The following is a 144,179-nucleotide window of genomic DNA, read 5'->3' as shown; positions in this document are numbered from 1 at the left end:
AAATAGGATAATGATCGCTGTTGTACAGGTCATTTCCGACACTAAAAGTGCAAAATGGCAACAGAGATGGTGAACAGATGGCAAGATCGAGAGCGTGGAATGTCCTTGAAGGCTCATGGAAGTACGTATCTTGCCCATTATTTAGGAGACAAAGGCTATGATCTTCGATCATCTGCTCTATTTGTCTTCCTCGGCAATTTGTATCTTTACTTCCCCAGAGTGGACTATGGCCGTTAAAATCTCCTATTATGATAAAAGGCTCAGGCAGCTGCTCTATTAGATTATTTAAATCTTGCTGATAAATGTGCTCATTTGGAGGCAAATACAAAGAAACAAATGAAACAATAATATCAAAATTTATTTGAGTAGCGACAACTTGGAGGGATGTCGTCAAAGGAAGTACATTTGAGGGATAATCCAGTGAGGAGAGGAGACCTACACCTCCACTGGCACGCTCACCTGCAATGTTATCCTTCCTGACGAAAGAAAACCTCCGAAGTTTTGCATGGTGTTCAGGTTTCAAATTTGTTTCCTGTATTGCTAAGCACACAGGATGATACACATTTATTATAGATTTGATGTCAAGGAAATTTCGGTGGAAACCGCGACAGTTCCATGACATGAGGGTTGCCATTATGAATGGTTTTTGTTTTTTCTGTGCTGTTCTTTTGTTTTTCGTGGAAGTAGATGCCTGGGAACTTCTAGACCCTCTTCTACTTCCATAAAGTCTGAATCCGCAGATTCAGAAATCATCTCATCAAAAGAGCTATTGCTGTGACTTCTATTTTTATTGGATATTTTCTGTGTAGAAGTTTTGGGCTTACTTTGAATAACTGTTTCTTTCTTTTGTACTATATGGGTTGCATTTTCTTTTTGCTTGTTGGATGTAGACGGATGGGTTTTATTTGCTAGGGTCTGTGTGCCTATTGATGTTTGGGTGGCGACTGTACGAGATGATTTTACAGCACTGGCGTATGATGTATTTGGTCGAAGCTGTGAGCTCTGGACTAATCTTCTGGCTTCGGCATATGAGATGTTCCTCGTAAACTTTGCAGTCTGCACTTCTTTTTCCAATTTCCATTTTGGGCAGAGGCGTGAAAATGCTGGGTGCTCACCCTTGCAATTTATACAAAGAGGCGCAGCCGTACAATTTTCAGAATCGTGGCCAATCTGTGAGCATCGGGCGCATGTAAGGCTGCCACGACAAGACGTCTTAGAATGGCCGAAACGCTGGCATTGGAAACATCGCATAGGGTTTGGAATATAAGGTCTTACAGGAATATTTAGATATCCGGCCTTAATATTCTTAGGCAGATCAGGCGTGTTGAAGGTAAGGATCACGTGTTTCGTGTCTATCAACTTACCTTCTTTACGCATCTTGATCCGCCTTACACCGCAGACATTTTGCTCGGAGAGCTCAGAAGCGATCTCTTCTTCAGAAACATACAGAAGGTCGAATTCTGAGATTACACCCCGACAATAGTTGAGTGACTTATGTGGTGTTACAGTCACATTCGCTTGCCCAAGTTTAGTTATCTGAAGTAAAGAAGCAGACTGGGTGGCTGAGGTTGTATCAATAAGCAGGTCTCCGGAGCGGAGACGCTTTATATTTCTCGGCTCACCAATACAGGACTGGATGTATTTGTTTATTACGAAAGGAGACATCTTATGCATTTCGCCAGAAGGACTAGAGATGACTAGGAAACGGGGAATATTGTTATGATTTTTTTCATTTGTATCTGTACGTAATTTTTTTGCAGTAGACTTTTCAGAAGTAGGTTGAGTGAGAGGTTGAGTGAGTGGTTGAGTGAGTGGTTTAGCAGTAGACGTTTCAGAAATAGGTTGAATGACTGGTTTAACAGTAGATGTTTCAGAACTAGGTTGAGTGACTGGTTTAGGAGTAGAAGTTTCAGAACTAGGTTGAGTGACAGGAGTGATTTGAGTGACTTGAGTGACAGGATTGACTTGAGTGACTGGAGTTACCTCGAAATCTTTTATTAAGTAAATATGAGAAGCCATAGTGAAAGAATAAAGATTCGGGTCCGACGGCCCCGCCCACCACGGAGCCCAACAAGGGAACACAGATTCCTGTGTTAGGGCTAGCCGGACCTATACGCAAACTGAAGCCCCACAGTCGGCTTTCCCGAAAGCAGGTACTCCCGAGAGCTTGACCCCAAGCCACTGACACAAGGACTAGTGACCAGCCGATTGACACCCGTGAGGACGACTAAGGTGCCTCCCGTTTAGCTGAAGCAGAGGCCAAAGCAGTGTGTTGGGGACAGTACCTCGCCCCTCAACTACCAGGACCCTCCTTTCCAGCGACACGGGTCTCCACGCACGGCAAACACGTGGGCAGTTTTCTCCCCACTTGAAAACTAGAAACAAGGTCTGTTCCAGCCTCTCGTGACGAGCCCCAAACTCCGTAGAGAGAAACCACAAGGGAGAAGGGAAGGGAAAAAGATCCAGCCAAGAGGAGAGGAGACGGAAAAGAGGATAGATCACTGGGGCTCCAGGATCGTGATACCCGTCTCATCAAGAAGATGATCCCCTGAAGGGCTAGGGTACCTCGGGATTGCCACACCCGTACTCACAGAAGTGAGCCCCCTGAGGGGTATATGTCGTTGAATTTCGAAATGATATTTAAGGGTGATCAAGCCTTAAACTCAAATGATTATGCTCACACAATCAAGAAATCAACAAGACACATAACAATAAATTTTGAACAATTTAACATATGGCATAACTTGTAATAATGTTCTATGATAGTACAAGTAATGAGTGAAAAAAAAAGAATCAAGTGTACTGAAGTGTGGGAGAATCTTTTAGGAGCCAAACGAAGGCAACTGATGTGAATTCTAAATGGCTGAGAAAAAATCCTTGTCAACTCCACAAATAACATAATTTACATCATTTACTTTAGAAGAAAAAGTTTTCGAAAACCTATGCTGGAATGTAACCTTAGATTTCACATACACTATATCATTAACATTGAATGATCTTAATATGGCATTTTTCAAGTATTCAGTTCTATTTGCTAATTCCAACATCTCATAGGCATGCTCATAACTTAGTTTTAGTTGTGTTAAAAGATCACACAATTGATGGATAAGCAATGCATTTTCAAATGGAATACCTTTTTCATGAAGTATAAGCAAAGAGCTCTTGATACAGGTATTAACATGTTCATTATACTCAGGTCTCTGAGGAATACAGTGAGATAATTTAATATCCAAGCATTTGGTAATCAATTCAAACAAAAGTGAAGGGTATTGTGTGCCTAAATCAAGATCATTTCTGGTCTTCCAGGTACATATATTGTAATAAATGTGCTGTAATAGTTTCAGCAGTGAGATATTTAAGTCATAAAACAAGATGTTTAGAAAAATGATCTAGAATAATGAGATCATGTGCACAATTTCGTACAGGACAACCAATATACACGGAAATAAAGTCATTTGGATATTTAGGTATTCTGATAGCTTTAAATAGAGCCTGTTTAGGAGTGAAAGATTTGTATTTGTTACGTAAATGATACGGAACAAAATTGAATTGATTTAGAACAAAATTCTTTGTGTCATACCCTTCCAAAAGAATCTTTCAATAAGATTTCGTACGTTTTCTGAACTCCAAGAAGGGATATATGAGAAATTTCTCATTTTCACAGGATTTCAGTGCTAGTGGGACAATAACTAATTCAGCATTATTTCATTTATTCAAAACAAACATAAGAAGCTTATTGAATCATTTTTGAAGAAATTATGTACTTTTGCTGAATTAAGCAAGGCAGGTTTTTTCAAAATGTTGGTAATTTTTGAAGTACATGGATCAAAAATTTGCTGAGCAAGATTGCTGATTCACCTGGATCTAAAGTGAATTTGTGTTTCAAACAAGCATTGCAATCTAATGATATAGTATAACAATTAGCATTTGCATAACATTAGCCACATTAATTAAAGGTACATAAAAATTATTAAATTCAGCTATTACATCTTTAGTACATATTAACACATCATGTTTGGATAAAAACAAACAAAATAGCAAGACAAATAATATACACTGGCTGAAAAAATTAAAATTGGACCAGTCATGCACCTAATTATTTAGATATGGGAACAAAATACCATTATTAAATCAAAACAATGAGAAAGCAAGAAATATTATTTATAAAATAATATACAATTTATGTCATTGCTTATAAGGTATTACACACACTGACCAATGAATTAGAAATGCAAGATCAATATTTTATTGGATCACAGTTTGCACGCATAACTGCTCTGATTCCTTTGGGCATCAAGTCTACATGCTTCCGGAGCCATTTCCATGCCAGCAGAACATGCCCCATATCATGATACCCCTACCAAACCCTTGTACATGTTAGTAAGGCAAGATGGATTCATGGGCTTCATTCACAAAAAAAATTTGCATACTTCATCCCTAGTACACATTTAAATGAAAACTCAAAGTTTTCTAATTCATTGGTCAGTGTGCATTTATACATTGAGTAAATACACTCTAAAATTGGTAATGAAAAGATATTTCAGTGCATAATATGTGATCTGTTATACAATAATATACATTTAGCATGCATATTTACAGATTTCACGATGTATAGATGCAAACAGTATGGGTAACAGCATGTTTGTTTAAGACCTATATTCACATACTTTAAACACAATTTGTTAAAAAAAAAAAAAAAAATCTGAAACCTTTCAGATTTTACATTATGCCCAAAGAGACTTTTTTAACCTTTTGTGTGTTACCTTTATTTATTAAATAACATGTGCTTTGCACTCAAACCATAAAATTTAATTCAACAGCAATATTGCAAAATAATTTTAAAATGAGCATATCTTTACAATTTCTGATACAGTCTTCCCAAGTGAAGATAAACATTTCTTTTTTACCTGCACAGTTTTGTTATTGCTTGCTTTGAAATCATTGAGTTGGTTAGTCAAAAATTCATTGAAGTGTTACAAAATATTAAATCAATAATAAAATAAATTTTAAATTAAGGCTTCAAGATGCCCATATTTGGTGGAAGATTATGTTATTCAAAATTTGATGGCTGTAGGTACCATCTTTTTATTACAATGCGAGAAACATAAATACATTTATGCAGCTACTTCATTATTTAATTTCTTTAAATATAACACAGGTTGATAATATTTGGTGGCAACAATTTGAAAAGTGAATTGACATTTAAAGTTTTCACCACAAAATGCCAAAATGAAATTAGCCCTTCTGTGTTAACACCCTTTGGGCTTAAAAAAAATAAATAAATTCAATAAATAAAAGACATTAAGTAAGCTTAGAAAGCTTACGCAATTCTTTTGTTTTCCTATTGCGGTCTATATTTCTAACTCTCTTACAAACAAAATGCATTCGTGTTTTTAAAAAAAACCTCAAAATACTATTTGTAAAAGAGTGCAAATGATCGTTACAACCAATTAATTGAATGGGAGGCCCATTTTCAAGTGCAGATGTTATTTTAAAAAGTGTGTCAACATGCACTCGTTCTGATGACAAAACTTTCATAGTGCTTTCTTCTAACTGTGATATTAGACAGAATATAGCATCTGAAGGATAAATTAAATGCCCTTTACTTTTTAAAGCAATTAATTTGTCCTTTTTTTCCAAATTATCCTGTCTATTATATTTTAGAGAATTGACACATTCATTGCACTTTGAAAAACGGCTCACACGTCTTGCTATATATCCTGCAATGTAGGATATTATGAAATCCGATATAGTCTGCAAGCTATATGTATGATCGCTTTCCAAAGCTTCTTCAATAAGTTCTGTTTTCCCCCCATCCAAGATGCTGTCCAACTGATCACTCCAGATCTTCTTCCTTTCAGATGTCATCTCTCTCATCTCCAGTAAGGAAGACAATACTTCAGAAGAAGCACTGCATCCTTTATTTGGCTTGATCAAAGAGTATGTGCTGATCAGTCTGTATACTTGCAAGAAAATTGCAGAATCCGGATGATCATTTGATCCACATGCACTTCTCATCATCCCGAAGAATACCTGAAATATAAAATTATATTATGCAATATCTGGAAAATATAGCATTCAAATGAATGCAAAATTGTAGTAAATTAATTGCAAGTATGATCATTCATAAATTTAGATCAACTTTTATTTAGCATTAATATTAAATGAAAAACATCTGATCTTTCATCAGACTAACAATGTAATATTTGTGGCTACATACAGATAATCACAAATATACTGTAATATTTCGTTACTTAACAAATAACTTTATTTATTATTGAAGTGGCAATGCCATATTTGTATGACGTATCCATTGCTCAGCAACGTAAGAAATTGCTTAAACTTAGAATTCTGAAGTTTTACCAGCTAGTAGATGCTTGAAAAATTTATAACCAAAAGACTGTATTCAAATTAATTATCTCAGTATACTAAAAATAAAATTTACGTTTTACTAAGAAGATTATCTGTTATTTTGTCAATTACTGCAAAATGCATTACAATACATAATATAAAATACACATGGAATTTTTTTTTCAACTATTATAGTTAAATTATAAATCTTACTTCAAGTGAATCTTGATTTAAACGTGATGTCATCAAATACTCAAATCCACATTTAATGCTTAAATATTGAAACAGTTGCAATGTAGACTCCAAAGTGATTTTTAAGCCTATGCATGTGGACTCTGAAAGGAAGTTAGTTTTTCCAAGCATTTCCCATTGTTGAATGTATTCCAGGAAATCCTGAATAATCTATAAAGAAAATAATTCGTTTTGTTAGAATACGTCCTTCAAAAACTTAAAAGGTAACTCAAATCTTTTCTTTGCATTTACCTTATGCTCAGACGAATTAAATCTCAAAGCAGTGGCAGGTATACGTGAATTCATCGCATCAATTAGGCGATTGAATTTCCTAATAAAAGCGATGGATGAATTGCAGTCTTTCAGGTCATTGTGTTGATCCTTGTATATTTCCATACCTGAAGCAACAGATTCACTAAAAAACTGTAAGAAATAATAGTTAGCATTTTATGGAATATTTACTTTTAGAATAAGATGGCATTTATCACTGAGTTTTAAGCATTCATACTCGTATAAAATTTTTAGATTATATGCACTTACTTTTTTAATAACTTGAATTTTCATTTTTAATATTATTCCAACAGACACAACTTATATTTGCTAATATTTATAAGATAATCTATCAATAATTTTACCAAATTTACTTGATTATTATAATAAAAGATTTTTTAATATGACATTACATATCTCAGTATAGAATAACTGTTTGTATGTCATTAACAACTTTCTTTTTGGTATCATCACAGCTTTAAAAATTGTCATTCTGTTTTAGAGCAAATAAATAAAGCTAATTATTTTGCATTATAAGAAAATATCTTTCACCTGAAAAGCCATAGCTACATTCATTTTCTGGAAATTTTTGGGATGAACATGATCTGGAGTGAGACGTGGACAGAGCTTTAAATTATATCCTCTGGGATTATCAAGGGTTATTATGGCTTCCCAGTGCTTTAACTGAATAAGCCCATCTGGTGTCTAAAAAGAAAATTCAAATAATTAAATTCTTAAGTAACAAATATATACTTGAATGATGAAAATATTTTGCTTACAGTTTGCCATCAATAAAGCCAAGCTTTCTTTTTATTTTACTGGTCCCTAAATATTCCTCTAAACTTACCACAATATTCTGTTTCATGCAAATGCAGTTTCTGACATTTTTTATTAAATGTGGGAAATCTGAAAGAAACCACAACCTCCTATCTGGATCGCACATGTGCTCACAGCTAGTATTTTTGTCAGAAATACCAAACTGTTTTCACATGTTACGATTCCATGTTGCTCCATCAGTAGTTATCCCATCAACAAATAATCCAGCCTTTTCTAACAACAAAACTCCTTCTACTATAAGATGATGCAAAACAGAGCCTATAACAGTAATGCATTCATTTTTAAGGAATCTAAATTTATATATGTCTATTTTTTGTTTTTAAAAACTCAGATTTACTGTATCGTTTGCAAATTTTAATATGACATTAAAATATAACCTTTTTACTTTTAGCAAAATACAATTGTTTTGAAAAGTTAATCTTACCTGAAGCAGCCCCCTTTACTCAGAAAACATGCTACTGCTTGCACCCATTTTCCTTTGAATGGCTGGAACATAAAAACTAACACATGGTCTCCTTGCTGCTCCTTTTGATGATCAGGTGTGAAATCCCCTAAATCTGTGAATCCTTGAACACTTAAAATTTGTTCTGTCAAAAACAATAGATGGGGATACCTTCATTTCATCAAGAAGCAGGATTCCTAAAAAGAATATTAGAAAAATATTTTTAAATTAATTTTTCTACTTAGAAATGAAAAAAAAGTGCATTTTTGTTGAAATGCTTCTTTGAAGAGGATGAAATTATCACTGTTTTAGTTGAAATAAGTTCTTTCTCATAATTTTCCTTGTGATCCCCAAACTTCATCATACATTGGTAAAGCAAAAAATACACATTTACACATGCATTTTTTTTTTTTTACTTCCTGGTTATCAGCACACCTAAGGAAGAGTCACAAACTTGTTGCCAGCCTTAAGGAGCCTTAAGAGCATTTGGTATCTTGTTAGGGACTTTAGACTAACATTTATATGGGTGTCTTTACGTCTACTTGTACAATGCATTTTTTTTTTACATTCTTTGTCCTGCATGCTTAACTCCTCAAAAGTAATTACACTAATTGATAGTTGTGTTTGGAGATAATTAATCCCATTCCTTCCAAACAGAACTATCAATGCAACGCCCCCCCCCAAAAAAAAAATAATAATAAAAATAAAAAACTATTTTCAAAAGTGCAAATTAACATGTACTCAGACACATGCCAAATAGACAGTTTTTGGTGACACTGGGGGATTGCCAGATAAAACTTTTCCTTTTTTATGAGTTTTCAGTGAGGGTGCTGATAATGCGAAAGTTTTTTTTTCTTTTCTCTTTTTTAATTGATAAATGTCTTTCTATACAATGTTTAACAAAATCTGAAAATTAAAAAAAAAAAAAAATCCAATAACCACAGAAATTTCAAATATGTGAAAAGAAATAACAGAAAAAAAAAATCCTGTATGGTTAAAAAAAATTACGTCATTCCATGCCGATCAGGGGGACTCATATTGGCAGTTTTGATACGAATTGAATCAAAAACTGCATCCTGGAAGCCATAAACTCCCGTAATTCTTTTGATGTATCTATTCAACGTGTTGATACATGGTAGTGCAAGGATGTTATGTTCTCTCAAGTGTTTATATGCTTTTCTGCTCTTTATTTTTAACAGTAAGCATTCATACACCCATTGAACTGTGTATCTCATTCCCTTTCCACTAACTTTTGCAGCAGCTATGCAGGCTTCTACCGATATTTGCTGTGTTGATGGCAAGCTTGAGAGAATGTCCTTAACAGCATCTTTGTTTGCCTGTGCACATTTTTTCTTAATATTTTCCATTTCCATTTTCACAAGATTAAGCTAAAGAAGAAAAATAAATTACAATCTTAATAATAAAAGTACACAAGAAATAAAAGAATATAATATACATAATTCTAACCTTTCTTACGAGACGAACATTCTTACGAACAATATTTTTATAACATGTTTTCATTATCTTATGTTGCTGGCAACTCCTTTTCCTTAATTCCATTCTTTTTTCTTTAAGCCGCTGACGATCTGCTGCTTTTTTTTCATTAGCTATACAGTTCTGACATGCAGTGGTTTTAGGGCCTCTTTTGAAACCAACAGATCCTGCATATGCAAGGCAGTTTTCTTCTCTGGAAATATAATCATAGTTTAACTCAATATAGTTAATTATGTTCTCAATTAGGATATGCGTTTCTCATTAAGTACTAGAATAATGACCAAAAATAACTAATTTAATGAAAATAAACATTTTAAAAGCAAACCTGTCTATGTTTCTGCAAATAACATAACATTCTACTTCTTCTAAGCAAGCTGCTAAGTCCTCAATAGAAGTAATTCGACTTTTGGAAATTAAAATCTGCCTATCTTTCAAAAATGTCTACATAAAAAATAAATAAATAAATAAACAACTATTTACTACTGGCAGAACTTGTAAGCACTAATGCACTTTTTCACTGCCAAGCTTGCACACGGCAATGTTTTTAGTGGTACTTAGTTAAGTTAGCAGATGAAATATGATATTAAGCATATATTTAACTTGTTACACGTGTCAAATTTAACTTGTTACATGTGATATATAAGTATATTAAGCACATGTAAGTAAAAACTAGCATAAGAAAGTACAATACATGCTACTAGTATTATTATTGAAATATGTTTTTAGAAGAATTCTATTATTACAAAAGAGATAAAAAGAAAGCTTGCTATATATATATACAGTAATTTCATTTCTCTCTTATCAGATTTATATGGTCCTGTAAAGGGCATTTAACCCCACCCCAAAAAATTATGCTGTTAAGGAAATTGACAGATGCATATTACCCTACGAGGAGATAATTTTTAATAGCGATTTAATCAATGGATCTTGACCATTACACTTAACTTCATGTCGAAACAGGTATTCAGTAGGTGATTAGCTAATTCTACTTTTCAAGACCACAATTTTGTACTCATAATATCAAAGGCAGCAGGATTTTATAGACTAAGAGCATCAGTTGCACCTTAACAAAATTTGCGAGATAATTAACAATCTTATGCACATAATACCCATGCCTGCCTATGGATATGCCTGCCATTCGTCAGTCATAATAGTTGCTTCCTCTGCCATGTGCTTCTTAACCAGACACTTGTTGGTTTCTTTCCTAAGGCATGAAACCAATGATAATGAAATATGCCTAATCCATTTCCATTCAGACATAATTTCATGTTATGTCTCTCAGAACATGTTTTTGATTGAAAAATAAGCTTTCTAAGACACTACAGACAAGTATTATCATCTCTGACAATTTCCTTAATTTAAAAAAAAAAAAAAAAAAAAAAAAAAAAAATCCATCTATTCATAGCTTAAAAATTCAGAAGATAACGTAGAAATCTGTAAAAATAACAATAAATAAGTGAAGAATAAATTACACATGAAAAAAAAAGCAATAAATGTGTAGCACAATAGTACCAAGTGCAGTTTGACACGCAATACTGAAATTATAAAAATGTCAAAACAAAACTAACCTTTATAGTCATATCTTTATCAATTATAACCCTTTTTTCACACATGTAATTAGTTGCCCATCGAGCACATACAATAAATTCAACCACAGAATTTACAGTCCACAAACAATGTGGTTTGGAAATCTTCTGCAGACTTTCAGTCAACAGTGGAAATGTAAAATTCTGCTTAGTAGCGGCAACATTATCTGCAACCAATGGAGCATTCTTCTTATTAACAGGCACATTTCTTGCAGGAGGTGCTTTTCTTTTACGTGCTGGTTTGGATAAATATAAAGGCAGATTTGGAAAGATTGAGGGTATTGCTCCTTCTTGGAGTCTAGGGCGGCCCATTTCCAAATTGAATATTGTCCCATCGGACAACTTCGTCTCATAAAATCGTTTTACATCACTTTCTGCAAAATGATGCTCGCACACAACATCCTTCTCTGAAAGTATTCGGCTGGCCCGAGGAATTGCATGTCTCCATTTGTTTAGCAGCACATTGCACATTTCATTATACATTATGCGTTACATTGTACGCATTATACACTATAAGTTACATTATACATTCGCTCATTTCATTGTACATTATACGTTACATTGTACACATTACACATTATAAGTCACATTATACATACATAAGCGTTATTCGTTGTACTTTACAGGGTACACTTCATTAATTATTCCGTTATTCATTGTACTGTACAGGATACTACGTATACATGACATTACTTAAATCATTGCATTATACATTGCACATTTCATTTTACATTATACGTTACATTGTACACATTATACATTATAAGTTACATTATACACATTATACATACATAAGCGTTATTCATTGTACGTTACAGGATACACTTCATTAATTATTCCGTTATTCAGTGTACTTTACAGGATACTACGTATACATGACATTACTTAAATCATTGCATTATATACATTGCACATTTCATTATTCCTTATACGTTACATTGTACACATTATACATTATAAGTTACATTATAAACATTATACATACATAAGCGTTATTAATTGTACTTTACAGGATACACTTCATTAATTATTCCGTTATTCATTGCACTTTACAGGATACTACGTATACATGACATTACTTAAATCATTGCATTATACATTGCACATTTCATTATACATTATACGTTACATTGTATACATTATACGCTTTATACATACATTCATAACGTTGCATTATACATACATAATTACATACTGATAAGGTATAGTGCAAGCAAGGATAGGAAGGTACCCCTCTGAGTGCATGAACTGTTAACGTGATAAAATTTTAATTTGCATGGCAGAGGTCTTGCCCTAAGGCTTCTAGCTTGTCCATTATCTTGCGTAGATTCGTTAGACATGAACGTCGCTTTATTATTAGGCGCTTAAACGGCAATACATTGTCTCTCGGGAATGGAATGTGCCATTCTGCCGTGAGTGGGCATTCTGACAGATAGTGGTCGGGATGACCTAGTTGCCCGCACACGCAGAGATTGGATGCTGAGATGCCCCGTTCAAAGAAGTAGCTCGGGAACGGGCCGTGTCCCGTGATGTATCTTGTTAGAAACGGTGCTGACAGCACCCGTTCCAGTGAGACTTTTGGCAGGAATTCATAGGTTCTTCTGCCCTGGGTGATACCATTCCAATGCTGCTGCCATTGGTTTTCAATTATCTCTTTCATTTGCCTCTTGGCATTGGATTTTGGAAATTTTAGATGCACTTCCTCTGCATCTATCTGCCGCGCAGCCTCTTTGGCGAGCTCGTCTGCCTGTTCGTTTCCAGTGACCCCGGCATGGGCTTTCACCCAGGATATCCTGGTATGAAGATCCTTTGCGTTCTGTACTTTGAGTTGTAATGCCCTAATCGTAGGCGAATGATGGAATGGGCATTTTATTGCTTGAATTGAAGACAGGCTGTCAGAGTAGATCGTATCAATCAATATTCATTGTACTTTACATTATACGCTTTATACATACATTCGTAACGTTGCATTATACATACATAATTACATACTAATAAGGTATAGTGCAAGCAAGGATAGGAAGGTACCCCTCTGAGTGCGTGAACTGTTAACGTGATAAAATTTTAATTTGCATGGCAGAGGTCTTGCCCTAAGGCTTCTAGCTTGTCCATTATCTTGCGTAGATTCGTTAGACATGAACGTCGCTTTATTATTAGGCGCTTAAACGGCAATACATTGTCTCTCGGGAATGGAATGTGCCATTCTGCCGTGAGTGGGCATTCTGACAGATAGTGGTCGGGATGACCTAGTTGCCCGCACACGCAGAGATTGGATGCTGAGATGCCCCGTTCAAAGAAGTAGCTCGGGAACAGGCCGTGTCCCGTGATGTATCTTGTTAGAAACGGTGCTGACAGCACCCGTTCCAGTGAGACTTTTGGCAGGAATTCATAGGTTCTTCTGCCCTGGGTGATACCATTCCAATGCTGCTGCCATTGGTTTTCAATTATCTCTTTCATTTGCCTCTTGGCATTGGATTTTGGAAATTTTAGATGCACTTCCTCTGCATCTATCTGCCGCGCAGCCTCTTTGGCGAGCTCGTCTGCCTGTTCGTTTCCAGTGACCCCGGCATGGGCTTTCACCCAGGATATCCTGGTATGAAGATCCTTTGCGTTCTGTACTTTGAGTTGTAATGCCCTAATCGTAGGCGAATGATGGAATGGGCATTTTATTGCTTGAATTGAAGACAGGCTGTCAGAGTAGATCGTATCAATCAATATTCATTGTACTTTACAGGATACGCTTTATACATACATTCGTAATGTTGCATTATACATACATAATTACATACTGATAAGGTATAGTGCAAGCAAGGATAGGAAGGTACCCCTCTGAGTGCGTGAACTGTTAACGTGATAAAATTTTAATTTGCATGGCAGAGGTCTTGCCCTAAGGCTTCTAGCTTGTCCATTATCTTGCGTAGATTCGTTAGACATGAACGTCGCTTTATCATTAGGCGCTTAAACGGCAATACATTGTCTCTCGGGAATGGAATGTGCCATTCTGCCGTGAGTGGGCATTCTGACAGATAGTGGTCGGGATGACCTAGTTGCCCGCACACGCAGAGATTGGATGCTGAGATGCCCCGTTCAAAGAAGTAGCTCGGGAACGGGCCGTGTCCCGTGATGTATCTTGTTAGAAACGGTGCTGACAGCACCCGTTCCAGTGAGACTTTTGGCAGGAATTCATAGGTTCTTCTGCCCTGGGTGATACCATTCCAATGCTGCTGCCATTGGTTTTCAATTATCTCTTTCATTTGCCTCTTGGCATTGGATTTTGGAAATTTTAGATGCACTTCCTCTGCATCTATCTGCCGCGCAGCCTCTTTGGCGAGCTCGTCTGCCTGTTCGTTTCCAGTGACCCCGGCATGGGCTTTCACCCAGGATATTCTGGTATGAAGATCCTTTGCGTTCTGTACTTTGAGTTGTAATGCCCTAATCGTAGGCGAATGATGGAATGGGCATTTTATTGCTTGAATTGAAGACAGGCTGTCAGAGTAGATCGTACCAATCCGCTCTCCTGATGTAATGAGCCAGTCTACTGCCTTGCTGAGCGCTAGTGCCTCTGCTTGAAATACTGTGTTTCCTGGTTGGAGATGGCATTTCCAGGTTGATATAGGCACGCCGTCTTTGTAGACCACCAATGCGCACCCCACTTCTTCATCTATTTTGGACCCATCCGTGTAGATGAACACGCCCGGGCCTTCTGTCCTTGGTGGAAGTTCTGGTGAGTAAAATATGTGAATCCCTGCACCGTATTTGCTTGGATGGATCAATAGGTGAGACATTCTTTCTTCATGATTGCACGGGAGGAAAGTGCATGGACCCAGAGAAACCTCTTTTCTCAGCTGCCATAATGAGGTTAACGCTGCCTCTTGTTGGGCCCTTAGAGGTAGAGGGAGGATACCCGCAAGTACCGTTGCTGCTGCTGTGGATGTCGTTCTATATGTCCTGGTTATGCCTAGGACAAAGGGTCTTTGAGCGCTATCAAGAAGTCTGGCCTTCCTTGATGTCATGGGAATTGCCCATATAGCTGCCGCATAGACCAGGATCTTCTCTACCACCGTGAGGTAGAGATGCTTAAGAATGTGGGGCCTTAGTCCCCAATATGGGCCTTGCATCCTTTGCAGACTGTTAGCTATTCTTCTTGTTTTTTCTCGCTGCGCATGTAGGTGCGGCTGCCAGGTGTTCTTCTCGTCCAAGATTACTCCAAGCAATTTTAGCTGCTTGACTCTTTTGATTGTCTTACCTGCAAGCTTGATCTGTGGATTACGTGAGATTGTCTGTCTGGGTTTATGGTAGATCAGATAACGGGACTTTGTCTCTGAAATCATTAGCTTCTTCTCTTGACAGAGTCTGGTAAAGGTTGCTATAATTTCGTTGCAGTTTGTTTCTAGGATGTCTCTGCTTCTGCCTCCAACCACGAATGTTGCATCGTCAGCAAAAGCGGTGACTTTCGTGTGTGCTGGCCAGTCATACGACAGAATTGAATTAAACGTCAAGTTCCATAAGTCTGGACCAGCACATGATCCCTGCGGGCAGCCCCTTGTCTGGTCTTTCTCTATAAGACCTTCATTTGTAGCAATTAGGAACTTGCGGTCCATCAGATAGGTCTTAAACGTTTGCAAGACATTGTTTGGGACTTTTGCTGCGTGAAGGGCCTCTATGACTGACGGCCACCACAGGGAATCAAATGCGCTCTTGAGGTCCAGGCTAAGGATTATTGCATGTTGGCCACTTCTATGCAACTGCTGGACTTCTGACTGGAGCTTCTGAATTGCAGTAACAGTTGATCTGTGTTCTCTAAACCCGAACTGGTCGTCTGTAATGATATTATTTTCATTCAGGTGGTACTTTAGTCTCTGGGTGAGAAGTTTCTCGTAGAGCTTCCCAATGACCAGCAGGAGACATATCGGTCTATAAGAAGCGGGGTCATTCAGATCTTTACCCGCTTTTTCAAACAGGACTACTTGTCCGGTTTTGAAAAGTTTCGGAAAGTAGCTTAACCTTAGGAGCATGTTGAAATAATTTACTAAAAAGCTTGGCCTTGCCTTGTGCATGGCCCTGAGGATTGTGTAGTCAATCGAATCAGGGCCTGGTGCTTTTTTGGTCGGGAGACTTTTAATTGTAACATTCACCTCCTTTGCTGTGAACGGGACGTCATCTGGAGAAGCTGATGTGAGACTGTAGGCATGTTGAAAAGGATGGGTAGACGGGTCTTCACTGGGAAATACCGCATCCAGGATTCTTCGTAGGGTAGTCTCTGTGATGCATGCATTTGGTGATGTGCCTGGATAAATGCGATGCTGGGGAGGGCGAAAAACCTTGTCTGCTGCCATCTTGTACAGTGCTCCGTAAATCTCTGTATTGTCAGAGCAAAAGTCCTTCCAGCTCTTTAGCTTCGCTTCTCGAATTGCTCTTTTGTACTGGGCCTGTGCTTTTCTGTAGGCTATACTCAGTTCTTGTCTCTTGTCCTCATCTGTCTCTCTTTTCATAAGTCTTCTGAGCGCTCTGGTTCTGCTTCTTTGAGAGCGTAAATCTTTGGTCCACCAGTTCGCTGTTTTTAGCGTTCTGGTGGTCTTTATGCGCAGTGTCTCATCACACAGAGCCTGAATGCTTTCTATCAGATGTGTTGTCAGAGTATCCGCATCCTCTATAGCAGTACAATCATTGAATCTTGCTTCTACATTTTGTAGTAGCGTTGACAGTCGAGGTTCCAAGGATCTGATCTTATGTTTTGAGGTCTTATATCTCTTGATTAAGTAACTATCGTGAGGATGGTCGAGAGTGAAGGTGACATAATTGTGATCGGAGCACGATGGTGTATCATCCACCTTCCAGTTCTGTATCTTTGTTGCCAGACCTGCCGATGTGAGTGTCAAATCCGGCCAGCCACGCCCTGATGCCGTTTCGAACGTTGGGCCACTTTCCACGATGTTATGCAAGACTAATCCATTGCTTGCAATAAAATCTTTGACTTCTGTACCCCTGGGGTCTGTTGCTGAATAGCCCCAGTCTTCTGCATGAGAGTTGAAGTCCCCGGCTAGGATGTGTTCTGCAGTCCGATGGGTGTCCAGCAGCCTTTGAAGTTGATCCAAAGGTGGAGATACTTCAGCGGTGGGTGGAATATAGACATTGGTGAGAACCAATTTCATGTTTGATTCTTCCACCACTATGGAGATGATATTCGAAGTTGCCTGCAGGATGATAGGTCTCCATTTGCTGTGGCAGCAGACTATCGCTGCTTTAACCGTAGGAGCTTCAGTGTCCTGGAAAATTTGCCAGGTAAGGGGAAATTCTGTCACTTTGCCTTTTCTTAGGATGGGCTCCTGTATGAGTAAAAAGTCTGCATCTCTCTCGATTGCGAATTGAACTAGTTGGGCTGTTGCCGCTCTGGCTCTTTGAAGATTTATCTGTATAATAGTTACACCTGTGAAGGTAGCATGAGTGGAATTCACATGGCGATTCTGAGTCAGCGACAAGGAAACGCTTGTTGACATACTCGAGGGTCTTTGGTGACTCCTTCTTCTTCTGGACTATGTGCTGCTGGAGCCTTAAAACTGATCTCCGTAGTCAGTCCTGGCACGGAGTTTCTTTAATTCTGCTTGGTATGTATGGCAATTGGACGCGTAGGCAGGATGTGCTGTATCTGGCGCATCTTTTCTATTCTGGAACGCGACCATACAGTTGATGCAGGACGGGGAAGTTGCTCTGCAATCCCTGGTCTCATGCGCTTCACTGCAATAAGCGCAGTGTGGCCTGTGCGGGCAGTTCCTTTCCATGTGATCGAAGGCTTGACAGCGGAAACATCGCTTCAAGCCCGTGAATTCCTGGATGTTATGCTGCCTCCACCCTGCTAGGAATGACTTTAGTTTGATGAGGCTACTGAATGCCGAGGGGTTACATTCTAACACCCACTTGGTGGCTCTGTTCTTTCTGTCTTGCCTTTTGAACAACATGCGAAAATCAGTCTCCTGAAGTGTGCAAGACTTGGCTATTATCGCGCTTGCCTCCTGTTCCGTACAACTCGTTGGGAAGTTGTCTATCACACATTTGGGTGTTCGTTTTACTGGGATACGCGTGTGAAACATGTCCTTGATAGGTTGTTGTTGAGTCAGGAGGTAATTGAGCAGCTGTACCTCTTCCTTAGTAGAGCAACGAACCGCTACTCCTCCACTTGCTAATTTGGAAATGCCTCGGAGCTTAAGACCTGAGTCTTCTATGTTCACGCACTTTTCTAACTGTGTTTGAACATCTTCTCTCTTCTGACCTTCCTTTGGCAAAATAAGAAGGGTTGGTCTGTCTTTTTCTTTCTGCATTTTTGGCTTTCTTTGAATCGTTCTAACCACTTGAGCGTACGAAGGTGTCAATGAGCTGAGATGAGGGGGATCTCGCTCTTGGGTGTTGCTCAAAGCACCTCCATACGAGGTCGAGATCTGTCGACCCGTTGGATGAGAGCTACAGCAGGTCTTATGATGAACGTTCGTTGTGCTGTCTGAGCCCTCCATTATGGGGCTAATCTCTGGTAAATGATGTGACTGGCCTGATCGGTGATCGTAAAGTGACAGTTCTATTGAAGTCGCCTGATCTTGTTTTTCACGCTGTGTCAGGATTTTCGCATCCTGTTCGAGTTCGTATAGTTTCGTCAAGAGGGAGTACAGCTCTTCCCTTAAGGCCGTCGGTATCACAAACTTGGAGCTGTATCTCGCATTTGCAATTTCTACGCATCTTGAGTAGATATCGAATGGGGAGGAGAGAGAATCACCATCATTTGGTGAAAGTTCTAGCACTGTAGAGGGTCTGTCAGAATTCTTTCTATAGGTCATTGGTGTGCTCTCCTGGTCTTCAATTAAGACTGGGAAAGGTGGACGTGAACTATCCGACATTTTGAATTATTTACTGCTCTGTACGCACTTAAAATGGAAGACTATTGCAAAAGGAATTCCCTATAGTGGAATGCACAAACAGAGGGGCACTAGTTGGCACTAATGTGATTCATATACTACAGTGTAAACGCACGACATAAAAGAATAATAATAATAGTACATTAAAATACTTAGTTCATTTCAGAAAACATACAATTTGCTATCAGGGCTCTTGGTGGTGATGCTAGACCTCTCTAAGTTCAGATGTGGGTTTCGGGGTGGGGTGAGGGGGGAGGTAAGAATGGGGTGAAGAATAGGTTGTTAGTCGGTTATAACGATTGTTGCGCGCTAGAGAAAGGAGTAGAACCAGAAAAATGGATAGAAAATAACAAAGTGAAGGGGGGATTGAGAGGAAGAGTTGTGTCGGTGGAAGGAAGAGGGGGTTGAGGAGTAAAGAGTGAAGGAAGAACAGTGGGGCTGAGGGCTTTAGTTGCGAAGAAATGTGAGAAATAAAACTGGATTAAAAAAGGGGGGAAAGAAGGGGGGAGTGAGGGGTTAGTGACTGATGTCGTTAGAAAGAGGAGGAAATTCTGGGAAGAAAGAAAGTGATCCGAGGTGTGTAGGTTAATTAGAAGTGGAGAAATCAGAGAAATAAAAAAGTTGTTAAGCGGATTAAAAGGGGGGAAGGAAGGGTCAGTGGGCTTCTTGGTTCGTTAACTATATGTTACATGTCTATCGAAAGGGAATTACGAGTAGAGCGTGAAAAATTTAGTTTGAGGTTTATGAGGTGAAAAGGGAGGGAGGAATTTGAGAAATAAAACGAAATAAAGCTAATTAAAGCTATGGAAGGAGATGGAGGGGCTTGTGACCAGTATGGTAGTGAACCTGAGGGCAGAGACACCCATGCACAAACCCAAAAAGCTGCGCCAAAAGGCAAAGCGAAGAAGGGTGACCAGATCGGAGAGCAGTAGCCGAAGGATTTCGCGTTATGCGGCATGCCAGAGGCTGTACGACCTGGTTCCGGGCAGACTTGCCCACAAACTGCTAGATTGTAGTGACACTGGTTCAGCACCACCAGATCTGACCGTGGCGGAGACTTATTTTAGCGAAGTCTTTGGAACGCCAAACGACGTCTGCGGCGAGTTGCCAAAGACACCCAATCTCCCGGGTACGTGTAAACGACTGTTGGCTCCAATTACCATTCAAGAGGTAGCTGAGGTGATAACCCACAGCAAAGCTAAGTCTGCAGCGGGACCTGATGGCCTTCAGTTTGCCGACCTCAAATACCGAAAGGGAGGGAAGAAGCAAACTGTCGTAAGAGACGTTGCCAAGATTTTCCAGATTTGGTTGAGTTCGAGGAAGGTACCTGCGGAGCAGGCGCTAACTCGGACGATCCTTATCCCGAAAGAAGGCGCAACACCTGTGGACATGGCAAAATGGAGACCGATCTCCATTGGCAACGCACTGATGCGTTTGTTCACGGCCCTTATGACTAAAAGGCTACGGAGCGTAGTCGCCCTATGCGAAAGTCAACGTGGCTTCATGCCCTGCCCCGGCACTCGTGAGAACTTGTTTCTCTTAGAGAGGGTGCTTAGAGAGGGGAATGCAGAAACTCCGCAGACTGCGGTGATACTGCTGGACTTCGCTAAGGAATTCGATACTGTGGGCCACGAACACTTGTTCCGGGCTCTGAAACGGCTTAATGTGTGTGATGGATTCGTGTCAATGATCCAGGATCTTTATGAGAAGTCAGTCACCCAAATCAGCGTGGGAGACAGTCGATCCGGGAACATCCGTTTCAGAAGTGGGGTGAAGCAGGGCGACCCGATGTCCCCTGTACTGTTCAACATAGCAGTCGATCCGTTACTATCCCAACTGCAGGACGGAGGACGAGGTGTGGCACTGCACGGAACAACTGCGCGTCTGGGCTGTTTAGCCTACGCAAATGATTTGATTCTGCTGGCCCAGAGCGTTGAGGATAAAAGCTTGCAGCTACAGATCGTCGACAGATTTTGTCGAGACTTTGGGCTGCTCCTCAACGTTAAGGAGTCCTGCTCTCTGTTCTTGATCCGGCGGAGGGACCACACGGTTCTTGACACCACCACGATCTGGACGGTAAACGGAGATACGATACCAACAGTAACGGCCGAGGAAACGTTCCGCTATCTCGGAATTGACTTCTCGCCTCTTCGGGGTCCTGTCCCACCTTCCACCTTAAGTCTGCTGGAGGGGTGGTTGGAGAATATCGGGAGGGCCGCTCTGAGTGCGGACCAGCAAGTGAGGATGATATCCGCATTTGTGATTCCCAGGTTACTCCACCAGCTCTGTGCGACCCCAATGAATGCGGACACGTTAAAGAAGGCTGACCGAATGATAAGAGGAGCCGTTAAGAGGATATGCAAGTTGCACCCATCGACGACAGATGGTGTGATCTATAGTTCCCGAAGAGACGGACTCGCCGTTCCTCGGTTGCTGAAAGTGGTCGCCGCCGCGAGGATTCGCGGTTTGCTGAGCCTACAGGGATCAACGTACCGATGCATTCCGGAAGCGTTGGCGGACTACCCCGTCTGGGTCAGCGTCACCAGAGAGTGTGAACGCGCCGGCTTTGCCGTGACTCCAGACTCGGTGAATGTCCAACTTCGCGGATGGAGGCAGCAGGAAGTTGAGAGATGGGCGAGGCTGCCTCAACAGGGGAAAGGCGTCCGCCACTTCATTGCTGACCGAAGGGGAAACAGCTGGATTGAGCGACCCGTAGGAATTCGGGTCAACTCCTGGATTACGAGACTCCAGATGAGGACCAACACATATCCTACACGGCAAGTCCTATCACGAGGTCGTAAGGAGGGCGATGTAAGTTGTCGGCTTTGCCGCTTCCCGCATGAGACCCTTCACCACCTTCTTAGTGCGTGTCCTAGACTTAAGAGCGCGCGCATTAGGAGACACAACAGGATCGTGAACTTGCTCCAGAAGAGATGCAGGTTGCTGGGATGGCGGTCCAGAAAGGAGTTCACGTTCACCCTGGAGGACGGCTCACGCCTGAGACCAGATTTAGTAGTATACAACGGCACGAGAGTCGTTGTTGTGGACGTGACCATTGCCTATGAGACCAACGATCCATGCGTGTTTTTGAAGGCGTACGACGGGAAGGTGAGGAAGTACGAGCCTCTCTTCGGAGTAATCCAAGAGGAGGGGCTGGGTACTGAGATCATATTCCACGGACTAGTCATCGGCGCGAGAGGTGCTTGGCCCGCAGGCGTGAACAAACCTGTTATGGCTGATCTGGGGATCAGATCTTGGCACTTCGAAGTAATGTTGGCTAAGCGGGTGCTCCTGATGTCTGCTGACATGCTCCGACTAGTGAACGACGGAGCGGACGGATGGATCGCCACGAGGTAGAGATGCTGATAGATATAGCTGATGATGGTCCCAGATCAAGAGATCCACGGAGCCACTCGGAGAGGACCGGACGGCCTCAAGATTCCGCCTCGGCGGGCCGAGAGTGGTGCTGACGTGGTCGACAGCTCTGATCGTAGATGCAGAATTTCCTGGCTGGACGGTCTCATGTTGCCTAAAGTGACACGTGGTCGCGGAGGGTACTCATCTGACTGGACCGGGGGTTGGAGTTGGAACTGGTCCTTAAGTGGTCTGGTAACTTCTCTACCTGTCTCTGTGCGCTGGGCCCGGGGTTTTTCGTCGGGATATCCCCCCGGGTGTAAGACATATGTCCCAGCGTTTGAGAGATCCGGTAATAGGATCTCAGGGTCCCGACCGGGCAGAACTAAGCTGGTGCTGGTCCACTGGCGACGATGGGACCCCCGCCCCCGCTCCTGCGGTTGTATTAGTACTTAGATGTATTTAAGGACAGATTTCTCCTTGTAGGGGTTATCTACGGGCTCGAATGAGCAACACAACTAGAAGATGACCGTTGGGCGAATGGCTGGCCTGGGACGGTACGACAGGTGCCTTATCTGCCATCTGATGGCCCATTCCGGTGGACGCCTAGCGGACAAGGGACCCTTCACCTGGCGTGAACTCGGGCGTCCAGGATTGCGGTAAGCGTCAGATACACTGTGGGTGATATCTCCTCACGCTACTTGGGTAAGCTATCGCTACTTATTAGTGGTGTGAATGAGGACGGATGACTGCTAGTATGACTACATACCGCAGATGCCTGGGATCAGATACCGCCCTAGTTCTGGTTCTGGGCAACGCCGAAGTGCTTACTGCGTGGAAAGTGTGTGGCTGGTATTTTAAAGACTTTTAAATCTGTGTAAATTGCTTGTGTTGAATTTTGAGTGTGTTCTTTGCATTGGTTATGTTCTCCGCTATCAAGATTTATCAAGTTTCGTCCAAGAAAGTGTATATTTAAGTTTTTATGAGTGTTTTTCGAAATCGACCTTGCTGAAACGCCCACCTGGCATGGTCGGGTAAGTTTATATTCATTTTTCGTTAAGTATTGCGTGTAAATATTATCTGATTGAAGAATTCTGTTCGGTATAATTGTATCTTATTGTAGTATTAAATGCACAATCTTATCTTGCACATTTATTGAGATATTGAACTTTGAAAATCTTGAGTGTACGAGGCCTAACGTGGAGGACATTGTTTATATTGCATGTAGATGTTCGCCAAGTATAGGAAAATCATTTGGTGCACCATTATATGAAGTTTTCATGCCCGGTGGAAGGGAAGTTCAAAGAATTTTTGGTGCGCCGGATTTTCCTGGTCTTCTCGCCCGTTGGTCAATTTGTTTAATTTTGATGCCAGAACTTTAGTTTTTACTTTAAAAATTATTTTGAAGTGTTTTAAGACTATTTTATTCTTCAGAATTAGATTTTTTGAATTTTATTGAGAATTTTAAGAAGATATTGATTGAGTTAAATGCTCTTATATATGTTTTAGTGTTTTTAGTGTCTCCCTTACCGCAGTTATTTAGAATTTTATTATATTACTCTTATTGTCTATTTTATAAACATGGGTGATAGTGAAATGTCGAATATAATTAAAGAATTCTATAGGATTATTGATGAATTAAAAACGAAGCGAGTACCCAAAGATTTAATCTCTGAGTTAAATACTCAGGTTGAGGCAGTCGTGAAATGAGCACATACGTCTACGCTTAGGATTATGGAATTAGATACGCGTAAGAGTAGTGAAGAGACTCTTTTAGAATTCAAAGAGGAGATAAAACAAATGATTGATGAAAGACTGGATAGTGGGAGAGATAGAGAGGTTGATGATCAAAGAAATAATGATAAAAAGAAAAACAGTGAAAAGAGATCTAGGGCTAACGATTTGATTATAAGACCAGTTGATAAAGATGTTGATGTCTATGATGAACTTAATGCTGAACTCCAACCACAGGATATAGGTGTTAAAAGTTTTAATACTTTTAGAAAGAAAAATGGTGATATGATTATCAATTTAAAAGATAGGTCAGATATACTGCTGTTGAAAAAGCTATTACGGAGAATCCGAAATTAAACTCACTTATTAGGACTCGAAGGAATAAGTTTATTAAGCCGAAGGTTATATTGTATAATATTAGTGATTCCGTTGAAGAAGACTTGGTTTTGAAAAGAATTAATGAATTTTGTGTTTGTGATGGGAAATGTTCGAGATCCTTATTTCGTATTAAAACTCAAGAACATGGAGTTTCACATAGGATTTTTGAGATTTCTGCTAGGTGTCAGCAAGATATCCTTGAAGGGAATAGAGTTATGATTGGTTGGAAAGCATACCCTGTAAAATTATTCATTCAACCTAAGCGTTGCATGAAGTGTCTTAGATTTGGGCACACTAAGAAGAATTGTAAGTTTGAAAGGGTTTGCTCTGCATGTAATGGTAGACATGAGAGGAAAAATTGTCATAGTGAAAAGAAAGAATGTATCAACTGTAAAGAAGCTTTAGATAGATATGGTATTAATGTGGAATTTAACCACGATACCTTTTGGAGAGAGTGTCCCTCGATTATAAGAGAGAAAAAATTTATTCGGGAACATTTAGATCTAGAAATTTGAGGTGATTTAGTTTCTGCGGTGGGGAGATTTTGATTTTGATTTTAATTTTAAACTTTTTATTTATTTCTGTGGCTACGAACTAATAATTTACGGCTTTTACACTGTGTGAATTAAAGACTTTTGAACTATTGTGTAATTTATTTCTAAAAGAAGACTTCTAGGAAAGGATATAATTGAAAATCTTGGAAGAAACTATACCCTTGCCTCCCAGGTAAGTTCAGGATAATTATTGCTGATTTTAACTGTATATACTGTTTTTAAACTGTATATATTCGATTTTAAATTATATTTATTATATTGAATGGTTTTATTTTGGATCCTTTTAATTATGCACATTTTAAATTGTAATCTTAATCATTGTAATGCTGCGGCATGCCGGCTCTCTGCAATAGATAATATTTCTGAGGATATTCCCTGATATTGTTACAGTTCAAGAACCTTATTATATTGGAAAGAAAATGGCTTATATTAAAAACAGTTGGAGGACCATCCATGCAGATACAGGAAGAGCCGCTATTGTTGTCGTAAACCCTGGGATTGAATTCATAGTTAAACACGCTTCTGATATTATTGTTGCCATTGAAATACAGAAAGAGGGAAGGAATTATGGTGTGATTTCAGTTTATTTTTCTCCTGTGGAATGTTTGAATACGTCTCTTTTAAAATTAGAAGTTATATCTGTTTTTAAAGACAGTTTTATTATTATTGGAGATTTTAACTCGAAGAATTTTATTTGGGGGGCTAAGAGTCTTGATGAAAGAGGGGTTTTAACTTCAGATTTTATTATTTTAAATGATTTGATATTATTGAACAAAGAAAATTCTAGACCCACCTTCTCTTCTTCATGTGGAGATGGATATACGGATTTGGTGTTGTGTTCTCCAAATTCTCTTATTGAGAACTTTGACATGCAAATATTGGAGGAAAATTCCCTTAGCGATCATAACTATATTTTGATAAGTATAAAGGATGTTAGTATTAAAGATAAGAGGGATATTATTCTGTCAAATAATGTTAAAAGAATTGACAGATGTTGCGTTAAGATGAGAAGGTTTATTTTTGAGATTGAAGATCGTATTGTCAATACGAAGGATGCTGGAGAATTTAATGATTTAATTTTGTATATGGAGAAGCGAATTGAAGAAAGAATGAGAAGAGATTTAAACTGTGAGATACGACAACGTAGTGCTACTGTTTGGTGGAATTATGAGTTGAATACTCTTAGAGGGAGAGTCAGGGCTATCCGCAAGAGTTGCCAGGTGAAAGACTTGGATGATGAAACTAGATTACGAAGAAAAATAGAATATAAAAAATGTTTGGCTTTTTATAAAAAGAAAATTAAAAAGGTGAAGAGTGATTTCAGAAATAGGGCTTTTATTCAAGACAAGGAATATTACGAAGGAATTTTTAAGGTTGCTACGAATAAAATTAAGAAACAGATTATATTACGAGATAGTGATAATAGAGCGGCTACGGATGTAAAGGAAGAATATTTGAAAATTGTTAAAAAGACACTGAATATTGAAACTGATGAAATTGATGATCCTGATAATAATGGTGATAACTTTGGTAATGACGACTTAGATGGTGAATTGGACTTTACCTACGAAGAAATTAGGGAAGTCATTTTAAGTCTTAGAGACAGAGCCGCTCCAGGATTGGATGGAATTCGGGCAGGAGTTGTAAAAAGATTGTTTGTGAACTATGCTTCGTTTTTTATTATTTTGTTTAATAAATGTTTGTCTTTGCATGTTTTTCCTATTGCCTGGAAGATTGGAAGATTAATTTTGTTGCCTAAAAATGAAGATAAATATCGCCTAATTTGTCTATTAAAGGTTTTTGCTAAGGTATTGGATAAGCTAATTGTAAATAGACTTTTATATGTCATAAACGATAAACAACATCTTGCGGAAAATCAATATGGATTTAGGAAAAGAAGATCTGCTAATCTGGCTCTCTTTAGGGTAGTTGATAAAATACGTAGAATAAAAAGTATTGAACATGTCGCGGTTGTTTCTTTTGATGTTAAGGCTGCTTTTGACTTTGTTCGATGGTCCTCCGTATTAAATAAATTATTTGAGCTGAAGATTACAAAAGATCTTTATTTACTTATCAGGGATTATTTTAGTAATAGAAGAATTGTTTTTAAGGGATTTTCAGAAGATTTAGATATAAATTTGGATATGTTTAAAGGCTGTCCGCAGGGATCGTGTAGTGCTCCCCTGTTCTGGGCCCTAATTGTTAATACTCTCCTTGTGGATTTTGATGTTTCTAATGCAGAAATAATTTGTTATGCAGATGATATTCTGCTTATTATTAAGGGCTCCTCTCTGGAAAAAATACAACATACCTTTATAAAAGTTGAAGAGCAGATGTTGAAGTGGAGTAAATCTGAAAATATTTATTTTAATGTGGAAAAGACTTTTGGACTTTTCTTTCCTAGAGGGGGTGCTAGAACTAGAGCACCAAAATTGAAATTTGACGGTAAGAATATCCGTTTTCAGAGAAATATAAAATATTTGGGTGTTATTATAGATGAAAAGCTAAATTTTATTGAACATTTTAAATCTATACATAGAGAAACTGATAGAATTTTACATTTTTATCGTAGTACTTTTAATACAGAAACTTTGCATAAAAAAGCGCCGATACTGAAGAGAATTTTTAACAGTGTTATCTTACCTAAGATTTTCTATGGAATAGGTGCTTGGGGTGCTAGGGCAGGGGAGTTGATCCGCTTGCAAGATAAATTGAATACTTTGCAGAGAAGCTGGATGCTGGCAGTTACGAGAGTCTTCAGGACAGTCTCTACAGAGGTGGTCTGCCTCCTTGCTGGTGTCCCGCCCCTCTCATTCCAGTATAGTTTTTATTATAAAAAATTTTTACTTTCGAATAATTTGGTTGATCATATAGATATAAATGAATGTGTTATTAAAAGTGAAGCGTTTCTAAATTTTGATGATGATTGTATTCATCCTAGTAATAAGATTTTGATTCCTTATGACTGTGCATTTCTCGAATGTCAGGAAATGAATATTTTCACAGATGGTTCAGGACTCGAGGGGGGTATTGGAGGTGCGATCGTGGTATTCTTCTATGGAATTGAAATACAAAAATTGGAAATTTCGTTTAAATTCTATGAATTCTGTCTATCAAGCAGAAATGTATGCTATTTTTGAAGCTCTCAATTGGATTAAAGGCACATTGAAAATTAGATATAATATAAATATTTATTCTGATGCATTGTCGGTGCTACAGACCCTCTCGGGTCCTGAAAGTAAAAACTCTCTTGTATTTGAAATAAAAAAGACATATGCACAATTGAAAGATATACATAATATTAAGCTTCACTGGATAAAAGCACATGCAGGATATGAAGGGAATGAGAGGGCGGACGAATTAGCAAAGTCTGCAGCTGTGGATGAAAATGTGATTATTAAAAATATCCCAGACTCTAGAAGAAGGGCCACCTCTACTCTATATAATTATGTATTGAACGAATGGAAAAATAATTAGGAACAATCTAATAGAAATTGTGGTTTACTGAAAAATATAAATATTGAAAAGAAAATAAAGTTATATAAAGATATAGATGCCAATCAAATGCTTACGGGACATGGACGCTTCCCTGCATACTTGAAACGTTTTGGATTGCAGGACAATGATAAATGTAATATTTATAATGTCACTGGAGACTCTATGCATTTCTTTGAGAACTGTATTATTACTGGGAGTGCAAGGGATAGATATCAAAAATATTATAGAAGTGATTTCAAGAAAAATTATAAGAACTTTGTGGAATATTCTAGACAAATTATGAAGATTGTGAATAAGCTCAAGAGAAGCCATAGGAATCTATGTGTGAATGGTGTTTTTGTATTGTATTTGCTTGGTTATGTGTTGTCTTATTTTTATTTTTTAACAGTTCTTTATTATTTTATTATGTTCTTTTGTGTGAATGTTTAAGGTCCAGTGATGACATGAAATTCACTGGTCGTATTTATGATTTTGTTTAGTTCTCTTTTTTCTAACTTTTTTGTTACTCGGTTCCTGGGGCTTTTGGTTTCCCGCGATTCATAGTTTAATATTTTATTTGTTTGTTTTTATTTGTTTGTTTTTCTTTGTTAGCTTTTTGAGCACGGCCGGGTCTCTGGCCCCTCGTTTGTTGTTAGATGGGCCGGCCCTTGTGATAAGTCATATGACCAAGTGTTCTTGGTTGGGTGGGCTGAGGGCTGCGCCCCCGTTAATTCACCGCAGATGCCTGATATTCTGCGGTCAAGTGCCCACGGGAGGCCTGGTATCCTTGGAAATCCGCTCGGACGCGATGTCGTCGCGTGGCGGCCGTAGCCAAATGCCTCGTCATCTAATTAGTGACGCGCATGAATGGATTAACGAGATTCCTTCTTGTGTAACCTCATTATATGGTACATATGATGGTTTTCTCACATTTTTCTAAGCCAGGAACTATATGACTTTGTATAGACCTAAGAGTCTTTTACAATTCTCAAGACTTTTCTTCACATTCTATTGAACATTGAACTTTTATTGTGAATTAAGGACTTCTATTACACTACTCCTGACTTTAGTGGACTTGTTGAATTTATAGACTATTTTTACAAATTACTGAATATTGAACTCCTATGTTGGTAGTTGTAGTATCTCATTGTATCTTCTTGACTTATCATCTGTATGATTAATTTTCTTTTTCAATAAATGCCGTCTGATCTGTTGGCTCCTCCCTTGGTTGTGGCCAGCGGATAGTAGATTTATTATACTGATGGGATGGCATTTTCCGCCGTATGGTGTTCATATTTTTGAACGCTCGGTCGGAGGGCCATTCTGGCAGTCGAGTTGTCCCTATCTACTAAGTTTTTTATCATGCTTTTTCCCCCACCGGTCAGTCACACATACAATTTCTCAAATTCAAATTCAATCATATTCCAAGCCGATATGATTCTCTGACTGACTTGGTGGGGCTACTGTTTATTATATATTATTACATTTTACTCTTGTACATATGTATATACATTTTAAAGTTTTTATCATGCTTTTTTCCCCACCGGTCAGTCACACATTCTCAAATTCAATCATATTCCAAGCCGATATGATTCTCTGACTGACTTTGGTGGGGCTACTGTTTATTATATATTATTGCATTTTATTTTGTCCCCCACATGTTTTTAGAATCATATATTCTGGGATCAGGCTTTCCCCCCTTTTTTTCTCGACTGCTCCCCTCATATAATTATTTTCCTCCACATATATTTTATGACTGACTTAGGTGAGGCAACTGTATATATTCTTGTATATATGTCTACATAATAAATGTCTTTATCATGTTATTTCCCCCACCGGTCGGTCACACACATAATTATTCAATTCATCATATTCCACGCAGATATGATACTCTGACTGACTTGGTGGGGCTATTGATTATTATTGCTTATAATGTTATACCCGCACTTGTCGAACACACGTACTGTCTCTCGGATTATTTTTCTTTTTCTGTCTGACTTGGCGGGGATTTATTGTTTATATCTTATCTTCCTCATCGGTCAGTCATATGTCATGTGTATTATGTTTTCGGGGGCGGTCCTTTTCTCCCTTTTTTTTCAGCGGGGTGCGTCGCCCTTTCCTGTCAATGTTTTCTTCATTACAGAGTTATTAACTAACAATGCAATGGATTAAATTAACTAACCTTGTCGGCTATGCCTGTGTGCAAAATATAGCCCTTTTTTGTTACACTTCTCAATACTATATTTTTCTCATAACTCTGTAATTCCTCTATATAAATGGTTGTCTTTGTAACTTTATACGCCTGCGTGCGTATAACTCAATACCATATTTCATTGTCATTTGTATGAATACCCTCTTTTTCAATAAATGCTGTCTGAACTGCTGGTCTCTCCTTTGGTTATGGCCAGCAGATAGTAGATTCAATAATCTGGCAGGGTGGCGCTATCTTCTGTATGGTCCCATTATGGCGACTCGGTCGGAGGGCCACTCAGTCAGTCCAGTTGTCCCTATCTACTCCCCCCACGTGAGTCAGGCTCATCGTGCCGGGGGGTGGCAACGCCTCGACTTCGGTTGGGGCGGCTAATGACTAGTCTTGAAAGACAGGTCCGTACGGACTAAACCGCCTCTGTTGCCAGGGCCGGAGGGTCAGGCGATCCTACTCCACCCACTCGCATACATTGTACCGAGGCATGGGAAGGGCTAAACTTAGTACCCCGTGCCGGGAAAGGGGCCCCGCCTTCGGGTGGGGCTGGCCCCATTGTCCTAGGAAATCTAGAGAACGGGCCCTCTGGAGGAACTAGGTGAAGTACAGCGAGGCCTCCGGGTGTCGGTCTACGGATTACCGGTGGTAGAGGATCGGGTCCCCTACAATCGGAAAGCCGGTGTAGGTGTGGATCTCCCCGCATAAGGTGCTAGTGCAGCCCTACCATCTAGCTCGCGTCAATCCCCTTGAGGGTGCGGGGACACCTCGAAGACGTGCAATTATGACGGCGGGGTTCTCCCCTCAGGAATAAAACCTGGTCAAAAATTGTCTTTGCGTGCCTAAGCCGGGGACTTAAAAACTCCTGGGTGTCGTCTGGGCCACATCCGGATAGACCCTTGATTGTCACGGTCTGGAAAGCTTCTTGGTCTTGGGACGGATGATGGATGTGGATGTGCTGTGGATGCAGAGATGTGGGACTCTGCCGCCCACAGAGGCGACCACGGACCTGGGTAATAATCAGATTCCCCTTCCGAAACACGTTCCTGGCAGCGCTCTGCAACTGCACGGGTGCCCCCGGGATCGAAGCGGTAGGATGCGGAGGATTCAGCTCTGCCCAGAACCCAGTACGCAAAGCACCAGGACCTCTGAGTGTCGGTGGAAAGGTCCTGTACCCAACCACTGCCTCGGCCTTGGCTCTTCGGAGCCTTGAGGGGTCACTTGGCGGCATCGAGTTTGCCTACCTCGTCCGCCTAAATATGTTCCATTATGTAATACCGTGACTCTGTCGACGGTGAGAAAACAGCATACCTTTTCGTGCAGGGTGGCATGGATAGAGCCAAGCACTGGAGAAAACCAGAATAAAAAACAATATTTGAAACTTAAAGGAATTGAATAAAGGATTTGAAATAAAAGGAATTGACGGATGCCACAAATTAATGGGAAAATATAGCAGAACTGGCGCTAAATTAAGCAAAGTACAGCATGGCCGTACTAAATAGGGAAAGCATGGCTTAGAAATCGGATGAGGTTGGCATCCGTCTGGGGGTCGCGCATGACCTATTCCAGCCGTGGATCAAACCACAAAAGAGCTGGCTGCGCTACGAAAAACAAAAACTGCTCAAGAAACCCGGTGTTCCCCATTTTCATGAAAATCAAAAGTTGAGTTGTTTGCCTCCTGCTTCTGGGTTTTAGAAAAATTCTGAGATTGTTGGACTTAGAAATAAAAAGGAAAATACCAAAAGGGCAAAAATATTCTAAGTCCAGAAAGGACTTAGAATTTTAAAAAGGTATAGTCCATATTGGACCTGAAGAAATTCTCCTAAGTCCGGGGTCTGAGGACCCTGGAAACAGAGTCCAGAGGGCACTGGACTTCGAAGATAATGTCTTCTAAGTCCGAAAAAGGACTTGGTGCGCTCAAGAGCAGAGCCACCATTCAATACTGAGGACGGCAGTATCGGAAGATCTCGAGCCCAGATCGGGACTCAGGTGGGATCGGCGGGAGCTTCGTGCTCCTGTAGCTCCCGATTTTTATGCGATGGAAAAGTTGAGTTGTTTGGCTCCTGCTTCTGGGACTTAGAAAAATCTCGGAGCTGTTGGACTTAGATTATTATACGTCAGAGAATAAAGAGCAAAAATAATCAAAGTCCAAAAAGGGACTTAGTCAATTCGGACGTAGAAAGTATCGGAGGCATCTGATATTGGAAGAGAAAAAATATTCTAAGTCCCAAAAGGGCTTGGAGAGTTTGAACTTAGAAAATTTTGGGTGCATTCGATGCACAGTTAGGGTACTTATAGCACTGGGTCCAACGGACTTAGACATAAAAAGGACAAAGTCCTTCTTGGAAATGAAGAAATTCGCCTATGTCCGGGGCCTGATGGCCCTGGCAACAGAGTCCAGAGGGCACTGGACTTCAGTAGCTAAACTCTTCTAAGTCCAAAACGGACTCAAAGGACAGGCTTGACACACCTGGTCCAATACAGTCGGCAGCACCAGAGTTTTCGGAGCCCAGGGTAAGGCCCAAATGCGGCGCTTACACTAACATCACCATTCGGCTCCGACATAGGGTATGAGCTCGAAAGCAGACCTATTATAATTCAAAAAGGTCTAGACTGGTGAAAACGACTAAGGCAAGGATCCTCTTGTCCTTCGTCCTCCCCACCGGTCTTTACCGGCAGGATAATAATTCAACCCGTCACGGGTTGACTCTCCGGAACGGTTTGGCAAACCGCTTCTGGACATAGACCCAAATACGACCATACAAACGGTCCGGGTAAAAAGGTTCTACTGGAGACTCGCTTAGGGTACTCCCATAGATATGCATGTTTAATAACCAACCGTCGGACCAAGTGGCGCGCGATAGAGACCACTAACACCGGTGTGTATTGACCTCTGGGCCCTGGGAAAGCCTAAGTCCACACCAAAATCCAAAAAAAGTATTAAAAATACAAAATACAAAAAAAGTTTAAAAATAAAAGAAATATAAAAATAATGACAGAAATAACTAACACGGACCTAGCAAACCCGTGGAGAAAGCGTTGATAGAGGAACGAAAGGGGATACGGACCGCCGGACGTTCAAATAATCTAACTACAGTCTTTTCTATGGCTTTGCCCGGGTTCGCCACTAACCCTAAGGACACAGGCGGTTTGAGTGTCAACACCGTACACTGGAAGTCGTTGAGGCCCGCCTTCAGTGGCAGGGGAGTGGTATCACTCTTGGGAATCGGCATGGTGACATGTCCCCTTGGGATCGGGAAACTGCCTGGCCTCCTCGATGAAAGGTGGAAAGTGGCGCGCTCCAGCTGTAACGGTTTCTTCGCCGTCATCCCATAAAACGGCGCCGGGTGGAGTCGCCTCGGTTAGTGAAGCAGCACTTCCCGAAGGAGCGCTTCGTAGAAATCCCTTGCGTCCCAGGCTAGGGCCCCTTGGGCACGTCCCCGGGACCCTGGCGTCGGCCAGGTCGGTGGGGGTTGAGCTCCCCACGTTGTTGCCCGAGACGGAGTACTGTGGATCACGACTTCGGGCTGTTGCAGGTGGCACGTCAGAAACCTGACGGTTTTGCCGGTGGGACGTGACGAAACCGGCTAGGGGCCCCCTTGGACCCGGGACTGCCCCTGGAAACGTCGTGGGTCGGCTCAAAAATTATATATATATGCTGACAATCGATTATTTTTAGTATAAAGCGTTTATTATTATACATTTACTTTGACTCTTATATATAGCGATAGTATCGAAAATTATTATACATATTATTTATTTACTTACTAGAATCATGACAGAAATAGCTGTTCAGACAATGGCGGTCGAGCAGACTACTAGCACCACAGATCAAAGAGAGGTCTTTGACCTGCTCACGGTCAATGGAGAATTAGAAGATTGTCTCAAGGAGGCAACAAAAATTCAGTCAAGAAAAGTCAGGGAGTTGTTTGGCAAACTCTCCTCTGAACTCATCAGTAAAGATAGAATAATAGCAGGACTCGAATCCAAGGTCGAGATCCTGACAACAACACTAGAAAAAGTCCTGGCCAGTCCAGCCAGGCAAATGGAAGAGAAAAAGAAACAGAAAAAGCCGACGCAGGTAGAGACGCCTAAAGATACCACGTCCTACGCTGCGATGGCAAAGAAAGGCAAAAACAAGGTTCAAAAGGAACCGAAGAAAAAGAAGAAAGCAAAGCAGGCACCAAAGGTGAGCCCAACACCGGTGCCTCGCGAGCCGGCAGTGCTAGTCTATCCTGAGGAGGATGGCCCAAAGACGGCAGAAGAACTCAAGGCGCATTTAAAGCAGAATATAAGGCCCGCTGAACTGCACGTGAAAGTCACGTCAGTCAGGAAACTTAAAAATGAGGGAGTGGCAATCTGTGTCACAAAGAGTGAAGATATGGAAACACTCAAGAAAGCCATAGAGGAAGCTAAAGGCCTCAAAGGCATATGTGGAGTAAAGGAGCCCTCCACACGTAACCCTCACATTCTTATCTTCGACGTTGACAAAGACACAGAAGAAGCTGAAGTGACCAAGGCACTTCGAAAACAATTTGAGCTGCCGAAAGGTTCAGCCAAAGTCAGAAGCCGTCTCTCCACACGGAAAGGCTATGAGCACTGGGTAGTAGAAACTACGCCGGCTCTGTATAAAGAGATTAAAGCGTGTGACAGGCTATCCTTAGGATGGTCTCGTCACCGTTACAAAGAGTACCTGTGTCCCATGAGGTGCTACAGGTGCTATAGATACGGGTATACGCAAAAGAATTGTGTAGAAACAGAGCAACTATGCTCTAATTGCCCAGGAAAGCACTCCCACAAAGAGTGCAAGGAGGAAAAGACTTCCTGCAGAAATTGTACGGAAGTGAATTCAAAGCAGAGACAGAAACTGGACACCGCCCACTCTACAATGTCCAGAAACTGTCCGTGCTGCGTGCGAGAGCTGCAACTGCAGCGTAACCGCACTACCTATGGTTAAGACAACCATAGGAAAGGCGGAGTTAATGCAACTAAACAATACGGACTATGGCTAGTGAATCCATAGAAAGTATGGTTTGGCGAATCTTTCAGGGTAACCTTGGGCGATCCAAGGTAGCTACCCTACACTTAGAGCACCTCATAGGTGAAGCCGAAGTCCCGCCGGATGTACTAATCGTCCAGGAGCCCTATCTAATCGACGGGGCAATAGCGGGAGTCCTCTTAGAGTGGAGGCGGATACACCGTGAAAAGGGGGCAACGGCGATCCTAGTCACCAATCCAAACATGGACGTGGCAATTAAACATCTCAATGCTTATATCGTAGCGGCAGAACTGACCACCCTGAGAGGGCGACTGATAGTGATATTTGTCTACTTCCCCCCATCCATGCCCATCGATCCTTTTCTTTTAGAATTGGACTTAGTACTGTCGTACTTCCCACCAACAGAAGTACTAGTGGCAGGAGACTGGAACGCCAAGCACGAGGCTTGGGGTTCACCTCATACGGATGACCGAGGTACCTCCGTCATGGAGTTCGTATTAAGATCTAACCTCAATGTGCTGAACGATCCGGTCGCCCCGCCTACTTTCAGGACAGTAAACGGGGAAAGTTGGATAGATGTTGCTGTCGGTTCCGACTCACTATGTGATGCGCAAGCTACTTGGCGGGTAATCGAGCATACCCCCAGCGATCACAACTACCTAACTTACGAGATTGGTAGTAAAGAGTTCCGACAGCAAAGTCCAAGGTACAAGTTAAACGAATTCCAAATTCGTAAAGCCATCCGACACTTCAGTAAGCAAGCGGATGAGCTCCTCAGTAAGATCCAAGAGGCAAGTACCAATCAACAACTGGACGAAGCGGTCGACGAATTCATGGGTTCCCTCAAAGCAGTGTGCGACCAACACCTGCTAAGGAAGAACCTAATCAGGGATCGCAAAGTTCCATGGTGGGATATGGAACTAAAGGTTGTGCAGAGCACTAAGAAGGAGGTACACTAAGAGCCTGGTACCTCAAGAAAAGGCATTACTCTTGCTGCGGTATAAGCGTGAGAGAGCGACCTATCGCAAAATGATAAGCCACAAAAAGAAAATGAGTTGGCTCAAGTTCTGCGAAAGAACGGCCAGCATTAACGCATGGCAGCTTCCGTACAAAAGCTGGCCGCGGACAAAGTCTACCGCCCAGCAACACTCGGTAGCATTGGACGTACGCAAACAGGAAATACTCTGGCTTTCCAAGAAATGATAGACAAAATAGTCGAAAGTCTATTTCCAATAGACAATACACAAGACGATACGCCAGAGCACACTGCAATGAGACGGCAGGTGCAAGCATATAATAACTTAAACTTGGACCCCGACTTCACTGACACCGAAGCCCGAGAGGCCATGAAAAACCGGCAAAAGGGAAGGCTCCAGGTCTCGACGGTCTCAACCTTGAAATCCTTATCGAACTCGAGAACATCGTTCCATCAGCCCTGAGGACGATTTTCAACAAGTGCCCAGCCCAGGGCCACTTCCCTACAGCTTGGAAGAGGGCCAAGCTCGTCTTATTCGACAAAAAAGGAAAGTGTCCAGATGATCCCAAAGCGTACCGACCGATCTGCCTGTTGCTATCGGTGAGTAAGGTGCTCGACAAGTTAATCACAAGTCGAGTTTATCACTTAGTGATAAGTAGAGGATTTGCCAGTCAAAACCAACATGGTTTCAAGACTGGCAGATCGTGCGACACAGCGCATTACGCGCTGTACAACACGGTCGTCAGCCACAAGGCGGACAATCTCTACACCTGCATTATCTCGCTCGACGTCGCGGGCGCCTTTGACAGCGTCTGGTGGTCAGCAGTACTTCACTTGCTTACCGAGACCAATTGTCCCGGTAACATCTATAATTTGATCAGGAGTTATTTTAAAGATAGACAACTCGTCTACGAGAGCAACACTTGCTACAAAGTTTACGAGGTGAACAGAGGATGCCCGCAAGGTTCGTGCAGCGGCCCTCTATTCTGGAATCTTATAGCGGATACTTGTCTTAAATTGGAAATGCCAAGAGGCGTTTCCATTCAAGCATATGCAGACGATCTCCTACTGATCGTCTCGGGTCATAGCAGAGCGACCCTTGAAAGCAATGCAAAAGAGGCAATCCAGAGAATAAAGTCATGGAGTGAGCATTACAAACTCACATTTAATCCGGCTAAGATGACCGCCATGACAATTAAAAGGCAAGGCTCATTCAAAGGCAGCAGAACTCCTACGATCAAATGGGACAATGATTAAATACCTAGTGTGGAATCCTTCCGGTACTTAGGTGTAGTGTGGGATTTGAACCTGACCTTCAGCCCACACATGGATAGAGTGAGGAACACCGTTCTGGACATGAGCCAAAAACTCATGCGGACCGCCAGACGCCTCTACTCAAATCATCCGGCCCTGTTGAAAAAGATATATATGGGAGCCATAGAGAGGTACGCCCTTTTTGGTAGCGGTGCGTGGGGCCCGCGCCTCTGTAATAGTAAATTCAGAGAACGTCTCAATTCCATCCAGAGACCGTTCGCACTATTAATCTCAAAAGCGTACAAAAGTGTGCCCACACTTAGTGCGCAAGTACTAGCAGGAGTACTCCCGCTAGACCTAGCGGCGACCAAAGAGTTTGCCAAGTTCCAAATGAGAACAAGGGACACTCTCGTCAGTGTAGCCTTAGCTACCTTCGATCCAAATGACTACGAGGAAAGCTTAGATCTATGGCCAGCCCATCCGGCCACGAGAATATTCATACCGTACAGCCTCAATAAGCCGTGTGGGGACGAAATGGAGATCTACACCGACGGTTCGGGACTTGAAGGACGTGTTGGCGCGGCCTTCGTGGTCCTGTACTACGGTGCGGAGATCCATGAAGATACAGGTTGGGAGACCTTAACAGTCTTCCAAGCAGAGCTCTTTGCTATCAAAAAGGCTCTCGAGTGGTGTGTGCAAAACCGCAAAGGTAAGTACACGTCCATACACACGGACAGTTTGTCATCCCTATACGCAATGACAAACTCCAGTCACCGCCACTTCCTGGTTAACGGCATTAAAGATCTTTATAGGCAGGCTATAACATCTCAAACGGTGGAATTCAAATGGATCAAGGCGCACGTAAGTCACCACGGTAACGAGCTGGCCGACGATCGTGCGAAGCGGGCAGCACTCAAGGAAGAGGTTGACTTTAGTCTTCCGATTTCACTGGCGAGATTTACACGGAGACTTAAAGATCTCTTACTCCGTGAATGGCAGACTCGATGGGAGTCATCCGATAAGGGACGTCAAACGTTCCAATTCATAAGTAAAGTTAGCACAAATGTGCTGTACGGCAACCATTATATCAATCAGGTCCTAACAGGTCATAGTAGATTCCCGCACTACCTTGCGCGAGTCGGACTGGGTTCGTCCGAGGAGTGCGCATGCGGAAGTGGAAACGGTGACGCGCTCCATTACTTGCTGGAGTGTGACCTTACTCAGGCTACTCGAGATAAACTTCGTTTTGATCGAGGAAACCTGGGCTCACTGTTGACGGACTTCAACCTACCTCATCTCGAGCAGCTGGCCCGAGAAGTTGGAGGGTTCGTCGATATAATAATACATGCAGGACAGTAATAGCGCCTACGGCACCTCTCGGTGCACAAGGGCTCGCCCGGAAGTTAAGTCTCACTCCTACAGTGCGTGTTCAGTCCCAACCAAAGGCATTAAGACCCACTATACCAAAAAGTGGTCCACGCAGGTTCTGTTAGTCCGTGACTGAGGTTGTGCTCGTACGGAAGTAGATCTCATTCTGGTCACTACCACTAACCCTAATATACATGTAATAGTGCACAGTGGGGGTAGTGTTCCAGTCCTATGTCCCTATCTACTACTACAACTTCTATCTCGCCATTGCAAGACGCGCTCCGCTGACTGTCCTGTTTTTTGCTTTTTTCTTAAGTAAATCTCCATTAACTCAACTTCAAACTGCATTTTAAGTATTCATAAGTGTTAGCATTTTTCGTTACTTACCAATTTTTCAATCTTCAATGGAGATTTTTTACCTTGTGGCTGTTTGGCAAATTTCACACAATACGTCTATTGGAGTCGGACATTGATGCTGCTACCTCATCTATAAAGCTTTACATCGGAGTTCTCTGCCTCATTTTCAATGACACATGCATTTTTACCCTCCAAATTATCAACCGTCACTCATCAACTTCTCAAGCTCAGCAGCAGATCTTCAAATGTGTCACCTGTATACCCTCATCGCTACCATGGAATTCCCCAGTGCTCAAGGCTTTTCGCTATCAAATGGTATATTTTTCTCCAGCAAATTTCCAGTATTGTTTTCTGCATCAACGTACATCGGCTTTTTGTTCCCATGGATTAATCTGGTGCTGTGTCTTCATCATTTTGCTTCTCAACTAGTGTGCTCTTTCGGTATCAGGGTGTCACGATCCTGGAGCCCCAGTGATCTATCCTCTTTTCCGTCTCCTCTCCTCTTGGCTGAAACTTTTTCCCTTCCCTTCTCCCTGGTGGTTTCTCTCTACGGAGTTTGGGGCTCGTCACGAGAGGCTAGAACACACCTTGTTTCTAGTTTTCGAGTGGCGAGAAAACTGCCCACGTGTTTGCCGTGCGTGGAGACCCGTGTCGCTGGAAAGGAGGGTCCTGGTAGTTGAGGGGCGAGGTACTGTCCCCCAACACACTGCTTTGGCCTCTGCTTCAGCTAAACGGGAGGCACCTTAGTCGTCCTCACGGGTGTCAATCGGCTGGTCACTAGTCCTTGTGTCAGTGGCTTGGGGTCAAGCTCTCGGGAGTACCTGCTTTCGGGAAAGCCGACTGTGAGGCTTCAGTTTGCGTATAGGTCCGGCTAGCCCTAACACAGGAATCTGTGTTCCCTTATTGGGCTCCGTGGTGGGCGGGGCCGTCGGACCCGAATCTTATATTTTTCAATCATGGCTTCCCTTTTTATTTTAAAAAAACCCGAATCAAATGATACCAACAAAGATATAGAAATTGTCGACAAATCTATTAACAAGAAGATCCGTGCTGATGAAAATACCAAAGATATTGAAGTTAGTGACAAATCCATTACAAAGAAGATCCGTACCGATGCAAATGCCAAAGAATCTGCTGATTGTCCGCGCTTTGTTGTTGTTTCCAGTGCCTCTGGAGAATTGCAAAAGATGACTCCTTTCCTGGTCAGCAAATACATTCATTCCTGTGTAGGTAAGCCAAGCATCTCCGTTCTGGAGACTTGCTCATTGATACCCTTTCGGCCACCCAGTCTGCTTCACTTTTACATCTAACCAAACTTGGACAAGTAGCTATAACAGTGTCAGCACACAAAACACTTAATACCTGTAGAGGCGTGATTTCGGAGATCGACCTTCTGTGTGTTTCAGAAGAAGAGTTCGTCTCCGAGTTAGCTGACCAAAATGTCTGTGATGCTAGGCGGATCAAGATCCGAAAGGAAGGTCAGTTGATTGACACGAAACACGTGATCCTGACCTTCAAATCGCCTGATCTGCCGAAGAATATAAAGGCTGGGTATCTTAACTGTCCCGTAAGACCATATATTCCCAACCCAATGCGATGCTTCCAATGCCAGCGGTTTGGTCACTAAAACATCCTGTCGTGGCACCCTTACGTGCGCCAGATGCTCGTTCGTTGGCCACAATAGTGAGAATTGCACCGCTGCGCCATTGTGTGTTAACTGCAAGGGTGATCACCCAGCATTTTCTCGCTCTTGTGCAAAATGGAAATCTGAAAAGGAAGTTCAGACCATAAAAGTTTCTAGGAACATTTCATATGCCGAAGCCAGGAGACAAGTTCAAAGCACGAAGCCTCAATCAAAGAAATCATATGCCAATGCCGTGAAATCAACCCGCACTATAGCCACTCAAACTTCCATAAGCACACAGACTCCACCAAATAAAACCCAACAATCTGCAAACAAGAAAAAGGAAATGCAACACATGTCGTACAAAATAAAGAAATAGTTATTCAAAGCACACCAAAATATATCCCTCCAAAACCAATTAACAAAAATAGAAGTCCCAGCAATAGTTCTGTAAATGAAACGATTTCTGAATCTGCAGATTCAGACAGTATGGAAGTGGAGGATGGATTGGAAATTCCTGAACATCTGCTCCCGCGCAAAACTAAAAAGGAACACAGGAAGAACAAACATCAATCATAATGGCCACCCTCGTCTCATGGAACTGTCGCGGTTTCCACCGAAATTTCCTTGACATCAAAGCTATGATCAATACTTATCATCCTATGTGCTTCGCAATACAAGAGACAAATCTGAAATCAGATCAACATGCAAAACTTCGGAGATTTTCTCTCGTCAGGAAGGATAACCTTGCAGGTGAGCGTGCCAGTGGAGGTGTAGGTCTCCTCACCTCACTGGACTATCCCTCAAGTTCCTTTCCTTTCACGACTTCTCTCCAAGTTGTCGCTGTACAAGTAAACTTTAATATTGTAGTTTCAGTCGTTTCTCTTTATTTGCCTCCTAATGAGCACATTGATCAGCAAGATTTAAATGATCTTTTAGAGCAGCTGCCTGAGCCTTTTATAATAATAGGAGATTTTAACGGCCATAGTCCGCTCTGGGGTAGTAAAGATACAAATTGCCGTGGAAGACAAATTGAGCAGATGATCGAAGATCATAGCCTGTCTCCTGAATAATGGGCAGAATACTTACTTCCACGAGCCTTCAAGGACATTCCACGCTCTCGACCTTCCCATCTGTTCACCATCTCTGCTGCCATTTTGCATTTTTAGTGTGGGAAATGATCTTTACAACAGCGATCACTATCCCATTTTTATATCTCTTGCACGAAGAGGAGAAAACCCCATGTCGAGATCCCCTCGATTCATACTCGATAGGGCAGACTGGGAACTCTTCTCTTCCATTGCAGAGCTCACAGATGAAATGGTAAAAGATGCGCATATCGATGATGCTGTTGAAGCTGTTACAAATACTATTATTGAGGCAGCTATGCTCTCCATTCCTAGAACATCAGGAAAAATACTGAAATATTCGAAACCGTGCTGGAATCGCGATTGTCATGAAGCACTGAAAAAACAGAAAAAAGCATGGGGTATTTTTCGTAGATATCCTACTCCGCGAAACCTCATTGCATTTAAAAGAGCCAAAGCAAACGCACGAAAAGTAAGGAGGCAGAGCCAAAGCAATTCTTGGATTTCCTATGTGTCCTATATTACATCCTCTACGCCTAGTAAGCGGGTTTTAAGTCACTGAAAGCCCTTCTCGCTCTTTACAATATAGTGTGGAAGGAGCATACTTTTCCCAGTGCATGGAGGAGAGCTGTTGTCATTCCTATTGCCAAGCCAGGGAAAGACCCAAGGAATCCCTCCAACTATCGGCCAATTGCTCTTACCAATTGTGTTTGCAAACTGTTTGAAAAGATGGTAAACAGCCGCCTAGTCTACTTCTTGGAAAAGAATAATATTATATCGCCTTATCAAAGCGGTTTTCGAAAGGGGAGAACAACCGTAGATAACATGCTCCTCTTAGAGACATCCATTCGAAAAGCTTTTGTCAGAAGAAATCACCTTGTCTTGTCAGAAGAAATCACCTTGTCAATTTTCTTTGATATAGAGAAAGCTTATGATAAGGCATGGAGATACGGTATACTTCGCGATCTTCACGAGAGTGGCTTGCGCGGCAACCTACCAATTTTCATTCAGAATTTCCTGAACGCTAGAACTTTTCAAGTAAGGATAGGCTCTGTTTTGTCTGATGTTTTTGAACAAGAGGGTGTGCCTCAAGGCTGTGTGCTCAGTGTAACTCTTTTCAGTTTAAAAATAAACTCTGTACTAAAAGAACTTCCTCCCACCATCTTGGGAACATTATATGTAGATGATTTACAGATTAGCTGTCGAGGAGCAGACATGAGATACATAGAGAGGCAATTGCAGATGGCTCTGAATAAGATCCAAGAATGGTCAGACAAACAGGGATTTACTTTTTCGAAACAGAAAACTGTGTGCGTACACTTTTGTAGGAAGCGAGGTCTCCATCCTGAACCTGAGTTATATCTAAATGGTACAATTATTCCAGTTGCGCCCGAAGTAAAATTTTTAGGAGTGACGTTCGACCAGAAATTGACTTTCCTTTCTCATGTGTTACACCTGAGAAAGAAGTGTCTAAAAACACTAAATATTTTAAAAGTGTTGGCGAACACCTCCTGGGGTGCAGAGCGTTGCTCTATGCTTCGCGTTTACAGAGCGCTTATCCGCTCTAGACTGGATTATGGCTCAGTTGTTTATGGATCCGCTCGGTCATCTGTTTTGTTAAAACTGGACCCTGTTCACCATCAAGGTTTGCGGATTTGTTCAGGAGCTTTCAGGACTTCTCCTGTACAGAGCCTATATGTTGACTCTAACGAACCATCACTTTATCTGAGGCGTGAGAAATTGTCCCTTTTGCAATATTTTAATATTCTATCCCAACCTGAACATCCCAATAAGCTGTGCTTACTTGATAATGAGTGTAACATATTATTTGAAACACGTCCATCCTTTGTTCCTACCTTTCTCTTAAGAGTTCGCCCTGCCATTGAGGAACTTTCCGTCTCTGATATGCGCCCTCAAGCAGTACAGAATTTTGAAATCCCACCTTGGGAAAATGTACGGATTCAGCTTCTTAATGTTTTTAAACATCATGCGAAGGCAAGCACTAACGAGATCATTTACAGACAACTGTTCGCTGAGCACAAGCACAAATATAGCAATTATCTTCCAGTCTATACAGATGGTTCAAAGTCAAAAGATCATGTCGGAATGGCATTTGTAATTGAAGATCACATGGAGGGCAGACGCGTGAACCATGCTTTCTCTGTCTTAACATCCGAAGTAACTGCGATATATTATAGTCTTTTGTACATCTCAAGGCTCTGCCACAATAAGTTTATAGTTTATACAGACTCTTGTAGCGCGCTTAAATCATTAGAAGCTTTTTCCCATACTCAAAATCCAGTCATAGTGGATATTCTGAAGTTACATATAAACTTAACGAGTCGTGGATATGATATCCTGTACTGCTGGGTTCCCGGCCATGTGGGAATAAAAGGGAATGAGCTGGCAGATATCACAGTGAAATGTGCTGTTGATCTGTCCAGTCGCCTCATCCCTTTTGGAGACATCTGTTGTGAAGTCAAAGAGAAGATCCGAAAAAAATGGCAGCAACTTTGGGATGTTCAGCTTCAAAACAAGTTAAGACATCTAAAGCCTAGAATTGAGCATTGGGAAATAACTAGAAATCGTAAGGAGGAAGTTCTTTTGACTCGCCTCAGAATTGGTCAAACTAGAGTGACACACAACTACCTTTTAAAAGCTGAGAATGAACCTGTTTGTTTATATTGTAATGTTTGTCTATCTGTTCGTCATATTTTAATTGAGTGTCCCTGTTTTAACAGTCTTCGTCGGAAATATTTTAATAGCTGTGACTTACCTCTCGACCGTTTAATCGGAAGAGAGGTCAATTGTAATTTATTTTATTATTTAAAAGAGACTGGCTTTTATTACCAAATCTAATTTGTTTTGAAGACTGTGTCTTGAATTTTAATGTGTGCTTTTAACTTTTGTTTATATGACTTCATCCTCTGGATTTGGTAAATTTATCTACTTGTTTTTATTTATTCAATTTTAATGTTATCAATTGTAATCATCCCATCTTGTGTTTGGCGCGTTATAATCATCTTTGGTTTTTGCGCCATAATCACTCACTCACTCACTCACTCTTTCGGTATCAGTGTGTGTGCTCAGTGTGCTCCGAATCATACATTTTGTGCTTTTAGTGTACTTAAAATTACTTTTTCGTGGACGTGCTTTACTTTTAATATTGACATTTTTCATTTTCCGTTATATAATCAACAAACTGACTCATTGGTTCAGCAACATTTCTCCTTCAAGTCATCCGGAAAAACATTACAGACATATCGAACGCTTTCACCTTTTCAACGGATTTTACTGATTTAAATATTCATTTTACAGAGTTGTGTCACCTTCGAAATTTGTTCGTACGATATTTCTGCAAATTTTGAGGTAAGCACCGTCTCTCTGTGTCAATTATTTATTAAGTTATAACAATTTTAAGTTCTCGTGATATCTGTTTTCAAGTCTTTTCGTCATGGGGGCTTCTATTTTTAATTTTTAAGCATATAAATCTTTATTTTATCAATTCGCCCCCACTCTAACTTATTTTCAATATAAAATTCTCTATCACATGGTAAAAGAATTTTTCTTCTATCTTAATTCATTTCGCAGATATCACTCATTTATTATCTTAGAGAGGCGATGTTTACATTCTGTTTTCATGCCTTGGCGACTTGTGTGGGTTTTAAAAATTTATTTACATGATTTTAATATTTTTTCCTGCACTAAACTGTTTAACCCGGTAGCACTCGCGCGGGGTGACTGAGTCACCCCAGCCTCATAAAACCTTTCATTCTGGAATTTCTATTTATCCGCTATGAATCAGCCCTTCAGTAGCTAACTTTTAAACGGTTTTCTTTCAATAGCACCTGCCAGCAGCAGGTGTTTTTCTTTTGTTGGGGAGGAGCAATCATTTCTTGGAACGCTACATGCAACTGGGGTAACCTGGGAACCCCCGTGACCAGATTTGTTCTGAAATTTCTCACTTTAGCTTCTTGCTTGCATAGATTGTGCATGTGTGCTATACTGTAGTCGTTCGAAAATGGCTCTCAAACGAAAAATGACAGATTATGAAAAAGAAATGGAACACTTGAGAATGTTATTGGATACTGTGGAAACTTCCGATGAAGAAATGGATACTGCTAGTGAAAATGAAGTAGATCAAGAAATTTATAGCAGTCATGACAGCGACAGTGAGTTTGAAGCTGAAAATAAAACGCTTGAATCTAATGAAAAAAGTGACAGTTATATAGGAAAAAATAAAACAGTTTGGAAGAAAAGTAAACCGAATCAGAAGGTAAGAACCAGTTCCTGTAATATTATAACCCACTTACCAGGTCTGAAATCAGTTGCAATAAGTATTATGGAACCAATTGAAAGTTGGGAACTTTTTATGGATTTCAATATTATAAAAAATATTGTGGACTGCACCAATATTTTTATTGATAAAATATCCGAAAATTTTCAACGGAGTCGAGATGCTAGGCATACAGATGAAGTGGAGATGAGAGCACTGTTTGGTCTTTTATATTTATGCGGATTGCATAAATCTTCTCATGCTAATGCAAAAGACTTGTGGGACGCTGATGGCACCGGAATTGAATTATTCCGAAAGACAATGTCTTACAAACGATTCACTTTTCTTCTAAGGTGCTTGAGATTAGACAATGTAAACGATCGCGAAGCTCGAAGACAGTTGGATAAGCTGGCAGCTGTGAGAGATTTCTTCAGCGATTTCAATAAAAAATGTCAAGAAATATATTCAGTTAGTGAATATGTTACAATAGATGAAAAGTTGGAGAAATTTCGTGGCCGATGTGCTTTTCGCCAGTATATGCCGAAAAAGCCGGCAAAATATGGAATTAAATTATTTGCCGTAGTCGATGCCAGGACATATTATACATATAATATGGAAATTTATGCGGGGAAACAATCGGATGGTCCTTTCAAAGTTGATTATTCGCCATCTGAGATCGTAAAACGACTTTGTGCTCCATTATTTGGATCTGGGAGGAATATAACCATGGATAATTGGTATACAAGTTACCCGCTAGCAAAAGAGCTCCTATCAAAGAAACTCACTGTAGTGGGAACTTTGAAGAAAAATAAAGCTGTAATTCCTGCTGAATTTTTAGAAACAAAGAAAAGAGAAGTATATTCTTCCATGTTTGGATTCCAAAAAGACATGACATTAGTATCATATGTTCCAAAGAAATCGAAATGTGTAGTTCTTCTGTCTACAATGCATCATGATGACACGATAGATGAAAACTCTGAACAAAGTAAGCCAGAAATAATCCATTTCTACAATGGAACGAAAGGAGGAGTAGATACTGTTGATGAAATGTCTACGCTTTATTCAACAGCTAGGAAAACAAACAGGTGGCCTATGGTGATTTTTTACTGTGTTTTGAACGTGGCTGGTATAAACGCGCGAGTGTCACTTATGTCTACTAAAAATCCTCCCTTGCAGTATAAAAGTAGACGAATGTTTTTGAAAACATTGGCATTATCTCTCGTAAACCCACAAATAAAGAGGAGATCAAATATGCAAATGTTACCCAGAGAATTACGAGAGAAAATGAATCAGAATTTCTCAACAGAAAGGAATGCCGTTTCTGAAGAGAACTTGCCAAAGAGAATGAAGCTTGGTAAAGGACGATGTACAATATGTCCTCGAGCTAAGGACAAAAAAACAACAATTTCTTGTATGAAATGCCAAAATTTTACTTGCAAGGATCACTCTAATTATGTTTGTGACAAATGTGTTTAAAATTCAATAAAGGTATGTAACTGATTTTTATTTTGTAATTGAGTAAGTTTTTTCCTATAAACATTAGTAGTAGAAATTAACGTAAATATATTTTCAAATTAATATTCATGCTTTAGAATATACTAAAAAACTGTATTTTATACCTTTTCAATTTATTTGCACTTAAGTTTATATGTGTATATTGAATTAAGCTTAAATTTATCGGTGGGGTTATACAGGTACCCCGCGCGACCAAAATGTGCTCTGTTTAGCGCGCGCCTTCCACCGGGTTAAATTTTATTGTACTGGTCTCGCTGTTTCTAAATTACTTAGTCTTAACCTTTAAATTCCATTTTAAGCATTATTATAACAATTTTAATATTCAACATGTCCGCTGTTTGGCGTTGTTTTGGCGATGATCAATAATCTATTATTTACTTAGTTTTCCTCATTAAATTATTTTCTAACATTTCTTTTTATCAATAATATGATTATATTTGTTATCTGATTCATTTTCATTTAATTTTATTCATTTTTACTTGTATTTCAGTTTAATTCATAATTATTGTCTGCCATTCCGTAATGTTTCTCACCATTGATTCTCGCCAAAATTTTACTATGTCTCGCCTCGGGATTAATATTAGACTAAATATTTCGGAGTGACGCTATCTTGAACCACTTTTCCTCGCACGGCTAAGTCTTGCTATTATCCATTCTCTAAATGTTCGGATGGCGTTATTCCCCTCAATAATATTGTTTTCTCTATTCCAGTGGGCTGTTTGACCCTCTGGTTAATCAATTTTCATATCTTATTTACATATCTTTGTCTTTTTATTGATCCTGGGGCGATTTTTAAAACTTTAATTAATCTTAATAATATAATTTCTCTTACACAATGCTATAGTCTGTGGAGCAATTCATAACGACAGCGATGAGGCTGTGCAACTCCCCACTCACCCCCGCTAACTGTGATTGGACTTGATCCAAAAAACAAGGAGAAACATTCTCTCCTTGTATTATGACTCACTTCTCGCGTTATGCAATGGACAGTAAACAACGCATGTAATCATCTCTAGATATTTTTTTCTTCATATACCTAATAAATATGTTATTTTGTGTTTGCTAATACAATGATCGTGTTCCTTACCTCTGCAGCTTGGATTACACTTTATTAAGGTAAGAACTTTAATTCTGTTTTATTCAAACTCAAACAAAAATGCTCGTCTCGATTTAACGAAGTTCTAACAGTAAACAGAAATGAACCACGAATACCTTCAACAAAAGATTATGAGACTGAAAATATGTTTACTTCAACTAAACGCATAAAATACATCGAGATAAGCCATTAAGAATAAAAAAACAGAAAAGATACTTTACCATAAATCATCGCTGGATAATCCGAAAAAGGAAAAGCCAAGCCTGTCTTCAAAAGCGAAACAAAACTGCATAGTTGCGTACTGCGCACTCGAATTACAGAAGCAGAAATGGCTACTAGCTGCGAAAATAAATATTCGATCATGAAACTAAACAATAACAACTATCAAGTATGGAAATACAAACTTGAAATGATCCTGAAAAAGGAAAATTTATGGGATTTAATAGTACATGATACACCAAAAGAAATAAACGTCGAATGGAGAAAACGAGATGAACAAGCACATGCTACCATTAGTTTACTCGTAGAAGACAACCAAATCATACACATAAGAAATAAAACGACAGCCAAAGAAATATGGAATGAATTAAAGAAAATACATGAAAGAAAGAATCTTTCCAGTAAACTTTACCTTCTGAGAATAGAGTGAGTGAGTGAGTGAGTGATTATGGCGCAAAAACCAGAGATGATTATGACGCGCCAAACAAAAGATGAGATGATTACAATTGATGACATTAAAATTCAATAAATAAAAACAAGTAGATAAATGTACCAAATCCAGAGGATGAAGTCATATAAAAACAAGTTAAAAGCACATATTAACATTCAAGACACAGTCTTCAAAACAAATTACATTTGGTAATAAAAGCCAATCTCTTTTAAATAATAAAATAAATTAGAATTGACCTCTCTTCCGATTAAACGGTCGAGAGGTAAGTCACAGCTATTAAAATATTTCTGGCGAAGACTATTAAAACATTGACACTCAATTAAAATATGACGAACAGATAAACAAACATTACAATTAAAACAAACAGGCTCATTTTCAGCTTTAAGAAGATAGCTATGTGTGACTCTGGTATGACCAATTCTGAGTCGAGTCAAAAGAACGTCCTCTTTACGATTTCCAGCAAAATCCCAATGCTCAATTCTAGGTTTGATGTTTCTCAACTTGTTGTGATGCTGAACATCCCAAATTTGCTGCCATTTTTTTCGTATCTTTCCCTTGATGACACAGCAGATGTCTCTAAAAGGGATAAGGCGACTGGACAGTTCGACAGCAGATTTTGCCGCGATGTCTGCAAGCTCGTTTCCCTTTATTCCCGTATGCCCGGGAACCCAGCAGTACAGGATTTCATATCCTCGTATCATTAAATTTCTATGAATTTTGAGAACATCCACTACCACAGGATTCTGAGCGTTGGGAAAAGCTTCCAAGGATTTAAGAGCACTATACGAGTCTGTGTAAACTATGAACTTTTTGTGGCAGAGCTTTGGGATGTACAAAAGAGCATAATATATTGCAGTTAGTTCAGATGTTAGGACAGAGAAAGCATGGTGCAGGCATCTGCCCTCTATGTAATTTTCAAATACAAAAGCCATCCCCACATGATCATTTGACTTTGATCCATCTGTGTATATCGGATAATAACTGCTATATTTGTGCCTGTGCTCAGCGAAAATTTGTCTGTAAACGATGTCGTTAGTGCTCGCCTTTACGTGATGTTTAAAAACATCAAGAAGCTGGATCCGTGAATTTTCCCAAGGTGGAATTTCAAAATTCTGTACTGCTTGGGGGTGCATATCAGAGAGGGAGAGTTCCTCAATGACAGGGCGAACTCTTAAAGGGAAAGTAGGAACACAGGATGGACGTGTTTCAAATAATGTGTTACACTCATTATCAAGTAAGCACAGCTTATTGGGATGTTCAGGTTGAGATAGAGTATTAAAATATTGCAAAAGGGACAATTGCTCACGCCTCAGATAAAGTGATGGTTCGTTACAGTCAACATATAGGCTCTGCACAGGAGAAGTCCTGAAAGCTCCTGAACAAATCCGCAGACCTTGATGGTGAACAGGATCCAGTTTTAACAAAACAGATGAGCGAGCGGATCCATAAACAACTGAGCCATAGTCCAGTTTAGAGCGGATAAGCGCTCTGTAAATGCGAAGCATGGAGCAACGCTCTGCACCCCAGGAGGTGTTCGCCAACACTTTTAAAATATTTAGTGTTTTTAGACACTTCTTTCTCAGGTTTAAAACATGAGAAAGGAAAGTCAATTTTCGGTCGAACGTCACTCCTAAAAATTTTACTTCAGGCGCAACTGGAATAATTGTACCATTCAAGTATAACTCAGGTTCAGGATGGAGACCTCGCTTCCTACAAAAGTGCACGCAGACAGTTTTCTGTTTCGAAAATGTAAATCCCTCTTTGTCTGACCATTCTTGGATCTTAATCAGAGCCATCTGCAGTTGCCTCTCTACATATCTCATGTCTGCTCCTCGACAGCTAATCTGCAGATCATCAACATATAGAGATCCCAAGATGGTGGGAGGAAGTTCTTTTAGTACAGAATTTATTTTTAAACTAAACAGGGTTACACTGAGCACACAGCCTTGAGGCACACCCTCTTCCTGTTCAAAAACATCCGAAAAAACAGAGCCAATTCTTACTTGAAAAGTTCTAGTGTTCAAGAAATTTTGAATGAAAATTGGTAGGTTGCCGCGCAAGCCACTCTCGTGAAGATCCCGGAGTATACCGTATCTCCATGCCTTATCATAAGCTTTTTCAATGTCGAAGAAGATCGAGACAAGGTGGCTTCTTCTTACAAATGCTTTTCGAATAGATGTCTCTAAGAGGAGCATGTTATCTACAGTTGTTCTTCCCTTTCGAAAACCACTCTGATAAGGCGATATAATATCATTCTTTTCCAAGAAGTAGACTAGGCGGCTGTTTACCATCTTTTCAAACAGTTTGCAGAGGCAACTCGTAAGGGCAATTGGCCGATAGTTGGAGGGAATCCTTGGATCTTTCCCTGGCTTAGGAATAGGAATGACAACAGCTCTCTTCCATGCACTGGGAAATGTACGCTCCTTCCACACTCTATTGTAAAGTGTGAGAAGGGCATTCAGTGACTTACAGGACAGATGCTTTAGCATTTCATAATTCACTCCATCAAGACCCGGAGAAGACCTATGTGTCTGCAATAAAGCACTCCTTAATTCAAGCATAGTAAAGTCTCTATTGTAAGGCTCAGATTTGGAAGAGTTGAATGCGATGGGATTTATTTCAGAGTGCTGCTTCATAGAAAGAAATGCAGGTGTATAGTTTCTGCTGGAAGAAACGGAAGCAAATGTCTCACCAATAGTATTCGCAATTTCTTCTATGGAGCTAATCACTCGGCCATCTTTTTCCAAAAAGGAAAGTGAGTGGTCTTTATATATGCCGCATGCTTTTTGAACTCTTTCCCAAACCCGCTTGCTAGGCGTGGAGGATGTTATTGACGACACATATGAAATCCAGGAATCCCTCTGGCTCTGCCTTCTTACTTTTCGTGCATTTGCTTTGGCTCTTTTAAAGGCTATGAGGTTTCGCAGAGTAGGATATCTACGAAAAATACCCCATGCTTTTTTCTGTTTTTTCAGTGCTTCATGACAGTCGCGATTCCACCATGGTTTTGAATATTTTAGTAGTTTTCCTGATGTTCTAGGAATCGAAAGCATAGCTGCCTGAATAATAGTATTAGTAACAGCTTCAACAGCGTCATCGATATGCGCATCTTCTACCATTTCATCTGTGAGCTCTGCAATGGAAGAGAAGAGTTCCCAGTCTGCCCTGTCCAGTATGAATCGAGGGGATCTCGACATGGGGTTTGCTCCTCTTCGTGCAAGAGACACAAGAATGGGATAATGATCACTGTTGTAAAGATCTTTACCCACATTAAAAGTGCAAAAAGGCAACAGAGATGGTGAACAGATGGCAAGGTCGAGAGCATGGAATGTTTTTGAAGGCTCATGGAAGTAAGTATCTTGCCCATTATTGAGGAGACAAAGGCTATGATCTTCGATCATCTGCTCAATTTGTCTTCCTCGGCAATTAGTATCCTTACTACCCCAGAGCGGACTATGGCCGTTAAAATCTCCTATTATGATGAAAGGCTCAGGCAGCTGCTCTAAAAGACCATTTAAATCTTGCTGATCAATATGCTCATTTGGAGGCAAATACAGAGAAACGACTGTAACAACAAAATCAAAATTTGTTTGAGTAGCGACAACTTGGAGGGATGTCGTCAAAGAAAGCACATTTGAGGGATAATCCAGTGAGGTGAGGAGACCTACACCTCCACTGGCACGCTCACCTGCAAGGTTATCTTTCCTGACGAAGGAAAACCTCCGAAGTTTTGCCTGTTGTTCTGGTTTTAGATTTGTTTCCTGTACTGCGAAGCATACAGGATGATAAGCATTAATTATGGCTTTGATGTCGAGCAAATTTCGGTGGAAACCGCGACAGTTCCATGAGACGAGGGTGGCCATTATGTCTGGTTTTTGTTCTTTCTGTGCTCTTGTTTGGTTTTTCGTGGAAGTAGATGCCTGGGAAATTCTAGACCCTCCTCTACTTCCATAGTGTCTGAATCCGCAGATTCAGAAATCATTTCGTCAAAAGAGCTATTGCTGGGACTTCTATTTTTATTAATTATTTTGTGACTTTCAATTTTAGGTTTACTTTGAATGACTGTTTCTTTTTTTTGTATTAAATGAGTTGCATTTTCCGTTTTCTTGGTGGATGTGGTTGGTTGGGTTTTATTTGGTTTAGTCTGCGTGCCTATTGATGTTTGGGTGGCAATGCTACGTGTTGTTTTAACTGCACTGGCATAAGATTTGTTTGATTGGAGCTGTGTGCTTTGAACTAGTTTTCTGGCTTCAGCATACGAGATGTTCCTGGTAACTTTAAGAGTCTGTACTTCTTTTTCGGATTTCCATTTTGGGCAGAGGCGTGAAAATGCTGGGTGCTGACCCTTGCAATTTATACACGAAGGCGCAGCGGTACAATTTTCCGAATCGTGGTCAATCTGTGAGCATCGGGCGCATGTGAGGCTGCCACGACAAGACGTCTTAGAATGGCCGAAACGCTGGCATTGGAAGCATCGCATGGGGTTGGGAATATAAGGTCTTACAGGACAATTTAAATATCCGGCCTTAATATTCTTAGGCAGATCAGGCGTGTTGAAGGTAAGGATCACGTGTTTCGTATCGATCAACTTACCTTCCTTACGCATCTTGATCCGCCTAGCACCGCAGACATTTTGGTCGGATAGCTCGGAAGCGATCTCTTCTTCAGGAACGTACAGAAGGTCGAATTCCGATATTACGCCACGACAAAAATTCAGTGTCTTATGTGCTGTTACAGTGACATTCGCTTGCCCAAGTTTAGTAATCTGAAGTAAAGAAGCAGACTGGGTGGCTGAGTTTGTATCAATAAGCAAGTCTCCGGAGCGGAGACGCTTTATGTTTCTCGGCTCACCAATACAAGACTGGATGTATTTATTTATTACGAAAGGAGACATCTTATGCATTTCGCCAGAAGGACTAGAGATGACTAGGAAACGGGGACTATTGTGATGATTTTTTTTATTTGCATCTGTCCGTAATTTTTTTGCAGAATTTTCAGAACTAGGTTGAGTGACAGGTTGAGTGACTGGTTTAGTAGTAGACGTTTCAGAGCTAGGTTGAATGATTGGTTTATTAGTAGATGGTTCAGAGCTAGGTTGAGTGACTGGTTTAGCAGTATACGTTTCAGAACTAGGTTGAGTGACTGGTTTAGCTGTAGACGTTTCAGAACTAGTTTGAATGACTGGAGTTACCTCGAAATCTTTAATTAAGTAGATATGAGAAGAAGCCATATTTAAGAAGAAAAGATTCGGGTCCGACGGCCCCGCCCACCACGGAGCCCAACAAGGGAACACAGATTCCTGTGTTAGGGCTAGCCGGACCTATACGCAAACTGAAGCCCCACAGTCGGCTTTTCCGAAAGCAGGTACTCCCGAGAGCTTGACCCCAAGCCACTGACACAAGGACTAGTGACCAGCCGATTGACACCCGTGAGGACGACTAAGGTGCCTCCCGTTTAGCTGAAGCAGAGGCCAAAGTAGTGTGTTGGGGACAGTACCTCGCCCCTCAACTACCAGGACCCTCCTTTCCAGCGACACGGGTCTCCACGCACGGCAAACACGTGGGCAGTTTTCTCGCCACTCGAAGACTAGAGACAAGGGCTGTTCCAGTCTCTCGTGACGAGCCCCAAACTCCGTAGAGAGAAACCACGAGGGAGAAGAGAAGGGAAAAAGTTCCAGCAAAGAGGAGAGGAGACGGAAAAGAGGATAGATCACTGGGGCTCCAGGATCGTGACACCCGTCTCATCAAGAAGATGATCCCCTGAAGGGCTAGGGTACCTCGGGATTGCCACACCCGTACTCACAGAAGTGAGCCCCCTGAGGGGTTACCTTCTGAGAAAGCTGTATACGTTAAAAGCAGAAAACGAATACAAACTCGAAGAACATGTCAACAAAATGCTCGAAATCGTAGACGAACTGCGAGGAATCGGTGGAGACATAAAGGACAGTCACATTGCAGCGCTCTTACTAAGCGGCTTACCAAAAAGCTACGAAAATCTCATTACAGCTTTAGAAGCACGCCCAGAAGAACTAACGCTGGAATACGTAAAAACGAAACTCATCGACGAATGCCTGAGAAGAAAAGAAGTAACGCGAGCAGAAGAAACGACTGCCTTCAAAACGAATTTTAACACAAAATTCAAGCATTTAAATCAACGAAGATGCAATTATTGCAAAATAATAGGACACTTAGAAAAAGAGTGCAGATTCTTAAATAACCACAAAGAGAAAGATAAAAACGAAAGTAACTCATTTTTCAAGAATGAAAACAAATAAAGGAACAAATAAAGGAAATTATTAGGCAAACAAATAAAGGAAATTATGGAAATAAACAGAAAACGAAAGTTGCTGTAAACGAGGATACACATGAAGATGAAAACGAAAATAAGAATCATGAGAAGACTGAGAATTACACGTTCGAAGTCACCAGAGAAAGAAAATCTCACAACTCAAACTGGTCAGTTGACTCAGGTGCTACTTGTCATATGACCGATAACATAAACTTTTTCACCAAATTGGATAGAAGCAAAACTGAGCAGATAACAATTGCTAACGGCACGCAGATGAAGTCCGAAGGTATAGGAGAAGGATACTTATACTGTACAGACGACGAAGATAACGAAATACAAGTGAGACTCATAGATGTTCTGTACGTTCCTGACCTAGAAGGAGGATTGATATCCGTACGAAAAATTACAAAGAAAGGATTTACAGTTGAATTTGAAGAAGATATTTGCAGAATAAAGAAGAAAAATAAAACCATAGGAATTGCTAATGCAGAAGGAAATTTATACACCATAGTTGAATCGCAAAGAAGAAAAGCCAAAATTGCAGCCGCAGAAAGAAGAGAAAATAGTACAGATCTTTGGCATAGAAGGCTAGGACATAGAAATTATGAAGCAATCAAGAGGCTAAAGAATGATGACCTGGCAATCGGAATAAGAACTGACGGAGAAGCCAAAAAGGAAAAAGAATGCGAATGCTGTATCAGAGGAAAAATGACTGAATTGCCGTATCCCAAGCTAAACAACTATAGAGCGAAATCAGTTCTAGACTTGATACACTCAGATATTTGTGGACCAATCGGTACAACATCACTAGGAGGAAAGAAATACTTCATAACATTCATCGACGATCATTCGAGATACACAACGATCTATCTGCTAGCTACAAAAGATGAAGCTATCTCCAAGTTAAAACAATTTATAACCATGACGAAGAACAAATTTGGAAAGAAGCCAAAAGTCAGCCAAAAGAACAGACAATGGAGGAGAATATACAAGCAAAGAGATTGAAGACTATCTAAAGGAAGAGGGAATCGAACATCAACCTCCGTAGCATATTCACCGCAACAGAACGGTAGAGCAGAAAGAAAAAATCGATACTTAATGGAAATGACAAGATGCCTGCTACTCGATTCAGGACTCAAAAGAGAATTTTGGGGTGAAGCCGTAATGACAGCCACCTATCTACAGAACAGGCTACCATCAAGATCAGTTGAAAAAACACCGTATGAACTATGGAATAATAAGAAGCCGAACCTAAGCCATATCAGAGTTTTCGGCAGCACAGCTTATTGTCGAGTTCCAAAGCAGAAAAGAAGCAAACTAGACGAAAGAGCAGAAAAAGGAAATTTTGTTGAATATAGTGACCGTACTAAAGGATGTAGAATTTACATGCCACATGCAAACAACGTCGTGATCAGAAGAAGCGTAATATTCGATGAAAACAAAAAAGAAGAAATGCCTTGTCAATTAAATGATCAGCATGAGGAAACAGAATGGCCTTTTAAAGAAAATAAATTGACAGAACCACGTCCAAATGATATTACAGAGGAAGTGATTGAAACAGAAGAAATTCCCCCATTACCGAGAAGATCCCACAGAACGACTAAAGGAATCCCACCAAACAGATTCTCATACATGGCTAAGAACGAAGAAATCAAAGTTCCTAAAGACTGGGAAGAACTTCAAACTTTTCCTACCAAAGAAAAGGAACTGTGGTTAAAAGCTACGAAAGAAGAAATGGAAGCACTGAAGAGGAACAAAACATGGGAACTAGTCGATCTTCCAAAAGGAAAGAAAGCAATTGGAAACAAATGGACATTTAAAACAAAATCCGACGCTTCAGGAAGCATTATCAGATATAAAGCTCGTTTAGTAGCTAAAGGATATTGCCAAAAATTTGGGCACGACTACGACGAAACATTCGCACCAGTCGTAAAATATACAACAATAAGGACTATTTTGGCAATAGCAGCTCAAAGGAAAATGCACGTAAATCACTTCGATGTAAAAACAGCTTTTCTATATGGAGATCTGAAAGAAGATATATATATGAAGCAACCGGAAGGCTACATATCTGCTTCAGAAGCAAATAAAGTCTGTAAACTGAATAAAAGTATCTACGGACTAAAACAAGCAGCCAGAAACTGGAATCACAAGATAGCTGAAATCCTGCGCAAACAAGGATACATTCAAGGAAAGGCTGATCCATGTTCCTTCACACTAATCGAGACAAACGCAAGAACTTACATAATCGTTTACGTTGATGACATATTAGTCGCGAGCGACAAGTGTGAATCAATTCAAGAAGTTGAACGAATTCTCAAAGAATATTTCGACATTCGAAATCTTGGAGAAGTGTCTACATATCTAGGAATTGAAATCGAAAGAGAAAAAGACGGAAGCTTTAAACTTCATCAAGCTAACAAGATTAATAGTATGATCGAAAAATTCGACGGAGAGTCACCAAAGAAACTAAGTTATACACCCATGACTACGAATTTTACGAAGAACCAAAACAACCAGGATGACATTTTTCCCGATAATCGGAAGTATAGGGAAGCAGTGGGAGCACTTTTATATTTAGCAACAGTATCAAGACCTGACATAGCAAATTCTGTTGGAATACTTAGCAGAAAAGTAGAAAATCCATCAACATCGGACTGGAACGGTATCATAAAAATCATACGATATTTGAGAGCTACAATTAATTACAAATTACATCTAAAATCAGATGGTGCACCAGTCATCAGAGCTTACAGTGACGCTGATTGGGCAGGAGATACCTCTGACAGAAAATCCACATCCGGATATATATTTCAAATAGGAAATAGTACGGTATCATGGGGAAGCAAGAAACAAAATTGTGTCGCCCTATCTTCGACAGAAGCCGAATACATCGCTCTAGCCTTAACACTGCAGGAGCTACAATGGATTAGACAACTGATGGGACATTTAGGTTTCGCTCAACAGGAAGCTAACATCGTATTCGAGGACAATATATCATGCATAAATCTTTCCCGAAAAGAGAAAGGAAGCAGCTACACCAAACACATCGATGTGAAATATCATTACGTATGTGATCTACAAAATCAAGGGATTGTTAAATTAATACACTGCAACAGTAAAATGATGTATGCGGACATGTTCACAAAACCTTTGCCCAGACAACAGCTGGAATTTCTATTGAAAGGAATCGGGCTTACTTTGGACAGAACAGCTCATCGAGTGGGAGATTGTGGAGCAATTCATAACGACAGCGATGAGGCTGTGCAACTCCCCACTCACCCCCGCTAACTGTGATTGGACTTGATCCAAAAAACAAGGAGAAACATTCTCTCCTTGTATTATGACTCACTTCTCGCGTTATGCAATGGACAGTAAACAACGCATGTAATCATCTCTAGATATTTTTTTCTTCATATACCTAATAAATATGTTATTTTGTGTTTGCTAATACAATGATCGTGTTCCTTACCTCTGCAGCTTGGATTACACTTTATTAAGCTAAGAACTTTAATTCTGTTTTATTCATCTGCTCGTCTCGATTTAGCGAAGTTGTAACAGTAAACAGAAATGAACCACGAATACCTTCAACATAGTCAATGGCGACGACTTTGATTTGACACCCCAATACCATCTTATGTTAACTTTCTACTATATTGTCATGTTGTACACTTTGATCAATTGTTCCGACGATACTTTTAATTTTTTCCGTACCTTTAATTTTTCATTATTCACTTTTTAAAATTTTTCTATGAACAATTGTCTATTTTATATAATTTTTTTTCTAGTACCTCAGTCTTCGGAACTTGGTCTTTTGGCCATATTCTTATTACAGCTGATTTTTGACTCCTGTTTCTTTTCTAATCAATGAGTTTGGGGATAATTACCCTTTTTGTCTTATATTCTTTAGTCTGTAGGGGGTCTTTGACCCCTTGGTCAATTTCTCTTTAGTCATGTAATGGATATACTTATGAATATACTATGTTAGATATATTATTTCTTCCTTTTTTGCACTTGGCAATGACTTTGATTTGACACCCCAAGACCGACCCATGTTAATTCTCCTAAATTCTCTTTTGTACTATTGTTTGTACTATTGTTCCCGTGACCTTTTCAATTTATTCCTTTACCATCAAATATCATTTAAGCATTATTATATTTTTCTCGGAACAATAGTCCTTTTATTATAATTTTTTTTCTAATTTCTCTAACTTCGGTACTCGGTCTTCTGGCCATAATCTTGTCCTGCTGTATGGTGGTTCATGTTTTCATTTTAAGTATGATGTTTGGGGTTATTTGCTAAATTGTCTTTCATTATTTAGTCCGTGGGGGGTCCTTGGACCCCCTGGTTGATCTTTCTCTAATTTAATATCTGTTTTACATGCGAATTTTCCTTGTCTCTCCTTGCACTTTTCATCTTATTGCAGTTAGCACTTTCTCTATTTGGTCACCCCCAGACCAACCCATGTTAACTTTCTTCTATTTTTCATTGTACTATTGTTTGTACTATTGTTCCTGTGACATTTTCATTTTTTTCCTTTTCCATCAAATTTCATTTAAGCATTATTATATTTTTTCTCGGAACAATAGTCTTTTTATTATAATTTCTCTAACTTCGGTACTCGGTCTTTTGGACATAATCTTGTCCAGATGCTTAGTGGTCCATGTTCTCCTTTCAAGTCTGATATTTGGGGTTAGTTGCGTAATTGTCTTTTATTATTCAGTCCGTGGGGGGTCCTTCGACCCCCTGGTTGATTTTTCTCTTATCTAATATCTGATTTACACGTGAATTTTCCTTGTCTTTACTTGCACTTTTTATCTTATTGCAGTTCGCCCCTCAGGGGGCTCACTTCTGTGAGTACGGGTGTGGCAATCGCGAGGTACCCTAGCCCTTCAGTGGATCATCTTCTTGATGAGACGGGTGTCACGATCCTGGAGCCCCAGTGATCTATCCTCTTTTCCGTCTCCTCTCCTCTTGGCTGGAACTTTTTCCCTTCCCTTCTCCCTCGTGGTTTCTCTCTACGGAGTTTGGGGCTCGTTACGAGAGGCTGGAACAGACCTTGTTTTTAGTTTTCGAGTGGCGAGAAAACTACCCACGTGTTTGCCGTGCGTGGAGACCCGTGTCGCTGGAAAGGAGGGTCCTGGTAGTTGAGGGGCAAGGTACTGTCCCCAACACACTGCTTTGGCCTCTGCTTCAGCTAAACGGGAGGCACCTTAGTCGTCCTCACGGGTGTCAATCGGCTGGACACTAGTCCTTGTGTCAGTGGCTTGGGGTCAAGCTCTCGGGAGTACCTGCTTTCGGGAAAGCCGACTGTGGGGCTTCAGTTTGCGTATAGGTCCGGCTAGCCCTAACACAGGAATCTGTGTTCCCTTGTTGGGCTCCGTGGTGGGCGGGGCCGTCGGACCCGAATCTTTTCTCTTACAAACATGGCAAATTCACATATTTTTTTATTAAAAGATTTTGAAGTCACTCCAGTCTCTCAACCTAGTTCTGAAACATCTACTACTAAACCAGTCAATCAACCTAGCTCTAAACCATCTCCTACTAAACCAGTCACTCAACCTAGTTCTGAAACATCTACTAATAAACCAATCATTCAACCTAGTTCTGAAACTTCTCCTACTAAACCAGTCACTCAACCTGTCGCTCAATCTAGTTCTGAAAATTCTGCAAAAAAATTACGGACAGATGCAAATAAAAATATGATAACAATAGTCCCCGTTTCCTAGTAATCTCTAGTTCTTCTGGCGAAATGCATAAGATGTCTCCTTTCGTAATAAGCAAATATATCCTATCTTGTATTGGTGAGCCGAGAAATATAAAGTGTCTCCGCTCCGGAGACCTGCTTATTGATACAAACTCAGCCACCCAGTCTGCTTCTTTACTTCAGATAACTAAACTTGGGCAAGCGAATGTCCCTGTAACACCCCATAAGTCACTGAACTATTGTCGTGGTGTAATCTCAGAATTCGACCTTCTGTATGTTTCTGAAGAAGAGATCGCTTCTGAGCTATCCGAACAAAATGTCTCCGGTGTAAGGCGGATCAAGATGCGTAAAGAAGGTAAGTTGATAGACACGAAACACGTGATCCTTACCTTCAACACGCCTGATCTGCCTAAGAATATTAAGGCCGGATATCTAAATATTCCTGTAAGACCTTATATTCCAAACCCTATGCGATGTTTCCAATGCCAGCGTTTCGGCCATTCTAAGACGTCTTGTCGTGGCAGCCTCACATGCGCCCGATGCTCACAGATTGGCCACGATTCTGATAATTGTACCGCTGCGCCTTTGTGTAAAAATTGCAAGGGTGACCACCCAGCATTTTCTCGCTTGTGCCCAAAGTGGAAATCAGAAAAAGAAATCCAGACTACAAAAGTTACAAAGAACATCTCTTACGCCGAAGCCAGAAGACTAGTCCAGAGCACACAGTTTCGACCAAATACATCATACGCCAGTGCTGTTAAATCATCTCGTACAGTTGCCACACAAACTTCAATAGGCACACAGACCCTACTAAATAAAACCCAACCGTCTACATCCAACAAGAAAATAGAAAATGCAACCCATATAGTACAAAAAAAAGAAACAGTTATTCAAAGTAAGCCCAAAATTGCCACACAAAACACATCAAATAAAAATAGAAATCGCAGCAATAGTTCTCTTGATGAGATGATTTCTGAATCTGCGGATTCAGAATTTATGGAAGTGGAAGAGGGTCTGGAAGTTCCCAGGCATCTACTTCCACGAAAAACAAAAGAACAGCACAGGAAAAACAAAAACCATTCATAATGGCCACCCTCGTGTCATGGAACTGTCGCGGTTTCCACCGAAATTTGCTACACATCAAATATATAATTAATGTGTATCATCCTGTATGCTTCGCAATACAGGAAACAAATCTAAAACCAGAACAACAGGCAAAACTTCGGAGGTTTTCTTTCGTCAGGAAGGATAACTTTGCAGGTGAACGCGCCAGTGGAGGTGTAGGTCTCCTCTCCTCACTGGATTATCCCTCAGATGTTCTTTCTTTGACGACATCCCTCCAAGTTGTCGCTACTCAAATAAATTTTGATATTGTTGCTTCATTTGTTTCTTTGTATTTGCCTCCAAATGAGCACATTGATCAGAAAGATTTAAATGATCTTTTAGAGCAGCTGCCTGAGCCTTTTATAATAATAGGAGATTTTAACGGCCATAGTCCGCTCTGGGGTAGTAAAGATACAAATTGCCGTGGAAGACAAATTGAGCAGATGATCGAAGATCATAGCCTTTGTCTCCTGAATAATGGGCAGAATACTTACTTCCATGAGCCTTCAAGGACATTCCACGCTCTCGACCTTGCCATCTGTTCACCATCTCTGTTGCCATTTTGCACTTTTAGTGTCGGAAATGACCTGTACAACAGCGATCATTATCCCATTTTTGTATCTCTTGCACGAAGAGGAGCAAACCCCATGTCGAGATTCCCTCGGTTTATACTGGACAGGGCAGACTAGGAATTCTTCTCTTCCTCCGCAGAGGTCACAGAGGAAATGGTAAAAGATGTGAATATCGATGACGCTGTGGAAGCTGTTACTAATACTATTATTGAGGCAGCTATGCTTTCCATTCCTAGAACATCAGGAAAAATACTGAAATATTCGAAACCATGGTGGAATCGCGATTGTCATGAAGCTCTGAAAAAACAGAAAAAAGCATGGGGTATTTTTCGTAGATATCCTACTCTGCGAAACCTCATTGCATTTAAAAGAGCCAAAGCAAACGCACGAAAAGTAAGGAGGCAGAGCCAAAGGAATTCTTGGATTTCCTATGTGTCATCAATTACATCCTCTACGCCTAGTAAGCGGGTTTGGAAAAGAGTTCGAAAAGCATGCGGAATATAAAGACCACTCAGTTTCCTTTTTGGAAAAAGATGGCCGAGTGATTAGCTCCATAGAAGAAATTGCGAATACTATCGGTGAGACATTTGCTGCCGTTTCTTCGAGCAGAAACTATTCACCTGCATTTCTCTCTATCAAGCAACACTCTGAAATAAATCCCATTGCATTCAACTCGTCCAAATCTGAGCCTTACAATAGAGCATTTACATACTGGAATTAAAGAGAGCTTTATTGCAGACACATAGGTCTTCTCCGGGTCTTGATGGAGTGAATTATGAAATGCTTAAGCAACTGTGCTATAAGTCACTGAATGCCCTTCTCACTTTCTACAATAGGGTGTGGAAGGAGCGTGCCTTTCCCAGTGCATGGAGGAGAGCTGTTGTCATTCCTATTCCTAAGCCAGGGAAAGATCCAAGGAATCCCTCCAACTATCGACCAATTGCCCTTACGAGTTGCCTCTGCAAACTGTTTGAAAAGATGGTAAACAGCCGCCTAGTCTACTTCTTGGAAAAGAATGATATTATATCGCCTTATCAGAGTGGTTTTCGAAAGGGAAGAACAACTGTAGATAACATGCTCCTCTTAGAGACGTCTATTCGAAAAGCATTTGTAAGAAGCCACCTTGTCTCGATATTCTTCGACATTAAAAAAGCTTATGATAAGGCATGGAGATACGGTATACTCCGGGATCTTCACGAGAGTGGCTTGCGCGGCAACCTACCAATTTTCATTCAAAATTTCTTGAACACTAGAACTTTTCAAGTAAGAATTGGCTCTGTTTTTTCGGATGTTTTTGAACAGGAAGAGGGTGTTTCACAAGGCTGTGTGCTCAGTGTAACCCTGTTTAGTTTAAAAATAAACTCTGTACTAAAAGAACTTCCTCCCACCATCTTGGGATCTCTATATGTTGATGATCTGCAGATTAGCTGTCGAGGAGCAGACATGAGATACGTACAGAGGCAATTGCAGATGGCTCTGAATAAGATCCAAGAATGGTCAAACAAACAGGGATTTACTTTTTCCAAACAGAAAACTGTGTGTGTTCACTTTTGTAGGAAGCGAGGTCTCCATCCTGAGCCTGCGTTATATCTGAATGGTACAATTATTCCAGTTACGCCCGAAGTAAAATTTCTAGGAGTGACGTTCGATAGAAAATTGACTTTCCTTTCTCATGTTTTAAACATGAGAAAAAAGTGTCTAAGAACACTAAATATTTTAAAAGTGTTGGCGAACACCTCCTGGGGTGCAGAGCGTTGCTCCATGCTTCGCATTTACAGAGCGCTCGTCCGCTCTAAACTGGACTATGGCTCAGTTGTTTGTGGATCCGCCCGGTCATCAGTATTCTTAAAACTGGATCCTGTTCATCATCAAGCTCTACGGATCTGCTCAGGAGCTTTCAGGACTTCTCCTGTCTAGAGCCTGTATGTTGACTGTAACGAACCATCATTTTATCTGAGGCGTGAGCAATTGTCCCTATTGCAATATTTTAATATTCTATCACAACCTGAACATCCCAATAAACTGTACTTACTTGATGATGTGTGTAACACTTTATTTGAAACACGTCCATCCTGTGTTCCTGCCTTTCCTTTAAGAGTTCGCCCTATCATTGAGGAACTTTCCCTCTCTGATATGCGCCCCCAAGCAGTACAGAATTTTGAATTCCCACCTTGGGAAAATGCACGGATTCAGCTTCTTGATGTTTTCAAGCATCACGTCAAGGCAAGCACTAACGAGATCGTTTATAGACAACTCTTTGCTGAGCACAGGCACAAATATAGCAGTTATTATCCGATATATACAGATGGATCCAAGTCAACAGATCATGTCGGGATGGCATTTGTAATTGAAGACCACATGGAGGGCAGACGCTTGCACCATGCCTCCTCTGTCTTAACATCTTAATTAACTGCAATATATTATTGTCTTTTGTACATGTCTAGGCTCTGCCACAAAAAGTTTATACAGACTCCTATAGTGCACTGAAATCTTTAGAAGCTTTTTCTAACACTCAAAACCCAGTCATAGTGGATGTTCTCAAGATACATATAAACCTAACGAGTCGTGGATATGAAATCCTGTACTGCTGGGTTCCCGGTCATGTGGGAATTAAAGGGAATGAGCTGGCAGATATCACAGCCAAATCTGCTGTTGAACTGTCCAGTCGCCTCATCCCTTTTGGAGACATATGTTGTGTTGTGAAAGAGAAGATACGAAAAAATGGCAGCAATTTTGGGATGTTCAGCGTCAAAACAAGTTAAGACATGTAAAGCCTAGAATTGAGCATTGGGATTTTGCTGGAAATCGTAAAGAAGAAGTTCTTTTGACTCGCCTCAGAATTGGTCACACAAGAGTGACACATGGCTACCTTTTCAAAGCAGAGAATGAGCCTGTTTGTTCAAATTGTAATGTTTGTCTATCTGTCCGTCATATTTTAATTGAGTGTCCATATTTTAATAATCTTCGTCAGAAGTATTTTAATAGCTGTGACTTAACTCTCGACCGTTTAATCGGAAGGGAGGTGAATTGTAATTTATTTTATTATTTAAAAGAGACTGGCTTTTATCACCTAATGTAATTTGTTTTGAAAATTGTGTCTTGAATTTTAAATGTGTGGTTTTAACTTGTTTTTATATGACTTCATCCTCTGGATTTGACACATTTGTCTACTTGTTTTTATTTATTGTATTTTAATTTCATCAATTGTACTCACCCCATCTCGCGTTTGGCGCACTATAATCAACTTTGGTTTTGCGCCATAATCTCTCACTCACTTATTGCAGTTCGCAATTTCTCTATTTGGCCACCCCCAGACCAACCCATGTTAACTTTTATCTATTTTTCTTTGTACTATTGTTTATACTATTGTTCCCGCGACTCATTTGTTTTATTCCCTACATATAAAATTTCTTTTATGCCATTTTAAATTTTGTTTCGGAGCAATAGTTTTTTTTTATAAATTTAATTTTCCATTTCTTCAAACTTCGGCAGTCGGTCTTTTGGCCTTATTCTGTATTCTTTATTATAGTGATTTGAAATCGTGGAGTTTGGGGATTTATGTCTTTTTCGTCTTTTGTTTTCCATTTCAGGGGGGTCTTTGCCCCCCTTTCTCTTTCAATTTTCTTTCTCATTTTTACCATTTCACGTCCTAATTTTGTTTTTGTCTTTCATTAATATTTCTTTGCAGTTTTATATTAGACCTTATGGAGGACGGATGTGACTCTATTTTGACACCCCAAAACCATCCCATGTTATCATTTGTTCTCATCTTAATTTTCTTTTGGGTGGCTGACACAGATTCTTACTGTTTTCTCTTAAATTTCTTAATGAGGCAGATTTTTATTTCGTCTTCTAGATGGTGGGCTTCTTTTTTAACTTTTTTCTCTTGCGGTTTTTCCCTCCTGTTTGCGCTTTTAGTTTATATTCCTTTACAGTATTTCTTTCAGTCCCGTAGTTCTTGTCGGGCAGGGGAAGGCTTCTTTTTATGTTTGCCATTCAGTCATTTTCTTTACCTTTACCTTTCCTTTTTTTTTTTTTTTTTGCCTGATCTCCTCATTTATTGATCTTTATTTTATTGTTTAAATTGAAATTGTGGGGTTTATATTTTACTCTTGTACATATGTATATACATTTTAAAGTTTTTATCATGCTTTTTTCATCACCGGTCAGTCACACATACAATTTCTCAAATTCAAATTCAATCATATTCCAAGCCGATATGATTCTCTGACTGACTTAATGGGGCTACTGTTTATTATATATTATTGCATTTTACTCTTGTACATATGTATATACATTTTAAAGTTTTTATCATGCTTTTTTCCCCACCCGTCAGTCACACATTCTCAAATTCAATCATATTCCAAGCCGATATGATTCTCTGACTGACTTGGCGGGGCTACTGTTTATTATATATTATTGCATTTTATTTTGTCCCCCACGTGTTTTTAGAATCATATATTCTGGGATCAGGCTTTCCCCCTTTTTTTTTCTCGACTGCTCCCCTCATATACTTATTTTCCTCCACATATTTTTTATGACTGACTTAGGTGAGGCAACTGTATATATTCTTGTATATATGTCTACATAATAAATGTCTTTATCATGTTATTTCCCCCACCGGTCGGTCACACACATAATTATTCAATTCATCATATTCCACGCAGATATGATACTCTGACTGACTTGGTGGGGCTATTGATTATTATTGCTTTTAATGTTTTACCCGCACTTGTCGGGTGAGTGAGTGAGTGAGTGAGTGAGTGATTATGGCGCAAAAACCAGAGATGGTTATGACGCGCCAAACACAAGATGGGATGATTACAATTGATGACATTAAAATTCAATCAATAAAAACAAGTAGATAAATGTACCAAATCCAGAGGATGAAGTCATATAAACACAAGTTAAAAAGCACATATTAAAATTCAAGACACAGTCTTCAAAACAAATTACATTTGGTAATAAAAGCCAATCTCTTTTAAATAATAAAATAAATTACAATTCACCTCTCTTCCGATTAAACGGTCGAGAGGTAAGTCACAGCTATTAAAATATTTCTGGCGAAGACTATTAAAACATGGACACTCAATTAAAATATGACGAACAGATAAACAAACATTACAATTAAAACAAACAGGCTCATTTTCAGCTTTGAGAAGATAGTTATGTGTGACTCGAGTGTGACCAATTCTGAGGCGAGTCAAAAGAACGCCCTCCTTACGATTTCCAACAATATCCCAATGCTCAATTCTAGGCTTGACGTTTCTCAACTTGTTGTGATGCTGAACATCCCAAAATTGCTGCCATTTTTTTCGGACCTTTCCCTTGATGACATTGCAGATATCTCTAAAAGGGATAAGGCGACTGGACAGTTCAACAGCAGATTTGGCTGCGATATCTGCAAGCTCATTTCCTTTTATTCCAACATGTCCAGGAACCCAGCAGTACAGGACTTCATAACCTCGAATCGTTAAATTTATATGAATTTTGAGAACATCCACTACCACAGGATTCTGCGTGTTGGGAAAAGCTTCCAAGGATTTAAGAGCACTATACGAGTCTGTGTAAACTATGAACTTTTTGTGGCAGACCTTTGAGATATACAAAAGACCATAATATATAGCAGTCAGTTCAGATGTTAGGACTGAGAAAGCATGGTGCAGGCATCTGCCCTCTGTGTAATTTTCAAATACAAAAGCCATCCCAACATGATCATTTGTCTTTGATCCATCTGTATATATCGGATAATAACTGCTATATTTGTGCCTGTGCTCAGCAAAGAGTTGTCTATAAACGATCTCGTTAGTGCTTGCCTTCACGTGATGTTTGAAAACATCAAGAAGCTGAATCCGTGAATTTTCCCAAGGTGGGATTTCAAAGTTCTGTACTGCTTGGGGGTGCATATCAGAGAGGGAGAGTTCCTCAATGACAGGGCGAACTCTTAAAGGGAAAGTAGGAACACAGGATGGACGTGTTTCAAATAATGTGTTACACTCATTATCAAGTAAGCACAGCTTATTGGGATGTTCAGGTTGTGATAGAGTATTAAAATATTGCAAAAGGGACAATTGCTCACGCCTCAGATAAAGTGATGGCTCGTTACAGTCAACATATAGGCTCTGCACAGGAGAAGTCCTGAAAGCCCCTGAACAAATCCGCAGACCTTGATGGTGAACAGGATCCAGTTTTAACAAAACAGATGACCGAGCGGATCCATAAACAACTGAGCCATAGTCCAGTTTAGAGCGGATAAGCGCTCTGTAAATGCGAAGCATGGAGCAACGCTCTGCACCCCAGGAGGTGTTCGCCAACACTTTTAAAATATTTAGTGTTTTTAGACACTTCTTTCTCAGGTTTAAAACATGAGAAAGGAAAGTCAATTTTCGGTCGAACGTCACTCCTAAAAATTTTACTTCAGGCGCAACTGGAATAATTGTACCATTCAAGTATAACTCAGGTTCAGGATGGAGACCTCGCTTCCTACAAAAGTGCACGCAGACAGTTTTCTGTTTCGAAAATGTAAATCCCTGTTTGTCTGACCATTCTTGGATCTTAATCAGAGCCATCTGCAGTTGCCTCTCTACATATCTCATGTCTGCTCCTCGACAGCTAATCTGCAGATCATCAACATATAGAGATCCCAAGATGGTGGGAGGAAGTTCTTTTAGTACTGAATTTATTTTTAAACTAAACAGGGTTACACTGAGCACACAGCCTTGAGGCACACCCTCTTCCTGTTCAAAAACATCCGAAAAAACAGAGCCAATTCTTACTTGAAAAGTTCTAGTGTTCAAGAAATTTTGAATGAAAATTGGTAGGTTGCCGCGCAAGCCACTCTCGTGAAGATCCCGGAGTATACCGTATCTCCATGCCTTATCATAAGCTTTTTCAATGTCGAAGAATATCGAGACAAGGTGGCTTCTTCTTACAAATGCTTTTCGAATAGATGTCTCTAAGAGGAGCATGTTATCTACAGTTGTTCTTCCCTTTCGAAAACCACTCTGATAAGGCGATATAATATCATTCTTTTCCAAGAAGTAGACTAGGCGGCTGTTTACCATCTTTTCAAACAGTTTGCAGAGGCAACTCGTAAGGGCAATTGGCCGATAGTTGGAGGGATTGCTTGGATCTTTCCCTGGCTTAGGAATAGGAATGACAACAGCTCTCCTCCATGCACTGGGAAAGGCATGCTCCTTCCACACCCTATTGTAAAGAGTGAGAAGGGCATTCAGTGACTTACAGGACAGATGCTTTAGCATTTCATAATTCACTCCATCAAGACCCGGAGAAGACCTATGTGTCTGCAATAAAGCACTCCTTAATTCAAGCATAGTAAAGTCTCTATTGTAAGGCTCAGATTTGGAAGAGTTGAATGCGATGGCATTTATTTCAGAGTGCTGCTTCATAGAAAGAAATGCAGGTGTATAGTTTCTGCTGGAAGAAACGGAAGCAAATGTCTCACCAATAGTATTCGCAATTTCTTCTATGGAGCTAATCACTCGGCCATCTTTTTCCAAAAAGGAAAGTGAGTGGTCTTTATATATGCCGCATGCTTTTTGAACTCTTTCCCAAACCCGCTTGCTAGGCGTGGAGGATGTTATTGACGACACATATGAAATCCAGGAATCCCTCTGGCTCTGCCTTCTTACTTTTCGTGCATTTGCTTTGGCTCTTTTAAAGGCTATCAGGTTTCGCAGAGTAGGATATCTACGAAAAATACCCCATGCTTTTTTCTGTTTTTTCAGTGCTTCATGACAGTCGCGATTCCACCATGGTTTTGAATATTTTAGTAGTTTTCCTGATGTTCTAGGAATCGAAAGCATAGCTGCCTGAATAATAGTATTAGTAACAGCTTCAACAGCGTCATCGATATGCGCATCTTCTACCATTTCATCTGTGAGCTCTGCAATGGAAGAGAAGAGTTCCCAGTCTGCCCTGTCCAGTATGAATCGAGGGGATCTCGACATGGGGTTTGCTCCTCTTCGTGCAAGAGACACAAGAATGGGATAATGATCACTGTTGTAAAGATCTTTACCCACATTAAAAGTGCAAAAAGGCAACAGAGATGGTGAACAGATGGCAAGGTCGACAGCATGGAATGTTTTTGAAGGCTCATGGAAGTAAGTATCTTGCCCATTATTGAGGAGACAAAGGCTATGATCTTCGATCATCTGCTCAATTTGTCTTCCTCGGCAATTAGTATCCTTACTACCCCAGAGCGGACTATGGCCGTTAAAATCTCCTATTATGATGAAAGGCTCAGGCAGCTGCTCTAAAAGACCATTTAAATCTTGCTGATCAATATGCTCATTTGGAGGCAAATACAGAGAAACGACTGTAACAACAAAATCAAAATTTGTTTGAGTAGCGACAACTTGGAGGGATGTCGTCAAAGAAAGCACATTTGAGGGATAATCCAATGAGGTGAGGAGACCTACACCTCCACTGGCACGCTCACCTGCAAGGTTATCTTTCCTGACGAAGGAAAACCTCCGAAGTTTTGCCTGTTGTTCTGGTTTTAGATTTGTTTCCTGTACTGCGAAGCATACAGGATGATAAGCATTAATTATGGCTTTGATGTCGAGCAAATTTCGGTGGAAACCGCGACAGTTCCATGAGACGAGGGTGGCCATTATGTCTGGTTTTTGTTCTTTCTGTGCTCTTGTTTGGTTTTTCGTGGAAGTAGATGCCTGGGAAATTCTAGACCCTCCTCTACTTCCATAGTGTCTGAATCCGCAGATTCAGAAATCATTTCGTCAAAAGAGCTATTGCTGGGACTTTTATTTTTATTAATTATTTTGTGACTTTCGATTTTAGGTTTACTTTGAATGACTGTTTCTTTTTTTTGTATTAAATGAGTTGCATTTTCCGTTTTCTTGGTGGATGTGGTTGGTTGGGTTTTATTTGGTTTAGTCTGCGTGCCTATTGATGTTTGGGTGGCAATGCTACGTGTTGTTTTAACTGCACTGGCATAAGATTTGTTTGATTGGAGCTGTGTGCTTTGAACTAGTTTTCTGGCTTCAGCATACGAGATGTTCCTGGTAACTTTAAGAGTCTGTACTTCTTTTTCGGATTTCCATTTTGGGCAGAGGCGTGAAAATGCTGGGTGCTGACCCTTGCAATTTATACACGAAGGCGCAGCGGTACAATTTTCCGAATCGTGGCCAATCTGTGAGCATCGGGCGCATGTGAGGCTGCCACGACAAGACGTCTTAGAATGGCCGAAACGCTGGCATTGGAAGCATCGCATAGGGTTGGGAATATAAGGTCTTACAGGACAATTTAAATATCCGGCCTTAATATTCCTAGGCAGATCAGGCGTGTTGAAGGTAAGGATCACGTGTTTCGTATCGATCAACTTACCTTCCTTACGCATCTTGATCCGCCTAGCACCGCAGACATTTTGGTCGGATAGCTCGGAAGCGATCTCTTCTTCAGGAACGTACAGAAGGTCGAATTCCGATATTACGCCACGACAATAATTCAGTGTCTTATGTGCTGTTACAGTGACATTCGCTTGCCCAAGTTTAGTAATCTGAAGTAAAGAAGCAGACTGGGTGGCTGAGTTTGTATCAATAAGCAAGTCTCCGGAGCGGAGACGCTTTATGTTTCTCGGCTCACCAATACAAGACTGGATGTATTTATTTATTACGAAAGGAGACATCTTATGCATTTCGCCAGAAGGACTAGAGATGACTAGGAAACGGGGACTATTGTGATGATTTTTTTTATTTGCATCTGTCCGTAATTTTTTTGCAGAATTTTCAGAACTAGGTTGAGTGACTGGTTTAGTAGTAGACGTTTCAGAGCTAGGTTGAATGATTGGTTTATTAGTAGATGGTTCAGAGCTAGGTTGAGTGACTGGTTTAGCAGTATACGTTTCAGAACTAGGTTGAGTGACTGGTTTAGCTGTAGACGTTTCAGAACTAGTTTGAATGACTGGAGTTACCTCGAAATCTTTAATTAAGTAGATATGAGAAGAAGCCATAGTGAAAGAATAAAGATTCGGGTCCGACGGCCCCGCCCACCACGGAGCCCAACAAGGGAACACAGATTCCTGTGTTAGGGCTAGCCGGACCTATACGCAAACTGAAGCCCCACAGTCGGCTTTCCCGAAAGCAGGTACTCCCGACAGCTTGACCCCAAGCCACTGACACAAGGACTAGTGACCAGCCGATTGACACCCGTGAGGACGACTAAGGTGCCTCCCGTTTAGCTGAAGCAGAGGCCAAAGTAGTGTGTTGGGGACAGTACCTCGCCCCTCAACTACCAGGACCCTCCTTTCCAGCGACACGGGTCTCCACGCACGGCAAACACGTGGGCAGTTTTCTCGCCACTCGAAGACTAGAGACAAGGGCTGTTCCAGTCTCTCGTGACGAGCCCCAAACTCCGTAGAGAGAAACCACGAGGGAGAAGAGAAGGGAAAAAGTTCCAGCAAAGAGGAGAGGAGACGGAAAAGAGGATAGATCACTGGGGCTCCATGATCGTGACACCCGTCTCATCAAGAAGATGATCCCCTGAAGGGCTAGGGTACCTCGGGATTGCCACACCCGTACTCACAGAAGTGAGCCCCCTGAGGGGCGCACTTGTCGGACACACGTACTGTCTCTCGGATTATTTTTCTTTTTCTGTCTGACTTGGCGGGGATTTATTGTTTATATCATATCTTCCTCATCGGTCAGTCATATGTCATGTGTATTATGTTTTCGGGGGCGGTCCTTTTTTTTTTAGCGGGGTGCGTCGCCCTTTCCTGTCAATGTTTTCTTCATTACAGAGTTATTAACTAACAATGCAATGGATTAAATTAACTAACCGTGTCGGCTATGCCTGTGTGCAAAATATAGCCCTTTTTTGTTACACTTCTTAATACTATATTTTTCTCATAACTGTAATTCCTCTATATAAATGGTTGTCTTTGTAACTTTATACGCCTGCGTGCGTATAACTCAATACCATATTTCATTGTCATTTGTATGAATACCCTCTTTTTCAATAAATGCTGTCTGAACTGCTGGTCTCTCCTTTGGTTGTGGCCAGCAGATAGTAGATTCAATAATCTGGCAGGGTGGCGCTATCTTCTGTATAGTCCCATTATGGCGACTCGGTCGGAGGGCCACTCAGTCAGTCCAGTTGTCCCTATCTACTCCCCCCACGTGAGTCAGGCTCATCGTGCCGGGGGGTGGCAACGCCTCGACTTCGGTTGGGGCGGCTAATGACTAGTCTTGAAAGACAGGTCCGTACGGACTAAACCGCCTCTGTTGCCAGGGCCGGAGGGTCAGGCGATCCTACTCCACCCACTCGCATACATTGTACCGAGGCATGGGAAGGGCTAAACTTAGTACCCCGTGCCGGGAAAGGGGCCCCGCCTTCGGGTGGGGCTGGCCCCATTGTCCTAGGAAATCTAGAGAACGGACCCTCTGGAGGAACTAGGTGAAGTACAGCGAGGCCTCCGGGTGTCGGTCTACGGATTACCGGTGGTAGAGGATCGGGTCCCCTACAATCGGAAAGCCGGTGTAGGTGTGGATCTCCCCGCATAAGGTGCTAGTGCAGCCCTACCATCTAGCTCGCGTCAATCCCCTTGAGGGTGCGGGGACACCTCGAAGACGTGCAATTATGACGGCGGGGTTCTTCCCTCAGGAATAAAACCTGGGCAAAAATTGTCTTTGCGTGCCTAAGCCGGGGACTTAAAAACTCCTGGGTGTCGTCTGGGCCACATCCGGATAGACCCTTGATTGTCACGGTGTGGAAAGCTTCTTGGTCTTGGGACGGATGATGGATGTGGATGTGCTGTGGATGCAGAGATGTGGGACTCTGCCGCCCACAGAGGCGACCACGGACCTGGGTAATAATCAGATTCCCCTTCCGAAACACGTTCCTGGCAGCGCTCTGCAACTGCACGGGTGCCCCCGGGATCGAAGCGGTAGGATGCGGAGGATTCAGCTCTGCCCAGAACCCAGTACGCAAAGCACCAGGCCCTCTGAGTGTCGGTGGAAAGGTCCTGTACCCAACCACTGCCTCGGCCTTGGCTCTTCGGAGCCTTGAGGGGTCACTTGGCGGCATCGAGTTTGCCTACCTCGTCCGCCTAAATATGTTCCATTATGTAATACCGTGACTCTGTCGACGGTGAGAAAACAGCATACCTGTTCGTGCAGGGTGGCATGGATAGAGCCAAGCACTGGAGAAAACCAGAATAAAAAACAATATTTGAAACTTAAAGGAATTGAATAAAGGATTTGAAATAAAAGGAATTGACGGATCCCACAAATTAATGGGAAAATATAGCAGAACTGGCGCTAAATTAAGCAAAGTACAGCATGGTACTCTGTAATTTCTCTATATAAACGGTTGTAGTGTCTCTGTAACTTTATACGCACACCATATTTCATTGTCATTTGTATGAATACCCTCTTTTTCAATAAATGCCGTCTGAACTGCTGGTCTCTCCTTTGGTTGTGGCCAGCAGATAGTAGATTCAATAATCTGGCAGGGTGGCGCTATCTTCTGTATGGTCCCATTATGGCGACTCGGTCGGAGGGCCACTTAGTCGAGTTGTCCCCTACTAAACAATGGTATCTTACTGTGATTGAAAAAATTATAGGATATTGTTCTGGAATTTGGTGTAAAACGCTCAATAAACATGCCAGACGACTATTATTATCAATACAACGACCTTTCCTATTACAAATTAGTCGAGGTTATCGTACTACCTCCACAGTTGCACTCCAAATATTGACAGGAATACCTCCCATTGATCTAACGATGGAAAGAGAAGCTACAATATCACAAGTCTTGAGAATTAGATCCCATAGCACGCTCTGGAACAATACTTACCATTGCACTGATTATGAAGATAATATACATAAATATCTATGTCATCCTGCATTCTTTAATTTAACTGACAATATCATAGTATCCCAGACATTTCCTCCAAGAAGGACTATGACTGCATATACAGATGGCTCCCACATGGACTCGGGCACAGGAAGTGGTTTTTGTTTTTATAGTAATGATCAACTAATCTTATCGTGGAGAAGACGATTAAATATCCACAATTCAATTTACCAAGCAGAATTATTGGCGATTAAAAAGGCAGTTCAAATTTCTCTCTCTTTTAACATTCCTGTTAATATTATCACAGATTCGAATTCATGCCTTTTAGCTCTTCTTAATAGTAAACCTCGCAATATACTTTATTTCAAATATAAAAACTTTTACTACAATTCTCAGCTATGATCTGCCCTATACTCTCTTGGACAAAAGCCCATAAAGGAACTATAGGCAATGAACAAGCAGATCAGAAAGCTAAAGAAGCAGCAATGGGAAGAGACCTTCAAGAAACTCCGCTTCCCTTACCACACTCCTATCTTAAAAAGATCACTAAAGAAGATCTGATAGTCCAGTGGCAGAATCGTTGGAGCACTTCCTTACAAGGTAAACGTACATATCTAAGTTTCTCATACTCTGCACTCACCCCCTCAGGGGCTCACTCTTGTGAGTACGGGTGTGGCAATCCCGAGGTACCCTAGCCCTTCAAGGGATCATCTTGGTGAGACGGGTGTCACGATCCTGGAGCCCCAGTGATCTATCCTCTTTTCTGTTTCCTCTCCTCTTCTCTGCTACCATTTTCTTTTTCCTTTTCCTTCTCCCTTGTTCCCTCAGGGGGCTCACTTTTGTGAGTACGGGTGTGGCAATCCCGAGGTACCCTAGCCCTTCAGGGGATCATCTTCTTGGTGAGACGGGTGTCACGATCCTGGAGCCCCAGTGATCTATCCTCTTTTCCGTCTCCTCTCCTCTTGGCTGGATCTTTTTCCCTTCCCTTCTCCCTTGTGGTTTCTCTCTACGGAGTTTGGGGCTCGTCACGAGAGGCTGGAACAGACCTTGTTTCTAGTTTTCAAGTGGCGAGAAAACTGCCCACGTGTTTGCCGTGCGTGGAGACCCGTGTCGCTGGAAAGGAGGGTCCTGGTAGTTGAGGGGCGAGGTACTGTCTCCAACACACTGCTTTGGCCTCTGCTTCAGCTAAACGGGAGGCACCTTAGTCGTCCTCACGGGTGTCAATCGGCTGGTCACTAGTCCTTGTGTCAGTGGCTTGGGGTCAAGCTCTCGGGAGTACCTGCTTTCGGGAAAGCCGACTGTGGGGCTTCAGTTTGCGTATAGGTCCGGCTAGCCCTAACACAGGAATCTGTGTTCCCTTGTTGGGCTCCGTGGTGGGCGGGGCCGTCGGACCCGAATCTTTTCTATTTTCAATATGGCAAATACACATATTTTTTTATTAAAAAACTTTGAAGTCACTCCAGTCTCTCAACCTAGTTCTGAAACATCTACTACTAAACCAATCATTCAACCTAGTTCTGAAACATCTCCTACTAAACCAGTCACTCAACCTAGTTCTGAAACATCTACTAATAAACCAATCATTCAACCTAGTTCTGAAACGTCTCCTACTAAACCAGTCACTCAACCTGTCGCTCAACCTAGTTCTGAAAATTCTGCAAAAAAATTACAGACAGATGCAAATAAAAAAAATCATAACAATAGTCCCCGTTTCCTAGTAATCTCTAGTCCTTCTGGCGAAATGCATAAGATGTCTCCTTTCGTAATAAACAAATACATCCAGTCTTGTATTGGTGAGCCGAGAAACATAAAGCGTCTCCGCTCCGGAGACTTGCTTATTGATACACACTCAGCCACCCAGTCTGCTTCTTTACTTCAGATTACTAAACTTGGGCAAGCGAATGTCACTGTAACACCCCATAAGTCACTGAACTATTGTCGTGGTGTAATCTCAGAATTCGACCTTCTGTATGTTTCTGAAGAAGAGATCGCTTCTGAGTTATCCGAACAAAATGTCTGCGGTGTAAGGCGGATCAAGATGCGTAAAGAAGGTAAGTTGATAGACACGAAACACGTGATCCTTACCTTCAACACGCCTGATCTGCCTAAGAATATTAAGGCCGGATATCTAAATATTCCTGTAAGACCTTATATTCCCAACCCTATGCGATGCTTCCAATGCCAGCGTTTCGGCCATTCTAAGACGTCTTGTCGTGGCAGCCTCACATGCGCCCGATGCTCACAGATTGGCCACGATTCTGATAATTGTACCGCTGCGCCTTTATGTATAAATTGCAAGGGTGACCACCCAGCATTTTCTCGCTTGTGCCCAAAATGGAAATCGGAAAAAGAAATCCAGACTGCAAAAGTTACTAGGAACATCTCTTACGCCGAAGCCAGAAGACTAGTCCAGAGCACACAGCTTCGACCAAATTCATCATACGCCAGTGCTGTTAAATCATATCGTACAGTCGCCACCCAAACATCAATAGGCACACAGACCCTACCAAATAAAACCCAACCGTCTACATCCAACAAGAAAAAAGAAAATGCAACTCATATAGTACAAAAGAAAGAAACAATTATTCAAAGTAAGCCGAAAACTGCCACACAAAAAATATCAAATAAAAATAGAAGTCGCAGCAATAGCTCTCTTGATGACATGATTTCTGAATCTGCGGATTCAGACTTTATGGAAGTGGAAGAGGGTCTGGAATTTCCCAGGCATCTACTTCCACGAAAAACAAAAGAACAGCACAGGAAAAACAAAAACCATTCATAATGGCCACCCTCGTGTCATGGAACTGTCGCGGTTTCCACCGAAATTTGCTTGACATCAAATCTATAATAAATGTGTACCATCCTGTGTGCTTCGCAATACAGGAAACAAATCTGAAACCAGAACACCATGCAAAACTTCGGAGGTTTTCTTTCGTCAGGAAGGATAACCTTGCAGGTGAGCGTGCCAGTGGAGGACTAGGTCTCCTCTCCTCACTGGATTATCCCTCAAATGTACTTCCTTTGACGACATCCTTCCAAGTTGTCGCTACTCAAATAAATTTTGATATTGTTGTTTCATTTGTTTCTTTGTATTTGCCTCCAAATGAGCACATTTATCAGCAAGATTTAAATAATCTAATAGAGCAGTTGCCTGAGCATTATATTATAATAGGAGATTTTAACGGCCATAGTCCACTCTGGGGTAGCAAAGATACAAATTGCCGAGGAAGACAAATTGAGCAGATGATCGAAGATCACAGCCTTTGTCTCCTAAGTAATGGGCAAGATACATACTTCCATGAGCCTTCAAGGACATTCCACGCTCTCGATCTTGCCATCTGTTCACCATCTCTGTTGCCATTTTGCACTTTTAGTGTCGCAAATGACCTGTACAACAGCGATCATTATCCTATTTTTGTGTCTCTTGCACGAAGAGGAGCAAACCCTATGTCGAGATCCCCTCGATTCATACTGGACAGGGCAGACTGGGAACTCTTCTCTTCCATTGCAGAGCTCACAGATGAAATGGTAGAAGATGCGCATATCGATGACGCTGTTGAAGCTGTTACTAATACTATTATTCAGGCAGCTATGCTACCCATTCCTAGAACATCAGGAAAACTACTAAAATATTCAAAACCATGGTGGAATCGCGACTGCCATGAAGCACTGAAAAAACAGAAAAAAGCATGGGGTATTTTTCGTAGATATCCTACTCTGCGAAACCTCATAGCTTTTAAAAGATCCAAAGCAAATGCACGGAAAGTAAGAAGGCAGAGCCAGAGGGATTCCTGGATTTCATATGTGTCCTCAATAACATCCTCTACGCCTAGTAAGCGGGTTTGGGAAAGAGTTCGAAAAGCATGCGGAATGTATAAAGACCACTCACTTTCCTTTCTGGAAAAAGATGGCCGAGTGATTAGCTCCATAGAAGAAATTGCAAATACAATTGGTGAGACATTTGCTGCCGTTTCTTCCAGCCGAAATTACTCACCTGCATTTCTTTCTATCAAGCAACGCTCTGAGAAAAATCCCATCGCTTTCAACTCTTCCAACTTTGAGCCGTACAATAGAGACTTTACTATGGTTGAATTAAAGAGAGCTTTGTTGCAGACACATAGGTCTTGTCCGGGTCTGGATGGCGTGTATTATGAAATGCTAAAGCATCTGTCCTATAAGTCACTGAGTGCCCTTCTCACACTTTACAATAGAGTGTGGAAGGAGCGTACATTTCCCAGTGCATGGAGGAGAGCTGTTGTCATTCCTATTGCGAAGCCAGGGAAAGACCCGAGGAATCCCTCGAACTATCGGCCAATTGCACTTACCAGCTGTGTTTGCAAACTGTTTGAAAAGATGGTAAACAGCCGCCTAGTCTACTTCTTGGAAAAGTGATATTATATCGCCTTATCAGAGTGGTTTTCGAAAGGGAAGAACAACTGTAGATAACATGCTCCTCTTAGAGACATCTATTCGGAAAGCCTTTGTCAGAAGAAGTCACCTTGTCTCAATATTCTTCGACATTGAGAAAGCTTATGATAAGGCATGGAGATACGGTATACTCCGGGATCTTCACGAGAGTGGCTTGCGCGGCAACCTACCAATTTTCATACAGAATTTCTTGAACGCTAGAACTTTTCAAGTAAGGATTGGCTCTGTTTTTTCGGATGTTTTTCAACAGGAAGAGGGTGTGCCTCAAGGCTGTGTGCTTAGTGTAACGCTGTTCAGTTTAAAAATAAATTCTGTATTAAAAGAACTTCCTCACACCATCTTAGGATCACTATATGTAGATGCTTTACAGATTAGCTGTCGAGGAGCAGACATGAGATACATAGAGAGGCAATTGCAGATGGCTCTGAATAAGATCCAAGAATGGTCAGACAAACAGGGATTTACTTTTTCGAAACAGAAAACTGTGTGCGTGCACTTTTGTAGGAAGCGAGGTCTCCATCCTGAACCTGAGTTATATCTAAATGGTACAATTATTCCAGTTGCGCCCGAAGTAAAATTTTTAGGAGTAACGTTCGACCAGAAATTGACTTTCCTTTCTCATGTTTTAAACCTGAGAAAGAAGTGTCTCAAAACACTAAATATGTTAAAAGTGTTGGCGAACACCTGGGGTGCAGAGCATTGCTCCATGCTTCGCATTTACAGAGCGCTTATCCGCTCTAGACTGGACTATGGCTCAGTTGTTTATGGATCCGCTCGGTCATCTGTTTTGTTAAAATTGGATCCTGTTCACCATCAAGGTTTGAGGATATGTTCAGGAGCCTTCAGGACTTCTCCTGTCCAGAGCCTGTATGTTGACTGTAATGAACCATCACTTTATCTGAGGCGTGAACAATTGTCCCTTTTGCAATATTTTAATATACTATCCCAACCTGAACATCCCAATAAGCTGTGCTTACTTGATGATGTGAGTAACGCGTTATTTGAAACACGTCCATCTTGTGTTCCTACATTTCTTTTAAGAGTTCGCCCTGTCATTGAGAAACTTTCCCTCTCTGATATGCACCCCAAAGCAGTACAGAATTTTGAAATTCCACCTTGGGAAAATTCACGGATCCAGCTTCTTGATGTTTTTAAACATCACGTAAAGGCGAGCACTAACGAGATCGTTTACAGACAACTTTTCGCTGAGCACAGGCACAAATATAGCAGTTATTATCCGATATATACAGATGGATCAAAGTCAAATGATCATGTCGGGATGGCTTTTGTATTTGAAAATTACATAGAGGGCAGATGCCTGCACCATGCTTTCTCTGTCCTAACATCTGAACTAACTGCAATATATTATGCTCTTTTGTACATCCCAAAGCTCTGCCACAAAAAGTTCATAGTTTACACAGACTCGTATAGTGCTCTTAAATCCTTGGAAGCTTTTCCCAACGCTCAGAATCCTGTGGTAGTGGATGTTCTCAAAATTCATAGAAATTTAATGATACGAGGATATGAAATCCTGTACTGCTGGGTTCCCGGGCATACGGGAATAAAGGGAAACGAGCTTGCAGACATCGCGGCAAAATCTGCTGTCGAACTGTCCAGTCGCCTTATCCCTTTTAGAGACATCTGCTGTGTCATCAAGGGAAAGATACGAAAAAAATGGCAGCAAATTTGGGATGTTCAGCATCACAACAAGTTGAGAAACATCAAACCTAGAATTGAGCATTGGGATTTTGCTGGAATTCGTAAAGAGGACGTTCTTTTGACTCGACTCAGAATTGGTCATACCAGAGTCACACATAGCTATCTTCTTAAAGCTGAAAATGAGCCTGTTTGTTTTAACTGTAATGTTTGTTTATCTGTTCGTCATATTTTAATTGAGTGTCCATGTTTTAATAGTCTTCGCCAGAAATATTTTAATAGCTGTGACTTACCTCTCGACCGTTTAATCGGAAGAGAGGTCAATTCTAATTTATTTTATTATTTAAAAGAGATTGGCTTTTATTACCAAATGTAATTTGTTTTGAAGACTGTGTCTTAAATGTTAATATGTGCCTTTAACTTGTTTTTATATGACTTCATCCTCTGGATTTGGTACATTTATCTACTTGTTTTTATTTATTGAATTTTCATGTCATCAATTGTAATCATCTCATCTTTTCTTTGGCGCGTCATAATCATCTCTGGTTTTTGCGCCATAATCACTCACTCACTCACCCCTTCTCCCTTGTGGTTTTTCCACCTACGCGTTTGCCGTGCGTTGTGACCCGTAAGGCTGGAAAGGAGGGTCCTGGTAGTTGAGTGGCGAGGTACTGTTCCCAACACACTGCTTTGGCCTCTGCTTCAGATTGAAACGGGAGACACTTAGTTGTCCCCACTAGTGTCAATCGGCTGGTCACTCGTCCTTAGGGTCAGTGGCTTGGGGATAAGCTTTCGGGAGTTCCTGCTTTTGGGAGAGCTGACTGTGGGGGCTTCAGATTGCGTATAGACCCGGTTAACCCTGGCGCAGATCTTTGCGTCCCCTTGTTGGGCTCGCTGGTGGGTGGGGCTGCCGGGTCCGAATTTTATTTTATCTCACTATGAACTCCTTAAGTGAACCCTGTGTACCAGAACAAAATGCAAATTCTACAAAAAAATGAAAACATGTGCAAATGCTAATTGAGGATGAAAGAAAATCGATACCTCGATTTCTTGTTATAAATAACACAACAGATGAAATTAAAAAAATGTCACCTTTTTTAATACAAAAACTTATCAAGTCATGTGCCGGAGAACCTAAAAATATCAAAAGACTTCGCTCAGGTGATCTTCTAGTCGAAACTTTATCTTCCAGCCAATCTGCAACCCTTCTCAGTTTAAACAAATTAGGAAATGTACGTGTAACAGTATCACCTCACAAATCTTTAAATTATAGCCGTGGAGTAATATCAGAATTCGATCTTCTCTGCGTTTCAGAAGAAGAATTCGTGAGTGAACTCTCCCATCAAAATGTCTGTGCTGCAAGGCGAATCAAGGTGCGCAGAGAGGGTAAGTTGATAGATACTAAAAACGTTATCCTAACCTTCAACACACCTGAGTTGCCAAAAAGTGTAAGGGCCGGGTATCTTCATTGCCCAGTAAGACCCTACATCCCAAACCCCATGCGATGTTTCCAGTGTCAGCGCTTTGGCCACTCAAAAATGTCTTGTCGAGGCAAACCCACGTGTGCTCGCTGCTCCGTGGAGGGCCATGACAGTGATAGTTGTAAAGATGTGCCACTGTGTGTCAATTGTAAGGGGGAGCACACAGCATTCTCTCGCTCATGTCCTAAATGGAAAGCTGAGAAGGAAGTACAGTCCTTGAAAGTGACTAAAAACTTAACATATGCAGAAGCTAGAAAAATAATAGCTAGTACACATCCACGTTTAAATGTTTCATATGCTGAGGCTGCAAAGAAATTCAAAACAGTAGGAATCCAAACTAATCTAAGCAATCTATGTCAAAAGATAAATAACCAACGGGAAAATACCTCTAAAATAACAGTAATAGAGTATAATGCAGGAAATAAACTAACAAAAACTAGCGCCTCTCAAAACAAAGTAACAGAAACAATAAACACCAAGGATAAGCCTTTAGAAAACAATTCCGCATCATCAAGTAAACAAAATCTCCTGAAACAATCCGAAACTCCTATTCTTAAGCATAGGAGTCGAACTGACAGTTCACTCGAAAGTTTGAGCTCTAACTTTGATGATATGGAACTTGAAGCCGGACTTGAATTTCCGAGAAATCTGCTTCCTCGTCTGACAAAGAAGCAGCATCGGGGAAATAAAATCTCATAATGGCTACCCTTATCTCCTGGAACTGTCGTGGTTTTTATCAGAGTCTCTATAATGTTAAAAACATGATTGATGAACATCGGCCAGTTTGCTTCGCTTTACAGGAGACACATCTCAAAGCTAATAGCAAAGCCAAACTTAGGAGATTTTCATTTACGAGAAAGGATAATGTTGTTAGTGAACGCGTCTGTGGGGGTGTAGGCCTTCTCACCTCTCATGACTATCCGTCAACTGTCCTTCCGTTAGCAACATCCCTTCAAGCGGTAGCTATACAAGCTAATATTAAAGGATTAGTCTTTGTCATTTCCATATATTTACCTCCTAATGAAGCTATCGATCAGAGACAGCTAAATGAGTTGATAGAACAGCTGCCAGAGCCGTTTATTATCATGGGGGATTTTAACGGACATAGTCAGTTATGGGGGAGTAGAGATACAAATCCTCGAGGTAGACAAATTGAGCAGATGATAGAAGATCATTGCCTTTGTCTTCTCAATAATGGTCGGGATACCTACTTCCATGCGCCAAGAAGGACATTTCACGCTCTTGATCTTGCCATCTGTTCACCTTCTCTTTTGCCCTTCTGTACTTTTAGTGTTGGAGATGATCCTCACAACAGTGACCACTTCCCGATATTTGTTACTTTTGCTAGGGCAGGAATGAGTCCCGTCGTAAGGCCCCCAAACTTTATATTTGAAAGGGCAGACTGGGAGCTTTTCTCCTCTCTTGCAGAGCTCACGGATGAAGTAGTGAACGATGTGCCGGTCGACGATGCAGTGAAAGCCATAACTGACATTATAATCCAAGCGGCTACAGCCTCTATACCTGACCTCAGCAAAACCTCCAAAATACTCGAAACCTTGGTGGAATCAAGAATGCCAGAAAACTCTAAGACAGCAGAGAAAAGCCTGGGGACACTTTCGAAGATATCCCACACTTCAAAATCTTATTGCTTTCAAAAAAGCTAAAGCAAACGCACGGAAAGTACGACGGGAGAGTAAGAGGAATTCCTGGATATCTTATGTGTCTGGGATAACAGCCTCAACATCCAGTAAGCGAGTATGGGAAAGAGCTAGAAAAGCTTGTGGAATATACCGAGACCACTCACTTTCCATCCTGGAAAAAGACGGCCGAACGATCAGCACAGCGGGAGAAATTGCAAACACCCTTGGTGAAACCTTTGCAGCCATCTCTAATGGCTGCAGTTATCCCCCAACATTTCTGTCTGCTAAGCTACAAGCTGAAAATATTCCTATTAAGTTCAACTCTGCCAACTCTGAGGCCTTACAATTATGAATTTTCCCATTTTGAATTAAGAAGAGCTTTATTACAGACACATAAGTCTTGCCCTGGTCCAGATGGCATTAGTTACGAAATGATGAAGCATCTTTCCTGTAAGTCAATGAATGCCCTTCTCGCTTTGTATAATCGGGTGTGGAAGGAGCATAACTTTCCCAATGCATGGAAGATCGCAGTAGTCATTCCGATACCTAAGCCAGGGAAAGATCCAAAGAATCCCACCAACTACAGGCCCATCGCCCTTACCAGTTGCGTTTGCAAGCTTTTCGAAAAAATGGTAAACTGCCGCTTGGTCTATTATTTAGAAAAGAACAATATAATATCCAAATATCAAAGTGGTTTTCGTAAAGGCAGAACGACTGTTGATAATATGCTCCTTTTGGAAACCTCAATTCGTAAAGCCTTTGTCAATAGAAACCACCTAGTCTCTGTGTTTTTTGACATAAAAAAGGCGTATGACAAAGCATGGAGGCATGGGATTTTGCTTGATCTTCACACCGCTGGATTACGCGGCAACCTGCCAATATTTCTGCAAAACTTTTTGAAGGGTAGAACGTTTCAAGTTAGGATTGGTTCTGCTGTATCAGATGTATTCTCTCAACAAGAGGGTGTGCCTCAAGGCTGGGTACTAAGCGTTACTTTGTTCATCTTAAAAATCAACTCTGTTCTAAAAGAACTTCCTCCTACGGTTGTAGGTTCCTTATATGTTGACGATCTTCACATTTGCTGTCAAGGTGCAGACATGAGATATATAGAGAGGCAATTGCAAATCGCTCTTAATAAGATCCAGGAATGGTCAAAGAAAGAAGGTTTTAATTTTTCTAAACAGAAGACAGTATGCATACACTTTTGCAGGAAGCGCAACCTCCACCCTGAGCCTGAGCTGTTTCTGGAAGGATCACAAATTCCAGTGGAACCTGAAGTAAAATTTTTAGGAGTGATGTTCGACCGGAAATTAACTTTCCTTCCACACATCCTGTATCTAAGGAAGAAATGTTTTAGGAGACTGAACCTTTTGAAAGTCCTGGCGAACACCTCCTGGGGTGCAGACCGTATTTCGTTACTCCGGATTTATAGAGCACTTATACGCTCCAAACTAGATTACGGCTCAGTTGTCTATGGGTCTGCAAGGCCTTCCATTTTAGTAAAATTAGATCCTGTTCATCATCAGGCCCTGCGTATTTCTTCTGGTGCATTTAGAACATCTCCTGTCCAAAGTCTTTATGTTGACTGCCACGAACCGTCGCTGCATTTAAGGCGTGAGCAATTGTCACTCTGCTATCATTTCAATGTGTTGTCACTTCCTGATCACCCAAACAATGTTTCTAACATTGATGACAGTTACAAGTTCTTGTTTCAGGCCAGACCATCCCATGTGCTTTACTTCTCACTTAGGGTTAACTCACTACTCGAGAAATACCACATGAGAGATCTCACTACTCAGCCAGCAAAGTATTTTGAAATCCCACCTTGGGAGGACGTTCAGATTCGGTTTCTAGATATTTTCCAACATTTAGGCAAGAAAGACACTCATGAGTTTGTGTACAAACAATTTTTTTCTGACCACAGGCACAAATACTCTAGTTACATTCCTGTATACACGGACGGGTCAAAATCAGTAGAACATGTTGGTGCCTCCTTTGTTACTGAAGACCACATGGAGGGTAGAAGACTTCATGATGCCTGCTCCGTTTTTACCTCAGAATTAAATGCTGTTTATTATGCGCTTTCTTTTATTTCAAAGCTACATCAAAGAAATTTCATTATATATACAGACTCATTTAGTGTTTTGAAATCCTTAAATTTATATTACAATACTCAAAACCCCATCGTGGTTGACATTTTAATCCTTAATCTTAAATTAAAAAACCGTGGGTACTGCATCCTGTACTGTTGGGTTCCAGGACACGTAGGTATAAAAGGGAATGAGCTGGCAGACGCTACAGCTAAATCTGCAATTCATCTGACACATCGCCTCGTCCCGTTTAGTGACATCCATAAACTCATCAAAGACAGATTATTGAAAAAGTGGCAGCAACTCTGGGATGTCCAGCCGGAAAATAAACTGAGAAGGGTCAAACCAAAAATTGAATGTTGGGAGCCCACTAGGAACCGGAAGGAGGAAGTTTTATTGACCCGTTTGAGAATTGGTCACTCGTATATTACACACAGTTATCTATTAAAAGCTGAGAGTGAACCGGTGTGCTCAAACTGTTATTCTGTAATGTCAGTTAGCCATTTTTTGATAGAGTGTCCGTACCTTAAAAATCTTCGTTTAAAACATTTTAAGAAAGGTGACTTGCCTCTTGATCATATAATTGGGAAAGAGGTCAACTCAAATTTGTTCCTTTACTTGAAAGAAACAGGTATTTATTATTTAATTTGAGTCTGTTGTTTGTTGAGTTTTAATAGTATGCATTTTAATATGTGCTATGATTGATGGCTTAGTGTTTTGTACTTGTGATAATTATATAAGATGTGTGTATTTTTTTTTTTTGCATATCATTTTCATCATCGTTTTTTATCGTTGTTTTTTATCTTGTCCATTTGTTTTAATCTTGTCCATTTGTCCATATTTTATCTTCTCCATTTGTTTTAATGCTAGTATGTCTTTGTATTTAAGAATATTTGACATGAGTTTCGGCGCATATAATCATTAAGGTTTTGCGCCAGGAAACCTACTACTACTACTACTACTTCTTCTGCACTCACTACCTTTCTTACTGGCCATGGACCCTATCCTAGTTACCTCTTTCGATTTAATCTACGAGAGAAATGTAGGGTTTATATTTATTTTAACTAACATTTATTTTAAGTTTAAACTATCTTTCCTGTCAAGCCTTACTTTCCCCTGGAACTGCCAATGCCAGAATATGTAAATTTGAGTAGAACGCGCAAGCATTCAAATTATCAGCGGAAGTAGTATGATTTAAATAGAAGGAAACGAGTTCGGTGAGAGAGTTATTCTTACTTAGCGAGCGCGGAGGTAGAAATCGAGAATTGAAGAACCCCGCGTTGCGGCCTATGTGCTTGGCGGGAAGTAGTTGCAATTGTTCCAGTGAGCTTCAAGTCTGCTGAATTAGCAGCCGTATTGTAAAACGCGGTGAGTTACTTATTTTAGAAAGCCTCGTAGTTAGAATCTTGTCTTTATTTTCTTTTCAGGTTATTATTTTTATTTTGACTGCCTAGTTGGCACAGTTTGTAAGCGTCAAGAGAACGCAATTGTAATTTAGTACGTTGAATAAAAAGGGACTTAAACCCTTTATAAGACTCTGTGGTTTATACAAGCTTTCACAGTCACCTCTTGGTTGCGTGCTAGTTAGAGGCGCGCAACGTTATATTGGCGCCCGAACACTTATCGAACTGAAATAGCCGAAAATTGGATGGAAGCCGCTGGACAACACCAAGAAATGACAACTCAGTAAGAAGGATTTGGATACCTGGTCCAGACTTTGAGAGCATCAATCAAGCCAAATGTCTATTTCGACGGAAAAAATTCGGTGTCCGTATTTTTAGAAGGTATAGAAAACCACTTTCAGCTCTACCCTGTGCCTGAAAGACAAAAAGTCGCCATCGCCACATCAGCACTAAGAGGACAGGCCGCGCTATGGTGGAAAAAATATAGGCAAATTTCTTCTAGGTGAATTTGGAAGCCCGACGTATACATTTGAAAATTTCAAAAAATCGTTAGTAAAGGCCTTCCCCATAGTGAAAGATCGCGCACGGCTGGAAGCCGAGCTATATAGTTTCTATCAACGGGATACAGCACAATTGACGGACTTTTTTATTTTACGAAAAATCAAGCTAACGGATATGTTGTATGGGAAAAAACCCGATGCGGAGATAATTGAAATAATATTACCAAGATTGTTACCCGCTGTCCAAGACTACTTTCAAATTAGAAACCCAAACACATTGCAGGAACTTTTCGAATTGGCGGTGATATTTCAAAATCGCAGAATAGCGGAAAGAGCGAGAGGGGAAACATATCTCAAAGTACCAGAAGGAAGGAGGAAACCAGAAATGGAAATCGCTCATATGGGGGAAAGAACTATCAAGCTAACGCATCGAAACTCGAAGGTCAAGGCCCAAAAAGAAAATTTGAAAATAAGCATCCGCGTACCCAGAAGACACAGATTGAAAGGAAAGCTTTAAACGACTAGAGGGGCCTGTGAAAGGGAGGGTCCAGACCCCGGAAGTTTTAGAAAACCCCTCAAATAGACATCTAAATACAGTCATCGTAAAAAACTCACAGCTACCAATTATACAAGTCCTGGTTGGCGATGTACCAGTAGAAGCCCTCATCGATACAGGGGCAGAAGGAAATTTCATGAGTGAAAAGTTCTTCAAAAAGAATTTTTATAGGATACGACTATTCAAAACCAGAAATACGGAAATTATAGCGGCGCAAGGAGAAACATGTCACTGCATCGGGAAAGTATCATTAAACTTACAGATAAAAGAGGAAAATCTCAAAGTATTAATTTTTGTGGTGAAACACCTCCAACACTCTCTTATTTTAGGTATGGACTTTTTAAGGGCCGCGAGGGCCAAATTAAATTTTCAAGATAGTTCCGTGGTGCTGGAGATGGACCAGAGGGTGGTGGAACCTGCAGAGACACCTGAATTAGACCTTAGCCATCTGAATGACCAGGAAAGTAAAGCAATACAGCAAGTGGTGAGTAATTTTTCTCATTTGTTTTCAGAAAAACCGGGAAACTGTCAGATCGTGACTCACAAGATTCAATTAAATGCCGAAAAACCTAGTAGGAATAAACCGTATCGCTATGATAAACAAAAAAATTAATCATCGAAGAACATATTCAGAAGATGTTAAAGAATAAAATAATAACGCCCATAAATAGTGAATACGCGAGTCCAGTAGTACTATGTAGGAAAAAGAACGAGTTTCCTCCTTCGGATAAAAGGGCTTGGAGGTTTGCTATCGATTACAGAAAACTAAATAGCATAACTAAATTTCCAGTTTACCCTTTGCCGGTTATAGACGAGATCATTAGACAGATCAAATCGACGAGATATATGTCTACTTTGGACTTAACGTCTGGCTACTATCAAATAGCTATGAGACCCGAAGATGTACATAAAACCGCGTTTATAACAAAATCGGGCACTTATGCATTTTTACGCATGCCTTTTGGGTTGTGTGGGGCCCCATTAACATTCCAGAGAGCTATGGACATTGTTCTAAAGCCTGTCCTAGGAAAATCAACTTTAATTTATCTAGATGATATAATTATAACGAGTAGTACGTTGGAACAACACGTTAATGACCTCGAACAAGTTTTTAAATTATTAAAAGAGGCCGGTCTTACAATTAACGCCTCAAAATGCAAGTTCGCAACTAAAGAACTTAAATATCTCGGTTATAAAATTTCGCAAAAGGGTATAGAAACGCAAGATTCAAAAATAAAAGCTATTAAGAATTTCCCACCGCCCAACACCGCCAAGAAAATTTCGTCTTTCCTTGGACTATGTTCTTACTATCGATCTTTCATAAAAGATTTCGCTAATATTGTTGAACCACTCTTAGTAATCAAAAGAAAAAAGAGTAAATTTACGTGGACAGCTGAAGCTAACACAGCTTTTGAAAGATTAAAAGAAGCGCTTATTAATGCCCCTGTTTTAAAATTCCCTGAGGGGGACGAAAACCTGGAAATTGCGGCAGATGCATCAGACTATGCGGTGGGTGCGGTTCTTATGCAAAATAACCATCCGCTGGCATTTTTTAGTAAAACATTGAATCAAACACAAAGGAATTATACAGCTACAGAAAGAGAAACATTAGCCGTATTCATGGTTGTACACAAATTTCGAGTTTATTTCGGCAAATCGCCAGTAACAGTCTTTTCGGATCATGCGGCTGTTGGTAGACTTTACTCGGGAAAAAACCTAACGCCCAGGTTAATAAGATGGGCTTTAAAACTCCAAGAATATAATATCACAATAAAATATAAACCGGGTAAGGAAAACAATGTAGCTGACGCACTTTCTCGTATAAAACTGGACGATGAAGGTAATGAACTTAAATGCGCTGTGTTGACTTCAAAAATTTTAGATTCTAGAGATACGGTTATTACTGAACTGAAAGCTGATCCTGAATTTGGAAATATCTATGCTTATTTGAAAGACCCCGAAAGCTTTGAGCACACAGATATCGATGCGATAAGAAATAGAGCAAAAAACTATGAAATAATAGATAATTTATTATTCTATACGAAAACAACAAACGAAAATCTTGAGTATAAGCCAGTCATCCCAGCCTCGCTTCGATTAAGCATTTTGAAGGAGTTGCACGAAAAAAAACAGCGGGCCACCTCGGGGTCAGAAAGACTTTAAAAAGGGTACGCGAGGCGGTATATTTCCCGCAATTATACAAAATAGTAACGGCGTATGTCAGGTCCTGCAATCAATGTCAGTTAATAAATGATATTAATTACAGCCCGGTCGGGTACTTAAGTAGCATTCGCGCTACATTTCCGAATGAAATTTTAGGCATAGATCTCCTTGGTCCCTTTTCCCGGAGCAAGTTAAATAAAAATCGTTTTCTTTTAGTAATAGTAGATCATTTTTCAAAATGGATAGAAATTGTTCCACTTAAACGCGCGTCAGCCAAAACAGTCGCAGATGCATTCTTACACAGATACATTTTAAAATACGGTGCACCGATAAAAGTCATTAGCGATAACGGAAAACAATTCATGAGTCAAATATTTGAAAACATATGCAATGGACTTGATATACGCCATATCAAAATGGTTCCGTATAGACCACAGGCTAACATAGCAGAAAGAGTTAATAAAAACATTGTAAAAATAATTCGCAGTTACGTTAGCACACATCACAAGCGCTGGGATGGCTACATAAATGAATTAGCTTATGCTTTAAGAACGGCACATCATGATACTACGGGAAAAACTCCAGCAGAATTATTTTTAGGCAGAAAGTTAATTACGCCTTTAGATAAATTATTCTTTGTGCAACAAAGAGAGCAGGAATTTAGACAAAAGGACGTGCAAAAGCTAATTGATCAGGCACTTAAAACCTCGGATACGGCAAGAAATAGACAGACAATTTATTATGATAGAAAACGCCGTGAAGCAGATTTCAAAGTTGGGGATAAAGTATTGAAACGGAAATTTTCTTTATCAAGTGCCCCAGACAATTTTATGGCAAAGCTAGCTCCAAAGTTTGAAGGCCCCTATGTAATTCAGGAAATCAAAGGAGTAGTCTTATATCTTAAAAACGAGAGAGGGGAAATCTGTAAAGCAAGTCCCGACCAGGTGAAAAAATACTATAATCCAAATGATTTTGAAATCCTTAAAAGTTTCTTGCAGGACTCAAGTCTAAACGAAATAGAAGGGCCAGAGACTGCAACAACTATTCCACCACCCAAGAAACGGAGAACTGAAGAGAGACCTAGCACTTCTACAACCCGGACGTTGGTATCAAAAAGAAAAAAGGATTTTCAAACTCCGGCGTTTAAGAAACACAAAAATACAGATGAACCGGGTAAAGAAACCGTGGTAAAGACGAAAACACCACCTCCAAAAGATGGCAGGAGAAATTACACATCAAGGAGAACGCGCACACGGCCACAGAGTCAGGTGCCAGCAAGGCCGCCGTTCCGGAAACTGAAACGCCAACAGGAGGCACAGAAGTACGAGGAACAGAAGAAATTCAAGGACTCCAGACCGGAGGACGTCAAGACCAGCCGTCCCAGGCAGAAACGCAAAGGCCAACAACCAGACGATTACTCCGTCAAGAGGCCAGCATGTAGAGGACGCAAAAGAAAGATCAACGGGGACGACACGCGGAGATCAATAAGGAGAAGATTGACATCCATGACACCTCTAACTTGGGATCAATTTTGTCAAAAACGGATGACGGAGTTTCAAGCATCGAAAACTCAAAGATAAGTTAAAACCTTCTATAAATTTTTTTTCTCTTTTGTTCCGAAATGTTATGCATAAGTACGAAGTTCTATGTTTTGACGAAAGTCAATATGTCTCGGTTGAGACTTAGTTTTGTTTTACTTTATTTAGCTAAGGCAAAAGTATTATTTTCTTTAAGTGTAAAAGCTAAAAACAAGCATTTTCTGTTGGTCGAAAGACTAATTCTGTTATGTTCAAGCCAAAATTTGACCGGAGATAAAAATAACTTCGTATTCTTGTACTAATAAGAATTTTAGTTTCAGTGCCGCCAGCTTGGCGAAGAATGAGTAAAGTAAAAATTTATTTTCTCTTATTCATTTTATGGTAAATTGTAAAAAGCATATGTATTAAACTTTTGTAAATGTATGTAAATACTTGCATGTTATGTAAAAGTAGAATTTAGTCTAGAAGCATAAAATTGTAGATGCTAAAAGTGAATGCTTAAAAGCAATGAAGTTAAAATTTAAGTATTAAATTGTAGATAAAGTCATGCTTTAGAGCGAAAGCCTGCATGTTTAAAGATGAATGAGGGGGAAGTTAGAATGAATGTGTTTTGTAGGGTTCTCCACCTACATTTGAATTTTTAAGAATATTAAAGTAGCTCATTGAGTTGTAGAATGTCGAGTAAGGTGTGTCTATTTGGTTGTTGAATTCTAACAAATCATGGTGGTTAGGGGAAGTGTTGTAAGACTAAAACACGAATATTCCATTTGACACCACACATGGTGGAGAGCCAGGGTAAAGTTAAATTAATGCTTGAAAAATTGAATGAATGTGAAGTGAGCAATAACGAAGAAAAACGAATCGTTAAAAACAAAAATTTATTGTGTCAAGAAAGTGTAAATTATAATGTATGTAGAAAGATACTGATACTTATTCCTTCCAGATGCTGGAAGGAAAGACCAAGATTGATTGATGAAGTCCAGGAAAAGTTGCTGTAAGAAGAAAGCTTTGTAACGAATAACAGAATTTTAATATAGAATTGATTACATAAGATTTTTTTGTGTAAACGAGGCTTTCGCCAGTTAGTTCAGAATTAGATAAACTTACAACAGGTCGTTTGTAGGACCTGCTTCCAAGTTTTCCAAATTCTGGCAGCGGCAAATGTAGGGTTTATATTTATTTTAACTAACATTTATTTTAAGTTTAAACTATCTTTCCTGTCAAGCCTTACTTTCCCCTGGAACTGCCAATGCCAGAATATGTAAATTTGAGTAGAACGCGCAAGCATTCAAATTATCAGCGGAAGTAGTATGATTGGAAACGAGTTCGGTGAGAGAGTTATTCTTACTTAGCGAGCGCGGAGGTAGAAATCGAGAATTCAAGAACCCCGCGTTGCGGCCTATGTGCTTGGCGGGAAGTAGTTGCAATTGTTCCAGTGAGCTTCAAGTCTGCTGAATTAGCAGCCGTATTGTAAAACGCGCTGAGTTAGTTATTTTAGAGAGCCTCGTAGTTAGAATCTTGTCTTTATTTTCTTTTCAGGTTATTATTTTTATTTTGACTGCCTAGTTGGCACAGTTTGTAAGCGTCAAGAGGACGCAATTGTAATTTAGTACGTTGAATAAAAAGGGACTTAAACCCTTTATAAGACTCTGTGGTTTATACAAGCTTTCAGAGTCACCTCTTGGTTGCGTGCTAGTTAGAGGCGCGCAACGTTATAGAATGATAATTGTGATTGTGGAGAACCTGGACATCCTGACCATCTGGCTTTTCACTGCCAACTCACAAAAAATTTACATTTCTCTGCACCGCCGAACAATGTCTGGTCACTATGGACAAAGAACTTAACAACTAACTGCATAATGCGAAATAAGTTATTAAAACTTTACCAACACTGTTCTACAACTTATAACTCTTCCAGCCAATAAATGTACATTGGCAGTTCTCTTAATCCTTCAATTTACTCATAACCTTGTTTAGGACAATGACTTCATTCCCTATTATGACATTATATTTAGTCCTATCCTTGTTTAGGACTATGACTTCATTCCCTCTTATGAATTTTTTATATTTTTCTGTATATATCAAATTATTTATTTTCATAACATATAATGTATCTTATTCTTAAGAATGGAATCCTTGTTTAACATTTCCATTCTTTATGTTCTTTATTTTTACTATCATTTATTTCTAAATTTTCATGTTAAAGGTTTCTTTACATGTTTTTCAGTATAGATTTATATTTTTATTTATTATTGAAAGTTAAATTTATTTCATTTAAAAATTGTTATATTTTAGCTATATTTTATTTATTCAATAAGTCACTTTTTGTCAAATATTGTCTAATTATTTTTGTTGATGTTTTATTTATTAATCATCACTATAAATTGCTTCATATAGTTATTGTCACAAAAGTTTTTTTTTTTTTTTTTTACTATCATCTCTGTAACAACTAGCATACCTTTTTCTAAATGTATAATGTATCACTGGAGCAAATTTTGATTTAATGTAACTGTTATAATTGCTATTAATATCATGTAATGCGCATTGAAATGTCAAAATCACTGTAATTCTATCCATAATCGTATGTATACAAAAAATATGTATTCTGTAACAGCATCAGAACTCTGTAACCTTTTTTGCTAAATTCAATAAATGCCGTTGCTCTGTCAGCCCCTACCATGGCAGGTGGTGGTTGCTGGAAGTAGATACTTCCACTGAGCTAACAATATTCCGTTTAGCAATCTTCGTAAGGTCGGAAGTTAGTTCAGTGGTCTGTTGTCCCTATCTACTTACTACAACTTCCATTTCGAACCTGTCGTCACTAGCGATTTTGTTGTCCCCGCAAATATGTGTCAAAATTACTATTTCTCTTCATTTTGGAAAGCATATCTATTTTATATACGTATATGAATGTCGTATGCGTCTTTTGGAATTTACTTTTTTACTTGAACTGTTGTTATATACTTGTAACTATTCATACTGATTCGACCACACCCAGCGCTTCAGCGATGTACTCCATTCATCACATTTCCAAGATTCACAACATTGTTTGCAACTTCCTTGAGATTTTCGGCACAGTTCTACACTGAGTTTTAGTGAATCTTCAATTTGAATCGATCTTTAGTGCTTCAATTGGAGTGCTACTTCATTCTGTTTACATCACTACATCTGTGTTTGCGATGTGTGTGTGTGTTTCTGCAACGATATACTACCTGAAGTATTAGTAATATTGAGTGCATTTAAGTGTGTGATTTGCATGAAATTTAGTGCTTCGTATACATCTGACATCATTTTCCCAATTTGTGCATTCATTTTCAAGCTTCAAGTGTGACTTCATCTCTACATCTGTGTTTCCAGTGTGTCTTGGTGCTTCAATAGTGAAATTCTACCTGAAGAACTTGTTATATCCTTAGTATTCAAGAGAGTGATTTGTGCGATTTATTGTGATTACAAATTATCTGCAGTCATTTTCTCAATCCGCGCAATCTTTTGCCAGATATTCTCATTCTTCAGAATTCATCTAAGTGTCAAGTGAGTGGTGTGCGCGTTTATTTCGCTTAATTCTATTTGAAAACTTTGTTGTCACTCACGGCTCCAAGTGCGTTTTTTGTGCGGAATCTTGTGATCTATCATCATCAGAAAGAATTTTTGTAATCGGAGTATTCTTTCGCAAGTTATACATGTTTTTATGTCTGTTCGCCTCACTGTTCGTCGCCAAATCATGCTTGGCGCTGTTTAGCTTATTATGTGCATTTTAATTACAGTTAATAATAGTGTTATTGAGATATATTTTTAACGCTTTAGTATTTTGATAGTAAAAGCAGTGTTTATCATTAATTTTCACTAATTATTCATTTTTTTTTTTTTTTTTTTTTTTCTATTCGCTTCAGTCTAATATTGAACAAGCTTGAATTCAAGATGGAGTTCTTCTTGGCGATTTTTGTATCTTCCTAAATTATTTTTTATACTGTACTTAACGAATTTATGAGTTTATTATTATTTAAACTTTTCCAATTGTATTTCATATAATTTATATTTCACCTTTTTTACATTTAAATCTCAGTTTAACATCGTTTTTAGACATTGTATATTATATTACGTCTGCCACATTGGCTTAAATAGCGCTTATAAAAATCGCCAAACCTTTTCTGTACATCCTTTGGGATATGTATTAAGATTAATATATGGACTAAATTAATTTCAGCGTCAGAGACGCTATCTTACGCCACTTTTCCTTGTAATTAACCATTTACGTCATATCCACCCCTAATTTGAATAATATCTTTTAGTATATGTACCTCCTTATGAATCGCAACTTTTCATCATACCACCCATTGTCTTTTCGGCCCACTCTAAAACGTAGTACCGTTTTTCCAAACGCTCTGCAAATATTTTTATATTACTCCTTATACCTCAAAACAAAGGAAATATCTTCCAAGTTATCTTTCCGAACAATAGTTTTTTTTAAGATTTCGTCTAAATACGGTATCTGGTCTTCTCTGGTTTTCCATCATCTATTAGCTCTTGCTGTTCAAAACTTAATCCTTTTACCTTGCCTGTAAAAGTGATTTACCGCAAGGGTACTTTGCTCACAGAGAAGCCCATTTTACATTTAACGTGGTTCAATAATACCGTATTAACATTAATTTTATTTTCTTCTGGATATGACGTGTGGTGGCTCTAACTCTGCTTAAATGTCATTTTTTTTATTTATTAATTATTTTTTTACTAGAATATAATATTTACTTTAAAGTATATTCTACTTATTAATTTATTTTTTAACCTTTTGTCTAAGATTAATTATCTCATATTTAGATAATGCTTAAATTGGTCTCCCAGTGCATTGAGTGTGTCTAATTTTTTTTTTCTTTTAATATTTTACTATATATTTTCTTTATTTGTTTGCCTCCAATTTACATTGCACATGGAGGGAGTTTATGAGCAATCTTCTCATCCTGATGATACGCGTATTACATTACCTATTGTAGTTCTCCATGACATTTTATCTGATAAATCCATTGATACGACTTCACTTTTACCCGACACTGAGACTTTTTCAACAACACATACTGACTTATTAGCGGCGTTTGAATCTCGTGTCGAGATCAATTCGCAATTTCATAGTCCACTATCCATACACACAGTGGTCACGGAGTCCCCTAAAGTTAAGGCGTCATTACATTCGTCTCACCCGCCCTCTCCTGATAATCACACAGATTCTCCTTCTCCTCGTTCCCATCATTCTGTTTCTCGTACTCTTTCGTTTAACGTTCCTAACTTACTTTCTCCATCTGCCTCGGAATTCTTTGATCACATTTCTCAGCAGCCAGCTGATCAGATAATCACCTTGTTGAACAATACTCAAAGTCATTTAGAGCGTCATCGTGGAAGGCATAAGCTTTCCACTGCTGATTTACGAGTTTTGTCTTCTCATCTCAATCAGATCAGAGATATTGTAATTCAACAAGAGCATTTTCATACTTCACAGGAATTGGTTACCGATCTTCATCAGCAGGTTGCTCAGATTTTGGCCCCCATTTCTCGTGACATTTCTCATATTCAAACTTCTTTGCAGCCTCTTAAAGAATTTTTTCATAAACCTTCTGTTACATCTCAATCTATTCAAACACAAACTGATACTCTCAGAATTTTCAACCTCACCTCGGGTTTCTCAACCTTCAATTAGTGTCGATCCTTCCTCTTCTTCTTCGCCTGTTAATTTAGATCCCCTATTCTTTAATCCTTTACCTCCTCGATCTTCGTTGGAGAGTTCATTGTCCTCGTCTCAACCTACAGGGCAATCGCTAACTGTGTCTACGAATGTTTCATCTTCTCTACATCAAACGAAACCTAAGAAGTCCATCCAGCCTACTTTAAATCGAAATTTGTCAGCATTAACTCCTTCTTTATCAGGATCTTCACGACGCCGGTCTGTTCAAAATTCTCCGATCAGTACTTCAGTTTCATCTACTTTGCCAGTGGGTTCGACAGTTTTACCAGATCCACAGGTTTCCGTCTCTCAGTCTACAACTTTTGTCACTGGATCTAAATCTTTCTCTTCTAATTCTCGTTCTAATCGAATTTTCTGGCGTAGATTAGAACCTCTCACAACTCTTCCAGAGACCGAGGAATTGGCTGAGTCTCCTATAACACCATCACGATCTTCTGTACAGCATCCCACGGATAAACCGGACCATCCACTACAGTCTTCTTCTGATCCTGTTCTTATACTTTCATCATCTCAGTCTTTGACTCCTTCGGAATTGCGTTCTTTTCTTGTCCGTTCTCTAGGCCAGTACCAATATTCTTTCAACTTTAAACAAATTCGTCCCACAAGGCGTGGTGAATTACTCCTACGTTTTTCTACTCTTACACAACTTCAATCATTTCAATCTTTTGTTTCATCTCATCCACAACTCCAGAATCAAATTCAACTCCGAGTTCCCGGTCCAATTCATTCTTCTTTCATAATCTTTAATATTCCTGCACACTTATCAAAGGGAGATATTGAACAAGCTTTGATTGCATCATTTCCTAATCTCTCTTCTACTAATTTTTCGATCCAGCGTCTTATACCACGTTCTGAAAATATTAACCATTGTGTATTTGTTGCGGATCGAACATTTGCCCGTACATTCCTTTCTGCGGGTTCGTTTTATATTGGTCTCAACTCTTGTAAAATCCGTCCTTACTTTCGCTTCTCTCGTTGTAATCAGTGTCAATCTTTTGCGCATTCTTCTTCGTCGTGTACCCTACCTATTATATGTGTGTTCGTTGTGCCGAATCACATTCTGCATCTACTTGCAATTCTCCTCATCGCTGTATTAACTGTATACGCTCAAATCGTGAAAGATCTTCTAATTGTGATATTCATCATACAGCAGATTCTCTTTCATGTCCAACTTATAAATTCTTATTACAGCGTAGGTTGCAGCAATCTTTGCGTTCATAATCAACTTGCATATGTCTATCTCACGTTTTCCACCTAATTTTCGACATTCTATATTTAATTTATCTTTCTTGCAGTCCCCTCTTCAACTATCTTTTTATCAGTCTGACTCGGGGCTGTCTGCTTTGGTATTTTCTTCTTCTTTTCCTTTACAATTATTTTTTCATTCACAATATTTTGTCACTGCACTATTTTCAACAGATACTGCGACATTTCTTCTTACTTCTGTGTACGTTCCTCCCAATGATGATTTAACACATCTTTTTCGGGATCTAGATTTAATGTTTAGTCGTTGCAGGCCTGGCTATAGACATATTATTCTTGGTGACTTTAATGCTTCACATTCCCTTTGGGGTGCCCGGTATTGTACCCCTCGTGGTACTCAATTAGTTGATTTTTTTACGTTCCATCATTTGGTTGTACTTAACACTTCTAACTCACTTCCTACTTTTTTGACTTCTCGTTCCCAGGGTTGGATTGATCTTTCTCTAGTTAGTGCTTCACTTTCTCCACTCATCCAAAATTGGCAAGTCCGTACTGATTTGGTCAGTCTTAGTGACCATCAGTATATCACTTTCAACTTCGCAGACATTATTTCTTTTTCCTCCGTTACGCGTTTTAAAACCCTGAATGTTAATTCTCAACCTTTCATTTCTCGTTTCACACCTTCCGCCCAATACTTTACTCACCAATTTTCTTCTTGTGCTTCTATCGGGGATCTTGATCTTATATATTCTAATTTCATACAATCTATCTATCTTGAATCTCTTTCATCATTTAAATTTAAAAGATCTCGATTTCGTCAGTCACCATGGTGGAATTCTTCTCTCCAGCTGTTGCGTAGGAGAGTACGCGCTTTGCGTCATCGTGCTCAATCAGCTGTTGACCCATCTATTCGAAATTCTTGTTTTCTTGAATATCGCCGTCTGCAGGCAACTTTTAAACGAGATTTGTAAAGCCAAGTGAGCTTCTTGGTCTTCATTGTGTTCTGTGTCTGATTCATTTGATTTTGTTTTCAAGGTAGCCGTTGATAAAGTCTTTCGTCCATCTCGCCTGCCGATGCAGATAATTCCATCCGCTAGTACACAAGCTGATTTTTATAGGATCTTTTTAGATGAACTATTTGGGCAGGATGATCCTTCTACTGACTCCTCTCGGCATTTACAATCTCGTCTACTCTTTCAACAATCCCGCTTGGCGGAACCCGAGGGGAGTGTTGTTCTACCGACACGTTTTGAAGTTGACTCAATAGTTCGGTCGTTGAATTCCAGGAAAGCTCCGGGTCCTGATCTTATTGATAATAATCTAATTAAGATTCTTTACTTTTCTTTTCCTGATCTTTTTTCTTTTCTGAATGCCTGCTGGAAACTTCAACATTTCCCTTCGGCTAGTAAAATAGCTGAGGTGGTTTTGTTTCTTAAAAAAAGATAAAGATCCCTTTTTACCTACTTCTTATCGTTTTATCCCCCTCAGGGGGCTCACTTTTGTGAGTACGGGTGTGGCAATCCCGAGGTACCCTAGCCCTTCAGGGGATCATCTTCTTGGTGAGACGGGTGTCACGATCCTGGAGCCCCAGTGATCTATCCTCTTTTCCGTCTCCTCTCCTCTTCGCTGGAACTTTTTCCCTTCCCTTCTCCCTTGTGGTTTCTCTCTACGGAGTTTGGGGCTCGTCACGAGAGGCTGGAACAGACCTTGTTTCTAGTTTTCGAGTGGCGAGAAAACTGCCTACGTGTTTGCCGTGCGTGGAGACCCGCGTCGCTGGAAAGGAGGGTCCTGGTAGTTGAGGGGCGAGGTACTGTCCCCAACACACTGCTTTGGCCTCTGCTTCAGCTAAACGGGAGGCACCTTAGTCGTCCTCACGGGTGTCAATCGGCTGGTCACTAGTCCTTGTGTCAGTGGCTTGGGGTCAAGCTCTCGGGAGTACCTGCTTTCGGGAAAGCCGACTGTGGGGCTTCAGTTTGCGTATAGGTCCGGCTAGCCCTAACACAGGAATCTGTTTTCCCTTGTTGGGTTCCGTGGTGGGCGGGGCCGTCGGACCCGAATCTTTTTTCTTATAAACATGGCAAATTCACATATTTTTTTACTAAAAGATTTTGAAGTCACTTCAGCCTCTCAACCTAGTTCTGAAACGTCTACTACTAAACCAGTCACTCAACCTAGCTCTGAACCAGCTACTAATAAACCAATCATTCAACCTAGTTCTGAAAAGTCTACTACTAAACCAGTCACTCAACCTAGTTCTGAAAATTCTGCAAAAAAATTACGGACAGATGCAAATAAAAAAAATCATAACAATAGTCCCCGTTTCCTAGTCATCTCTAGTCCTTCTGGCGAAGTGCATAAGATGTCTCCTTTCGTAATTAACAAATACATCCAGTCTTGTATTGGTGAGCCGAGAAATATAAAGCGTCTCCGATCCGGAGACTTGCTTATTGATACAAACTCAGACACCCAGTCTGCTTCTTTACTTCAGATAACTAAACTTGGGCAAGCGAATGTCACTGTAACACCACATAAGTCACTCAACTATTGTCGGGGTGTAATCTCAGAATTCGACCTTCTGTATGTTTCTGAAGAAGAGATCGCTTCTGAATTATCAGAACAAAATGTCTGCGGTGTAAGGCGAATCAAGATGCGTAAAGAAGGTAAGTTGATAGACACGAAACACGTGATCCTTACCTTCAACACGCCTGATCTGCCTACGAATATTAAGGCCGGATATCTAAATATTCCTGTACGACCTTATATTCCAAACCCTATGCGATGTTTCCAATGCCAGCGTTTCGGCCATTCTAAGACGTCTTGTCGTGGCAGCCTCACATGCGCCCGATGCTCACAGATTGGCCACGATTCTGAAAATTGCACCGCTGCGCCTCTTTGCAATATCTCATATGCCGAAGCCAGAAGATTAATCCAAAGCACACAGCTACGACCAAATACATCTTATGCCAATGCTCTTAAAAGATCTCGCACAGTTGCCACCCAAACATCAGTTAGTATGCAGACTCCACCAAACAAAACTCAACAGACTACAAAAGCAACAGGAACAAAGAAAACCCAACCCATACAGTACAAAATAAAGAAATAGTAATACAAAGCAAAACTACCACACAAAAAGATACAAATAAAAATAGAAGTTCCAACAATAGCCCTCTTGATGGAATGGTTTCTGAATCTGCGGATTCAGACTTTATGGAAGTAGAAGAGGGTCTGGAAGTTCCCGAGCATCTACTTCCACGGAAAACCAAACAAGAGCACAGAAAAAACAAAAACCATTCATAATGGCCACCCACATCTCATGGAACTGTCGCGGTTTCCACCGAAATTTACTTGACATCAAATCTATAATAAATGCGTATCATCCTGTGTGCTTAGCTATACAGGAAACAAATCTGAAACCAGAACAACATGCAAAACTTCGGAGGTTTTCTATCGTCAGAAAGGATAACCTTGCAGGTGAGCGTGCCAGTAGAGGTGTAGGTCTCCTCACCTCACTGGATTGATTATCCCTCAAATGTGCTTTCTTTGACGACATCCCTCCAAGTTGTCGCTACTCAAACAAATTTTGATATTGTTGTTACAGTCCTTTCTTTGTATTTGCCTCCAAATCAGCATATTGATCAGCAAGATTTAAATGGTCTTTTAGAGCAGCTGCCTGAGCCTTTCATCATAATAGGAGATTTTAACGGCCATAGTCCGCTCTGGGGTAGTAAAGATACAAATTGCCGAGGAAGACAAATTGAGCAGATGATCGAAGATCATAGCCTTTGTCTCCTAAATAATGGGCAGGATACGTACTTCCATGAGCCTTCTAGGACATTCCACGCTCTTGACCTTGCCATCTGTTCACCATCCTTGTTGCCATTTTGCACTTTTAGTGTCGGAAATGACCTGTACAACAGCGATCATTATCCCATTTTTGTATCTCTTGCACGAAGAGGAGCAAACCCCATGTCGAGACTCCCTCGGTTTATACTGGACAGGACAGACTGGGAACTCTTCTCTTCCTCCGCAGAGCTCACAGAGGAAATGGTCGAAGATGTGCATATCGATGACGCTGTGGAAGCTGTTACTAATACTATTACTCAGGCAGCTATGCTTTCGATTCCTAGAACATCAGGAAAAATACTAAAATATTCGAAACCGTGGTGGAATCGCGACTGTCATGAAGCACTGAAAAAACAGAAAAAAGCATGGGGTATTTTTCGTAGATATCCTACTCTGCGAAACCTCATAGCCTTTAAAAGAGCCAAAGCAAATGCACGAAAAGTAAGAAGGCAGAGCCAAAGAAATTCTTGGATTTCATATGTGTCGTCAATAACTTCCTCTACGCCTAGTAAGGCGGTTTGGGAAAGAGTTCGAAAAGCATGCGGAATATATAAGGACCACTCACTTTGCTTTTTGGAAAAAGATGGCCGAGTGATTAGCTCCATAGAAGAAATTGCAAATACTATAGGTGAGACATTTGCTGCCCTTTCTTCCAGCAGAAACTATTCACCTGCATTTCTCACTATCAAGCAGCACTCAAAAATAAATCCCATCGCATTTAACTCTTCCAAATCTGAGCCTTACAATAGAGCATTTACTATGGTGGAATTAAAGAGAGCTTTATTGCACACACATAGGTCTTCTCCGGGTTTTGATGGCATAAATTACGAAATGCTAAAGCAGCTGTCCTATAAGTCACTGAAAGCCCTTCTCACTCTTTACAATAGAGTGTGGAAGGAGTGTACTTTTCCCAGTGCATGGAGGAGAGCTGTTGTCATTCCTATTGCCAAGCCAGGGAAAGACCCAAGGAATCCCTCCAACTATCGGCCAATTGCTCTTACCAGTTGTGTTTGCAAACTGTTTGAAAAGATGGTAAACAGCCGCCTAGTCTACTTCTTGGAAAAGAATAATATTATATCGCCTTATCAAAGCGGTTTTCGAAAGGGGAGAACAACCGTAGATAACATGCTCCTCTTAGAGACATCCATTCGAAAAGCTTTTGTCAGAAGAAATCACCTTGTCTCAATTTTCTTTGATATAGAGAAAGCTTATGATAAGGCATGGAGATACGGTATACTTCGCGATCTTCACGAGAGTGGCTTGCGCGGCAACCTACCAATTTTCATTCAGAATTTCCTGAACGCTAGAACTTTTCAATTAAGAATTGGCTCTGTTTTTTCAAATGTTTTTCAACAGGAAGAGGGTGTGCCTCAAGGCTGTGTTCTTAGTGTAACGCTTTTCAGTTTAAAAATAAATTCTGTATTAAAAGAACTTCCTCCCACCATCTTGGGATCACTATATGTAGATGATTTACATATTAGCTGTCGAGGAGCAGACATGAGATACATAGAGAGGCAATTGCAGATGGCTCTGAATAAGATCCAAGAATGGTCAGACAAACAGGGATTTACTTTTTCGAAACAGAAAACTGTGTGCGTACACTTTTGTAGAAAGCGAGGTCTCTATCCTGAGCCTGAGTTATATCTAAATGGTACAATTATTCCAGTTGCGCCCGAAATAAAATTTTTAGGAGTGACGTTCGACCAGAAATTGACTTTCCTTTCTCATGTTTTAAACCTGAGAAAGAAGTGTCTAAATACACTAAATATTTTAAAAGTGTTGGCGAACACCTCCTGGGGTGCAGAGCGTTGCTCTATGCTTCGCGTTTACAGAGCGCTTATCCGCTCTAGACTGGATTATGGCTCAGTTTATGGATCCGCTCGGTCATCTGTTTTGTTAAAACTGGACCGTGTTCACCATCAAGGTTTGCGGATTTGTTCAGGAGCTTTCAGGACTTCTCCTGTACAGAGCCTATATGTTGACTCTCACGAACCATCACTTTATCTGAGGCGTGAGCAATTGTCCCTTTTGCAATATTTTAATATTCTATCCCAACCTGAACATCCCAATAAGCTGTGCTTACTTGATAATGAGTGTAACACATTATTTGAAACACGTCCATCCTGTAATCCTACCTTTCTCTTAAGAGCTCGCCCTGTCATTGAGGAACTTTCCCTCTCTGATATGCGCCCCCAAGCAGTACAGAATTTTGAAATCCCACCTTGGGAAAATGTACGGATTCAGCTTCTTAATGTTTTTAAGCATCATGCGAAGGCAAGCACTAACTCGATCATTTACAGACAACTCTTTGTTGAGCACAGGCAGAAATATAGCAGTTATTATCCGATATACACAGATGGATCAAAGTCAAATGATCATGTCGGGATAGCTTTTGTTTTCGAAAATTACATAGAGAGCAGATGCCTGCACCATGCTTTCTCAGTCCTAACATCTGAACTAACTGCAATATATTATGGTCTTTTGTACATCTCAAAGCTGCCACAAAAAGTTCGTAGTTTATACAGACTCGTATAGTGCTCTGAAATCTTTGGAAGCTTTTCCCAACACTCAGAATCCTGTGGTAGTGGATGTTCTCAAAATTCATATAAATTTAACGGTGGTGGTGGTGGTAGTTTTATGGCGCAAAGCTCAATAGGCCATATGCGCCAAACACAGGATTCTTTTTTAACATACAAACTAAATGAACAAAAAATATAAAGACAACAGCACACTTTTAAAATCGAGGCAAGTAAAAAGTGAGTGAGTGAGTGAGTGAGTGATTATGGCGCAAAAACCAGAGATGATTATGACGCGCCTAACAAAAGATGAGATGATTACAATTGATGACATTAAAATTCAATAAATAAAAACAAGTAGATAAATGTACCAAATCCAGAGGATGATATCCTCTGGATTTAACTTGTTTTTATATGACTTCTGGACCAAATCCAGAAGTCATATAAAAACAAGTTAAAAGCACATATTAACATTCAAGACACAGTCTTCAAAACAAATTACATTTGGTAATAAAAGCCAATCTCTTTTAAATAATAAAATAAATTAGAATTGACCTCTCTTCCGATTAAACGGTCGAGAGGTAAGTCACAGCTATTAAAATATTTCTGGCGAAGACTATTAAAACATTGACACTCAATTAAAATATGACGAACAGATAAACAAACATTACAATTAAAACAAACAGGCTCATTTTCAGCTTTGAGAAGATAGCTATGTGTGACTCTGGTATGACCAATTCTGAGTCGAGTCAAAAGAACGTCCTCTTTACGATTTCCAGCAAAATCCCAATGCTCAATTCTAGGTTTGATGTTTCTCAACTTGTTGTGATGCTGAACATCCCAAATTTGCTGCCATTTTTTTCGTATCTTTCCCTTGATGACACAGCAGATGTCTCTAAAAGGGATAAGGCGACTGGACAGTTCGACAGCAGATTTTGCCGCGATGTCTGCAAGCTCGTTTCCCTTTATTCCCGTATGCCCGGGAACCCAGCAGTACAGGATTTCATATCCTCGTATCATTAAATTTCTATGAATTTTGAGAACATCCACTACCACAGGATTCTGAGCGTTGGGAAAAGCTTCCAAGGATTTAAGAGCACTATACGAGTCTGTGTAAACTATGAACTTTTTGTGGCAGAGCTTTGAGATGTACAAAAGAGCATAATATATTGCAGTTAGTTCAGATGTTAGGACAGAGAAAGCATGGTGCAGGCATCTGCCCTCTATGTAATTTTCAAATACAAAAGCCATCCCGACATGATCATTTGACTTTGATCCATCTGTGTATATCGGATAATAACTGCTATATTTGTGCCTGTGCTCAGCGAAAAGTTGTCTGTAAACGATCTCGTTAGTGCTCGCCTTTACGTGATGTTTAAAAACATCAAGAAGCTGGATCCGTGAATTTTCCCAAGGTGGAATTTCAAAATTCTGTACTGCTTGGGGGTGCATATCAGAGAGGGAGAGTTCCTCAATGACAGGGCGAACTCTTAAAGGGAAAGTAGGAACACAGGATGGACGTGTTTCAAATAATGTGTTACACTCATTATCAAGTAAGCACAGCTTATTGGGATGTTCAGGTTGAGATAGAGTATTAAAATATTGCAAAAGGGACAATTGCTCACGCCTCAGATGAAGTGATGGTTCGTTACAGTCAACATATAGGCTCTGCACAGGAGAAGTCCTGAAAGCTCCTGAACAAATCCGCAGACCTTGATGGTGAACAGGATCCAGTTTTAACAAAACAGATGAGCGAGCGGATCCATAAACAACTGAGCCATAGTCCAGTTTAGAGCGGATAAGCGCTCTGTAAATGGGAAGCATGGAGCAACGCTCTGCACCCCAGGAGGTGTTCGCCAACACTTTTAAAATATTTAGTGTTTTTAGACACTTCTTTCTCAGGTTTAAAACATGAGAAAGGAAAGTCAATTTTCGGTCGAACGTCATTCCTAAAAATTTTACTTCAGGCGCAACTGGAATAATTGTACCATTCAAATATAACTCAGGTTCAGGATGGAGACGTCGCTTCCTACAAAAGTGCACGCAGACAGTTTTCTGTTTCGAAAATGTAAATCCCTGTTTGTCTGACCATTCTTGGATCTTAATCAGAGCCATCTGCAGTTGCCTCTCTACATATCTCATGTCTGCTCCTCGACAGCTAATCTGCAGATCATCAACATATAGAGATCCCAAGATGGTGGGAGGAAGTTCTTTTAGTACAGAATTTATTTTTAAACTAAACAGGGTTACACTGAGCACACAGCCTTGAGGCACACCCTCTTCCTGTTCAAAAACATCCGAAAAAACAGAGCCAATTCTTACTTGAAAAGTTCTAGTGTTCAAGAAATTTTGAATGAAAATTGGTAGGTTGCCGCGCAAGCCACTCTCGTGAAGATCCCGGAGTATACCGTATCTCCATGCCTTATCATAAGCTTTTTCAATGTCGAAGAATATCGAGACAAGGTGGCTTCTTCTTACAAATGCTTTTCGAATAGATGTCTCTAAGAGGAGCATGTTATCTACAGTTGTTCTTCCCTTTCGAAAACCACTCTGATAAGGCGATATAATATCATTCTTTTCCAAGAAGTAGACTAGGCGGCTGTTTACCATCTTTTCAAACAGTTTGCAAACACAGCTGGTAAGGGCAATTGGCCGATAGTTCGAGGGATTCCTCGGGTCTTTCCCTGGCTTCGCAAAAGGAATGACAATAGCTCTCCTCCATGCACTGGGAAATGTACGCTCCTTCCACACTCTATTGTAAAGTGTGAGAAGGGCACTCAGTGACTTACAGGACAGATGCTTTAGCATTTCATAATACACGCCATCCAGACCCGGACAAGACCTATGTGTCTGCAACAAAGCTCTCTTTAGTTCAACCATAGTAAAGTCTCTATTGTACGGCTCAAAGTTGGAAGAGTTGAAAGCGATGGGATTTTTCTCAGAGCGTTGCTTGATAGAAAGAAATGCAGGTGAGTAATTTCGGCTGAAAGAAACGGCAGCAAATGTCTCACCAATTGTATTTGCAATTTCTTCTATGGAGCTAATCACTCGGCCATCTTTTTCCAGAAAGGAAAGTGAGTGGTCTTTGTACATTCCGCATGCTTTTCGAACTCTTTCCCAAACCCGCTTACTAGGCGTAGAGGATGTTATTGAGGACACATATGAAATCCAGGAATCCCTCTGGCTCTGCCTTCTTACTTTCCGTGCATTTGCTTTGGCTCTTTTAAAAGCTATGAGGTTTCGCAGAGTAGGATATCTACGAAAAATACCCCATGCTTTTTTCTGTTTTTTCAGTGCTTCATGACAGTCGCGATTCCACCACGGTTTCGAATATTTTAGTGTTTTTCCTGATGTTCTAGGAATCGAAAGCATAGCTGCCTGAATAATAGTATTAGTAACAGCTTCAACAGCGTCATCGATATGCACACCTTCTACCATTTCCTCTGTCAGCTCTGCAACGGAAGAGAAGAGTTCCCAGTCTGCCCTGTCCAGGATAAAACGAGGGACTCTCGACACGGGGTTTGCTCCTCTTCGTGCAAGAGACACAAAAATAGGATAATGATCGCTGTTGTACAGGTCATTTCCGACACTAAAAGTGCAAAATGGCAACAGAGATGGTGAACAGATGGCAAGATCGAGAGCGTGGAATGTCCTTGAAGGCTCATGGAAGTACGTATCTTGCCCATTATTTAGGAGACAAAGGCTATGATCTTCGATCATCTGCTCTATTTGTCTTCCTCGGCAATTTGTATCTTTACTTCCCCAGAGTGGACTATGGCCGTTAAAATCTCCTATTATGATAAAAGGCTCAGGCAGCTGCTCTATTAGATTATTTAAATCTTGCTGATAAATGTGCTCATTTGGAGGCAAATACAAAGAAACAAATGAAACAATAATATCAAAATTTATTTGAGTAGCGACAACTTGGAGGGATGTCGTCAAAGGAAGTACATTTGAGGGATAATCCAGTGAGGAGAGGAGACCTACACCTCCACTGGCACGCTCACCTGCAATGTTATCCTTCCTGACGAAAGAAAACCTCCGAAGTTTTGCATGGTGTTCAGGTTTCAAATTTGTTTCCTGTATTGCTAAGCACACAGGATGATACACATTTATTATAGATTTGATGTCAAGGAAATTTCGGTGGAAACCGCGACAGTTCCATGACATGAGGGTGGCCATTATGAATGGTTTTTGTTTTTTCTGTGCTGTTCTTTTGTTTTTCGTGGAAGTAGATGCCTGGGAACTTCTAGACCCTCTTCTACTTCCATAAAGTCTGAATCCGCAGATTCAGAAATCATATCATCAAAAGAGCTATTACTGTGACTTCTATTTTTATTGGATATTTTATGTGTAGAAGTTTTGGGCTTACTTTGAATAACTGTTTCTTTCTTTTGTACTATATGGGTTGCATTTTCTTTTTGCTTGTTGGATGTAGACGGATGGGTTTTATTTGCTAGGGTCTGTGTGCCTATTGATGTTTGGGTGGCGACTGTACGAGATGATTTTACAGCACTGGCGTATGATGTATTTGGTCGAAGCTGTGTGCTCTGGACTAATCTTCTGGCTTCGGCATATGAGATGTTCCTCGTAAACTTTGCAGTCTGCACTTCTTTTTCCAATTTCCATTTTGGGCAGAGGCGTGAAAATGCTGGGTGCTCACCCTTGCAATTTATACAAAGAGGCGCAGCCGTACAATTTTCAGAATCGTGGCCAATCTGTGAGCATCGGGCGCATGTAAGGCTGCCACGACAAGACGTCTTAGAATGGCCGAAACGCTGGCATTGGAAACATCGCATAGGGTTTGGAATATAAGGTCTTACAGGAATATTTAGATATCCGGCCTTAATATTCTTGGGCAGATCAGGCGTGTTGAAGGTAAGGATCACGTGTTTCGTGTCTATCAACTTACCTTCTTTACGCATCTTGATCCGCCTTACACCGCAGACATTTTGTTCGGAGAGCTCAGAAGCGATCTCTTCTTCAGAAACATACAGAAGGTCGAATTCTGAGATTACACCCCGACAATAGTTGAGTGACTTATGTGGTGTTACAGTCACATTCGCTTGCCCAAGTTTAGTTATCTGAAGTAAAGAAGCAGACTGGGTGGCTGAGGTTGTATCAATAAGCAGGTCTCCGGAGCGGAGACGCTTTATATTTCTCGGCTCACCAATACAGGACTGGATGTATTTGTTTATTACGAAAGGAGACATCTTATGCATTTCGCCAGAAGGACTAGAGATGACTAGGAAACGGGGAATATTGTTATGATTTTTTTCATTTGTATCTGTACGTAATTTTTTTGCAGTAGACTTTTCAGAAGTAGGTTGAGTGAGAGGTTGAGTGAGTGGTTGAGTGAGTGGTTTAGCAGTAGACGTTTCAGAAATAGGTTGAATGACTGGTTTAACAGTAGATGTTTCAGAACTAGGTTGAGTGACTGGTTTAGGAGTAGAAGTTTCAGAACTAGGTTGAGTGACAGGAGTGATTTGAGTGACTTGAGTGACAGGATTGACTTGAGTGACTGGAGTTACCTCGAAATCTTTTATTAAGTAAATATGAGAAGCCATAGTGAAAGAATAAAGATTCGGGTCCGACGGCCCCGCCCACCACGGAGCCCAACAAGGGAACACAGATTCCTGTGTTAGGGCTAGCCGGACCTATACGCAAACTGAAGCCCCACAGTCGGCTTTCCCGAAAGCAGGTACTCCCGAGAGCTTGACCCCAAGCCACTGATACAAGGACTAGTGACCAGCCGATTGACACCCGTGAGGACGACTAAGGTGCCTCCCGTTTAGCTGAAGCAGAGGCCAAAGCAGTGTGTTGGGGACAGTACCTCGCCCCTCAACTACCAGGACCCTCCTTTCCAGCGACGCGGGTCTCCACGCACGGCAAACACGTGGGCAGTTTTCTCGCCACTCGAAAACTAGAAACAAGGTCTGTTCCAGCCTCTCGTGACGAGCCCCAAACTCCGTAGAGAGAAACCACAAGGGAGAAGGGAAGGGAAAAAGTTCCAGCGAAGAGGAGAGGAGACGGAAAAGAGGATAGATCACTGGGGCTCCAGGATCGTGACACCCGTCTCACCAAGAAGATGATCCCCTGAAGGGCTAGGGTACCTCGGGATTGCCACACCCGTACTCACAAAAGTGAGCCCCCTGAGGGAGGCAAGTAAAAAGATATTTAAATGATGTTATGAAAATGCTGATTATAACTTTGATAATGAGATATGCAGTATAGATATAAAATCCTAAAACATCTGATTAATTAAAATTCCAACATAAAATCTCAGGACAAAAATCAAATTAAATAATAGAAACCTGTTTCCTTGAGGTAGTGAAACAAATTATTATTGACCTCTCTTCCGATTAAACGGTCGAGAGGCAGGTCGCAGCTATTAAAATACTTCTCACGAAGATTATTAAAATATGAACATTCAATTAAAATGTGATAAACTGAAAGACAAACATTACAAGTTGCACAAATAGGCTCGTTCTCAGCTTTCAGAAGGTAGTTATGTGTCACTCTGCTGTGACCAATTCTAAGGCGAGTCAAAAGAACTTCCTCCCTGCGATTTCTAGTAGTATCCCAATGCTCTATTTTAGGTTTCACCCTTCTCAACTTGTTATGAAGTTGAAGGTCCCAAAGTTGCTGCCATTTCTTTCGGATCTTCTTTTTTATGACACAACGGATATCTTTAAAAGGGATGAGGCGGCCGGACATTTCAACAGCAGATTTCGCTGCGATATCCGCCAGCTCATTTCCCTTTATTCCTGTATGTCCGGGGACCCAGCAGTACAGAAGTTCAAATCCACGACATGTCAATTTAATATTCAACTTGAGAACATCCACTGTCACAGGATTCTCAGTGCTAGAAAAGGATTCTAAAGCTTTCAATGCACTGTAGGAGTCCGTATATACAATGAATTTTCGATGGTGCAGCGTTGAGATGTACAAAAGCGCATAATATACCGCAGTCAGTTCGGAGGTTAAGACAGAGGAAGCGTTGTGTAAACGTCTGCCTTCCATGTGGTCACCAATTGCAAATGACATGCCAACATGGCAAGCTGACTTAGAGCCATCCGTATATATCGGAACATAACTCCTGTAACTATGCCTGTGCTCAGCAAAACTTTGTCTGTAGATGCTCTCATTAGTAGTTGTTTTTCTGTAATTGTGGAAAATGTCAAGAAGCTGGATTTGTGCATTTTCCCAAGGTGGGATCTCAAAATTCTGTACTGCTTGTGGGGACATATCAGATAAGGAGAATTCTTCAATGAGCAAACGAACCCTTATAGGAAAATAAGGCACACAGGATGGGCGTGCTTCAAATAAATGGTCACAGCTATCATCAGATAAACACAGTTTGTAAGGATGGTCAGGTTGAGATAAAATATTAAAATACTGTAAAAGAGACAACTCCTCACGCCTCAAACGGAGTGATGGTTCGTAACAGTCAACATAATGTTGATAGTGGAAATCATGGCACAAAAACCTTAAAGGTTATTAGCGCCGAAAAAAATTTTTTCTTTTCTTTTAAAGAGATTAAAAAAACAAGTACGCCACAAGCACAAACTAAAAAACAATTAGAAAATATATGGTGAAGAACACAGTAATTTGTAATAAATGACAGATGAGGCATTCGCACATTATTAAACCACATGATATCAAACAAGAAATAGGGCTAAAATTCAAAAGTAAAACATGTTACACAATAAAAGTTTAGTATTAAAATATTAAAACAACATATAATAAAATCAAATCAAATAGTAAAAACCTGTCTCTTTCAGGTACCGAAACAAATTATCATTTACCTCTTTTCCGATAACACGGTCCAGAGGCACGTCAAGATCATTAAAATACTTTAGACGAAGTTGGTTAAAAAGCAGACATTCAATTAGAAAATGACGCACGGACAGGACACAATTACAATTTTGACAAAGAGGTTCACTCTCGGCCTTTAAAAGATAATTATGTGTGACTCGAGAGTGACCAATCCTCAGGCGTGTTAACAAGACTTCCTCCTTTCGGTTCCTATTCGTCTCCCAGTGTTCTATTTTACTTTTTACACTCCTCAATTTATTTAACAACAGACTATCCCAAAATAATTGCCATTTGTTTAACATTGTCTGTTTGATGACGGTTTTGATATCACTGTAAGGGACTAGCTGGTTCGATAAAACAGTTGCAGACTTTGCTGCTGCATCTGCCAGCTCGTTCCCTTTAATGCCGACATGGCCAGGAACCCAACAGTAACGAATCTTGTATCCATATCTTTTTAATTTTCGATGTAAACTTAAAATGTCCACCAGTACAGGGTTTCGGTTGTCAGTAAAATGAACTAATGATTTTAGAGCACTTAATGGGTCGGAATAAATTATAAATTCTTTCTGAGATTGCTTTGAGACATAAATAAGTGCAGAATACACAGCAGTCAATTCAGCGCTAAATATAGAACAGGCATTATGTAATTGTTTGCCGTGAATATGGTTCTTCGCTACGAATGATGCTCCTACATGGTTAGCTGATTTTGATCCGTCTGTGTATATAGCATCAAAAACTCTGTATTCTTCCCTGTGTTCCAAAAAAAGTTGTCTGTATATTTTCTCATTAGTGTCTCTCTTTTCAAGGTGTTCAAATACGTCCAGGAGCTCAATTTGTAGGTGATCCCACGGTGGGATTTCAAAAAGCTTTACTGGGTGGACATTTACATCTGATAGGCAGTAATTTTCCAACAGTGATTCGCATCTTTCCAAAAATGGGAGAACATTATGAGGCCGTGAAGAAAATAGAAATTTATAAGTGTCATCAAGCTTACAGACTTGGAGAGGATGATTATCTTGTGAACTAACAATTAAATACTGATGAAGAGACAATTGTTCACGCCTTAACTCAAGAGCTGGTTCGTAACAATCAACATATAGGCTATGGATAGATGTCCTGTAAGCTCCAGAACAAATTCTCAGAGCCTGATGATGAATAGGATTTAGTTTTAATAGAGTTGAAGATCGTGCGGATCCGTAAACAACTGAGCCATAGTCTAGTTTAGAACGAAGGACTGCTCTATAAATACGAAGTAAAGAGCAACGTTCTGCTCCCCAGGAGGTATTCGCCAAGACTTTTAATAGATTTAGAGATTTGAAACACTTCTTCCGCAAATATTGGATATGAGGGAGGAAGGTGAGCTTTCGGTCGAACAACACTCCTAGAAACTTTACTTCTGATGCAACTGGAATTTCTGATCCATAAAGATGCAACTCGGGCTCAGGATGAAGGGATCGCTTTTTACAAATAACTGAACAAGAAGAGCCAGTCCGGGTTTCCGTCTAAACCCGGACTGGCTCTTCTTCTTCAGTTATTTGACAAAACAGAGCCAATCCTTACTTGGAAAGTTCTTGCTTTCAAGAAGTTCTGTATGAAAATTGGTAAGTTACCGTGCAAGCCACTAGCATGAAGATCCTGCAAAATACCATATCTCCATGCCTTATCGTAAGCCTTTTCGATGTCGAAGAAAACAGCAACAAGATGGTTTCGTTTAATAAAGGCTTTACGAATAGATGTCTCCAACAGGAGCATATTATCTATCGTCATCCTTCCTTTCCTGAAACCGCTCTGATAAAGGGAGATTATGTTGCTTTTTTCGAGATAATAGACTAGGCGGCGGTTGACCATTTTTTCAAATAGTTTGCAAATACAACTTGTTAGAGCAATGGGCCGATAGCTCGAGGGATTCTTCGGGTTTTTCCCTGGCTTGGCGATGGGAATGACAACAGCTCTCTTCCATGCATTCGGAAAATTATGCTCCTTCCAAACTCTGTTATAAAGGGTGAGGAGAGCAGTCAATGACTTGCAAGGAAGATGCTTCAGAATTTCATATCTCACACCGTCTAAACCCGGACTGGTATTATGTGTCTGCATCAAAGCTGTTCTTAGCTCAGTAAGTGTAAATTCGCTATTATATGGCTCGGCGTTGGTAGAGTTAAATGCAATAGGAGCTTTCTCGGAGCGTAGCTTGACAGAAAGAAATGCTGGCGGATAGTTATTGCCGCTAGAAATGGCAGCAAAATTCTCGCCAATAGTATCTGCGATTTCTTCTGTTGTGCTAATCACTCGGCCATCTTTTTCCAGAAAAGAAAGTGAGTGGTCTTTGTACAGTCCGCATGCTTTTTTAACTCTTTCCCATACGCATTTGCTTGTAGTAGAGGATGTTATCCCAGACACGTAGGACATCCAAGAATCCCTCTGGCTTTTCCGCCTCACTCTTCTTGCATTTGCTTTAGCTTTTTTGAAAGCAATAAGGTTGGACAAAGTCGGGTATTAATGAAAAATTCCCCAAGCTTTTCTCTGTTGCTTCAGTGTAGCTTGGCATTCACGGTTCTACCACGGTTTTGTGTACTTGGGAAGTTTTGCTGATGTTATCGGAATAGATGCAGAAGCTGCCTGGATAATGACGTCCGTAACTGCTTTCACAGCATCGTCGACTGGCACATCTTTTACCATCTTTTCCGTGATGTTTGCACAAGACGAGAAGTACTCCCAGTCCGCCCTAGTAAGTATGAAACGGGGAGGTCTTCGCATGAGATTTGATCTTTCTTGTGTGATAGATACAAAAATAGGAAAATGGTCACTATTATAAGGATAATTGCCAACATGAAAGGTGGAAAATGGTAAAAGAGATGGAGAACAGATGGCAAGATCAAGAGCATGAAAGGTCCTTGAAGGCTCATGGAAATAGGTCTTCTGCCCGTTATTGAGGAGACAGAGGCAATGATCTTCGATCATTTGTTCAATCTGTCTGCCTCGAGGGTTTCTGTTCTTACTTCCCCAGAATGGACTATGTCCGTTTAAGTCCCCCATTAAGATAAAGGGTTTAGGTAGCTGTTCTATTAGGTCATCTAATTCATATTGATTGATATGTTGATTTGGAGGCAAATATACAGAACAGATTGAAATTAAGTTTCGTATATTAACTTGAACGGCAACTGCTTGGAGGCCTGTGTTTAAAGATATAGGATTAGAGGGATAGTCAAGTGAGGTAAGGAGGCCAACACCCCCGCTCACATGCTCACCTACTAAATTATGTTTCCTTGTGAGGCAGTACCTCCGAAGCTTTGACTGTTGAACGGGTTTTAGGAGTCTCTTGAACTGCTAAGCACACAGGGTGGTGTAAATCTATCAAATCTTTTATATTATCGAGATTTTGGTGGAAGCCGCGACAGTTCCATGAAATGAGGGTGGCCATTACACTTGCTGTTTATTTTTTCGGTGCTGTTCTTTTGATTTTCGTGGAAGCAGGTGCTTGGGGATATCCAGTCCCTCTTCCACATCCATCTCAGAATCTACGCTGTCTGAACTAAGGCTCCCAAAGGAGCTCACACTGGAATTGCTGGCAGTTTTTGGATTTTTCTTTGTTTCTTTGTTTTCTTCAGTTTCGTTATCTTTTATTTCCGTGTTATGCTGATTTTTTATCATTGCTGCTACCGGTTTCTGTGTTTTGTTTTTTTGCGTATTTTGGATCGGCTGTTTGGTTGGTAAACCTATTGCTGTTTGTGTGGCTACTGATTTAGAGGATTTTAATACACCAGCATAGGACAATTTTCGGCGCTGCGCATCTGTGACTAATTTTCTTGCTTCTGCGCAAGATATATTTCTTGTTATTTTTATTGTCTGCACCTCCTTTTCTGATTTCCACTTTGGACATTGTCGTGAATATGCTGGGTGATTCCCTTTGCAATTTGCACATAATGGTTCGGTACTGCAATTTTCGCTGTCGTGGCCTTCGATAGAGCAACGTGCACACGTGATTTTTCCACGACAAGACATTTTCGAATGACCAAAGCGCTGACATTGAAAACATCGCAAAGGGTTTGGTATGTAAGGTCTTACGGGACAGTGTAAGTACCCGGCCTTAATACTTTTTGGCAGATCAGGCGACTTGAAGGTCAGGATTATATGCTTTGTATCAATCAACTGACCTTCTTTGCGCATCTTGACCCGTTTCACAGCACAGACATTCTGGTCAGACAACTCAGAGGCAATTTCAATTTCCTCTTCTGAAATGCAGAGGAGGTCAATCTCTGAGATAACACCACGAGAAAAATTAAGTGTTTTATGTTCTGACACGTTTACATCAATTTGCCCAAGTTTGTTTAATCCGAGGAGTGTTGCAGATTGAGTAGAAGAATGAGTTTGAACTAAAAGATCTCCAGAGCGCAGCCGTTTGATATTTCTTGGTTCACCAATGCAAGATTTAATATATTTTTGAATCACAAATGGAGACAGCTTTTGCAGCTCACCTTTACAGTTGCTAATGACAAGAAAATGTGGTAGACTTGTTGAATTGATAGTAGAATTGATATTTTCATTTGTTCTAATTTTTTTAGATGCATAATTGTGTTCAGTTGTTGAGTGTAAATTTGATTCAGCCATATTTGAATGAAATAAAGATTCGGGTCCGACGGCCCCGCCCACCATGGAGCCCAACAAGGGAACACAGATTCCTGTGTTAGGGCTAGCCGGACCTATACGCAAACCGAAGCCCCACAGTCGGCTTTCCCGAAAGCCACTGACACAAGGACTAGTGACCAGCCGATTGACACCCGTGAGGACGACTAAGGTGCCTCCCGTTTAGCTGAAGCAGAGGCCAAAGCAGTGTGTTGGGGACAGTACCTCGCCCCTCAACTACCAGGACCCTCCTTTCCAGCGACACGGGTCTCCACGCACGGCAAACACGTGGGCAGTTTTCTCGGCAATTGAAAACTAGAGACGAGGGGTGTTCCAGTTTCTCATGACGAGCCCCAAACTCCAAAGAGGAAAACCACAAGGGAGAAGGAAAGGGAAGAGGTAGCAGAGAAGAGGAGAGGAAAAAGGGAAAAAGAGGATAGATCACTGGGGCTCCGGGATCGTGACACCCGTCTCACCAAGATGATCCCCTGAAGGGCTAGGGTACCTCGGGATTGCCACACCCGTACTCACAAAAGTGAGTCCCCTGAGGGGAACAGTTAACATAAAGGCTCTGGACAGGAGACGTCCTGAAGGCTCCAGAACAAATCCGTAGAGCCTGATGATGAACAGGGTCTAGTTTTAACAACACAGATGACCGAGCGGATCCATAAACAACTGAGCCGTAGTCCAGTTTAGAGCGGACGAGCGCTCTGTAAATGCGAAGCATGGAGCAACGCTCTGCACCCCAGGAGGTGTTCGCCAACACTTTTAAAATATTTAGTGTTTTTAGACACTTCTTTCTCAGGTTTAAAACATGAGAAAGGAAAGTCAATTTTCGGTCGAACGTCACTCCTAAAAATTTTACTTCAGGCGCAACTGGAATAATTGTACCATTCAAGTATAACTCAGGTTCAGGATGGAGACCTCGCTTCCTACAAAAGTGCACGCAGACAGTTTTCTGTTTCGAAAATGTAAATCCCTGTTTGTCTGACCATTCTTGGATCTTAATCAGAGCCATCTGCAGTTGCCTCTCTACATATCTCATGTCTGCTCCTCGACAGCTAATCTGCAGATCATCAACATATAGAGATCCCAAGATGGTGGGAGGAAGTTCTTTTAGTACAGAATTTATTTTTAAACTAAACAGGGTTACACTGAGCACACAGCCTTGAGGCACACCCTCTTCCTGTTCAAAAACATCCGAAAAAACAGAGCCAATTCTTACTTGAAAAGTTCTAGTGTTCAAGAAATTTTGAATGAAAATTGGTAGGTTGCCGCGCAAGCCACTCTCGTGAAGATCCCGGAGTATACCGTATCTCCATGCCTTATCATAAGCTTTTTCAATGTCGAAGAATATCGAGACAAGGTGGCTTCTTCTTACAAATGCTTTTCGAATAGATGTCTCTAAGAGGAGCATGTTATCTACAGTTGTTCTTCCCTTTCGAAAACCACTCTGATAAGGCGATATAATATCACTTTTCCAAGAAGTAGACTAGGCGGCTGTTTACCATCTTTTCAAACAGTTTGCAAACACAGCTGGTAAGTGCAATTGGCCGATAGTTCGAGGGATTCCTCGGGTCTTTCCCTGGCTTCGCAATAGGAATGACAATAGCTCTCCTCCATGCACTGGGAAATGTACGCTCCTTCCACACTCTATTGTAAAGTGTGAGAAGGGCACTCAGTGACTTACAGGACAGATGCTTTAGCATTTCATAATACACGCCATCCAGACCCGGACAAGACCTATGTGTTTGCAACAAAGCTCTCTTTAGTTCAACCATAGTAGTCTCTATTGTACGACTCAAAGTTGGAAGAGTTGAAAGCGATGGGATTTTTCTCAGAGCGTTGCTTGATAGAAAGAAATGCAGGTGAGTAATTTTGGCTGGAAGAAACGGCAGCAAATGTCTCACCAATTGTATTTGCAATTTCTTCTATGGAGCTAATCACTCGGCCATCTTTTTCCAGAAAGGAAAGTGAGTGGTCTTTGTACATTCCGCATGCTTTTCGAACTCTTTCCCAAACCCGCTTACTAGGCGTAGAGGATGTTATTGAGGACACATATGAAATCCAGGAATCCCTCTGGCTCTGCCTTCTTACTTTCCGTGCATTTGCTTTGGCTCTTTTAAACGCTATGAGGTTTCGCAGAGTAGGATATCTACGAAAAATACCCCATGCTTTTTTCTGTTTTTTCAGTGCTTCATGGCAGTCGCGATTCCACCACGGTTTCGAATATTTTAGTGTTTTTCCTGATGTTCTAGGAATCGAAAGCATAGCTGCCTGAATAATAGTATTAGTAACAGCTTCAACAGCGTCATCGATATGCACACCTTCTACCATTTCCTCTGTCAGCTCTGCAACGGAAGAGAAGAGTTTCCAGTCTGCCCTGTCCAGGATAAAACGAGGGACTCTCGACACGGGGTTTGCTCCTCTTCGTGCAAGAGACACAAAAATAGGATAATGATCGCTGTTGTAAAGGTCATTTCTGACACTAAAAGTGCAAAATGGCAACAGAGATGGTGAACAGATGGCAAGATCGAGAGCGAGGAATGTCCTTGAAGGCTCATGGAAGTACGTATCTTGCCCATTATTTAGGAGACAAAGGCTATGATCTTCGATCATCTCCTCTATTTGTCTTCCTCGGCAATTTGTATCTTTCCTTCCCCAGAGTGGACTATGGCCGTTAAAATCTCCTATTATGATAAAAGGCTCAGGCAGCTGCTCTATTAGATTATTTAAATCTTGCTGATAAATGTGCTCATTTGGAGGCAAATACAAAGAAACAAATGAAACAATAATATCAAAATTTATTTGAGTAGCGACAACTTGGAGGGATGTCGTCAAAGGAAGTAAGTACATTTGAGGGATAATCCAGTGAGGAGAGGAGACCTACACCTCCACTGGCACGCTCACCTGCAATGTTATCCTTCCTGATGAAAGAAAACCTCCGAAGTTTTGCATGGTGTTCGGGTTTCAAATTTGTTTCCTGTATTGCTAAGCACACAGGATGATACACATTTATTATAGATTTGATGTCAAGGAAATTTCGGTGGAAACCGCGACAGTTCCATGACATGAGGGTGGCCATTATGAATGGTTTTTGTTTTTTCTGTGCTGTTCTTTTGTTTTTCGTGGAAGTAGATGCCTGGGAACTTCTAGACCCTCTTCTACTTCCATAAAGTCTGAATCCGCAGATTCAGAAATCATCTCATCAAAAGAGCTATTGCTGTGACTTCTATTTTTATTGGATATTTTATGTGTAGAAGTTTTGGGCTTACTTTGAATAACTGTTTCTTTCTTTTCTACTATATGGGTTGCATTTTCTTTTTGCTTGTTGGATGTAGACGGATGGGTTTTATTTGCTAGGGTCTGTGTGCCTATTGATGTTTGGGTGGCGACTGTACGAGATGATTTTACAGCACTGCGTATGATGTATTTGGTCGAAGCTGTGTGCTCTGGACTAATCTTCTGGCTTCGGCATATGAGATGTTCCTCGTAAACTTTGCAGTCTGCACTTCTTTTTCCAACTTCCATTTTGGGCAGAGGCGAGAAAATGCTGGGTGCTCACCCTTGCAATTTATACAAAGAGGCGCAGCCGCACAATTTTCAGAATCGTGGCCAATCTGTGAGCATCGGGCGCATGTAAGGCTGCCACGACAAGACGTCTTAGAATGGCCGAAACGCTGGCATTGAAAACATCGCATAGGGTTTGGAATATAAGGTCTTACAGGAATATTTAGATATCCGGCCTTAATATTCTTAGGCAGATCAGGCGTGTTGAAGGTAAGGATCACGTGTTTCGTGTCTATCAACTTACCTTCTTTACGCATCTTGATCCGCCTTACACCGCAGACATTTTGTTCGGAGAGCTCAGAAGCGATCTCTTCTTCAGAAACATACAGAAGGTCGAATTCTGAGATTACACCCCGACAATAGTTGAGTGACTTATGTGGTGTTACAGTCACATTCGCTTGCCCAAGTTTAGTTATCTGAAGTAAAGAAGCAGACTGGGTGGCTGAGGTTGTATCAATAAGCAGGTCTCCGGAGCGGAGACGCTTTATATTTCTCGGCTCACCAATACAGGACTGGATGTATTTGTTTATTACGAAAGGAGACATCTTATGCATTTCGCCAGAAAGACTAGAGATGACTAGGAAACGGGGAATATTGTTATGATTTTTTTCATTTGTATCTGTACGTAATTTTTTTGCAGTAGACTTTTCAGAAGTAGGTTGAGTGAGTGGTTTAGCAGTAGACGTTTCAGAAATAGGTTGAATGACTGGTTTAACAGTAGATGTTTCAGAACTAGGTTGAGTGACTGGTTTAGAAGTTTCAGAACTAGGTTGAGTGACAGGAGTGATTTGAGTGACTTGAGTGACAGGATGTGAAAGAATAAAGATTCGGGTCCGACGGCCCCGCCCACCACGGAGCCCAACAAGGGAACACAGATTCCTGTGTTAGGGCTAGCCGGACCTATACGCAAACTGAAGCCCCACAGTCGGCTTTCCCGAAAGCAGGTACTCCCGAGAGCTTGACCCCAAGCCACTGACACAAGGACTAGTGACCAGCCGATTGACACCCGTGAGGACGACTAAGGTGCCTCCCGTTTAGCTGAAGCAGAGGCCAAAGCAGTGTGTTGGGGACAGTACCTCGCCCCTCAACTACCAGGACCCTCCTTTCCAGCGACACGGGTCTCCACGCACGGCAAACACGCGGGCAGTTTTCTCCCCACTTGAAAACTAGAAACAAGGTCTGTTCCAGCCTCTCGTGACGAGCCCCAAACTCCATAGAGATAAACCACAAGGGTAAGGGAAGGGAAAAAGTTCCAGCAAAGAGGAGAGGAGACGGAAAAGAGGATAGATCACTGGGGCTCCAGGATCGTGACACCCGTCTCACCAAGAAGATGATCCCCTGAAGGTCTAGGGTACCTCGGGATTGCCACACCCGTACTCACAAAAGTGAGCCCCCTGAGGGACAAAGAAATAAAGGAATAAAGGAACAATTTGTAAATATTTTGAAAGTCCTAACTAAACAAAATCTTAAAATTGCTAAATTAGGACAACTTCAGCAAACTCAAAATGTAGAAGACTATATATCAGGTTTAATTGATACCAAAATGGAGAATGAGTGAGTGAGTGAGTGATTATGGCGCAAAAACCGGAGATGATTATGACGCGCCAAACACAAGATGGGATGATTATAATTGATGTCATTAAAATTCAATCAAATCCAGAGGATGAAGTCATATAAACACAAGCTAAAAGCACATATTAAAATTCAAGACAGTCTTCAAAACAAATTACATTAGGTAATAAAAGCCAATTGCTTTTAAATAATAAAATAAATTACAATTGACCTCTATTCCGATTAAACGGTCGAGAGGTAAGTCACAGCTATTAAAATATTTCTGGCGAAGACTATTAAAACATGGACACTCAATTAAAATATGACGAACAGATAAACAAACATTACAATTAAAAACAACCAGGCTCATTTTCAGCTTTGAGAAGATAGTTATGTGTGACTCTAGTGTGACCAATTCTGAGGCGAGTCAAAAGAGCAAATCCCAATGCAATTCCAGCAAAATCCTAATGCTCAATTCTAGGCTTCACGTTTCTCAACTTCTGTTGATGCTGAACATCCTAATTTGCTGCCATTTTTTTCGGACCTTTCCCTTGATGACACTGCAGATATCTCTAAAAGGGATAAGGCGACTGGACAGTTCAACAGCACATTTGGCTGCAATATCTGCAAGCTCATTTCCCTTTATTCCAGCATGTCCAGGAACCCAGCAGTACAGGACTTCATAACCTCATCGTTAAATTTATATGAATTTTGAGAACATCCACTACCACAGGATTCTGAGTGTTGGGATAAGTTTCTAAAGATTTCAGAGCAACATACGAGTCTGTGTAAACTATGAACTTTTTGTGGCAGAGCTTTGAGATATACAAAAGACCATAATATATAGCAGTCAGTTCAGATGTTAGGACTGAGAAAGCATGGTGCAGGCATCTGCCCTCTATGTAATTTTCAAATACAAAAGCCATCCCAACATGATCATTTGTCTTTGATCCATCTGTGTATATCGGATAATAACTGCTATATTTGTGCCTGTGCTCAGCAAAGAGTTGTCTATAAACGATCTCGTTAGTGCTTGCCTTCACGTGATGTTTGAAAACATCAAGAAGCTGAATCCGTGAATTTTCCCAAGGTGGGATTTCAAAGTTCTGTACTGCTTGGGGGCGCATATCAGAGAGGGAAAGTTCCTCAATGATAGGGCGAAGTCTTAAAGGAAATGTAGGAATGCAGGATGGACGTGTTTCAAATAAAGTGTTACACTCATTATCAAGTAAGCACAGCTTATTGGGATGTTCAGGTTGGGATAAGATATTAAAATATTGTAAAAGGGACAATTGCTCACGCCTCAGATAAAGTGATTGTTCGTTACAATCAACATATAGGCTCTGCACAGGAGAAGTCCTGAATGCTCCTGAACAAATCCGCAGACCTTGATGGTGAACAGGATCCAGTTTTAACAAAACAGATGACCGAGCGGATCCATACACAACTGAGCCATAGTCCAGTTTAGAGCGGACGAGAGCTCTGTAAATGCGAAGCATGGAGCAACGCTCTGCACCCCAGGAGGTGTTCGCCAACACTTTTAAAATATTTAGTGTTTTTAGACACTTCTTTCTCAGGTTTAAAACATGAGAAAGGAAAGTCAATTTTCGGTCGAAAGTCACTCCTAAAAATTTTACTTCAGGCGCAACTGGAATAATTGTACCATTCAAATATAACTCAGGTTCAGGATGGAGACGTCGCTTCCTACAAAAGTGCACGCAGACAGTTTTCTGTTTCGAAAATGTAAATCCCTGTTTGTCTGACCATTCTTGGATCTTAATCAGAGCCATCTGCAGTTGCCTCTCTACATATCTCATGTCTGCTCCTCGACAGCTAATCTGCAGATCATCAACATATAGAGATCCCAAGATGGTGGGAGGAAGTTCTTTTAGTACAGAATTTATTTTTAAACTAAACAGGGTTACACTGAGCACACAGCCTTGAGGCACACCCTCTTCCTGTTCAAAAACATCCGAAAAAACAGAGCCAATTCTTACTTGAAAAGTTCTTGTGTTCAAGAAATTTTGAATGAAAATTGGTAGGTTGCCGCGCAAGCCACTCTCGTGAAGATCCCGGAGTATACCGTATCTCCATGCCTTATCATAAGCTTTTTCAATGTCGAAGAATATCGAGACAAGGTGGCTTCTTCTTACAAATGCTTTTCGAATAGATGTCTCTAAGAGGAGCATGTTATCTACAGTTGTTCTTCCCTTTCGAAAACCACTCTGATAAGGCGATATAATATCATTCTTTTCCAAGAAGTAGACTAGGCGGCTGTTTACCATCTTTTCAAACAGTTTGCAGAGGCAACTCGTAAGGGCAATTGGCCGATAGTTGGAGGGATTCCTTGGATCTTTCCCTGGCTTAGGAATAGGAATGACAACAGCTCTCCTCCATGCACTGGGAAAGGCACGCTCCTTCCACACCCTATTGTAAAAAGTGAGAAGGGCATTCAGTGACTTATAGGACAGATGCTTTAGCATTTCATAATTCACTCCATCAAGACCCGGAGAAGACCTATGTGTCTGCAATAAAGCACTCCTTAATTCAAGCATAGTAAAGTCTCTATTGTAAGGCTCAGATTTGGAAGAGTTGAATGCGATGGGATTTATTTCAGAGTGCTGCTTCATAGAAAGAAATGCAGGTGTATAGTTTCTGCTGGAAGAAACGGAAGCAAATGTCTCACCGATAGTATTCGCAATTTCTTCTATGGAGCTAATCACTCGGCCATCTTTTTCCAGAAAGGAAAGTGAGCTGTCTTTATACATTCCGCATGCTTTTCGAACTCTTTCCCAAACCCGCTTACTAGGCGTAGAGGATGTTATTGAGGACACATATGAAATCCAGGAATCCCTCTGGCTCTGCCTTCTTACTTTCCGTGCATTTGCTCTGGCTCTTTTAAAAGCTATGAGGTTTCGCAGAGTAGGATATCTACGAAAAATACCCCATGCTTTTTTCTGTTTTTTCAGTGCTTCATGAAAGTCGCGATTCCACCACGGTTTCGAATATTTTAGTATTTTTCCTGATGTTCTAGGAATCGAAAGCATAGCTGCCTGAATAATAGTATTAGTAAAAGCTTCTACAGCGTCATCGATATGCACATCTTCTACCATTTCCTCTGTCAGCTCTGCAGAGGAAGAGAAGAGTTCCCAGTCTGCCCTATCGAGTATGAATCGAGGGGATCTCGACATGGGGTTTGCTCCTCTTCGTGCAAGAGATATAAAAATGGGATAGTGATCGCTGTTGTAAAGATAATTTCCCACACTAAACGTGCAAAATGGCAGCAGAGATGGTGAACAGATGGCAAGGTCGAGAGCATGGAATGTCCTTGAAGGCTCGTGGAAGTAAGTATTCTGCCCATTATTCAGAAGACAAAGGCTATGATCTTCGATCATCTGCTCAATTTGTCTTCCACGGCAATTTGTAACTTTACTACCCCAGAGTGGACTATGGCCGTTAAAATCTCCTATTATGATGAAAGGCTCAGGCAGCTGCTCTAAAAGACCATTTAAATCTTGCTGATCAATATGCTCATTTGGAGGCAAATACAGAGAAACAACTGTAACAACAATATCAAAATTTGTTTGAATAGCGACAACTTGGAGGGATGTTGTCAAAGAAAGCACATTTGAGGGATAATCCAATAAGGTGAGGAGACCTACACCTCCACTGGCACGCTCACCTGCAATGTTATCTTTCCTGACGAAAGAAAACCTCCGAGGTTTTGCCTGTTGTTCTGGTTTTAGATTTGTTTCCTGTATTGCGAAGCATACAGGATGATAAGCATTAATTATGGCTTTGATGTCGAGCAAATTTCGGTGGAAACCGCGACAGTTCCATGACATGAGGGTGGCCATTATATATTGTTTTTGTTTTTCCTGTGCTGTTCTTTTGTTTTTCGTGGAAGTAGATGCCTGGGAACATCCAGACCCTCTTCCACTTCCATAAAGTCTGAATCCGCAGATTCAGAAATCATCTCATCGAGAGAGCTATTCCTGCGACTTCTATTTTTATTTGATGTTCTTTGTGTGGCAATTTTGGGCTTACTTTGAATAACTGTTTCTTTTTTTTTGTACTATATGTGTTGCATTTTCTTTTTTCTTATTGGATGTAGGCGGTTGGGTTTTATTTGATAGGGTCTGTATGCGTATTGATGTTTGGGTGGCAACAGTACGAGATGATTTAACAGCACTGGCATATGATTTATTTGGTCGAAGCTGTGTGCTCTGAACTAGTCTTCTGGCTTCAGCGTAAGAGATGTTCCTTGTAACTTTTGTAGTCTGGATTTCTTTTTCTGATTTCCACTTTGGGCACAAGCGAGAAAATGCTGGGTGGTCACCCTTGCAATTTATACACAAAGGCGCAGCGGTACAATTATCGGAATCGTGGCCAATCAGTGAGCATCGGGGACATGTGAGGCTGCCACGACAAGACGTCTTAGAATGGCCGAAACGCTGGCATTGGAAACATGGCATAGGGTTTGGAATATAAGGTCTTACAGGAATATTTAGATATCCGGCCTTAATATTCTTAGGCAGATCAGGCGTGTTGAAGGTAAGGATCACTTGTTTCGTGTCTATCAACTTACCTTCCTTACGCATCTTGATCCGCCTAGCACCGCAGACATTTTATATATGCCGGAGCCCAACAAGGGAACACAGATTCCTGTGTTAGGGCTAGCCGGACCTATACGCAAACTGAAGCCCCACAGTAGGCTTTCCCGAAAGCAGGTACTCCCGAGAGCTTGACCCCAAGCCACTGACACGAGGACTTAGTGACCAGCCGATTGACAACCGTGAGGACGACTAAGGTGCCTCCCGTTTAGCTGAAGCAGAGGCCAAAGCAGTGTGTTGGCTACAGTACCTCGCCCCTCAACTACCAGGACCCTCCTTTAGAGCGACAAGGGTCTCCACGCACGGCAAACACGTGGGCAGTTTTCTCGCCATTTGAAAATTCGACGCAAGGGTGTTTCCAGTTTCTCGTGACGAGCCCCAAACTCCGTAGAGAGAAACCACAAGGGAGAAGGGAAGGGAAAAATTTCCAGTTAAGAGGAGAGGAGACGGAAAAGAGGATAGATCAATGGGGCTCCAGGATCGTGACACCCGTCTCACCAAGAAGATGATCCCCTGAAGGTCTAGGGTACCTCGGGATTGCCACATCCGTACTCACAAAAGTGAGCCCCCTGAGGGTGTTTATTGGGATGTTCAGGTTGTGATAGAATATTAAAATATTGCAATAGGGACAACTGTTCAAGCCTCAGATAAAGTGATGGTTCATTAGAGTCAACATACAGGCTCTGGACAGGAGAAGTTCTGAAAGCTCCTGAACAAATCCGCAGAGCTTGATGGTGAACAGGATCGAGTTTTAACAAAACTGATAACCGAGCGGATCCATAAACAACTGAGCCATAGTCCAGTTTAGAGCGGACGAGCTTTCTGTAAATGCGAAGCATGGAGCAACGCTCTGCACCCCAGGAGGTGTTCGCCAACACTTTTAAAATATTTAGTGTTCTTAGACACTTTTTTCTCATGTTTAAAACATCAGGAAGGAAAGTCAATTTCTGGTCGAACGTCACTCCTAAAAATTTTACGTCGGGCGCAAATGGAATAATTGGACCATTCAGATATAACTCAGGTTCAGGATGGAGACCTCGCTTCCTACAAAAGTGCACGCACACAGTGTACAGGTCATTTCCGACACTAAAAGTGCAAAATGGCAACAGAGACGGTGAACAGATGGCAAGGTCGAGAGCGTGGAATGTTCTTGAAGGCTAAGTATCCTGCCCATTATTCAGGAGACAAAGGCTATGATCTTCGATCATCTGCTCAATTTGTCTTCCTCGGCAATTTGTATCTTTACTACCCCAGAGTGGACTATGGCCGTTAAAATCTCTTATTATGATAAAAGGCTCAGGCAGCTGCTCTACTAGATTATTTAAATCCTGCTGATCAATGTGCTCATTTGGAGGCAAATACAGAGAAACAACTGTAACAACAATATCAAAATTTGTTTGAATAGCGACAACTTGGAGGGATGTTGTCAAAGAAAGCACATTTGAGGGATAATCCAATAAGGTGAGGAGACCTACACCTCCACTGGCACGCTCACCTGCAATGTTATCTTTCCTGACGAAAGAAAACCTCCGAGGTTTTGCCTGTTGTTCTGGTTTTAGATTTGTTTCCTGTATTGCGAAGCATACAGGATGATAAGCATTAATTATGGCTTTGATGTCGAGCAAATTTCGGTGGAAACCGCGACAGTTCCATGACATGAGGGTGGCCATTATATATTGTTTTTGTTTTTCCTGTGCTGTTCTTTTGTTTTTCGTGGAAGTAGATGCCTGGGAACATCCAGACCCTCTTCCACTTCCATAAAGTCTGAATCCGCAGATTCAGAAATCATCTCATCGAGAGAGCTATTCCTGCGACTTCTATTTTTATTTGATGTTCTTTGTGTGGCAATTTTGGGCTTACTTTGAATAACTGTTTCTTTTTTTTTGTACTATATGTGTTGCATTTTCTTTTTTCTTATTGGATGTAGGCGGTTGGGTTTTATTTGATAGGGTCTGTATGCGTATTGATGTTTGGGTGGCAACAGTACGAGATGATTTAACAGCACTGGCATATGATTTATTTGGTCGAAGCTGTGTGCTCTGAACTAGTCTTCTGGCTTCAGCGTAAGAGATGTTCCTTGTAACTTTTGTAGTCTGGATTTCTTTTTCTGATTTCCACTTTGGGCACAAGCGAGAAAATGCTGGGTGGTCACCCTTGCAATTTATACACAAAGGCGCAGCGGTACAATTATCGGAATCGTGGCCAATCAGTGAGCATCGGGGACATGTGAGGCTGCCACGACAAGACGTCTTAGAATGGCCGAAACGCTGGCATTGGAAACATGGCATAGGGTTTGGAATATAAGGTCTTACAGGAATATTTAGATATCCGGCCTTAATATTCTTAGGCAGATCAGGCGTGTTGAAGGTAAGGATCACTTGTTTCGTGTCTATCAACTTACCTTCCTTACGCATCTTGATCCGCCTAGCACCGCAGACATTTTATATATGCCGGAGCCCAACAAGGGAACACAGATTCCTGTGTTAGGGCTAGCCGGACCTATACGCAAACTGAAGCCCCACAGTAGGCTTTCCCGAAAGCAGGTACTCCCGAGAGCTTGACCCCAAGCCACTGACACGAGGACTTAGTGACCAGCCGATTGACAACCGTGAGGACGACTAAGGTGCCTCCCGTTTAGCTGAAGCAGAGGCCAAAGCAGTGTGTTGGCTACAGTACCTCGCCCCTCAACTACCAGGACCCTCCTTTAGAGCGACAAGGGTCTCCACGCACGGCAAACACGTGGGCAGTTTTCTCGCCATTTGAAAATTCGACGCAAGGGTGTTTCCAGTTTCTCGTGACGAGCCCCAAACTCCGTAGAGAGAAACCACAAGGGAGAAGGGAAGGGAAAAATTTCCAGTTAAGAGGAGAGGAGACGGAAAAGAGGATAGATCAATGGGGCTCCAGGATCGTGACACCCGTCTCACCAAGAAGATGATCCCCTGAAGGTCTAGGGTACCTCGGGATTGCCACATCCGTACTCACAAAAGTGAGCCCCCTGAGGGTGTTTATTGGGATGTTCAGGTTGTGATAGAATATTAAAATATTGCAATAGGGACAACTGTTCAAGCCTCAGATAAAGTGATGGTTCATTAGAGTCAACATACAGGCTCTGGACAGGAGAAGTTCTGAAAGCTCCTGAACAAATCCGCAGAGCTTGATGGTGAACAGGATCGAGTTTTAACAAAACTGATAACCGAGCGGATCCATAAACAACTGAGCCATAGTCCAGTTTAGAGCGGACGAGCTTTCTGTAAATGCGAAGCATGGAGCAACGCTCTGCACCCCAGGAGGTGTTCGCCAACACTTTTAAAATATTTAGTGTTCTTAGACACTTTTTTCTCATGTTTAAAACATCAGGAAGGAAAGTCAATTTCTGGTCGAACGTCACTCCTAAAAATTTTACGTCGGGCGCAAATGGAATAATTGGACCATTCAGATATAACTCAGGTTCAGGATGGAGACCTCGCTTCCTACAAAAGTGCACGCACACAGTGTACAGGTCATTTCCGACACTAAAAGTGCAAAATGGCAACAGAGACGGTGAACAGATGGCAAGGTCGAGAGCGTGGAATGTTCTTGAAGGCTAAGTATCCTGCCCATTATTCAGGAGACAAAGGCTATGATCTTCGATCATCTGCTCAATTTGTCTTCCTCGGCAATTTGTATCTTTACTACCCCAGAGCGGACTATGGCCGTTAAAATCTCCTATTAAGACGAAAGGCTCAGGCAGCTGCTCTAAAAGACCATTTAAATCTTGCTGATCAATATGCTCATTTGAAGGCAAATGCAGAGAAACGACTGTAGCAACAATATCAAAATTTGTTGAGTAGCGACAACTTGGAGGGATGTCGTCAAAGAAAGCACATTTGAGGGATAATCCAGTGAGGTGAGGAGACCTACACCTCCACTGGCACGCTCACCTGCAAGGTTATCTTTCCTGACGAAGGAAAACCTCCGAAGTTTTGCCTGTTGTTCTGGTTTTAGATTTGTTTCCTGTACTGCGAAGCATACAGGATGATAAGCATTAATTATGGCTTTGATGTCGAGCAAATTTCGGTGGAAACCGCGACAGTTCCATGAGACGAGGGTGTCCATTATGTCTGGTTTTTGTTCTTTCTGTGCTCTTGTTTGGTTTTTCGTGGAAGTAGATGCCTGGGAAATTCTAGACCCTCCTCTACTTCCATAGTGTCTGAATCCGCAGATTCAGAAATCATTTCGTCAAAAGAGCTATTGCTGCGACTTCTATTTTTATTTGATATTTTTTGTGTGGCAGTTTTGGGCTTACTTCGAATAACGGTTTCTCTATTTTGTACTATATGGGTTGCATTTTCTTTTTTCTTGTTGGATGTAGACGGTTGGTTTTTATTTGGTAGGGTCTGTGTGCCTATTGATGTTTGGGTGGCAAGTGTACAAGATGATTTAACAGCACTGGAGTATGATCTATTTGGTCGAAGCTGTGTGCTCTGGACTAGTCTTCTGGCTTCAGCATACGAGATGTTCCTGGTAACTTTAAGAGTCTGTACTTCTTTTTCGGATTTCCATTTTGGGCACAGGCGTGAAAATGCTGGGTGCTGACCCTTGCAATTTTTACACGAAGGCGCAGATGTACAATTTTCGGAATCGTGGCCAATCTGTGAGCATCGGGCGCATGTGAGGCTGCCACGACAAGTCATCTTAGAATGGCTGAAACGCTGGCACTGGAAACATCGCATAGGGTTAGGAATATAAGGTCTTACAGGAAGATTTAGATATCCGGCCTTAATATTCTTAGGCAGATCAGGCGTGTTGAAGGTAAGGATCACGTGTTTTGTATCGATCAACTTACCTTCCTTTTGCATCTTGATCCGCCTAGCATCACAGACATTTTGGTCAGCTAACTCGGAGACGAACTCTTCTTCTGAAACACACAGAAGGTCGATCTCCGAGATCACACCTCTACAAAAATTAAGTGTTTTGTGCGCTGACACAGTTATAGATATTTCTCCAAATTTGGTTTGTCCGGAAAGAGAAGCAGACTGGGTGACTGACATGGAATCAATAAGCAGGTCTCCTGACCGGAGACGCTTTATGTTCCTTGGCTCACCTATACATGAATGTATATATTTGTTTAAGAGAAAAGGAGACATCTTTTGCAGTTCACGAGAAGGACTAGAGATAACAAGGAAGCCAAGGACAATCAGTAGATTTTTTGGCATTTGCATCGGTGCGGATCTTCTTTGTATTGGATTTATCAATAATTTCAGTGTCTTTGTCATTTGCATCTGTACGGGTCTTCTTGTTGATTGATTTGTCTACAATTTCAATTTCTTTGTTCGTTTCATTTGACTCGGGTTTTTTGAGAATGAATAAACAAGCCATGATTAGATAAGAAAAAATTCGGGTCCGACGGCCCCGCCCACCACGGAGCCCAACAAGGGAACACAGATTCCTGTGTTAGGGCTAGCCGGACCTATACGCAAACTGAAGCCCCACAGTCGGCTTTCCCGAAAGCAGGTACTCCCGAGAGCTTGACCCGAAGCCACTGACACAAGGACTAGTGACCAGCCGATTGACACTCGTGAGGACGACTAAGGTGCCTCCCGTTTAGCTGAAGCAGAGGCCAAAGCAGTGTGTTGAGGACAGTACCTCGCCCCTCAACTACCAGGACCCTCCTTTCCAGCGACACGGGTCTCCACGCACGGCAAACACGCGGGCAGTTTTCTCCCCACTTGAAAACTAGAAACAAGGTCTGTTCCAGCCTCTCGTGACGAGCCCCAAACTCCGTAGAGAGTAACCACGAGGGAGAAGGGAAGGGAAAAAGTTCCAGCAAAGAGGAGAGGAGACAGAAAAGAGGATAGATCACTGGGGCTCCAGGATCGTGACACCCGTCTCCCCAAGAAGATGATCCCCTGAAGGGCTAGGGTACCTCGGGATTGCCACACCCGTACTCACAAAAGTGAGCCCCCTGAGGGGCATCTCACCAAGAAGATGATCGCCTGAAGGGCTAGGGTACCTCGGGATTGCCACACCCGTACTCACAAAAGTGAGCCCCCTGAGGGGCGTCTCACCAAGAAGATGATCCCCTGAAGGGCTAGGGTACCTCGGGACTGCCACACCCGTACTCACAAAAGTGAGCCCCCTGAGGGATATTGAATACAGAGAAAATCTCTAAGAGAGTGAGCAAAGAAATAAAGGAACAATTTGTAAATATTTTGAAAGTCCTAACTAAACAAAATCTTAAAATTGCTAAATTAGGACAACTTCAGCAAACTCAAAATGTAGAAGACTATATATCAGGTTTAATTGATACCAAAATGGAGAATGAGTGAGTGAGTGATTATGGCGCAAAAACCGGAGATGATTATGACGCGCCAAACACAAGATGGGATGATTATAATTGATGTCATTAAAATTCAATCAAATCCAGAGGATGAAGTCATATAAACACAAGCTAAAAGCACATATTAAAATTCAAGACAGTCTTCAAAACAAATTACATTAGGTAATAAAAGCCAATTGCTTTTAAATAATAAAATAAATTACAATTGACCTCTATTCCGATTAAACGGTCGAGAGGTAAGTCACAGCTATTAAAATATTTCTAGCGAAGACTATTAAAACATGGACACTCAATTAAAATATGACGAACAGATAAACAAACATTACAATTAAAAACAACCAGGCTCATTTTCAGCTTTGAGAAGATAGTTATGTGTGACTAGTGTGACCAATTCTGAGGCGAGTCAAAAGAGCAAATCCCAATGCAATTCCAGCAAAATCCTAACGCTCAATTCTAGGCTTCACGTTTCTCAACTTCTGTTGATGCTGAACATCCTAAATTTGCTGCCATTTTTTTCGGACGTTTCCCTTGATGACACTGCAGATATCTCTAAAAGGGATAAGGCGACTGGACAGTTCAACAGCACATTTGGCTGCAATATCTGCAAGCTCATTTCCCTTTATTCCAGCATGTCCAGGAACCCAGCAGTACAGGACTTCATAACCTCATCGTTAAATTTATATGAATTTTGAGAACATCCACTACCACAGGATTCTGAGTGTTGGGATAAGTTTCTTAAGATTTCAGAGCAACATACGAATCTGTATAAACTATGAACTTTTTGTGGCACAGCTTTGAGACGTACAAAAGACAATAATATATTGCAGTTAATTCAGATGTTAAGACAGAGAAGGCATGGTGCAAGTGTCTGCCCTCCATGTGGTCTTCAATTACAAATGCCATCCCGACATGATCATTTGAATTGGATCCATCTGTATAAACTGGAAGATAACTGCTATATTTTTCCCTGTGCTCAGCGAAGAGTTGTCTGTAAATCATCTCGTTAGTGCTTGCCTTCACATGATACTTAAAAACATCAAGAAGCTGAATCCGTGCATTTTCCCAAAGTGGGATTTCAAAATTCTGTACTGCTTGAGGCGCATATCAGAGGGGAAAATTCCTCAATGACAGGGCGAACTCTTGAAAGAAATGTAGGAACACAGGATGGACGTGTTTCCAATAACGCGTTACACACATCATCAAGTAACAGCTTATTGGGATGTTCAGGTTGGGATAGAATATTAAAATATTGCAAAAGGGACAATTGTTCACGCCTCAGATAAAGTGATGGTTCATTACAGTCAACATACAGGCTCTGGACAGGAGAAGACCTGAAAGCTCCTGAACAGATCCGCAGTGCTTGATGGTGAACAGGATCCAGTTTTAACAATACTGATGACCGGGCGAATCCGTAAACAACTGAGCCATAGTCCAGTTTAGAGCGAACAAGCGCTCTATAAATGCGAAGCATAGAGCACCCCAGGAGGTGCTCGCCAACACTTTTAAAATGTTTAGTGTATTTAAACACTTTTTTCTCAGGTTTAAAACATGAGAGAGGAAAGTTAATTTTCGGTCGAACATCACCCCTAAAAATTTTACTTCAGATGCAGATGGAGACCTCGCTTTCTACAAAAATGCACACAGACAGTCTTTTGTTTCGAAAATGCAAATCCTTGTCTTTTTGCCCATTCCTGAATCCTGTTCAAAGCGATCTGGAGCTGCCTCTTAACGTGTCTCATATCCGCACCTCGACAGCTAATTTGAAGATCATCAACATATAAAGATCCTGAAATGGCGGGAGGAAGTTCTTTTAGTACAGAGTTTATTTTTAAACTAAACAGGGTTATACTAAGAACAGCCTTGAGCCACACCCTCTTCCTGTTCAAAAACATCCGACAAAACTGGGCCAATCCTTACTTGAAAACTTCTAGTGTTCAAGAAATTCTGAATGAAAATTGGTAGGTTGCCGCGCAAGCCACTCTCGTGAAGATCCCGAAGTATACCGTGTCTCCATGCCTTATCATAAGCTTTCTCAATATCGAAGAATACCGAGATATGGTGGCTTCTTCTTACGATAGTTGGAGGGATTTCTTAGGTCTTTCCCTGGCTTAGCAATAGGAATAACAATAGCTCTCCTCCACGCACTGGGGAAAATACGCTCCTTCCACACTCTATTGTAAAGAGTGAGGAGGACAGTCAATGACTTATATGACAGATATTTTAGCATTTCGTAATTCACGCCATCAAGACCCGGAGAAGACCTATGTGTCTGCAATAAAGCTCTCTTTAATTCCAGCATAGTAAATGCTCTATTGTAAGGCTCAGATTTGGAGGAGTTCAATGCAATAGGATTAATTTCAGAGTGCTGCTTGATAGACAGAAATGCAGGTGAATAGTTTCTGCTGGAAAAAACGGCAGCAAATGTCTCACCGATAGTATTCGCAATTTCTTCTATGGAGCTAATCACTCGGCCATCTTTTTCCAGAAAGGAAAGTGAGTGGTCTTTATATATTCCGCATCCTTTTCGAACTCTTTCCCAAACCTGCTTACTAGGCATAGAGGAAGTTATAGATGACACATATGAAATCCAGGAATCCCTCTGGCTCTGCCTTCTTACTTTTCGTGCATTTGCTTTGGCTCTTTTAAATGCTATGAGGTTTCGCAGAGTAGGATATCTATGAAAAATACCCCATGCTTTTTCCTGCTGTTTCAGTGCTTCATGACAGTCGCGATTCCACCACGGTTTCGAATATTTTAATATTTTTCCTGATGTTCTCGGAATCGAAAGCATAGCTGCCTGAATAATAGTATTAGTAACAGCTTCAACAGCGTAATCGATATGCACATCTTCTACCATTTCCTCTGTCAGTTCTGCAACGGAAAAGAAAAGTTCCCAGTCTGCCCTGTCCAGAATAAACCGAGGGACTCTCCACACGGGGTTTACTCCCCTGCATGCAAGAGACACAAAAATGGGATAATGATCGCTGTTGTACAGGTCATTTCCGACACTAAAAGTGCAAAAAGGCAACAGAGATGGTGAACAGATGGCAAGGTCGAGAGCGTGAAATGTCCTTTAAGGCTCATGGAAGTAAGTATTCTGCGCATTATTGAGGAGACAAAGGCTATGATCTTCGATCATCTGCTCAATTTGTCTTCCTCGGCAATTTGTATTTTTACTACCCCAGAGTGGACTATGGCCGTTAAAATCTTCTATTATGATAAAAGGCTCAGGCAGCTGCTCTATTAGATTATTTAAATCTTGCTGATAATTGTGCTCATTTGGAGGCAAATACAAAGAAACAAATGAAACAACAATATCAAGATTTATTTGAGCAGCGAAAACTTGGAGGGATGTCGTCAAAGAAAGTACATTTGAGGGATAATCCAGTGAGGAGAGGAGACCTACACCTCCACTGGCACGCTCACCTGCAGGGTTATCCTTTCTGACGATAGAAAACCTCCGAAGTTTTGCATGTTGTTCTGGTTTCAGATTTGTTTCCTGTATAGCTAAGCACACAGGATGATCCGCATTTATTATAGATATTATGTCAAGCAAATTTCGGTCGAAACCGCGACAGCTCATGACACGAGGGTTGCCATTATGAATGGATTTTGTTTTTCCTGTGATGTTCTTTTCTTTTTCGTGGAAGTAAATGCCTGGGAACTTCCAGACCCTCTTCCACTTACATAAAGTCTGAATCCACAGATTCAGAAATCATCTCATCAAGAGAGCTATTGCTGCGACTTCTATTTTTATTTGATATTTTTTGTGTGGCAGTTTTGGGTTTGCTTTGAATTACTATTTCTTTATTTTGTACTGTATGGGTTGGGTTTTCTTTCTTCTTGTTGTTTGTAGTCTGTTGAGTTTTGTTTGGTGGCGTCTGCATACTAACTGATGTTTGGGTAGCAACTGAGCGAGATTTTTTAAGAGCATTGGCGTAAGATGTATTTGGTCGTAGCTGTGTGCTTTGGACTAATCTTCTGGCTTCTGCATATGAGATGTTCCTCGTAACCTTTGCATTCTGCACTTCTTTTTCCAATTTCCATTTTGGACAGAGGCGTGAAAATGCTGGGTGCTCACCCTTGCAATTTATACAAAGAGGCGCAGCGGTACAATTTTCAGAATCGTGGCCAATCTGTGAGCATCGGGCACATGTGAGGCTGCCACGACAAGACGTCTTAGAATGGCCGAAACGCTGGCATTGGAAGCATCGCATAGGGTTGGGAATATAAGGTCTTACGGGACAATTTAAATATCCGGCCTTAATATTCTTAGGCAGATCAGGCGTGTTGAAGGTAAGGATCACGTGTTTCGTATCGATCAACTTACCTTCCTTACGCATCTTGATCCGCCTAGCACCGCAGACATTTTGGTCGGATAGCTCGGAAGCGATCTCTTCTTCAGGAACATACAGAAGGTCGAATTCCGATATAACGCCACGACAATAATTCAGTGTCTTATGTGCTGTTACATTGACATTCGCTTGCCCAAGTTTAGTTATTTGAAGTAAAGAAGCAGACTGGGTGGCTGAGATTGTATCAATAAGGAAGTCTCCGGAGCGGAGGCGCTTTATATTTCTCGGCTCACCAATACAAGACTGGATGTATTTGTTAATCACGAAAGGAGACATCTTATGCATTTCGCCAGAAGGACTAGAGATGACTAGGAAACGGGGACTATTGTTATGATTTTTTTTATTTGCATCTGTCCGTAATTTTTTTGCAGAATTTTCAGAACTAAGTTGAGTGACTGGTTTAGTAGTAGACTTTTCAGAACTAGGTTGAATGATTGGTTTATTAGTAGATGTTTCAGAACAAGGTTGAGTGACTGGTTTAGTAGTAGACGTTTCAGAACAAAAATCGTTTAGTTCGCCAAGGAGGCACCGTCAATATAGTTTTATCCAAGACTAAAAAAAAAACAGACCCTAAAGAGAAATTACTTTGGCTAATTGTTATTATTTTATATTTTACAAATAAAATATTTTTAATTGCACTCCATCTGTAAATTACTTAGTTTATTGACAGATATACCAAATATTAGGAAAAAGTATCTTTTTAAAAAAATTTCACAACTCGGTCGTCACTGGTTGTAATCGTCATAGAAAGTCATAGAAATTTCATACTTAAGTAGGGTGTAGTATTTATAAAAAGAGAGTATGCATTTTAAAGTCAGACAAAAAAAAAAATTGTGCCACATAAGGGACAATCTAATGCATCTGTACACATATAAGTCAATACACACGTGCATGCATACATTTCTGAATCCAGCTCCCAATAACAGAACAGTAGTATTTTATATCATGTGAAGCTTTGTAGTATATTCTACCAAAGTCAATGCCTTGAATCAATTCATGAGTTGTTTGAAATTTTATACTATTAAATTTGTATTTGTCAAAGCGATAGTAAAATTTTTAACTCATTTTTTCAAAAACTATATTCATCAATATATGTGATAATATATATAAAAAAAAAACTGTTAAAGCTATTATTTTAAACATAAGTAAAAATCTGTATTTCAGGTAAGCCTTTTACTTTTTAACTCTAGTTATGTCTAAGTCAGATTTGTTCTCGTAGCACACAGAGATGAAAAAATTAAGTTAAGTAATGCCTAATTAATCAGACTGACTCAATTTTTCAGGCAATTAATAATATTAACTGGTTAATGTGATTAATGTGCCTTATTTATCGCATTTACCAGAAAATGTGATTATTAATACTAACCAGATTTATTACTTTAACACATACATTAACTTACTCTCAGGGATGCTCCATTGGCAATTTTCAAAATCTGCCAAGGGTCGGGTTCAACAGCACTTTCACCATACAAATCTAATATATAACTTAAGTTATGCTCTCAAGAAAGGATAAACACAAGTTGAATTTCTTCAATCGACCCAGTAAAAAGCTACACGTAAAATTGTTCAGTTTTATTTTGACACTGTGTTCATATCTCTAAAAATACCAACCATCAAATAATGTCATTATACCTTTTGCTCAGAAATGTGATTTTTTGAAGGAGCATGGGATTAAGATCTCCCTTTAACCTGATCATGCTGAAAACGAGTCTGGACACGAGTCAAAAACTCATGCAGACTGGACTTTACATTTTAAGTGTTTAGCTTCTTCGTCTAAATTTCTACAATCTGCTACCAGTCCAAACTCCAACACACCACACAAACACATACAATTTATATGCAGGCAAACAAGTTCATCCCGAGTTACAACTCTTATCCTTACTCCAGAGTCCCTAAAACTGAACACTTACAGATGCGATTAAAAAAATCTAATGTTATTAGAGATATTAACATTTGTAGGAAGCAAAGAATAGACACTTGACATAGACAATCCACATAAAAATAAAAGTACAATAGGCATATCACTGCCCTTCCTCAAATCAGATACACGTAATACCTATCCAATCACTCTCACATCAAATCCCCAAATTTTGATATCGTACGAAGAATGTCATTCTTCGCGTATTTTATGTTTGTGTAGAAAAATAACAATTTGACACTAAACAACATGTCGAAAATTACTCCATACAATATTATAATTTCAAAATAATATTTTCTCCTCAGCTCATATTTGCAAAAACTCTACTCCAATTAATACCGTACCAAATGCACCGAGCATTTGCAAGACATGTTTTGGCTATAGCAAATATAATGATGTAGTCTATAACACAATCCAAAATCACGTACGTAAAAATGCACAAGTTTGTTGATAAAATATTCCATGCACATAATAAGCCTAAAACTATAAAAAAATAGGTGAGAAATGAATCTGAAAACAAATTATTACCATTAACAACTGAACGAAATAAAAATGGGGAAGAGTTTTGCCTTATAGGCAGTCGGTTATAAGTTCTTCGCCAGCACCAGAAACTAGACATTTGAAAACAAATACTAATAGTAGCGTTCCGCACTAGTAGTAGAAAGACAGCTTATTTCTATTATTAATATTTTCTTACGGCTTTCACAGTCATTATTAGTAAGAAATTTCTCAGATTAATACCAGTTCACGTCCGAATGCGAAGAAAGAACCGCCGATTGGACAGTCAAAGTTGAATTTCTGTAATGCAGAACATTAACTAAGGTTTCTATTGAAGTAAGCACAACGGTAATTCCAACGTGTTACTCTTCACTTATGACTGAGATAATCTGACCAGTCATTATTACAAATGTAATGATAAATCTGATAGTTTTTTGCACTTTCTCCTCGCAGATTCCAGAAATAGCGCCGAGAAACAATAACTAGAAGACAACTTTAGCCATTTTCTTCGCATTACACTGTAGAGCTGGAGCAAACCGCATGTATTCGTTACTGAGTAACGGGTACATCGGTTGACTCGAAGTACCGATTCGGTACTCACTATAAAATTATGAGGGTACACTTTTAGCTATTAGAAACTATTTATTTACAATCTCAGAATGTATAATCACAGAGAACTGCAATACCAGCATAGTTCTATTTTCCAATCTGTATCCAAAGTGTTGCCAATTACAAGTTACTAAATATTAAATGTTACCATTTACAAATTATTAAATATTACATCTTCCGTTTTTTTAAAGAGTTCAAAAGTTTTAACAGTCTAAAATCAGTCCAAATACCTGGCCGGCTTTCTAATCAGTCTCCCACTTCTAGTTCTTAGCTCACCGTTCCTTGTTTCTGAGTTAGCAGAGTTTGGTAGTTGATCTTCTAAACTTTGCCCTTGAGAATATCTGGAATCATATCCTTTTACATCTGTTTTCTGTGTATTAACTCCTTGTTCTGTTCCTCTGATATTCTCATCAACAGCTGAACTGTTTCCTCTAATATCTTTTCTATTTCTTCTCAATACTGATCCACCTGATCTAAGTATTTATGATCTAGGCGTCTTATGCACTTCTTCTACAACTGCTGGTTTCCAGCGATTATCTTGATATACCCGAACACAATCTCCTTTATTTAGCAATGGTAATGTTTTTGTATGACGATCATAATATGACTTCTGTTTAGTTCTTTCTTGGTTGATTTTTTCTTTTACATTTCTCACAACTTGAGGTTTAAGTAATTCTTCAGATGTAGGAAGAATCGTTCTTGTTCTTCTACTCATAAGTCGTTGAGCTGGTGATCCTAGCATCTCATTAGTTGGAGTGTTCCTATGAGCTAACAATGCTAAATAAGGATCAGCATGATCTGCTTGAGCTGCATAAGACGCCTAGAACAATTTCTTCGCCGTTTGTACTGAACGCTCTGCTAATCCGTTCGACTGTGGATGGTATGGACTGCTTGTTATATGTTTAAATTGGTATTTCTTTTCAAATTCTGAAAATTCTTTACTTGCAAACTGAGGTCCATTATCAGATATCACTATCAATGGTATACCGTATCTTGCAAAATGAGATTTCATGTAACTGATC

Source organism: Stegodyphus dumicola, chromosome 12 (genome assembly GCF_044657685.1).
Source record: "Stegodyphus dumicola isolate Sdum_Otavi_A_Nest chromosome 12, ASM4465768v1".
Taxonomy (NCBI): domain Eukaryota; kingdom Metazoa; phylum Arthropoda; class Arachnida; order Araneae; family Eresidae; genus Stegodyphus; species Stegodyphus dumicola.
The sequence above is the reverse complement of the archived record's forward strand: the minus strand, read 5'-3'. Positions refer to the sequence as shown.